The 144,179-nt window shown below is 45.5% G+C and overlaps 4 protein-coding genes, 3 long non-coding RNA genes and 2 pseudogenes across 13 annotated transcripts; 3 read left to right on the forward strand and 6 right to left on the reverse strand.

The window, feature by feature from the left end:
* Positions 1-8,333: 8,333 nt before the first annotated feature.
* Positions 8,334-11,513, forward strand: LOC112880852 (homeobox-leucine zipper protein ROC6-like). The gene is made up of 8 exons (XM_025945594.1): positions 8,334-8,560; positions 8,648-8,768; positions 8,927-9,457; positions 9,552-9,647; positions 9,751-9,978; positions 10,106-10,280; positions 10,388-10,791; positions 11,106-11,513. The coding sequence occupies exons 1-8, from the start codon at positions 8,334-8,336 to the stop codon at positions 11,511-11,513; spliced, it is 2,190 nt and encodes a 729-aa protein (XP_025801379.1).
* Positions 11,514-14,812: 3,299 nt separating this feature from the next.
* LOC112882463 lies at positions 14,813-17,115 on the forward strand (annotated as a pseudogene).
* A 1,536-nt stretch (positions 17,116-18,651) lies between these two features.
* On the reverse strand, positions 18,652-21,806 carry LOC112880606. 6 transcript variants are annotated; one of them, XM_025945322.1, is made up of 4 exons: positions 21,660-21,806; positions 20,778-20,852; positions 19,912-20,008; positions 18,652-19,822 (listed from the first exon to the last, which is right to left on the reverse strand). In XM_025945322.1, exons 3-4 carry the CDS (start codon positions 19,923-19,925, stop codon positions 18,859-18,861), a joined length of 978 nt encoding a protein of 325 aa, XP_025801107.1. In that variant the 5' UTR covers positions 19,926-20,008; positions 20,778-20,852; positions 21,660-21,806; the 3' UTR covers positions 18,652-18,858. The 6 variants fall into 6 exon arrangements, with proteins under 6 accessions (XP_025801107.1, XP_025801106.1, XP_025801103.1 ...); XM_025945321.1 differs by having other exon boundaries at positions 19,912-20,144; XM_025945318.1 differs by having other exon boundaries at positions 18,652-20,008.
* Positions 21,807-23,825: 2,019 nt separating this feature from the next.
* Positions 23,826-36,142, reverse strand: LOC112882061 (sterol 3-beta-glucosyltransferase UGT80A2-like). 2 transcript variants are annotated; one of them, XM_025947034.1, is made up of 15 exons: positions 35,740-36,142; positions 34,682-34,848; positions 33,925-34,167; positions 33,404-33,515; positions 33,138-33,308; positions 32,902-32,965; positions 29,363-29,420; positions 29,193-29,234; positions 28,398-28,575; positions 27,974-28,104; positions 26,466-26,568; positions 26,303-26,379; positions 25,407-25,454; positions 25,172-25,321; positions 23,826-24,255 (listed from the first exon to the last, which is right to left on the reverse strand). In XM_025947034.1, exons 1-15 carry the CDS (start codon positions 35,792-35,794, stop codon positions 24,067-24,069), a joined length of 1,788 nt encoding a protein of 595 aa, XP_025802819.1. In that variant the 5' UTR covers positions 35,795-36,142; the 3' UTR covers positions 23,826-24,066. The 2 variants fall into 2 exon arrangements, with proteins under 2 accessions (XP_025802819.1, XP_025802820.1); XM_025947035.1 differs by lacking the exon at positions 29,193-29,234 and having other exon boundaries at positions 35,740-36,138.
* A 1,408-nt stretch (positions 36,143-37,550) lies between these two features.
* On the reverse strand, positions 37,551-55,562 carry LOC112879963 (myosin-8-like). Its single transcript, XM_025944406.1, has 39 exons — positions 55,209-55,562; positions 54,226-54,354; positions 53,822-53,965; positions 53,372-53,517; positions 53,128-53,284; positions 52,740-52,798; positions 52,462-52,621; positions 51,634-51,783; positions 51,414-51,550; positions 51,188-51,334; positions 50,985-51,086; positions 49,973-50,030; positions 49,759-49,860; positions 49,391-49,428; positions 49,190-49,316; positions 47,814-47,981; positions 47,601-47,732; positions 47,134-47,243; positions 46,990-47,050; positions 46,234-46,411; positions 45,926-46,131; positions 45,402-45,521; positions 44,862-44,960; positions 43,230-43,439; positions 42,300-42,439; positions 42,085-42,193; positions 41,880-41,915; positions 41,717-41,794; positions 41,443-41,613; positions 41,169-41,318; positions 40,670-40,843; positions 40,253-40,405; positions 40,107-40,177; positions 39,921-40,020; positions 39,475-39,531; positions 38,703-38,759; positions 38,547-38,627; positions 38,136-38,221; positions 37,551-38,061 (listed from the first exon to the last, which is right to left on the reverse strand). Exons 1-39 carry the CDS (start codon positions 55,209-55,211, stop codon positions 37,947-37,949), a joined length of 4,521 nt encoding a protein of 1,506 aa, XP_025800191.1. The 5' UTR covers positions 55,212-55,562; the 3' UTR covers positions 37,551-37,946.
* Positions 55,563-56,928: 1,366 nt separating this feature from the next.
* Positions 56,929-59,061, forward strand: LOC112879682. The gene is made up of 3 exons (XR_003226142.1): positions 56,929-57,134; positions 58,228-58,343; positions 58,714-59,061. It is a non-coding gene; the product is annotated as an uncharacterized LOC112879682 (long non-coding RNA).
* Positions 59,062-64,954: 5,893 nt separating this feature from the next.
* On the reverse strand, positions 64,955-71,360 carry LOC112880853 (annotated as a pseudogene).
* LOC112883451 lies at positions 69,513-70,374 on the reverse strand. The gene is made up of 3 exons (XR_003226847.1): positions 70,105-70,374; positions 69,765-69,892; positions 69,513-69,654 (listed from the first exon to the last, which is right to left on the reverse strand). It is a non-coding gene; the product is annotated as an uncharacterized LOC112883451 (long non-coding RNA).
* Positions 71,361-120,138: 48,778 nt separating the features above from the next.
* On the reverse strand, positions 120,139-121,104 carry LOC112882340. Its single transcript, XR_003226648.1, has 2 exons — positions 120,839-121,104; positions 120,139-120,747 (listed from the first exon to the last, which is right to left on the reverse strand). It is a non-coding gene; the product is annotated as an uncharacterized LOC112882340 (long non-coding RNA).
* Between the last annotated feature and the right edge of the window lie 23,075 nt (positions 121,105-144,179).

Raw genomic sequence — 144,179 nt, forward strand, 5'->3', positions numbered from 1 at the left:
CCGCGAGGCTTCAGCTCGCCGTAGAGGTTCCGAGCTTGCCGCGGAGTTGCCGACGGTTGCGAAGGTTCGGCTCGCTGCGAAGGTTGCGGACGGCTACGAGGGTTCAGCTCGCCGCTGATGACCGCGAAGCTTCGGCTCGCCGTAGCGGTTCCGAGCTTGACTTAGCGTGCGGAGGTGATGGTGGTGATGGTGCTTCGATTGGAGTCGCGCCTCATCTCAAGGAGTAGCTTGGCTTGGTGCTTGACGTGGGACGCAAACTTGGCTGCGTGAATGATCGAAGGTGGCGTTGAGAAGCCCATGGTTTTTATCTTGTCCGGGACCTCCGCGAGAGAAACCAGATTAGCTGATAATAGTTAGTCGTAACAGCTAGTCTTGTGCGGAGGTAACGAGGTGGCAGGTGGGTGGATGTCCTCCGCTCGTAGCGCAGCTGCAATCTTTGCCTGGCACCTTCGATTCTTTCTTGCTGGCTTGTAGCTTCTCGATTGGTGGCTCGCTCGATGCTTGCAATTTGCAAAGGACGGTGAGAATACGCCTTCCTGCCGCGGCTCGCAGTCCTGCAGCGCTGGTGGAGCCGCCGAGTGGCGAGCGGCCGAAGGTGCCGCACTGCCGCGACGGACCAAAAGGCCCGCGAAGGATGCCGCTGCACGGCTCGTTCGCGCGTGCCGCCACGTCGGAACCACTCTGCCGCCATCGAAGCTCGCTAGATAGCTTGTCGTAGTTGACTTGTCTGACTGCTTGCCACCGGCAGGAGGCAGCCATGCTCCGCGTTGCTGTCCCATGCTCCATGTGGCCTTCACCTTCGGTCATGATTTGCAAAAAGAACCGCTTGCTGTTTCGCGGACTGGTCCTGGACCATGAATACGCAGATTCGATCGGAAAGCACCGGGAACCTAGGCCGATGCATTTTTTTTTGCACTCTTGCTGTTGAGCGAAGGTGATGACGTGCGAGCTGATGCGTTGGCCGAAGCTTCGATCAAATCGACGTACCGCTACTTCGCTCGTATGCTTTGCTCTGTTACTTTTATTTGGTGGTATCATATTGAGCTTTTATTTTGTGGGAAAACCACGGTGGGCGCTAATGTTGAGTTGGACGAGCCGAAACCAAATAGATTGGGAGAAAGAGAACTTAAGCTCAACTAAATAACCTTAGACTGTTACAGTGAGAGGGAGAGCAAGCCAAGTAAACAAGTGAGCAAATGGGCCAAAATTCTCTCCTCCAAGTTCTAAGGCTCTATTTATAAGGAGAGAAGGCGGTTGTTTATATTTATTCTATTGATGAGGGCAAATATTACAAGTAAGTCCCTAGAATTTACAGAGAAGTTCCTCGATCTTACAAACAGGTCCCTGGACGCTGCAACTAAGTCCCTAGATCTCATAAACAATCCCTTAGACCCTATAACTTAGCCTCTTTTTACAAAGGGATCCCTAGTCTTAGGTGATGGTCTAAGACGCACCCTAATAGATGGTGTGAATCGATATGGTTGCATGTGTCGGATGCACTCATTTTTACACTGCAGAAGGAGCGGAGAGCTAGTAGGCATGGTAGTTGCAACGTTTGGGGAAGGTGTGGGCGCCAGTTGGTCTTTGGATCACCGCTTTGTGTCAATGGATGCTCCGGATTTCACTCCACCATGGTCAATTGCATAGTGTCCAAGGAAGCGCGTGCAATTTTATCAGGATGATAGGTTGGCCGGCCCAGACCAAGCTAGATGGATAGACTGCCTTTGCTTGTGAATGGTGTAGATATACTCCAAATGGTGGTTGGTAGTTGTTCCAAGTGGTTGTATAGTATTTTGTTTGCAGCGGTTGAAAGTCGGTTTATGGGATGTCCAATCCATGTTTGAGTCATCCTGACCTTCTACTTGCCATCCTCTGGATCCAAGGCTATGATTGGGCTTCTTTGCATGTGGGAAAAAAGGAGGTGAGTTGAGCTAGTTGCTAGGCCTGCTGGTTTGGGCTAGGCTAGCCGACCAACGGTTTCCCATATTTCAGGTCAAATCGTTCTTTTTATTTTTGATATAGATCGGATCTCACCCTTAATCTCCTCTGATTGACATTCTGTTTGTACCACAGTCTCCTCAAGGTATTAATACCCCCACCTCGATTAACATTTTCATCCGTTCACCAGATGCTGATGAAACCGAGGGACACACACATCATAAGGACGTGAGGGCCACTGTTTCTAGGTAACCTAGGAGATGACTTAGGCTAGATCCTAGACACCATGGTCATCCTACGTGGTTGTAGCCATGGTGGACTGCTAGCGCCAAGAGTTGTATTCATCAGAGTATGTACACACCACCTCTCCCCTTTGTCTACAAGTACCCCCTTCACTTCACCAACCTATCTAAGCTATTAGAGCATCTCGCCTCATATGCAAACATACAGAGAAAGACCAAAGGCAAAGTGAAGCACTGCAAAGATTAGAAATAAAGAGAGAGTGAGAGGTAGAGAATTCGAGGGAGGAGTTTGAGATGTAGGCCCTTATTATTCCACTTTGTGGCTTGGGGATTGAGCTCCACCGAGAGTAATATCTTCACGCTATGACTGGATAACATTATAATCTTATTTTTCTAGTTAAATAATAAATTCAGTTCTTATCTATCTTTTATGTGTAGGTTCTTAGTTTGTGTAGATATAGCTTATGCTTTTATCTTTTGTGATTGCTTGCATCTTAAGTTCTAGATGTGAGTACTAGACTGTAGTTTAACAAGGAATGCATCCAGTCTCATAGACTGTGTGGTAGATAGCATGTGGCGACATCCTATCTATCCTTTGCAATTCACTACGTTCAGGTTGGTACATAAAGATTTTAAATCATTATGTCATTATAGTTGCAAGCTTCTCCTTGGCTTGTGGTGTGGCGATACCCGAAGAAGGTAGAAGTAGATAAGATATGAATAAACTATCTAACTAGATAGAGAACTACGTGGAACCCAGGAGATTCTCTCTACCCATAAAATATTTCTCTTTCTATCATTACTTAACCCTAGACAAATTAGCTTATGGATTAGTACACTCCTCATTTCCTATGTAAATCAATACTTTGGAATACTTTCGAGTGAAAGTCATACTGGTATAAGTAGTCTTGTGGATTATTCTATTAGGCATAAGGCTCACGGTAGTGAACTCCTTAATGAAGGCATATGTTCCTTTATGGATATGAACTTCTTAACAATATTTTGTCTTCATGTGCTTACTTTTTCTTCATTATTGCTCTTGTTAACTTTTGAGTGGTTTATCCTACTCTACTTGTTGGTGAGTATTTGGTTGTAGGTGAACTATGGAGAGGTCTCTCTAGTTTATTTTTCATCCTTGGTAACAAGCAGATTTCGCTAGAATACGGTCAAATGTTTGATTTGTGCGTTATCCCCTCTATGACCGGATCATCCAGCTTATGATGGTATCCTCTAGACCTATTATACAACACCTGGTGGCTAACCAGATTGCCTAGTAATTTAATTTGGCCATGAGCTAAATTTTGCAGAAATACCTATTCACCACTCTAGGTGACATTTAGATCCTTCAAAAGATCTGGCATTTGGATAGTAGCAAAACCATAAGTATAAGGGGCCCTATGTGTAACTAAATTTATTTTTAACAAAACATTATCAATTCAGGTCATGATGTGTGGATTTAATTGCAAGAATATTTTCGTGCAAACAGTTCGTAAATATGACACATGGTTTTGGGTCTATATTGATTTAGAGGTACCTAGTATCAAAATCTTGGACTACATGCAAACTACTTTGTGTCAGCTCCTACTCATCGTAAACTAAGCCATATGGCAAGCCAAAATTAAGGCTAAAGCCTTGTGGTATGTGGAGGCAGTGTCGATGACAACCAACCATGATGGGAATTGCATAGTATTGAGAGCTATGATTACGGAGGCCTAGACCTATTGTTGCCCATGGTTGGGGGATGAGGCTTGGACAGGTGCAAAATATCATTTCCTACACTCGAGCGTGTGCATGTGCTAGGTGGTAACCAAGAATTTCAAGGCACCCAAACCCTAGCCAAGTTTGGCCGAGTGGGATCGACATGAGTTAGCCCATGGTCATGCTGATCCACAAAACTAGTAGGCATTGGACCCACAAGTTGCGTGTTGAGGAGGAATTCAGCCTAGACGGCCTTCTTACTATTGCAAGGACATTTTTATTATCGTGGCAATGCCTGTAGTTGGTGATAGGGGTACAGGTATTGGATAAAACTGCAAGTAGACTAGTTGAGCCTCCATTGCACAATGGCACCGACATGAGAAGGGCAATGGCGGAGAGGTTGTAGGATCAAGAACACCGGCTAGAGGGGGTGAATAGACGGTTTTAACTAAAAACAAAGCACTTAGGAGAAATTTAATTAGTACAACAAGAGATTTAAATTTCTAGCTTAAGTCAAGCTAAGTTGAGTTTGCAACCTAGAGAATCTAGGAATGTAAACTTGCATAAGAGTAGATGCGATAAAGATTTGCAAGGTAAGAACCAATTCTCAAGACACAAGAATTTATCTCATGGTGTCGATGACTTGCCGGTCACCCCTAATCTACGTTGAGGTGAATTCAATGAATTCGATTGCTCCTCTACCAAGTCTTCACTTAGTCCTTGAGCCAATCGATCAAAGAACCTCTCCAAACCTCGGTTCCACTAGGATGCTCTTCACCGCTCCGGCGAGGCGAGCTCAACCTCTCACAAACTTGGCCACGACACCTTCACAATCTCCTTTTAAGTGCTCGGTGGCCCACACGATCTCCAAGCCGTCTAGGAGGCGGTAACCTCCAAGAGTAATAAGCCAACGACGCTTGCTTGGAATCCCACTAGTGCCTCAATGATCAACCTCTTTGATGCAATGCACTAAACACTCTCTAACTCACAAGAATGCAATCACTAAGCAATGGTGAGTGAGAGATGAGTGAATGAGAGCTCAAGGATGTTCTAGTGTCTTTCTCAAGTGCCAAGAGAGCTCTCATGCAGTCAAGGGGTGAGTATATATAGCCTACCAACACAAACTAGCCGTTTGGAGGAGTTGGTGGGTTTTCTGCGACATTTGCGGACAGTCCGCCAGCTACTGGCGGATAGTCCACCAGCTCCCCCAACGGTCAACTGTTGCAAAAACGGCGTGGTTAGAACTAGCCGTTACAGCCTAACCGGACAGTCCGCCATTCAGGACCAGACAGTCCGGTCGGACGAAACTCTTTGCCTCAGAAGCTGTAGATAAACCGGACTGTCCGACGTAAGAAACCGGACTGTCCGGGGATGCCGGACTATCTGGTTTAACTAACCGGACTGTCCGGTTCAGGCGTGAAGTGCAGGAAATCTCGTTATGTGTGCCTCTTTTCTCTCACATGCCATGTTTCTCAAGGTATGCAATGCAAAGATTTGATCATAGGGCACTTAGCAAATTTGCGGGCAAACGAACATCGACCCCTCTTAATAATACGGCTATTTAGCATAAAAACCCGGTCGAGTTCTTCTCTACTCTTCTTTGGACCGGCAAAAATAAAATCCCTATGTTATACCTTTGCCTTGAGCTGTCCATTTTGAGTCTTTTCTTAGATCGTTGCGCCATTTGCTTCTTTTCAACTATTCATATATGGACCATCCTACTCTCATAAATCTCAATGAAGCAGTTAGTCCACTTATAGTTGTCATTAATTACCAAAACACAATTTAGGGGCCTAGACGCTTTTAGAGGTCGACATTCATACGCTTGGCTATTTCATAGGGGAGGTCTTAAGACTTGGTGCAGGATGCTATGGGCTCGGAAGAGGCCATCATGTTGATGGTATTCTTGTAATGACGATTCAAGCCACACATCGCATTGCTGATGAGTATGTCATCTTGAATCACATGGTTAACATAACAAAAAAAATTGGAGGTTGTCTTGATCCATTGAAACTATTTAGTAATTGAAAGATCGCCTTGCATCTCGGAGTAGATTTGCTGGTGCGTGTAGATGGTGCTTGTGTCATTGTTGGCGGTGAAGAGGTTACATGTGCGTAGAGTTGTGTCCAAAATTATCTACCTAAGCCAATCTAGGATCGTCTAGGTATCGGAATAAAGCTATTCATGTGGCAGACGAGACCGAAGTTGCACTAGGTGGCCTAAAGTATGTCTACCACTTGATGAAGTTAATCAACTTGGAGTTGAGGATCACCATCTCATGCATCCTAATGGAGGTGTCATTAATGGTGGTGGCCACTCAAGATTGAAAGATATGAGCCATGTAGGTATTGGTAGATCTGGTGGTGTGTTGGCCAGATCGATAAGGTGGGAGCATCAATAAACCCATGGAGTGGTAAGGTCAGCAATTGCTGAGTGTGAGAGAAGTAACAACGCACAATGGTCAGCAGATGATGTAGAGGTTTAGGAGATGAATCTGCTCTGATGCCACGAATAGAATGAATAAAGAGATAAAATTTGGAAAAAGTACATCATAAAAATATCCCGCGTTAATTACATGATAGAAATTTGAGTTTCCCGCTCACGTCACTTCAAATATTTGGTAGCATGAAACATTTATTGTTAGTGCATTATATAATATGGAATATCACTATTTATTCTAGCATATATTAATGATATCCTAGAATAGTATCAAGATATCAATGTATTCATACGAAAATGACAATATTGGACATAAGAACATTTATTAGTTAACAGTTGGATCCAACCTATTCAATAGTGACAGGGTGTTTTTGTAATATGCACAACTCAAGATGTTATAAATAGGCCTGATTGCTTGTGCTCCGCATCCTTATACTTCTCGTCGCCTCTTTGTGACGCGCCTTCAGTGTTTTCGTATCTTCATAATCTCATCAACGGAAGGTACTACAGTCAAGCTTCGTATGTTTTTCTTTGCATTGTTATAGTTTTTTGTAGTGTGTGAGGAGGGGAAGGATTGCCATGTGAAAAAGATTGCTTTGCTAGGTCATCCATGAGGAACAAAAATTATATGCATCTGTTTGCAATCCAACCCCATGTAGCCACACCACGATGGATGCAACGCGCCTCATCTTGTCAATCTCGACCATTCCCGAAGTAAGAAATCAAGGGATGGTTGAGACTGGCGAGATGAGATACATGTCATCTATTAGAGTAGGTCTGCAAGGGATTAGATTTGTAGCAGGAATGCAGAGAATCTTTTTTGCGGTGCGCACGTTTAGCATACACACAGGCCCTAAACCGTGGGGCCCAAAAAACTTAAGGCAGTATCTAGTTTGTCTCTTTTGTAACGTATTTAAGTTTTAGCATTTTTGTTAGGTTGTGCTTGTTCTTTAATAGCTGTGAGTTCGGTGTGTAGCCAGATGCCGCTGTATACAACTAGAGCTCAGGCGCGTCGGGAGAGTGATATACACAAATGTAGCTCAGGGTTGAGGGGGCTAAAAGAAACTTGAACCTTATTTTGTGATAAAAGAAACAAAGTTTCCATATTCCATCCTACTAAGCCCATTTACCGCGGCCCGCCAGAAATATCTGACTACCCACAGCTGTTTTTGCTAGGTCCAGCAGAGGTAATGAAATTCCTAGCCCATCCCCTAAAAGGTGCCATAAGTGATTTCATACTAGTCTAAGATAGGCCCACATCGAGCCCCTTCACGAAGCCAACTTCCAATCATTCATTCATTCCCCGAGCAAGATGATCAGAAGCTCCAAGTAGCAGTTGTGCCGCTGTTTAAACCCTAGGCGCCCGTAGCCATCCAAGCCCTTGGTGTTGTGCACTGCTCCATTCCGCGGCGATCCCTACCCTCCATGCATGGATCCATACTCTGGTTCTCACTCCCCCAGCCGCTGCCGCATCGGTACATTCCTCCATGGCTCCGTCCATCCAAATGTCCTCCTGATGCATTTCGAAGGCCATTGGCACCGCCGACGCCCAGCTGTGCAGTAAACGCGATGTAGGCTAACATATGACACGTTTACCCCTAGACGCTAGTGTTGTACCTATTTTATTTTTCAATTCTCCATTCGTCATCGATGTGAGTTGTGGAAATAACTTCTTCTAAAATTTCAGTGTCGCAGTGGTACTGCGTTCACAGCCTCATAGTGATACAGCATGTAAATCCATGCATTTTCCGTGTTGATTGTGTGTTGATCTTAATTTATATTTCTTTCTACATAAATAGCTTGCGAATTTGAAAGAATGGACTTCAGTTAGTCCTGCAGAACTTTGTATAGTGTACATTTATTTGTTCTATATATTTGTGTTTGTTGTTCACTTCTTACCATTAATGGCTACTTTTTACTACAGATGCTGTAGTTCTCCAAAGTTTGTACCATTTTTTCCAGGCTATGTTATTTCTCACTGCCACTCCCTTTCTTTTTTTTGGTTACAAGGTCACCATGGGGAAAGGGGGTCAGCAAGCCAACAAGAACGGACATCTGGACCTCAATGAGCCCATCCCGCAGCTATGGAACAACGATGAGGATGCAATTGATGACATCTTGGGAGACGAGGACCCTGCCCACACTGATCCTGAAGACGAGGACTACTTTCCTAATAGGCGCAGCAAGCCGTCAAAAAAGCGTGTGAAGCGCCACACACCACAGCAGATTCAAGAACTCATGGCGTAAGACACCGCAACTGAAAACGAATCATTCACTGCCTTTTGATCTGAAGAATGTGCCTGACCTTATCTGCTTCTAACCTTATGCAGTGCGTATGAGCAGTGTACTCACCCGGATCCCGAGGCAATGCAGGCACTTGGCACAATGATTGGTTTGGCGCCAAAACTGGTGAAGTTCTGGTTCCAAAACAGACGCTCCCAAGTGAAGGTAGTGTATCTTTCTCTCCACCATGACACATTGATGTTATATTAGCAGCTTTTTCGTGCACAGCCTGCCCCCATAAATCTTGTTCCAAGTTCATTTTTTTGCCAAGTTCATGTTTCCTTTTGAAAAGAATTTCTGTTTCTTCCAATCAATATTTGCAGAAGAAGGACCAGCAGGAGCAAAACCAACAGTTTCAGCAAGCGAACGCTTCATTGAAGGCAGAAAACCGGTCACTCCGTAAGGCTATACTGACGCAGACATGTGTCACATGTTGTGGCAAGACTCTGCCCTTCAATCCATTATTGGAGAAGCAGCAGTTGCTCACCAAGAACGCAAGGCTCAAGGATGAATTCCTGCGTGCTTTTGCCATCCACAGCAAGATCATCCGTGATTCCGCTTTCACCCAACCTGCGCCGTGGATCAGCAGCAGCAGCAGCAGCGAAGCTGATCGTGAAGCGCTTCTCCGCCACGCGGAGACATCCATGGAGCAGTTCCTGGTGCTCGCAACCAAGGGTGAGCCGATGTGGCTTCCTGCAGCAGACGGCGGCGAGATGCTGAATCATGTGGAGTATCGTGCCAAATTTTCCCCGGCCTTGTTCAGGCTCCGTCCCGAGGGGTTCGCCGTGGAGGCCACCAGGGACACCGCCATGGTTTGGGGCAGCGCTGCTGAGCTCGTCGTCATCTTCATGGACATGGTACCTATCTGCTCCATTTCTTCAGCAACACACACTAGTCTGGGCTTTTCATGTGTCCTTGACTCCTTGTGCGTGTGCCTTTGTTGTTTTGTAGGCTCGCTGGTCCGAGACGTTCCCTGGGGTTGTGGCAAGTGTGGTAGCCGGTGATGTTGTATCCACCGGTAGTTTCGCTGATGGGCAGATTCAGCTGGTGAGTACATGCATTCAGACATAAGTATTCTGTGGTTCCGTGGTTGATCTTGATCGAACACCCGTGACCAACGATTTTGATTGCTTGTGTGGAGCACCTGCAGATGAATGCCGAGATGTGGGTGCAGTCGCCACGCGTGCCGAACCGCACCGTGAACATTTTGAGGTACAGCAAACTGGTTGCTGAGAGGCAGTGGGCTGTGATGGACGTTTCTGTTGATGGCATCTTTGGACAAGAAGTTTTGCCGGCTTATTTGCCGGCTAGGTACATGGGCTGCAGGCTGCTGCCGTCCGGCTGCCTCCTTGAGGACATGAGCAATGGCTACTGCAAGGTACTCCTGTCACAATTAGATACTAATTTTGGATAGGTTAAGAAACATGTGGCATTCATATAGATATTTGTGTACATGTTGCAAAGGATGTGCATTCACAACATTGGATTATATCTATACATTCCAGGTCACATGGATTGTTCATGCCGAGTACGACGAGACCACCATGCCGACAGTGTTCAAACCATTGTTCCTCAACGGGAAAGCCCTGGGAGCGTGCCGCTGGCTCACTTCACTCCAGAGGCAGCGTGAATACGCCACTGCTTTGCACTCCAGCCTTTATCCAGGAAACAACAACACAGGTTAGTCAACAACAACGCGGAGCTGGGTGGAGAATGCATATGCAGCTTTCTTATCTGCATTTTATTAACAGTTTTTTGTGTTCTCTGTCATTCTGTAAATTGTGCAGCAGCAGAAGCAGCTGGCATGCTAAAGCTGGCGCAGCAGATGATGGCGAGCTTCTACGCGACTGTCTCCGGGCCCATCGCTCAGAGTCAGGCAACGATCAGCATCAACGACTGGTTTGGCAGCATAGGCACCGGCGTTGAGAGGTTTGATGTAGCTGTGCGCATGGTGACCTGGGAGAAAGCTGGCAGCAGTGTGGCCGGAGAGCCGGCGAGCTGGTTCCTGAGTGCCACCACCACACTGTGGCTGCCCGGCACTCCGCCGGAGCGCGTGTTCGACTACCTCCGCAATGAGCAGCGCCGTGGCGAGTGGGATTTCGTCCACACCAATGGTGCCGTGGTGGAGGAGATGAGCTCTGTTTCCATGGGCTACCTCGCAGGAAATGTCACCTCCATCCTCTCCTCCAATGTAAGTTTGCAGCTTCTAATATTTCCTGACACTTCCACCTTGCTAAATCAGCACTTATAAAATAAAATTGCTTCGGAACATGATTAGGGAAATCCAGTAGAAATAAACTTTATCGAACTACTTTTAGTCATTTTTTTTCTAGGTCAACTACGGCAGGCAAGAAGCCGGCTTGAACAATTTCATTCAAATATGCTGGAAAGTTGCATAAACAGATTTTGGAGTAAAAGACAACAGATTTTGGAATAAAAGAGGGATTAGCAACTTTCCATTTGTTTCTTCAAACACTTAATCATACTATTCTTTTTTTCTTGCAGAAGACTGATGGAACCAACGACAGGACGCTGATCCTGCAGGAGGCGCGCACCGACGCGTCGGGCTCCCTGGTGGTGTACACTCCTATTGGGGAGGAGGCCATGGATGCTGCCATGGGCGGCGGCGACGGCGCCTCCGACTTCCCCACGCCATCTGGATTCGCCATCCTCCCGGACGGCCGCGGCAAGGCTTGCCACGCTCCGAGCCCTGCTCCGAGCACCTCCTCCAGTGCTCCCGTGCTCCGCAACGACACCGGGGGGTCTCTAGTGACCATGGCCTACCAGGTGCTGCTGCCCGGCCCCCTGCCGGACACCGCAGCAGGGGCCTTTGATGACGTCGGGAAGCTGATGTGCCATGTGATGGAGAAGATCAAGAACGCCGTCGAGGCCGAGATCGTCCTCCCAGCTTGATGCGTCGGACGTGCTCCATGTCGAATGCTTCCGGCATTTGAGAGTGCTGGAGAGAATAAAAGTTAGGCTGTGATTTCCTTTATGCATCGCTTGGGTGAGCATCTGCAGTGGAACCGACTGGGGGAAGGAATCAATCGTGCTGGTTCGTCCATGGACATGGTTTCGGATGGATCACCTCCTAGATGTTGCTTTACTGTTTCTCATAACTTTATCATCACTCTTTATTTTCAGACTTACTTATGGTGTTGTACCACCAGTGTCATGGATTTATGCCGGTTTAATCAGTTTGCTTAATGTTAACATGGATTGTGATAAAGTTTTCTTGTTACACCAAAAAATTTTATCTTGCATTGCTTGGTGTGATTTGACATATTTCGCTGTGATTTAGTTGCAGTTTCTCGATTTGCAGTTTTTTACAATGCATGTCTTTTGGGGATTGCGATTCTTTTTCTGGCCAAGAACAAGATCAATATCAGACAACTCAAATAGAATTGCAACTTTGCTCTGTGATTGAAACTTTAGGTGATCGTCCAGGTTATGGACAATTTTAGGCGAGTAAAAATTAGCTTGGCTATATATTGTGGTGAAATTCATTCGATGGTCCACTTGACAGCAATATTTATTCTAGCAGTTGACAGAATAGATTAGCAGGGCCCATCCTTTCCTGAGTACTGAGTACAGTACATTAAGAGAAGATGCAGCTCGGTCCCTCCATCTTCTTCCTCATCTCCTGATGCACACATAAGAGTTGCACACTAATTTTATATAATTTTAAAGTAAAAATATATAAAAATCAAATTAGATTGTGAAGACACCACCGTTGCCAATCCGTTACCACCCCACGTGAAAATCCAATCCATTCCCATATCAACCAACCACCAGTGCGATACTGCGATGCTGCTCGTCGCGCTGGCGGCCAGCTCCCTGCTTGCCACCGCAGCTGCCCCGTAGGCGGAGTCCATCGTCTTCGCCTTCCTGCAGGACGCTGTGCGCAGGGACATCGGCGGCCTCGCCGCCGGGGCTGCTTTCTCCGTGCAGGGCTGCGACGCCTCACGCCTCCATCCTGCCCGGGCCAGTAGAGCGAGCGAGCAGGAAGCACGGGCAGCATGACGGTGAACGACATCATCCGGACGCCCAACGCGTTCGACAAGAAGTAGCTCTTCACCTCGGACCAGGACCTCGACATCCACACCGACCGGCGACTACGGCAGGACCGCAGGACCAAGACGATGGTGGTGGGCGGGCAGATCCTCCGGATGCAGAATTTGAGCTCATCAGTCCATATGGACTCCGCCCATCAGTCCATATGGACTCATTTCTTCTACACAATCTGATTCGCAGGCCGGACCTCAATGTGGGCCTCCATGGACTGGTACAGTAACCGCACGAACCGGGGATATTCCCTGCCGGGCCTGCTGTGCTCTGCAGCAGATTGGTGTGGTTTGTTAGGAGTGATACGTGACTAGGAGTCAAGGTGAGTGATAATGGGCTGGATACGTGGACTAAGAAAAAACAAAACAAGAAAAAAATTATATTTCTCAAGTTGTATATCTAGATCAAAATTCGACTGCACCACTGTATTTTTTGTGATAAAATCTTCGTAACAAGATCCCACTTGAATACATTTGGATGATTTTTTGGTGGAATAATTTTTTTAACAAGGAATAAATTTTTTCGAAGCTGGAAAAATTGTTCCAACATAATAAAAAAATTTCTGCCTTCTGGAATAATTGTTCCAACATAATAAAAAAATATTCCGCCTTGTGGAACAATTGTTCCAAATGAATGAATGAAGAAAAATGAAAGAAGAAACCACCAATAATATTGCATCCCTTCGTTGCCGTGTGCATCCGCAATTTGGGGCGGTGGGGTGCTTGTGCGACGCGCAGGATCCCACTGGCGCGCGCGACCCCTATTATTAGTGTAAAAAAATAGGGGCTGCTTGGGATCGCAGATGCGACTGCGAGCGAGCGCGTCGCAGAAGGCCCACAAGCAGCTCGCTGCCACCTCAATCTCCAGCAGCGGGAGCCTCCGCCAACCAACCGCCTCTGACGGCTTCTTGCGCTCCCCAGTCCGGTACCTCAGCCTACCGGTTATCTTTTCGACCACCGGTCCTACCGGTTATCTTTTCGACCATCGGCAGCGGGCGGCTCCCGCCGCCTCAACCCGCCACCTGCCGCTGGGCCTCCCTGCCCCCCCCCCCCACCCCCTCTACGTCCGTCTGTGCTAGATTCCGCACCTCCAGTAGGCTCCCTCCCCGATTCTGGTGGATGTCACGAGGAGGAAGATGAACTGTGGTGTGGGGCCCACCAGCAGCAACGGACGAACAACCTTCTGCGATGTGGTGTGGGACCCACCTGCAGTGACGGACGAACAACCTTCTGCGACGAGTTCACTAGCATCCGCGTGTGTGACTCTTAATATTCGCGAAAAAACGGTTACCAAGCAAACGATTATAGGGGGCATCATTTGAAAGAATTAATCATGCAACACTTCGAATTCTTGAATCTTGAGCCCACACATAATCCAGTTAGAGCAAAGACCGTACCCCGTGTTGAGGCTCAGCAAAAATGACTGACATTGGCAAGGCAACATTGAGTGTACACCAAGGTTTGTTGACGAGCACTTGCACATTCAGCTTCGTTCCTGCTGTGCCCATTACCTTGCAATTAAATCACTGAATACAATCACCAATACTATGGACAGCAGAGCCATCTTCCTACTCTGTTCTCCTATCAGAAAGCGGGAGGAATGCATGGTCAGCTTTCAGAACTACCATACTTGGCTGAAAGCCTGAAACTGCAATCGAATGTCTGCTCTAGCTAGCCTGGTGCCCGCACCACTGGCAGGAAGATCAAATAAAAATTTAGGCGACAGGCAACGTAGTTAGGTTTGGTTGTGATCGATTTTGTTGTGGTTCTCGTGACTCGAACAGAATCTGATGCGTGTGCCATCGTATGCTGAAACACGGTTATTAGGTGGACTGTATGTATGCAGCATAGCCGCAATGAGATGTCCTGCCAGCAGGCTTGACTTGGGCGCCTCTGATACGCGTCCTGTCCTATGGCAAGTTAGTGACAAACCAGAGGGTGATGTGATATCCACGCTAGTAGCTAGTAGATACCAGCGTTGTTTAGCTTCAACAACATGCGTGTACGCTAAAACGTGTACTGGTATCTTAGCTCCATGGCAATCAGTGATGAACGCACGGCGCCGCGTCCAGCCCTCCGGCCACAAGGACACACATGTATATATATAGCCCACAAGCCATGTGAATATTCTCTTGCTCTTGAAGAACAACTCGGAAGGCAGAGAGAGAGAGAGAGAGAGAGAGAGAGAGAGAGCAGCGTCGATGGCCATGGCCGGAGGTGTGTATGATTGTCTCCGTCTGATCACGTTGTTTGCCTTCCTCCTCAATGCACATGGTAAGTACTCCCACATTTAGCATACTCCTCCTCCTCCTCCTCCTCCTCTTCTTCTTCTTCTTCTTCTTCTCGCTCCTCTTGTATGTTTCTTAGAGTACTCGATTGGTGCTCTAGGCACCCCCCCCCCAACAAATTAAACACTTGAAAGAACGCTGCAAAAACCTACCTACAAATTGGGAAAGTGTACATATCATGTGCGTGAGGGTGAAATGCGCAACCGTGGTACATTGCAACTTTTCGCCAACTTCAGTGGCATTTGTCATGCATGGTACTAATTAATAAACAGTACTGGCCTTGCTTCGGATTTTCATATATGTCCATATATAAGCATAATATTCGCACCGTGTTAGTTCTCAACTCTTGGGCTGTGTATTACCTTCAGAGTTGAAACACGTCCTGCAGCTAGTTGGAGACCAGAGTTCAGTTTCTGGTCATGAACTCGGAAAAATGCGCGCTATAGACCTTCCACTAGCTCTTTTCCTTTCAAATTAACTTTGTTCATACGCGTAGAACATTTTGTGGGGTTTTAAGAATTGGCCGTGACATCGTCATCTTTAACGTCTTCTTCATCACACCTTTGTTAATTAGATCAGCAAGCAAGACTATATTTAGACGAAAGGTCGTGAGCCAAAGCTGATCATTAGCAGACTCGAACACTCATGCATTATAATCGCATGCTGTTAATGTTGGTTGCTCAAGTGTGCACGCATGCATCCATCTGTTCTCTTTATAATATATAATATTTCGCATGTTTCCATTTTCATGTTTTCCGTGCTATGTCTTCGTTTGTTTGTTGCTACACACACACACACACACATTTTGTTCGTTCGTTTGTTTTGTATACAAGAAAGCAACGCTGTAATACAAAAATGACAATTGTAATTCCAGTTATGTTTACTCCTCTTTGTGTTTGCACTGCTATTAAGAAACAAGAAACAACAGTTCAGATCCAACTTCTTTGATACTCACTTGAAGGAAAGAAGTGACACACAGTGTAAGTTTCATGTGACAATGCAGTGTCCAAAGATAGAAAGCGAGCTGCTAGGTTTATCAAGAGGGGGAAATAAGATGGGAAAGCAAGATCCACAATGCATGTAACGAGTACAAGCAGTGTAGATAGATTTGCCAAATTGGTTGGCACAATAATGGAGATCAACCCATCCAAATAGTTAGATCTCAAGAAGATCTTATTGATGATGAAATACGGATCAATGGATGATCCATGAAGTTTGTCTAACTGACATCTTCGACCTACATTGTGGGCATTTGCGGCAACGGTGGAGATGCAAGTGATGATCAAATCCGTATCTTGACACGCCGTTCTTTCTTTGACACCGGACAGGTGCGGCGGCGGTGACGTTCACCTTCCGCAACAACTGCCCGGAGACCGTCTGGCCGGCGACGCTGACCTCCAGCGGCCCCGCGTTCCCGACCACCGGCTTCGCCCTGGCGCCGGGCGCCTCCGTCTCCTTCCCCGGCGTGGGCGCCACGTGGTCGGGCCGGGTGTGGGGCCGCTACCGCTGCACCGCCACGGCGCCAGGCGGAGCGCGCTTCTCCTGCGAGTCCGGGGACTGCGGGACGGGGCAGGTCGCGTGCGGCGGCGCCGGCGGCGCCCCGCCGGCCACGCTGGCGGAGTTCACCCTCGGCGGCGGCGCCAGGGACTTCTACGACGTGAGCAACGTCGACGGCTTCAACCTGCCCGTGGACATCGAGCCCGCGGCCGGCGGGCGGTGCCCGCGGGCGTCGTGCCCGGCGGACATCAACCGGGTGTGCCCGAGCGAGCTGGCGGCGTGGAAAGGCGGCGGCGGCGGCGGCGCGGTGGTGGGCTGCAAGAGCGCGTGCCTGGCGTTCGGCACCGACGAGTACTGCTGCCGCGGGCGGTTCGCGTCCCCGGCGACGTGCAAGCCGAGCGGGTACTCGAGGCTGTTCAAGGCGCAGTGCCCGCAGGCCTACAGCTACGCGTACGACGACGGGAGCAGCACCTTCACCTGCAACGGCGGCTGGACTACCAGGTCACCTTCTGCCCGGGCTCCGGGACGAGCTAGAGGAGCCACGCCGTGCCCGTGCTGCCGGTCGATCACGGGAAGAACTTGTAAACGGTGGGTTCGTGTGTTCATGTCGAAATGTCCGCTAGGATCCGAAATATCCTAATCAGAAATTATAATGGGATGTCGTTTTTGAGAAAATAAACTAAATTGGATTTTTACCGTATGAAACTTGCGAAAGCCAAATCGAAATAGAAGTATTGATCTTCAAAGCTCTCGGTGCAAATATTTTAAATCCAAATTAAACTGAAAGCCCTAACTATAAACATTTGGATTCAGATATGAGTGTTTGTATTATGTATTAGACGTTTGAAATTAAATCTCAAGATATTTCGTATCTAGTACAAATGATCCAGATGGAGCTTATAACTAGTAGCGATTCTTGAAAAAGAACCACAATAACGCTATGTTTTTCTTTAAAAAAATGAGAAAAAACATAGTAGCTATGTTTTTCTTAAAAAAAAAGAACCACACTAATGCTTGGCGGGGTCCCATCCAATGTGCAAAACTGCACATGGCCAATCAGAAACTGAGAACAAACTTGGAATGCCGTGGCAAAGCATCCATTTGCTTGATCTTGCATTCTGGCCTAGTGTGAATAACTAGCTTCATGATAACTCTCTTCCCATTTTCATGTTATAGTAGCATCAGCTAGCTCTTCTTTTCTTCTGTTTCCTTCAAGTTGTGATATCATATCATCAGCTCTGGAGTAGCCAAACTGAGAGGACATTGCGTAAACAACTATATGTCCACCTACTGACTAATATTAGATCTCACAAAGACTTATCCAGATCGTTTTGCCTTGCTGCCCTCAGCAGTTGGCTCACTGACGCGTGGGCCCAGGGCCACGCGTCAGCGACCAACAGCAACGTTAGAGGAGTCCCGTCCCTGCACGGACTTGGAACAAATAGAAGCTAGCAAGGCACCTTTCAGCTGCTTCAGCATGCAATACAGGCTCAGCACGCAATAGATGCAGGCAAGGTCAGCTCACGCCGGCAGCGGCAAACGCGTGTGCCTCTCAGATTCTCATCGCCAGCGGTCCAACGATGCGCTGCCACTTGCCACCTTCAACTGAAAGAAGCGTTCATCCACTCGTGCAAGAAACTTTGTTCCCAAAACAGACTGGGAGAAAGCATGATCGAGGCTTGCAAAGCTGAAAGTCGAACTCCAAGCAACGTTCAGGAGAAGCAACAATCAAAAGGAGGCGTAAAAAAGTGGGGTTTAGAATTTCTGAAGACAAATCTGTTACCAAATGTTTGTTTGTTTGTTTGAGTTTTTTTTTCTTTTTTTTGTTTTTGCTCTGAGTTAAACAAAAAACACACACACTACCAATCCTATGTCAGATCATTGCAATTTATTTTACGATACTGATGAGATCTGCTGCCATCATTCACTTTCAGATAATTAAGGATAAGGATGTGTGAACGAACAATTCACTTATGGGCCGCATTTGTAAGAAACATCATGAACAATTAAACTTCACAACGAAGTTCGATCACCAACTTGGTACAAAGTCCAAATTACAAATACATATGCGAGGATGGACACATTTGTTCCTCAAACAAGCTTGAGAGGATGACAAATGTGCACCTCAAACGCAGGCAGGTATAAAAAATTGTATGCATGTAAACCCAATCCAATTATGTGCAGGTGTTACAAACTGAGACAAGCAGCCAAAGAAATGCAGTGACTAGACACCGTCAATAACATTAAAGAGGAATGCCTTTTGCACCTGGGATAGATTGTTTCACATAATACACAGATTAAATAAACTAAAGAAAAAAACGTGTTCTTGGACATTTGTATTTACAAAGATAGCTTGGGTGGAACCATAACCACCAATGAATTTCTACAGAAGAACTACTATTGTTTCAATCAGTAGTGGCTTCTGTGCGTGTACCGTAGCCGCTGCCGCCTTCTTGGCTCCATCGATGGATCTATGCTCCTGCCTGGTTCTCGGGTTCCAGTATATGACCGATCCAGGAGCGTGCGACGATAGCCACGATAATTGCTGCCATGTCCAGGGTGGCTATTTGAGAAACCCCGTCGCAGCAGACTCTGTGTCCTTGGTTGTCGAATCCCCTGCCAATCTGAATGGAAGCTACGCCTGTTGCTGAATGAAAGCCTGGGTGAAACTCTGTTGTTCCGTGGCAGATGCCTTGGCAAATTACGTCTTTCATCTTGCCAAATGCTAGGTGATCCTAGCGTATCATTTGGCCACACACTTGGGGAATCAAGTCTGCTACCTGGTGATTCAACATCACCTCTATCTGACCACCACTCTTCACTACTTTCATCACCAGAGTCTATGTCTGGGGACATGTCATCTCTAGTCTCAATAACATAATCACCAACTATTATTGCCCCAGGTATCTGGGACCTGATTGCGCTAATGACGTCACCAATCTCCTGCTCACGCTCAATGCGATCCCAAGTTCTCTTCCTTGACAGATCTACATGGGCAGGCTTTGTAAGCAAGTGAGTATTCCTAGCATGTTCGCGCAGCTGCTCATAGGTTCCAACAAATTTGCAAGAATCATGGGAGCAAGTTCTCAACTTCCTGTCCAGATACTGTCTCACATCACCAGCAGGGATCCAGCCAGATACAGACCCTCTACAGAGAGGACATTTCACTTCAGCAGAACTTTGCATAGCATCATGACATTCCCCTATTACAATGTTTCCTTCTATAGATAAGGCTGGGTTTTCATATTCTTGATAGTTAGCAAACTCAGGCTCAGATCTAGATATTCCATCTGGATTTTGACCATTGTTTACATTGGAACGATAAGACGCTTCATTATCAACATATCTTCCGAGTCTTGGGCTTCTTGAACGTCTGGAAATGATATCATAGTGAGCTCTTGGTTGGACAGTTCTGATATTGGAGTTTGAAAGCACCGAATAGGTTGAGTGTGAAGCACGGACCTTACTATCACCATTCATTTTTCTGAACCGGTCAAGGCAATTAGAGTGTCGATGGCTTGTGTTACAAATGTAACATCTGCAGCCATTCTTGTATGAACTGCATATAAGTAAAACAGCATTGTGGGGTTGCTCCATACAAATAGGGCAAGAAATCCTGTCCCATTCCATATGCAGAGCAGTGCATGATGTGACTGTAGATCTGTTACTTTTCTTACTTGTCATCTTGAAACCAACTGTGTCGAATTCACTTAATCGTTAGAATTGTTGAAAAAGATTATTGTGTCAAGTTAAGAAAAGCAGTTTGGAGGGGAAAAGGCCATGAAACATGCTTTTATGTACTCATGGAAATAGTAAAACTTTTAGATATTGAAACACATTTGCTTATCAGATTAACATTGGAGATAGTTTAGCAGGTACAAGACTTCAGTTTCCAACAAATATTTTGGTTCGAAAGAGAGTATTCTGCTGTAAAGAGATCGTGCCTTGAAAAGTTATTAGTCATATTTCTCAGAAGGTAACGGAGTATAAACCAATTGACAACAGTAACTACATTAGGTACTGGAATCCAACGGAGAGACTATGTAACTGCTGATAATAAACGCAATACTAAAATAAGTTATGAATAGACCATGAACTATCTATTGTTCCAAAAGACAGGTAAAATTTTACTACCCAAGGAAAAAATTTCCAAAAAATTACATGAGCACCCTTGACACAGAAAAAATGACAAAGAAGGCTGACTGTATGTGGTGGTCTTATTGAGCACATTTATTTATTAAAAAAAAGCAAATCAACAAAAAGAACCTATGACATCTAATGCATAAGAATCTGTTGATTTAACTTGTACACAGAAAGTTAACACTAACCTATAAGAAGCAGTTGTATGTACTGAACACTTGAAATGGATCAAGAACGGTGATGGTATTGGCACAATTAAGTCCCTGAAATTATGTGTACACTGTCAGCAATTGAGGATTATGTTACTAGCAAGAATATGCAAATCAGATCGCAGTTAAACATTGTTTTGCTCGATTGTGATACCTATCTATATCTATATAACCAACGGAATATCAAAAGCATCCAAGAGTTGTAACAGAATCAAGTAATGAAATGTCTCAGGCATTTTCAAGACTGAAGTTCTCAACAGTTGACCGGTTATCACATTAACCATAGAGTACGAGCAGAATTAATAGTAAGTTGCAAGTCAATTAACCACTCAACACAGCCTACAGCACACGATGAGACTTCTAGCAGATAAATTAATGATAAGTTGCAAATCAATAACTACTCAACAAAGCCTACAGCATACTACAAGCAGGTTATATATGTCGGAATGGGTCTTATTGTGGAGATTGAATCTACTTTGTATACAGCAAAGACCAAGCAAGCACAATTTGAGCCCTAAATTCCGTAGATCGAACACCCACAATCACCATCGGAATAGCCGAAACCCCCAATAATCCCCCAACTCACGCATGACGAACCACCCCCAATCGCCGCGCCCCCCCCCCCCCCCCCCCCCCAAATCCAAACCCCAAATCATCGAAGAGCCCGCCGTCAGCCCCAACAAACCTAGCCGGGACCAACGGCGCCCGATCGCCCTGGACCTAACCGCGAAACCACCCCACCGATCGATCCACCCACCTACCTAAACCGCGCCGACGGCGCGGATCGATCAGGAGCAGCAGGCGGCGGGACGGGCCGGGAAGAAACGGAGAAAACGAGGGGGAAAGGGTGGGAAATTTTACGGGGGGGTTTGACGAGGCGAGGAGCCGGATCGGAAGCCTTTTTCTTCGCTCGCTTTCTTCCAGATTTCTTCCTTTCTCCGCTCACGGAACGGCCGCCTGCCTCGCGGTTATATAGGCGAGGGGAGGGGTCACTTGGTTGGATTGCTGTTGGTGGCTGCGGTTGGTTTATTTCGCGGCTCCCGTTTCCGACCCGGTTCCGTTCCGTCCCGTCGCGCCGGGTTAGTCGGTCGGGTGGGTCCGCCGTCCTCCCTGTCACGCGCGCACTGGCGGTGGGCCCCGCCGGCCGGTGAGCGTGGGGAGCCAGCGGTCCGCCGTGGCGCCGTCTACGGTCTCTGCGCTTTTGATTCTTTCGTGTACCTCCACCTGGAATTTAGATTCTTCGTTCAAATCAACGGCGTAAAGTGAGAGGGAAAACGTGGTTTGACGGCCGATGATGTTTATACTTTTGTGCTAGCATATTGTCACAAATATAATTAGGTCACATCAGTCAACAACTCTAAATAATATTGGGAGTTATTTTCACTAGAAAAACTAAAGAAGTCATGCCCTCCTCTATAAAAAGTTCAAAGCTAACGAAACCATACCCTTCTCTAGCTAAAGCCGCGAACCATTTCCACAAACTTGGTAACTATTTCTCTTCACGTGGAGAAAACACTATTGATAAAAGCAAACCTCTCTAGTTAATTGATGTTTCTTTCGTTCACATTTGGAACCTGAGTGAGAGAAACTGTATTGCAGGATAAGGAATCTGGTTTTGACAACTATTGTTAGCGAGCTTAATCCCACAAAAGCTTACTATTTTCTCATGATATTTGAATGATTATTTCTAAGCTACTCTTAATTTATTTTCTTGGAAAATCTACTCTTAGTTCAAATGAAAAACAACTCTTATCGGGCCTTTTTTTCATTTCAATTCAAATTAGGATCACAAGAATCCTCTTTTTCATTTTTTTTTGGAAAAACTGATCTCAATTCAAATTAAAAAAACACGAAACTAAGAAAGAACAATTAGGTCATTGTAGGATCCCCATTGTGGGCATGACTAGTTTCTCTTAGGGAAGCGTGCCATAGGGAATAACTATTATTTATGCTAAAGGTTTTTATTTGTATGAGACAATCCTTAAACTTTATGTTTTTCTTTGTTTCAAGTTGGTCCTCGTGTCACCAAACCAAACTTGGTTGAAACTTATGGGACTATAAGTTGGCTATTTGTCATTAGTCATTTCATTGACAAAAACAAAGAAGTCCTACACTCAGCTAGATAAAAACCGCGAAACAACTCTACCAAACAAAGGAATTTGGAAAAACAGTTCTCACTCCAATTGGAAAATATAAGATGTTTTCATTTAAATTCTAAGTCAAACTTGTCTACGTTTGATTAAGTTTTATAGAAAAATACATTAACATCTACCAAACAAATGCACTACCAAGACATACTTTCTAGGTTTTTTTGGACTATATTTGTGAAGATAAAATTAAATTTTTGTGTTTAAGATTTCTTTTGAATTTAAAATTCTATTTTTTTAGTTTTGCTAAATTTATTTTGTAAAAAGATTTAACATTAATTTTTACATGTATTTGGACACCATTAATTTTTTTTGTGAAGTTACAATTTACTTTAAATTTGTTTTAGGATTTATTAAAAAAATTAGGGCAATAATTGGTTCTTGTTTGTTTTAAGGTGATATAGTAATTGAAATCTGTCGTGGTTGTTTTGAACATAAGTCATACACGTAACATATTGCCAAACTTTATAAAATATTCTCCATTGTCTTGCAATGTCAGTTAGTAGTTACTCATCTCAAGTCCAAACAATCAGGGCGGCAAAACTCACTGAAACTTCCCTGGTTACAGTGGGATACTGACCTCTGCGGCTGTGCCTGGTATTTTCTTCAAAACCAGATCTCGAATCTTTGGTCTTCTATCGTAGAAGAGTTCTCAGCAATCCGATTGTTGTACCAGCAGCTGCCACCGCAGGGGATTATTCATGATAGCTGCTTACTTTTTAGTCATGTATTATCTAGAGGTGATAAATAGTATAATCCATTATTCAAGTTTTGTGGTAACTCTAAAAGGGTGAGTATAATACTTGGGGCAGTACCTCCTTTGATTTAACCGTGGTTTGCTACAGCAACGAGAAAAAAAGAAAAAAAAAAGAGGGTGATAACAAACAGCCAGTCAGGAGCCAAGTCTCTAAGTATAGTACCCTGTACACGCAAATCACAAGCTATACGTACATCAAAAGGGAACATCAAATAGTTACAGTATATGAAGAACGAAATACCCTACACTAGGCGAACGCAACGATTGTAAAGGTTGAAAAAGGGCAGCCAATGTTGGTGCCTTCCCCTTTAGCATGTGGCGCAACAGCTGTTATGTCACAGGATCAAAGTATGAAAATGCAGAGTTAGGAAGCAATGCCAAAACATCTCTTTACAGGGAGAAGCAAGGGGTGCATGAAGGTTGATTGTGGTGCAGTTGGCATCGTCTCAGAATTTCTTTGTTGTGGAAGATGTTTCAGAAAGGATTTAACAGCCCCATCAACACCGTCATCCGATTCAATTGCCTTTGCTAGCTCAACAGCTCGTTCCTTTACCTGTCGCCAAATAAAGCGAAATACAAATTGTAACTTTCTAGAGCTTTCACCTGTTATCCTGGAACTTCTATGCATCGTCACAAATGCTAACTTTCTCACAAATGGATGAGTTGTCCTTCCCAAGACAGTATAAATGAAGGAGCATTTGGCTACTTTCTCAATCCTCGTGCATAAGTCTAAACTTTCTCAATCCCAATACAGTATAAATGAAGGAGCATTTGCAAGAGGAGTATATTGGATAATGGATAATACAGGTAGTCAATGCATTATTTTCAAGCACAAGTTCGTTTATATGAGTCTTAAGCTTCCCATCCTATACATTAAATTCTAGATAAAGGTAAGCTATAGTAGTTTGATAGGAGGTTCTCTTTCGAAATAAAATATAGGAGTCATTACTAGTAATAGAAACACATATACATATTCCAAAACCATCTTACATGGTGTGTGTTGTGACGCTACAACGATAGTTTGTGTCCAAGGGAGGTGAACCGAGGGGTGTGCATGGGAGAGGGCCCTCAATTTTTAAAAAACGAGAGGACATTTTTGTTTATTTATTGCAAACTTGTAGTTTCTATGATGTGTATTAAATCCTTGCCATGCTGGGGTGCCACCATCACCACATGGGCGGTAAACTCACAAAACTAGCCACGGGAAGCTTTTGATACCACATAAACTTTGAAGGGGCTAAATTAGTGCAGAACCTGTAGGGTGGTTTATGCAAAAAAAATCCTTACAAACAGTTAGTAATCAAAACACATAACAAATTTTATTTTATCTCTTCAAACTAGTGAGTGCCTAGGATTCAGCAATTAGGTCAAGGCAGATGATAGTAAATGTTGCACAAATGCTTCTCTGTAACAACATTAGTGCATAACTTGACATAAAAATAAACACTAATCAGCATTACAATGTTTACCTTTGGATCAATCATAAATTTGATTGCATCAACCAGTGAATGCAATTGTAATTGCTCCACAGGTACAGGTGGTGCTCCCAGTCCTCTGGCATGCACCATGCTGCCCCAAAAGAATTGATCACCAAAGAATGGGATGATGGTAGTGGGACACTGCAAATTAGTGGTAATAAACATCAGCAGGAGAACACACAAAGAGTCCCGTGGCAAATTAGTGGGAATTAGAGGGAGGGAGTACCGCGGCTTTAAGACCCGCTGCAGTGGTTCCTGCACCACCATGGTGTACCTGAAAAGGACAGAGGCCACATCACAAGTTATACTTCGGCCCTGATTGTTTCCTCAGATTATATAATCTAGCTCATGGTCTAAGGACATCATGGTAAAAGGATACCCTGGACCACCAAAATAATCTGAAATAAGCTGGCTACCATGTTGTCCTTAGACCGTAAGCTAGATTCTATATATAGGAGGCAAACAAACAGGCCGCTCGAATATAACTAAGAGCTTTTTATATAAATAATTACTTAGCATAGCAATATAACACTCTGGGAAAGCGAAAAATAGGAACAAGAAACCATACTTATCAATCAAGAATTATTGCATTATTTAAACACTGTCATAAGACAGCACATAAGAAAAGCAGAACTATTTCATAGATAAAAACAAATAAAAGAAATATCAAACAGCACATAAGAAAAGCAGAACTATTTCATAGATAAAAACAAATAAAGGAAATATCAAGCACTTTCACTGTCATAAGTCACAACTTATTTCAGTCCCAAGTGCGCAAAAATATAAGGAACATCGGTTGCATTTGACTACCTCTGTGGCTCTGTTGAATTAAATGACCAGAATCCCATTCATTGCAATCAGATTTTAATCTTTGTGCAATCCCCTATTCAACCCATTATTTCCATCTTCTTTTAAATTTGTCTAGAATGCTTAATATGAATTCCAACACAACATAGCCTAACGCCCTAACATGTAACTAGGAAGGCATATTATACACATGATTTGCAAACAGCAAAGCTCATCACAAATTCTTCCCCAGCTTCATCTGCATAAGCTTTGCATCATGTTAAACCACCGCACTTGATTTTGGCACATAAACATCCTGAAAAGAACAAGCCTTACCACAGCCTTGCATTGCAGAAAGAGCCAATCATGTGGAACGTTGTCAAGTACATATACAAAATCCTTTGATTCTTCCACTGGAAGAAAACATATAGTTAGACATGCAAAGGATATGAAAGTGTAGAACAAGCTAATATATCAAAAGCTAACTATTATAACTTACAATTTCCAAGCCCACCCCAACCCTTATTAATGATTCCTCTCTGTCCAGTAATTTCTAGTGCTTCCACAATGATTTTTGTCAACTTATCTGGTTCTGGAATCGGCTGGAAATGCGGAGTAATCAGTAATAAACCAGAAGTGACAAATAAAAAAACATGTAGCAATAATTATCCGCAAGGACAAAGTGTCACTAGATAATTGAAACAAAACAATAACAAGGTTTTCTCTTGACATGGAGTAAATAATGATTAATGATAGGCATGGTACAGCAACAAATATCCATGAATATCATGGAATCGCTCTGTCCCGCTAATTTGTCGGAATCAAATCACTCAATTCCTTCTTTACTCTCTTAACTATCTTGAACACACACAAGAAAATAAGAGGTCACTCAAAAACTATGCCTCACACTACAAGCTTACATCTCTAGTTCTATGACACCCACACATACTAGATTACATGAAGGGGTACATGTCCTTTTATAGGACTCACAAACAGTCATACATTCAAGAGTACAATTCATTTCTAGCTAGTACATTCACTTTTACAACTCAGACAACTACATAGTCTAGTCAATTTGACTTTGATCTCTTTAAGGCTAACCATTGACCATCCTAAGGTAACCAAAGTACTACCTAGAAACTTCAAGTAAACAAATCCAACTTTACTACCTAATGCTAGCTAGGCATTAGCTCAAGGAATAAGTCAATTTCCTTTTGACTTGAACAACTCATGCCATAGATGCATCTACATATTTCTTATGACAAGATTATTTCCAACAGAAACATTTAATCTCAGTTTCAACTATGTAGATGAGGTTTTACTTCATCAATCAAGTCGCCAAAACCTAGGCATGTCTGAAAGTGTTGGAATGTCTCCTAAGGTTAAACTTCATCTAGGGAACTCAAAGAAAGTCAGCTTAAGAGCAACAAGGATACCAAGGTCTAACTTCATGAAACTCAGCTAGTCAGCTTATAAGAATAATAAAGGTTTTAAGTCATTTTGTCAATCCATATGTAACGACTTCCTTTAGAAACATATTTTTAGGTAAAACAATTGTAACCAATTCTATTAGCTCGGTATATCAATCTTCAACTTGTAAAATGTCACTGAAAATTGTACAGTTGTCAAAATTGCCACCAATGGTGAGGCTGAGTGGCTGATTTACGTTCCTACCATGCTTGATCCTACATAGAGACATCCAGTGGCATTTCCAAACCTTCAAACTGTGCGGTCCAATTTTAAGGTTTATGAAGTGATTGTGAGCACATCTTTTTTCTTTCACAAGATTTAGTTACAGGTCAGCTAAACCTACAAACACAACTTTCCATCTGTTCTACACAACAGATGAACTATGAATGGGTGAACATAGAGCAAACAGTATAAACAAATAAATCATTCATCCAAATAGAAAAGTAGAAGAGCTTAAAGCACAATTGTGACTTGCAGATAGTAACAAAAGTGAAAGCAGTAAAATAAATAAATTTTGAGCACTAAGTAAAAACTTACAAGGCTACCAAAACCAATGTAAATAGGCTTTTCACCGCTGCCAAGCCACCTCAAAAGTGGCTCAGGAGGCTCATAATTTGAAGCAAGATCAAGGAAGCAAAATCCAACAATGTCAATTTTAGGTCCCCAGTCTGAAAAAGAGGTGCAGGTCAAATTTTAAGCATATAAAAAAGATCAGTTAATAACAAAAGATCTAACAAGTTCCTGCCCAAATTTAGTTCCTGAAACTGACAGATGTGTTTTCCAGATATTCATGGGAGTTCATTGAATACAAAATAAACAGCGAGCATGCTTGTTTTGATTGTCAAGCTGCATGACCTTTTTTATGCACAATAATCTTGATGAGGCGAAACAGAATGTTCCAAGCAATTTTAAATTCTTGTTGAATTTTTATTGGTGTCTTATCAGAGGACGAGATTCAGACCTTTGGGTTTGGGGACAAGGTAAGGGCTCCAGATATATGCATGAGGAATATTATTTGAATAAGCATGGGTACCACTTAGGTAAGTAACTGGTCTTAGTTTCAACTTCCTTTTCCGGAGATCATTTATCATATCCCTTATGCCAAGCCAGACAAAAGAGTCAACAATCTGGTATGAGAGCTGCAACCAAAGATTCAACGAGTGGATGATGTGTTCCATATAATAATTGTCTCTAAAGAAAGAGTGAGGAAGTTCATCAAAAGATAGAATGTCTGCTTGCAGCAGCTCTATCATATTATAAAGTCATGACCCTAATTCAATACAAAGTATTTTTTGAAGTTTAAGAAAAATACTATGGGCCTGTTTGGATGTCATAGTTATGAGAAACCATGGTACCCAAAACTGTAGTTTTTGAAGCTAGAGATGTGCAAAACCAAGATTTAGAAGAAGAAAGAGGTTTGGAGCAGAGTAGAGTTCTATCAATACTATGGTTTCCAAAACTACAAGGTCTATTGTATCCAAACATCCCATACTTTTCCAAAATCAATGTATATTGCAAAGCCACAGATTTTTTTTCATCCAAACAGGGTCTAAGGCTTTTACGAAATACTTACGTTTTGTCAAAATACAACGGTTTTACAAAATACTGATAGCTTAAGATTAAAGGGAACTAAATACTGATAGCTTGATCAATTTTCCTCATCTATATATGGTGGCGAATCTAAATGTAGTGAGGTTGCAGTTACTTGCAGAGATACTATGTAAACTAGACAGGTTTAGTGCTTGAACATGCTAACCTTGCGCGAGCACATGATCCTAAACAGGACCAATTGAATCCCCTTGCAACAATAGAAAACCAACATTGTTTTTGACCCATATTCACGAATTAGTATGAACGGAAATTTACAAATATGACTTGTCTTATTTTTCATTATGGATCTGAACATATGAAACAACATAGACTTACTCTATATCCTGCAGATTGCTTCACGCGTGAGAAAGGATGTGGAAATTCACAGGTAGGCCTGGCAATAAAATAAAGATCATCAAAAACATGCTTGAAGTTAAAACCTAGGGCTTGTTTGGTTCATGTCCAAATTTGGCTAAAAAAAATTTACATAGCAACAATTTTGCCCAGGCTCTTGCTTGATAACATTAGGACAACAGCTGCCAAAAAAACATATATAGGAAAGGAGCAAATGGGCATGGGCTTTGTTGGAGTATATTGAGCCCATGTGTATAGAGGCCCATAGAGGCCCATGTATATAACTACTATACCCTGTTTAGGGTCTGCATGTCTGGTTATAAATATTATCGGTCATTGTTGATGATTTTTCTCATTACTCTTGGACTTTTCCTTTGTGCGCCAAGTCTGAGACTTTCCCCACCCTCCTCCACTTCTTTGCCTGGGTGTCCACTCAGTTCGGCCTCACAGTTAAGGCCGTCCAGTGTGACAACGGGCGGGAGTTCGATAACTCCACCTCCCAGTCCTTCTTCTTGTCTCGGGGTGTTCAGCTGCGTATGTCTTGTCCGTATACCTCTCCTCAGAACGGCAAGGCTGAGCGGATGATTTGCACGACGAACGACGTCGTGCGCACCCTTCTGATCTAGGCCTTTCTGCCCCCGCGCTTCTAGGCTGAGAGCCTTCACACCGCCACCTACCTGCTCAACTGTCTCCCGTCCACTACTTCTCCTGCTCCCACTCCACACCACGCTCTCTTCGGTACCCCTCCTAGCTACGACCACCTTCGGGTCTTCGGGTGTGCGTGTTACCCTAACACCTCCGCCACCGCTTCTCACAAGCTGGCGCCCCGCTCGACTCGTTGTGTGTTCCTCGGGTACTCCCCTGACCACAAAGGGTACCGATGCCTTGACCTCACCTCTCGCCGCGTTCTGATCTCCCAACACGTCGTCTTTGACGAGTCGGATTTCCCCTACTCTACCTCCTCTACACCTTCTCCTGGCCCCGAGCTGGAGACTCTGTTTCCGACTGACCCGGTGGTTCAGCCACCGTTACCTGTCTGTCCTTTTCCTGCAGGTTTCCCCAGCACACCGGCACCGTTTCCGGTGATCCCTGCTGCGCCGAGCGTGGCCCCGATGCCCGCGGTCGCGCCACGCGCGGCCCCCGGACCTCCGGTCGTGCCGCGCGCTAACCCGGTGTCTCCTGCTGCGCCACGCGCGGCGCCGGTGCCTTCACATGCACCTGCGCGGTACGCCCAGCCGGTGCAGGTGTACCGGCGTCGCTCGGCGCCGACCCCGACACCACGCGGTACGCTGAGCCAGTGCAGGTGTACCGGCGTCGTTCGGCGCCGACACTGGCGCCGCCTCCTGCTCCGGAGGCTCCTGCGACGCCAACGCCGGAGTCGTCGCCGCCGCCGCCTCCTCCGGCTCCCTCTCGAGCCGAGCCGGAGGTATACCACCCGCCAGTCATCCATCGGGATCCTCGGCATATCCATCCCATGGTGACACGGCGGATGGCGTCTCAGGCCGCGACTCTCTCCGCCGCCGAGGGAGAGCTGCGGGTCTCTCCGGTACCCTCCTCTGTCCGCGACGCCTTGGCGGATCCTCACTGGCGTTGCGCGATGGAAGAGGAGTACGCGGCTCTTCTTGCCAACCAGATGTGGGACCTCGTGCCGCGTCCGTCTGGTTGCAATGTGGTGACTGGCAAGTGGATCTGGACGCATAAGCGTCGGGCTGATGGCACACTGGAGCGCTACAAGGCTTGCTAGGTTCTCCGGGGGTTCACTCAGCGGCCTGGTGTGGACTATGATAAGACCTTCAGCCCAGTTGTGAAGCTTGCTACGGTGCGCACAGTCCTCTCGCTTGCGCTCTCACGCTCTTGGCCTGTGCACCAACTGGACGTGAAGAATGCGTTCCTTCACGGCACTCTGTTAGAGACTGTCTACTGGTCTCAGCCAGCGGGATTTGTCGATTCGAGTCGTCTGGATATGGTCTGCCGGCTCAACAAGTCTCTCTATGGACTGAAGCAGGCTCCTCGGGCTTGGTACTCTCGGTTCGCCACGTTCTTGCTAACATTGGGGTTCACCGAGGCCAAGTCTGACACGTCTCTCTTCGTCTACCGCCGTGGGGATGAGACTTCCTATCTGCTGCTCTACGTTGATGACATTGTGCTCACAGCCTCTAGTCAGCAGTTGCTTCAGAGTGTCATCTCCTCTCTGCAGCAGGAGTTTGCTATGAAGGATCTCGGTCAGCTCCACCACTTCTTGGGCGTCACTGTTGAGCCTCGCCCGTCTGGTCTTCTCATGCACCAGCAGCAGTACGCACTCGATATCCTGGAGCGGGCTAGGATGACTGATTGCAAGCCCTGCTCCACTCCTGTCGACACTCAGGCGAAGCTGTCCGCTGATCTGGGTGATCCGGTGGCTGATCCTACTGCCTACCGGAGTCTGGCTGGTGCTTTGCAGTACCTCACCTTCACCAGGCCGGACCTCACCTACGCTGTCCAGCAGGTCTGTCTCCATATGCATGATCCCCGGGAGTCACACCTTGCTGCGCTGAAGCGTCTCCTCCGCTACGTCCGTGGCACTGTGGACCTCGGCCTGGTTCTTCACCGCTCGTCCTCTGTTGAGCTAGTGGTCTACACTGACGCTGACTGGGCTGGCTGCCCGGACACTCGTCGCTCCACTTCCGGCTACGCCGTCTTCCTGGGCGGCAACCTGGTCTCCTGGTCGTCCAAGCGGCAGCCGGTTGTCTCTCGCTCCAGTGCCGAGGCGGAGTACCGGGCTGTCGCTAACGGCGTAGCGGAGGCGTCCTGGCTACGACAGCTCTTGGCGGAGCTCCACAGCCCGCTCGCCAAGAGCACGCTCGTCTACTGCGACAACGTTAGCGCCGTGTATCTCTCCACCAACCCCGTCCAGCATCAGCGGACGAAGCACGTGGAGATTGACCTACACTTCGTGCGCGACAGAGTCGCAATTGGCGATGTTCGGGTCCTCCATGTCCCGACTACCTCCCAGTTTGCTAACATCTTCACCAAGGGGCTGCCCTCCTTGACCTTCTTGGAGTTTCGATCCAGCCTCAACGTAGCCGGTGGCTAGTTGTGGCTGGGGGGGGGGGTATTTGCCCTTTGTACTCTATTTGTACTCTCTTCTTGTCCAGTCTTGAACACTGCTGCGGGGGGTGTTAGCTTTCTTGTTGCCCAGTCTTGAACACCGCTGCGCCGGTAGTTCAGACTGCGGGGGGGTGTTGGAGTATATTGAGCCCATGTGTATAGAGGCCCATAGAGGCCCATGTTTATAACTACTATACCCTGTTTAGGGTTTGCAATGGGAAAATTACTGTTCATCAGGCTTGCCACAAGTTTGGCAACCATCCGCACAAACCACATGGATGCCAAAACTGTTGGGGATAGCCGAATTTTGGCAAGGCAAGTTTGGTCATTAAACCAAAAAAGTTAAACTTCTTAATATCCAGGAGAAAAAGAAAGTGGAGGCCACGCATATTCAGAGGGAAGGAGGGAGGGAGGGAAAGAGAGGGAGCACTCACGTCCAAGGCATTGTGAAAATTATGTGAATTGGTATATTGAGGGCCTCTGCCACATGTACATGTCCTGGAGAAGCACTAGTTTAGGTCAGCAGTTGAAGTAACATAACAAATAAAATGCTCTAAGGTGGAAAGTTCCCTCAAAGATAAAACCATAGCCTGTTATTCACCCTCAATTTCTATAAGTGCAAGAAATCAAAATGGAAATAATATAAATAGGAACAAAAAAAATGGATTACCATATGCTGCAGGATTGGCTATTATAGCATCCGCACTGAAAGAAATGCCAGTATCAATGTCTGGATCCTTGCAGGCAGGAAGCAAGGAGAATATGATGTCCCTAATCTGCTTGCGCTGGATAGGAATTTCTGATGGAGTTGCGGGCAAGAATCCTTTATTCTTAACCATGTCTGCTCAAATTACCAACCCTGTACTGTTATGCAAGATCTATTTATAGCAAACTCCAAGGTGAAAGTGCAAAAACAGTAAGAATATATTCACATACATCCCGCAAGAACTTTTGGATCACCACCAAGGGGATAAAATTCCAGTCCAGTAGCCATCACAAAATCCTTAAAGTTGGCATGGGTTGCTAGTCTAACACGATGACCATAGTTCTGCCAACAGAAATAAATGTTACTCCACCTTGAACATAACATAAAAATAATAAGCACATTGCAGTTCTATGGTGAAAGTCCGAAATCAATAATTAGTATGGTGCCCTCCTTGTGCTGCACTGGACCCTTGAATATTAGCTTCCAGCGAACCATAACGCACGCACGGCAATAACATTGTACAGTCTATTTGATTATTTTTCTCAAATATACAGGAGAGCAGCTGCCATGATTTCAGAGCCTATATTTGATTATGACATGCTCTAAATTCTTAGCTAGCTAGCTTATTCATCATATAAAAAATAGGGCCAGATACTCATCCTCTTAATGCACATCTTATAAGCAGCATGAATCAATATAAGTTTTAGTGAAAGAATCATGAAATATCAAAAGAAAGCAATAGGATGCCAACCTGCAACCGTTTTCCTATAGCTATGAATGGCTGCACATCTCCTCTCGTACCAACAATCAGCATAACAATTTGCATCGGTGGCCTGTGCTGCAGATCTGAGGAGTCCAATGGTTCCCCACCAAAGGCCACACTGTGGTTATCTGCCGAAGGAAGATCGAGTGATGCAGCCTCAAGATTGGTGGGGATATCAACAACTACAGTTCCATCATCTTTCAGTGTAGCCATTCGACTAAACAATTTCAGCTGCAATGAAAACAAACAGGGATGCAACTGGTACAACCTATCATTTGATTACATAATTACAACATAATGGAAGCAATAGGAGGCTGATAATTAACTATGAGAATTGAAAATTCACAAGCAACACTAGCGGGGCTAGAAACTAGTTCAAGTTACTAGAAATTCTGCAATGATTACAGCTGTCCACACTGCTTAGTAATTTTGCTATGCTCATAATACTGTACGGTTTCTTTTCCTTAGAAAAACATTTGCATGTTACAGTAGCAAAAGAAAAAAGACTCACATAAATTTTGTCACACATGCAACAGTAATGAGCAAAACGGCATTTTCTAGCAAAGATCAATAGACTGGAAAATTTGGGAGGATAAAACTGAACCCCTTACAATGTGTGTTGGTTACATATATATAGTCCTAGAATCCTAGCTGGGTCTGGTTCATAAGACAAGAGTCCGGATCCTAGAAGGTTTACTAGCCTTAGCACAATACATCATCCAACAAAGATGACAGATCAACTTACCTTCTTTTTTACGGATATCTTCTTATCCAATATGGAAGATGTTTTTTTGCTACCTTCAGGCCTAGATCTTTCAGAATTAGACAGCTCTGAGGATGTCTCAAAGCATTCAGTATTGTCCATCTCGCTGGAGCTTGTACCCTCATCTTGTGGGAAACAATTATTCGACACTGAACAAAATTCCAAACAGTTACACGACCAATAAACTTGTGCTTCTTCAAAATACTTGCATAAATAGTATATAGCTAAAATACAGTCAGGTAAATGACACATCATATAACTGCAAATGAAAAGGTGAATATATAGGACCAAAATGAACTGCTTTGAACAGAGGAACTATTCAAGAGTCAAGACCAATGTGGATCACATAAGGAATCCACATATGGCAACAAACACTGCAAGGTAAATCTTCAATATATCGAACAATCACAAGTATACAGTGCCCCTATTTAGTGTTGATCACTATAAGAGAATGGTATAATGGCCATAAAAAGAAAAAAAAAGAGAAAACCTGTCATTTTAAGTCTGTGAGGACAAAATGTCAAAGTCTCAGCCACTGTGCAGGCAAAGGAATCAGGGGACCAGGCCGGAAAATTCCCCTGCACCCTGACTCTGTCCACTTCCAAAAGTTTGCTTCACCACAAAAATAAAACCGGCACACAAAAACCCAAAAAAAGGCTGCTGCTCCCTCCACCTCCTCTGTTTTCGGTTTCCTTCCCAATTCTCCCACCGAACAGGTCAGCAATCCTCAAGGCGACAATATTAGCCAAAACCCAGCGGCAAGCTCGCATAAACCCTAACGCCCGCTTCCAAAATTGACAGCTCCAACCCAAGGCCGCAGTTCCGCGCAACAATGCCGCACCGATACGCCTCCGTTACCAAATCTTATGAGTAAAAAAAAAAAAACGGATCAAATCGGTTCCATAATCCACCGCCGCTATCATCATAGACACAGAATTCTAGCTAAGGATTCAACGAGGCGAAGTAAGGGTACTAGTGGAATTGTGGAAATTCCCAGAAGCGTCGGACGGCGTATTGGAAGAGGCATCAAGGGGGCTCACCGGACGAGGAGACGACACCCTCAGCGCCGGCGCCGGCGCCGCTGGCTTCCTCCATTGGCCGCGGCAAAGGCTTCTAGAAGCTTCCCTCCCTCTCTCCCGAGAGGAAGGCGTCCTCCAGAAGACGAGAACCTCCCACGGCGGGCCAGCCAAGCGATGCGAGAGGGGGCAGAGTCGTCGGAGAGAGGAAAGGAAGGGAACGCCGGACGCGGGGGGAGGCTTCTCCTGGAACGAAGACGACGAAGGCCACCGGGAGCCGTAGGGACACGTGGCGCGATCTGGGAGCGGAGGACGTGCGCGCCAGGTGCCTGCCGACGGTCAGGATCCGCGGGGAACCGGGTCAGCGCGGTGGTGGGGCGACGGGCGTTGAGAGCGGTTGAGCGGGCCGTCTGCTGGCCGTGACGGCGAGAGAAGTCCACGTCGTGCCCTGCCGGTAGCCGCGCGCCGTGCGCGACAAGCCGCGCCCACGTCACCGACCATGCGTCCGGTGCCAAAGCATAGAATTTTTTTTTCTGTGGTGAACTTGTGGGATTTGTGTACATTTTGTCCACGGTAATCATTTTGCTTGAGTTCTGTTCACGTAATCGATGTCCTAAATAAAATTTAGCACATGAGAAAATAACACCAACTGGCGTCCAATTCAGAAATTTAAAAAGGTGTGTGAGCTTATTCTAGTGTAATATTTAAGCCTCCAAAATCATAGCATGGAAGTCTGGAATTTGAAGTTGTGAATTGGTACGGGCGTTTTAAGAAGAAATTCCAAAACGAAGTGGAAAGGATATTTTCACATTGAAAGTTTGAAAGGTCCTTTTCCAAACTTTTGAGCTGGAAGATTTCAAATCAAAGAAATGACCAATTGAGAGTTTGAAAATGAAAGTTTTGCGTTCAATTTGAAAGTTTTTCGGCCTCAGCCCCTAAAGCCCTTTGCCCATTACCACAATTAAAATGCGCTCAAGGAAGATACACCTTTATACCATTCAAACAGGACCGGTACCTCATCTCAAAACTATTTGCTTCATTAAAGCATCTCCAACAGTCTTCATTTTCCTATTAAACTATAATATTGAAGAAAAAAATATACTCCAACAGTTTACCAAAACCTCTCCTTTTCCCCAATAATTATTGGGTCTAAATATTTTACCCAACTGCCCTCAAATAAAGGGGGAATTTTTCCTCTCCCAACATGCTAGTTGTATTGGGATGAGCTTATTGGAAACTATAAAAGCATCTTCTCTGATAATATACGAAAGTAGCATCTTCTCTGATAATATACGAAAGTGGTATCAGGATATCCTAAAACTACCTTATTAGAAGATGTTTGTTAGAAAGTGCTGGAGATGCTCGTTTTTTTTGGCTACTTGCCACACATGTACATAGTTTTTTTTACAATTAAGTCAAGTTTTTGTTAATCTCCATTATCACCCACTCTTTATATTTTATTCATTTTGTGCCAATGACAAATGCAACGATATTCAACATTGGATATATTCCATCATCAAAATAACAAGCATGTTGGTAACAATTGGGCTACGTGAGTGATCCAGAAAAGGCTGTGCCAACACAAGCTCAGCAGCTGAAGCTCGATAGACGACAATAACACAGAGGTGATGCGCTTATCGAACGTATGAAAATTCATCTGAGATCCAGTAAAAATACCAGTTAAGCTATTAAAGTCACACATAAACTTTTGCTCACTTTTCAGCACTTACAAAGGTTTCAGCTGTTTAAAGCTTGGGGCTATACAAGTAATAAATTCGTAGTAAAATCATTCAACCAGGAAAAAAAGTTTTAAGAAAATGAAAACATACAGAAAAGACAATTCCATAACACATTATTTTCTTCAAAAATAATTGAACTATACAAGTTATTCACATTGTTATGCAGAACCGAATCCGACAAAATTTGGATAAAACAATGACTTTCAAGGAATTCCTAGCTGCTACCATGAGAAAAATGATGCTTTCCGTCTGAATACTGCACACATGCATTTCGGGAGGGCAGAACGAAAAAACCTATTCCCAACCCAGCCAACTGAAACTTGAGAACAGCAAACCAACCTATCTGGACAAAAGATAATTACATAGCACAACAGGGAGAAAGGAAACCCTAGGTTGAATTTACATCATCTGATGGAAGAATGCAGAGGTATATGCCCATGCAGCAACGTATTGTGAGGAAAAAATAAGTGTCGTCTCTGGCCCTTTGAGGGCTCAGCTCTTCAAGAATTGAAAGGCAGGCATTGCATTAAGTTCTTGCGGTGCGGTGACATTCTGAAATTCTTTGGCATCCATAGAATCTGCTATCTCTTCAAGTGATATGGGCATGCTGCAATGAGTAAAGGTCAAAAGTTAAGCATGTCCTCAGAATTTCACAAGCAGCACAGTAATTTTTTTACACACCTAATTTCATCATCCAGTAAAAAAGTGTTCTCCAGATTGTCCTGGTTCGATTCCTTGGTCATCAGTGTTCGCATCTCCTCAAGGACCTACAGTCAAGAAGAAAATCAATCAGTTCCACTAGTAATCGGCTAAATCAATCAGTTCCGCTAGTAATCGGCTGCTCTATGTTCTATGAATGAGGAAAATGCAAATTCAAAGTGCAGAACCACGAAACAGGCGAAATGGTGAAAAGTTGGAGGTATCAATTAGATTCAAAACTGAAGTGGCATTCCATAATACATGAGCTGTTGAATCCAGCTAAATTTCCCATTTTGCAGAATTTGTGCTAATGCCTTTCCATGTGCATCCAGGGTGAAATGAAACTGAATACGACTATATATTTGAGCATTAAAAAACAGATTCTCTTATTACCTCTTCTGACACGCTCTCTGTGTTATATTTGTCATCCCAGTACTGAGTGCATATTTTGTAGAGCTGCTGTACACTTAGTACCTGCATGATACCGGAATAGAGTGAGTTGGTTGGTTAGTTAGTGTGCGTGTGTTGTGCGAGGGAGGGAGCACTTACTGGGCAGAGATCATTGACTATTTCATCATATGAAATCCTGAACTTTTTGAATATGACCTAGACAACATAAATATCTCATCAGTATTGGAAATTCATACTGCAAGTCCTTTAAGGAGCCATAAAATACAAGCATCAACTGAAGCCATAAATGCCTCTCCATTAAATTTACCAATCGGAAAAAATCAGTTCGGACCATCCTCAAACTAAATGAGTATTTTACATGAAACGTCAAACTTACAATCTATCCTAATAACATTCAACTAATGCACCAGGGCCACCCACCTGGTGTGATGCGCTGCTACTAACAGCCACACACAGAGTGCCTACAGACATGACCCTAAAAAGCAACCAGAACAGGACATTGGTAACTTCCTTTTCTCCAATGCAACAAAAAAAAATTATTTCCATTCTAGGAAGCTATCATGCTCATTTCCCTTTATTCAGGTATCATGTAAAAAGTGTCATCTTAGACAATCTGGAAACAATAGAACTACATTAAATTCCATGATATATTTTACACTAACCATGAGCAAGTCAAATATTATAGCTTTCTTATAACTACCTCCACCGGAAAAAGATGACGCTTTTGACAGCCAAAATGATCTAATTGCAAGTCAACTGGGCTGTCAGAAGCATCAAGTTATTCTGACCAGAGTGAGTACTTGTTTTACAACTTCTGTACTTCAGTTCTCACACTAGCTAACCATGTTATAGACACCTTGATGACAATCTATAAGCATAGGTGTGAACGAATTGCTCAGGTATCACATACCAAGAAACCAACAGCTTGCCTGATATGCTTGAGTTCATCCAATGCAGATCCTGCATACTGTTAGCATGTAATAGTTAGGTACGAGCAAAAGAAACAAAATGCATACTTAATGCTGATAGTTGCACTTCAACATTTAGCCAAAAAAAAGGAAATACAAAAATATGATAGTCCTGTGAAAGGAAAGCAAGATTAGAGGGAAAATAGAGGGTTTTACATGATGAGCATATAGTGAGAAGAGAGCCCCTATATAACATAAGATTCCACAAACAGATATGCATATGTTGGGTGCCATAGGAATTCAGAACTCATTTAACTTTTAGCATTACAGCTTTACGGGACTAATGCCAACTAGAAAAAAAAAAGGTTCCAACAATGTGCATCCATGGAAAATGGTACAAAAAGAACTCAGGTTTAGATATATGGTGCAACTGCACGTTTAAGATTACCTCTGGCTTGACTTCTCCACACCATGCTTCTAGTTGTGCCAATCCTTGTTTCACATACTCTCCATTACTGAAAGAGCAGCACTCATGACGTACAAGAAGGCTGCAGAACAGTTTAGTGACATAGTAAGCAATTTATGCATTGGAGGAAATGGAAAAGCACTAAACTGGAATCAGCAGATAATTTACCTATTGAAAAGTTGTGCATTGATAAATGAGAAAACCTGGGTAAATATCTTCCGGATAAAAATAGATGGGACCTAGAAGTTCAGCAGAATGTTTAGAACAATACCCACTAGTTATGGAGAAGGTAAATCAAATAAAGTAAAACTTACACAATTGTCTTGCAAAATTTTCAAGAGTTCATTCAAATGATCGACCATTGCCTGCCAATAACTAGCTTGATTTGAAAATGAACGTCCCCTTGGCAAACTTGACGATCCAAAAGAACGCCCTCTCACCATACTAGCTTTAACAGTTCTTGGGACCTGCGGTCACAACATGATCCAAAAATCAAAACCAATGAAAACACTAAAAGCACTGTGAGTACATGCAGGTGAAGGTTCTGAAACAGAAAGATAACTGGGAGCGGTAAATGTCAACCTAGTCAATAAAAAATGTGGATTTTTCGAAACAAAGGTGTACATTATAAAAGAAGATTCTTAAACATTCATATCCATAGTAACCTAAAGAGTGTGTGTGCAATCAACTGACATGAGGTTAGCAAAAATGAAGATCACATGGTATAATACCTGAATAGCATACGACAGTAAGGAAGAAAGATCTTTCTTCAAATTGTCACAGATCATTCCATATAAGCCTTCCACAAATGCTGACAGTTGCTGCTTAAAAAGAAAAGCAGGATACTTGGCCTCAATTTGGCGCACAAGGTCCATATCAACAGTGATGTTTGAAGAGCGGAACACCTGAAAAAATGACAACAGCAGATGCGGTCATCAAGTACTGATAATGTAAGAGAGAACTAAACTATGCCATATCAAATTCAGGACACATCTTGTCCTAGAGATGCACTATGAAGTTTGGATCACAACAAAATATGCCTCCTCCAAACAGAAACAAATATGCACCAGAGCAAGGTGTTCCGAATTATCGTAACCCCCACCCCCTTTATACACTTTTGTTCGATGAAAACTTTATTTTGACACAAGTGTACTCAAAAAATTACAATGCAGAATCTTGTCAAGAGGACAGATATGTGACTCCACTCCAAGAGTAACCGATGAAACATACCATCCTCCCAAGAAATGATGATTGAGTCTGTGGTCTCTTCAGTGGACTAGTTCCTGTTGTGCCAGCAGCTTTTAGGCTCTTTTGAAGCATGATCAGTAAAGTCGATGAATTCGATAACCAGTATGCAAGATCCTCATTGCTATCGTGGTTCTGAAATGCACAGAATGTCAATTATTTAACAGCTAAATCAACGGAGAGATACCAGGAACAAATGTTTGTGGAACATGGTTTCCATGTAAAAAAACATAGAGAATCAATAAAAAGCAGAAAATACCTGCATTGCCGAACCAAAAATTTGAATAAGACGATCAAAAACACTTGTTTTTTCTGTTTCAAAGATCTTCCAATGCACAAGACACTTATATATGGTTATTGCAGCAACTGGCTTTCCTTCGCTAAAGCCAATATTTTCACTAACACAGTTTATAAGTGCATCAACACTCTCCTGCAAGAAGTATATTGTTAAAGTGAAGCTTCATATGTTATATTGTCCTATAACTTTACTAAATGACTTAAAAACACACACAGATATAAACATTTTAACATACATGCTGCCTCTCAAAAAAGGATGCCCTAGGCTGTGCAAAGCTCCCATATTCCCTGGGAGCTGGAGTGCCATGAGGTGTCTGCGGACAATGACCGAATTAGATTCAAACATAGACAACTAGTAGTTAGCAATTTAACATATTGTATAAGATAATTGCTTCTGACCGTTTGTTCACTACGTGGACTGCCATTAGTCAATTTCTGCAAAGGTAGAAAGACAGAAATATTTCAGAAATAAAAATGTGTAGCTTAAAATTTTAACAAGTAAAAATGTGCAAAGTAGCAATATAGAAAACAGTGCAGGAAACACCAGTGCACCAATATTTGTACTAAAATGCTCTATAACATGAGGAATGGAGAGACGTCATACAGATTTCGGAGATGAATTCTCGGGTATTGTTCTAACAGGAGTACGCAACAGTGCCTGCTGCCGAAGTAATTGGTTTTCTGCTTCCATAGTGGTTACCTTTTCTTGAAAACTACCCATCCGGCAGAAGAAACAAGTTTCAGAAGGTAATCAGCAAAAGAACAGATGTATATGATGCACCAACACCAAAAGAGATTACATATGTAAACAATGCTGACCTTAGCATTGTGTTGGTCAGTTCATTTATCTTTGACTCAGCATCTGCAGCTTTCTTCATCCACTCTTCCCTAGTTTTCTTCATTTCTTCAAACTTCTGTTCTGTTTCACCAATTTTGGTCTCAAGAGAGCCCACTAAAGTCTAAAAGTATAGAAGAAATACAAAGCACCATGTCAGCATCTTTTGTCGTAATACAAAGGAAAGATAGGAAAGACGTAAATGAAAGAAAAAGAAGAAAAATGAGTTGATAGGGCCAGATGATATCACAAGCCTCATTGAAAGAACTAAGATGGGTTAGGCAGCACTTCCAATCAGATGTTAGCTTTCCTAAAAGCAAGTTCTACTAGGAAAAGATGAGTACCACCATGATCATTTCTTAGAATTTAACAGATAAGTTTGGCAAGTTTTTCTAAGGCCATCTTATGAGTTAAGATGGTTCAAAGGTTGTAGTTAGTTTGGTGTACAAACCATGTTGAGGCACCAAAAATATAGTAGGATAATAAATGTTTATTCACAGAAAAGCACCTGCAGATGGTTATAATGGATTAAAAACCAAAAATATGTTTCTCCTGTAAAAAGATACAAAATATGCAAAGAATTTAAAGTAGAGATTAAACAATGCTTATGTTCCAAATTCCAGCCCACTGAATTTAGAAGCATGATCAACTATATGGAGAATCAGATGCTTGGGGGCATAGCTCATTAGCATTTGCTCATAGTTTGAATATTGTGCTCTGTAAAGTGTACTTCAATTCCCATCACATAATGTGACACAATATAGTGCCACGAAAAATCCCTTAACGTAACTATGAACTAGCATGATGCATTTCGCTCATCCTGAAGGTTTTGATAATTTTACCACAATAGTTGATAGACAGACAAATGCAACAAATGTAATGCAGTGGACATCAAAATCATTTATCATACTTACCTTTAGATTCTCATTTTCAACAGTGAGTTTATCAACAAGAGTTGTATCAACTTGAACTTCTGGTACTAAGGCAGCTCTCTCAAGTGCTTCTTTCGCGATTTCTTGTTCCCTTTTCAACAGATCTTTTGTCTCCTTGGATTGTGATTGTAGTTCCTGCAATTGTTGTTGCAACTTCCTATTTTCTTGTGTCTTAGCTTCCTCCATGTCAGCCTGCAAGCAAGGAAACACACAGATCAGGTACTTGCAACAGCGTTAGATGAAGCAAACTAATATGAATGTCCATAGTAACACAGGGTGTACCAACAGTAATAATCCATGTTACAGAGTTACATATCTATTTTAACTTAACCTTATCTATGAATCAAGTTCGCAACAAAGTGTATTGTTTGCATATACAGTAAACAATGCTTGTTCACTTCCTAATTCATATCATGTATTGTTTGCATATTCAGTAAACAAAATGAGCTAATAAGAAATTTGGATCGAGCCAAACTGACCCACTTGCATTCCTAGATTACAATTAGCTTTAAACTGGACTGGAACTGGAAAGGAATGAGTTGGGCTTAGAAGTTCATCTCATAGTATAGAATGATAAATAAAAAAAATACTAGGGTAACAATATGCAAAAACCCATTTAAATGCACTGATGTGCTTAAGTCACAATATTAAAAGGTCAGTAAGATAACAAAAAGGTTCATCGAACATAACAGCTTTCTTGTTCAAATTAAATTCAAAAATCATGTAGAAGTGCCATCTTCACATCATATGTGCTTGTTTCACATATGTTTTGGCTTAAGGAAAACACTTGAAAGCAAAATTCATTAACAAAATGCCCAAGTTATGAAAATCAAACTCCAAGTTCACCAAAAGAGCAAATATATGCATATATATATTATGAAAAATCCAACAATATATTTAGGACACTTTTGTAGCTTCTTCATCGGGTGTAAAACTACCTCAACAAAAAGAAAAGAGAAACAGTTAAAATAAGAATCAGACATTGCACAGTTAAAGAAGTAGCAGACAATGCATAGAAACTGAGAGATATATTTACTGTTGTCATGCACTTTTATTCCATAGCACTCATAATTTTGTCCCTGCAATGTAATAACAGAAATCCCTCCAAAATGTTTATTAGACTCACATTTCTTGATTGGACAATTATGGAACTAATATGTCCTTGAACAGTATGCTGGTCCTGTGTACTTCAATATTCAATAAGCACTGCCTCAGAAAGGGATTGCTTTGTTCCACTGGAAACCATGATTTTTTTTTTGTATTTGATGATTTAGACTTGTGGATATGCATTAAAAAAAACAACAGCCGACACCATTCCCATGTTGATGTTGCCCCTTGTCTCATTAAATTCATTAGGTTATTCAGTTATCCATCACAACCAATCAATAAAGAGACTTGTTGTATTGTTGCACATAACTACATGGTTAAAGGACAGAGGTGCACATTTGGAAAATGCAGCTATATTTCTTTTTGAAATATTATTACATGAAATTAAAATTACACTTTTCAACCCCAGCACATTTAATAAAAAAATGTGGGAGTACTCTTTATGAAATTAGCAAGTATATATCAATCATACGCCTGTATGCAAAATAAAATAATCCAGAACTTTACCCTGATGCGTTTCTCTAGTTGCAGACGCCAGGTGAGCTCCTCCACTTGCTTCTCTAATTTATTCTTGGCAGCTTGGAGAGCACCAGTTTCTTTAGCAGCCTGAAAATACAAGAAAGCATGAGGATGATAATATTGTAACTTAAACAATGATGACTTTACCAAACTCTGGCTAAGCTTTCATGTTGATCCAGGTTTCGGAGTACCAGAAGTGTGAGAGCTAGATTTATGGCCGTTAGGTGCGCTTGCATATGGAGTTGGCGATAAGGACCATAGCTTTTAACTGACCATAAGGAGTTGGCCCATAAATCAGGGTTGGCACAAAAAGACATGACCTCATTTGTGTGTGAATACCCAGTTATTAATCAATAACATTTTTTCTCGAAAGCATCAATCAGAAACATTATAAAGAGTACACCTTCGTTGATAATCAGCTGATGACTTGTGTTATGTATAGCATTGTAATTAAAAAGATACTGCAGCAACATACCAAAGAAAATTACAGTAAACTATACTCAGGCCATATACACAGGTGCTTCGTACCATTTTAAGTTTCCGAAGTTCTTTTCTGGCAACTCTTCCTCTCCAAGCACATTGTGCAGTAACAGCTGCCTTCTTCAAGCTCGTGTACCTAGAGCGTGCTACATAACTACGCCAGAAACTCTGTGGAGAACAAAATGAATAAAAGTGATGTTAAAATATTGTATCATAAATGGAGTTAAAGAGGGATTAGTAAGAAATGGATACAGTTGCATTGGCTTGAACTGTAATCTAGTTAGATAAAGATACCTCAAGAAATAGAGCTAGTCAAAAAAAGTTATAAAAAGAATACCTATTTATAGCTTAGAGTCAACACACAAGAAGTACTAGGACGTATTTAATATGAAAGTATACTCGTAAAGGTAAATACAAACTTTTTCAGGAAATGCAAGGTTCAGAAAAACGTAAAACAATCCTCAGATAAACATGGTCAGTTTTAGTTAATATTTAAACATGCACAAGACTTTGATGGACGACCGGAAATTAGATACTTCCAAAGAAACTAAAACAGAGACCTGAAAACATACCTGAATAATCACCACAGCTTTTGTTTGCAGACGGAAATGGAGTTCCTTGCGAGCAGCCATACCACGTAGACCAGATTGGATAGTAGTTGATGCGGAACAGAGATTTCTGTAGTTCTTCCTTGCAAAGTGCATACGATAGCAGGCTTGTATTGTTAATGAAGCAGCCTCCCTACGGAGATCTTCATAATGATATCTTGCAATTTGTCCTTCAGTTATCACATTTCAACAATCATTATCTCCGTTTCAAAATCATAGAGAATACTAAATATGTTTATTTTAAATTTTTTCAGAGTAACAAGAAGATATACCTCTGCAAATAGCCTGAAGATGGGTAGCAGATATTCGAAGTTGAATGAAATTTTTGCGAGCCAGGTAGGACCGAACTTTTCTCTGGATCTTAGTAGCAGAACACCCCAACACCTGAGTTCTCAGAGCATCTAACTCAGCCATTTGACCAGCCCGCAGAAACACTTTAGTTTTCCCTATCTGTAAATTGGACATGAGAATATAAGATATATAAAGGGTACTTAAAACTAACATAATAAAGTTAGAACTTCAGAAGCAGCAACTTGTCCAGATAAGGATAGAGATTGAATTGCACGTAGGGTTTCTCTTATAAGTAATTCCTGTAATCCATTTGACAAGATACATACAAGGTTGTTCTAAAGCTTGTCTTAGAGGAATTGCAATATTTTTTCTCATGATATCAAGAGAACAGGTCCATTGAATGGGTTGAAACAGAACCAGTGATTAGCCATCAAACAATACAACTAATGTAGAACTAACTTCTGTCATGGAATCATACATACAGAATACATGACTTTCAATTTTTTTAGAATATTTAGAGCAACATGTAAAACTAAGTGTACACCATTCAACTAAATCTGCTAACCAGAGTGGCCTTTTCAGTGGTTACAAGATTAGGAAAGTGAATATGTTGTAAGCCTTCATAATAGAGAAACAGAAGAGAAGCCAAAGAAAGACCAATTCTAGTACAAGTGAAAAATTAAAATTGATTTGATTTAAAGACATCAAGACTACACATTTCACCAACCAGCACTAACCTGATAGCCTGTGAGATTGGCTTTCTCAAGGAGCATGTTTGTAGCAGTAACTTCATCATAACTGCCAACGTAACAGTAAGGACAAGCTGCAAGGCCAAAAGGCAACCAAAATGCAATAGACTAGATCAAGATAGTGTAGATTACCTTTCACCAAGTACTTCAGGTAGTATGACCCCAAAACGATCAACAAATTCATCAAATCTACGCCTCGTTGGATATCCTAGACAGCTTATTCTTATCGCCTCTAATACTCCCTGTTTACAAGGTTAGATAACGTATCAATTTAGCATATCTATCTTCAACAGTTAGTTAATACAAACAAACTGCATCAAGAACAAGATTTATCAGCATAAAAATCCCCAGGCATACCGCCACCATGTGTACAACTTAATACCACAGGAATTTATAACCTGTATTTTGCTCTGTTCACATGATTGTCCAAGGTACTTGTTACTTTACAATCTATATGGTGAAATTTGAAAGAAGAAAGGCATTTAGTTTGAAACAGTTTTATTTTACCAGTGTACAGTCTGCCTTTATATTTTGACTCGACCTTTTTATCCATATAGAAATATGTACTTCCAGTGAAATAACTCAGCACAATGTCTTACCCCACATCGAAGTTGCTGGAGAACATTACTGTTCTCGAAAATTGCTGGCTTGAGAGCATTATTGGGCTTTATGCAGCGTATGTAATGTGGTTCTGTTGCACTCAGAGTTTCCAGCAAAGCTTGTAATTGTTGCTGTGATGTTACCAGAAATGATAAATTTCCTGATACAGAAGCTATACAGGTTTATGTCTGACAAGCAACACACTCTTTTACCTTAAAGCTTGAACCTATCGATGTAAATTTCGTGGATTTAGTTGATCCTTCAGAAGGTGGGAAAAGACTTGAAACAAATGAACATCTAGAAGCATTCAATAAAACTTGATGCTCGTTCACAGCATAATCAATGTTCTTATCCAAGAACAAATCTGTTTGATATGTAACCTGCAAAAGAAGAAAATGATGATTATAACATGTGTACCTCGTACTCTATCCCAATTAAGAAAGATATGATGGCAGTATAGAACCACAGAACTAATTCATCTCCAGGTTAGACGAATGGATCATGTGCAGCAAGTAAATTATCTTGCCATGATGGGGACAAAGCATATGCTGAAAAGTGTGTTACGGACATGTTAGAAAAAAGAGCCGTTCAATTCAAAACTTACATCTGTTCATCAATACCTAACATGCGTTTATGCACTCATCCACCTCAAAACATTGGTGCGTGTACATTTCTAAACATGTACACCTGGAAAAACATCTCCTTCTGTGCAGTTGTGCACTATGTAAAAAGAAAAGGAAGATGAACATGTATGCCACAACTTCTCTTTTGTCACCTCTTCTTCTGGTGCAATGCGTATCTGATTATATTTCGCACAAATTTATGAATATGTTACATGACATGATGTACATGTATATGTTCTTTACTTCTTTCAGAATTATTTTTATGTACAACATAGGTTTAGAAGAACTTTGGTTCAGAAAAATTGTGTCAGTTAGAAAATGATCACTTAGTTTTCACCAATCAAATTTTCACATGTTGATGATCTTTGCTTACCCATTTATCCTATCCAATAATGGCAAGTCCATAGATCAGAAACCTTCTTCAGCAGCCATTAAGCTTTTGGGCTTCAAATTGATAAATGTGAAACTCAACGAAAGTTACAGTTGTCAATCCAATTATGGGACAGACCTATCTGTTGTTTTTTGTTCTACTCAATTATATCATCCTCTATGATGCTCCTACTGTATTTTTTACAACGAATAATCAAAATTCAGTGAGCAACAACTGGTACGATTGGTTGGAATGGTTATTTCACATAAGACATCTGTCAAACCCGACTTGTATTTACAGGTTACATGAGTAAAGTTTGACTTAATTGAGATGCAAATATACCACCAAGCATGGATTGACATTTTTTGCAGGATATAAGACTGCCAAGTTGTGACCCACCACCTGGGACCAGTTTATTGTTTGCATTATGACATATAATATAATGCGTGCGATCACATGTGTCAACATGTGTCACTGTCACAAGTTCATAGTTAGTGCATCATGTATCATCAGTGGCAAGCAAAAATATGTTGTAAGTGTGAAGAATTATTCTTTCAAATGATAGTAGGGCCAACAGAACAAATACGCTACTTACATTTCCAGCGTAGTGATGAATAGTGAAATCAGACCGCGCGAATTTTGGCCTACTGAAGTGTGGGTTCCCTTTAAATTTTTGATAAAGCTTTTCAGCAAATATTTCATGGGTTGAATTTCGCAACATGCTGAAGCACAAAACAAGACAATGTTATAAAGGGTCAGAACTACAAACAAAACAAGATATTCACAGCTTCCTTACCAAGTCTCATCCAGTAGAGCAATTATACCCCCTGGTTTCTGTATTAAAAGAAATCAGAAGTCAAAAATGCAATCCCATAGTATGGCTAAACTGCAATTGAAATTAGTAACTAATATTTCTATATGGTTAAAATGCACATGGTACTCAGACCCATTCAGATTATTCAATAATTCTGAGTACCAGATAATTCTACATTCAATCTTAAGTTTCATTAGTCTAAAAATAACTAAAAAAGACAATAACTTGCTGAAGGCAGATGAAAGAAAATGTCATGTCTTCAAGGTAGTGTTGAAAGCAGATCATATAAGTGCAAAAATGAAATATTGATAATAGATAAAACACTGCATAGGATACTGTATGTTGTTCACCTTCTCAATAAGATCAAGAATCTCTTGGTTGTCCACAAACTGGATATAACTCCAATCAATTTCTTCCTTTGTATATTCTTCTTGTTCCATCTTAAACACGTGCTGCTCATGGAACATATACAAAGAACGATTAAACACAAATCAAATTTTTGTTTGACCAGCTAAAACATAGAATGCAGAACATTTTCAAGAAATGAGACTTCCTTTCTCTAACCTGATTAAAGTGTTGCTGCAGCTTCTCATTAGTTAAGTTGATACAGAACTGCTCAAAACTGAGGCATAGCAAAACATCACCAAATAACATTTATCTTCCATATCAACAAAAGGTAAAAAAATGGTTTCAGTACCAATTACTAAGTAGAGGTATGAAAGATCAAAGTCTCTTAACAGGGAGAGCATACAACGTGGCATATTTGTTATGCAGTTACTGTAACCAGTGCAGGCGCTAGCTAAAAGAAACTACATGCAACAGCTATAATGAAGAGCACATATTTCAGCCAAATTTCATACCAACAGACCCCATTTATGTCGACAACATGATAATAGTTTTCCATCAAGGTTTTCTTCTTCTTTGGGTAAGTGTTGAGAGTACCATTCCTACAGGTCCTTTTTCTCCTTTTCAATATATCCAATTACCATGCTTTTGATATGTGAATTTGATTCAGTATGTTTCAGACATATGTTCAGATATATGAAATAAAATGAACTCAACATACATATTGAATGATTCTCACAATGTGCAGTATGGTCATTGTTCATGTATTTGTAGTTCCCATAAAAATGTTGCAAACAAAAAGTCAACTATAGACAAAAGTACATTGGGAGAAAATTTCCTAAGATATTCTGACATTACAACAAGATTTTTAGTTAAAAAGCAGAAAAGTCGTGTCTGTTTTCTAAGCATATCAAGATCATTGTTTTAAATAATATGCTTGCATAGTAAGATATATGTGTTGCATGATCAATCATTTCCATTTTGAACAAATTCCGAAGACTTGGGATATGCAATGAAACAAATAATTCTAATACAACGTAAGCCATTTATATTCAAAATAGATTGATTAGCTTTGTATTGCAGCAAACAAAGTTGAACATGTTGAGCCCGCTAAATCAGTGATATACACTATCCAATAAAAAAATCTCGCTGCTGTTCTTTTGTTACACTCTATTAAAGCATTGGTAAAGATAAACAGATGATTAAATGCAAAGGCATACCAGTTAAGCACCTGTTTGTCTTGAAACTCTCAAAACCATATATATCCAGCACACCAATCAGAAGCTTTGAGCTCAGATCTTGTCCTATTGAAGTATTGATCTTATTTACAAGCCTAAAAAGCAGAAACATAAATGTGAATCATCTATTTTGCTATGGAAGTAATTTAATAGAAAGCAACATGACAATAAACTACTGACTAATGTCAGAACTTACCAATCAAACAAACGAGAGTAAACAATTCTGGCCAATGCATCTCTACTAAGGGCTGCTGCTCTCGCATCTAAATTTTTCACGATACTTTCACCACGTGTTGCTATAACACGCTTACACAAAGATTCTTCAAGACCCTTTTCATCACACCTGTAAAATGTTGTCAAATGCATCTCTCACCAAAGATGACAAATAATGTTATCGAGGGAACACAAGAAAGGACTAATACATGAAAAGCTCTGCAGCTATCTTAAGATGGAACTGAGATTTTTCATCTTTGGGTACAGAAGAATCTGCTTCGCTCCCTTCTGAAAATTCCACATTGCCCAAATGAAGAATAGCAGCTACAACTCTAAATATTGCATCCTGCATGAAATGCCAATGGAAGTTTAAAGTGAATATTTTATCTTTCAAGCGAATATTAATTTCAACCATGCCCTTGCCGTTACCTGTTCATCAGAACTAATGCCCACAATGTCCATAGCCCTCCTAGTTGTGATATATTCTGAGGCATCATCCATCGCATCAAGTTTAATGCAACTAGACTGGTTAAGATAGTGAAATGATGCAGCATCTCCTAATTTATATCTCTCACGGTCCTGCAGCAGAAACATTTTGAGAACAGATCAATAGGTGTAGACTACAGACTCAAATAGATAAGGGTAAACAAATGAAACAAAACGTCATGTTAATGAACAATTACAACAGCCATAACAGGAAAAAATACGAGCCAAAAGTGCAGTATATTGCATATATTGTGTTTGCCATTAGATGTATGAAGCTTTAAACAACAGACAGACCCAAGTGATAGCTCGGTTGGTAGAGCCTCCAACTGAGAGGCCACCCACCCAAGTTCAAACCTGGATGCATGCAAAGTATGGTTTAGCTCCCTTAGAACTGGTTTCAGCAAGTTTCTAGCCATCCAGGGTTCGGTACTCTCATTATTTAAGATGCAGCCAGCAGCATGACTTCTCCCGTGGTCGAGTTTTTGTCTTAATAACAGGTATAAAAATTTACTGAGAATCTGGCAAATTGGCTGCTAAAATGGTCAACCAGCAGTTATAACATGATAATCTCTAACTGCATAGATTTTATGTACTAATGTGGGGTTTCATTTACAAAAGTTGTCCATATATGTGCAGTATTTATTTTGAAGTAATATAGTTCCACAATGTTCTGGCTCCAGATACCCCCAACTTGATCCTTTTTATGCATTAAAAAAACTAGTACTAACATGTTGAAAGCTGGCAAGATAGAATTCCACATATATCAGTTACCTCAGGTGGTGCAGCACAAAGCATGTAAAAGCAGTGATAGTTCCTTTCTGGATCAGATATTTGACAGACACGAGACCTTTCAAGGAGGTAAGTCCTTATGGCAGCTCCAGAAATCTTCCCATTCTGATCAAACTGGATCTCAACAAATTTGCCGAAACGACTGGGTAATAAGATAAAAGAAAGCCATAAACTAGGAGGAAAAATAGAAAGCCATGATAAATAAGCAAACACAAACTACTGAAACAAAGAAAAGCATAAGTGTCGTTGAAGTTCATTACCTCGAATTGTTATTCCTGACTGTTTTTGCATTTCCAAATGCCTCAAGAACAGGATTGGACTGTGTCAAACAAACAGATAGATTGGATAGCATAAGATACTAGAATGACATCAAGATGATGAAATACGAATTTGATCCAATCTAGAGAAACAATCAGCTTGCTTCTATATGCACATTCCAAGATGACAGTTCATAATCCATATGTCTAGTACTTTTAGTTGCTCATTGTTAGATGTATATACATCCTAGTGTATTTTCTCACTAGCGTAGGGTGCTATTTGCACTTTGTACAGAACCGTATCTGGCCCTTGTGGGCATGGTAATACATTTTGAGTTGCCATTCATAACACTCATATGCCCAAGAGTAAGGACACCAAGGAATGCCTCACCTCCAGTACTTGTTGTTGCACTGACCTTCCTCCAGATTGAGCCTTGCCACCCATAAATGCAAGATACTGCATAAGACTTTTAGTGCTTTCTGTCTTACCAGCTCCACTTTCGCCACTCACTAATATGGCTTGGCTTTTACCATAATTAATCATAAGCCTGCATGGCCGATACGTCAGATACATGCTCCATAATTAATGCACGAAACACTCAAAAAAGTTTCTTTTTGTGTGTGCTGAAACACACCTATATGCACGGTCCGCGATGGCAAAAGGATGTGGACTCAGGTCGCCGAATTCTGCTCCTTTATAAATTCCCATCATGTGATTGTTGTAAAGGTGTGGAAGTCTTTGAAATGGGTTGACAGCTATTAATATGTTGCCAGTATAAGTCTACAAGGACAAACAAATTTAAGCCATTAGATCAGGCCAAAAAGTTGTTCAGTACAGTAGAGGATATTATAAAGCATACAGTTACAATGTTGAAACAGTAAATACCATTACAGTAACATCAGCAATTAAACATAAACACTATATGGGGAGGAGGTGTAACTTGAACAAGTAATTGTACTAGCATCCTAGAGAATGTATTAGAATCAGAAATTTAGAGCAACCAAGAACTCATGGGAATGGATCCAAGCATGAATGAAAAAATAGCACAAAAAGAAGAGCTAATATGTTGAACAACTCAACTTACATATATTTCATTCATTGCATATCTAGACTTCAAGTTTTGTAGGACCCCTGGTTCATTTAGATAAGCCAGCCTCGTCATATCCTCAACACCACAGCGCTTTGCTTCTGCATCCTTAGGATACACACTTGAGACATTGGCAGTAACCTGTGACCAAAATATAAATATGTTTATCTATTATATGCTATAGGATTATATTCTGGCACTCACGAATTAACAGCTTCAGACTTAAAAAAGTAATTAATATGAGGCATTAATAAAGAATTTTAGGATTAAAGTGTTGCCAAAGCCCCAGTTAAGCATGAATAGAAAGTGTTGCACCAATAGCCATTAGGACCTCACAAACTACCAAAAGTTCACTTTGGGTGGAAAATAAAAAGGAAGCTATCACAGAATTAGTAACTGACCTTCTTCCCAGAGCTGCAGTTTATTACTAATTCATCTCCCTGGACCTCCTCCACCAGCCCATCAATCCAAGCCACATCCGCATCCTCAACCCAAACTTGAGAACCCACTGTAAAACGGACTTTGGATGCCTGCAACAGAAAACGCACAAGGACGTAGCTTATGCGGTTAACCAGTGATTGCGGCAAACTGAATAATCGAAGGATGAGCAAGACGATAGTAACAACTGACAACATCTCAACCCAAAAATCACAATCTGGGAGCAACATATACATATACTGATGATATAATAGTTGAGAAGTTCCAGAATATCAAATCCTTCAATTGCATTCAAACTTACAACACGCACAATATGAAGATCCACATTTGGTGATAACAAACACATGGGCTAAGTTTCATTCTCCACAGAACAAAATTCAAAACAAAAGAGTGAAGAGAAGTTTAGAGGACATCAATAGACATTGCCCCATGATTTTGGTGCCTATGTTTGCGCATTCATTTCAATAATGGAACACCAAGCAGAGTATAAGGGTCCTGATTTTCTAAACTGATGCTGGCTCAGCAACATCACATTCACATAAACCTATATCAAATTCCACGAGATGATCAGACCCCACATGTCCGTAAGGAGAGCCTTAGTGAGCCAAATTGGACGGAATCTACCATAACACAGAGTTTGAGCCCGAAGCCAGAGCCCCAACCTCGCCACATTGCACAATCACGGTCAGAAGGAAGGACAGCAAACAGCTCCTCCGATTCGTATCCTATATACCATTCCCTAGAACAACGCCGTTCATCCGAACGATCTCGCCACGCGGCTGCTTCAACTAGACGAAATCACAGGGTGCGAAACGGAAACACCCCGAACCGAGCGTGCATTTCGGCGCCGTCACCGAGCGGCCGATCCCCAGCCAGCACGCTACTTCCCAAACAAACGAACAAACAACCAAGCGCAGATTCCGATCGGGCAAATCGTAGCACGTACCATTCAGCCGGCGGGGTCGGATCAGGCCCCGCGGCGCCGAGGGCGAAGAGGCGGCTCCGCTGGCGCGATCGCAGCCGCCGCCCTCCTCCCGCGCGCCGCCGCGAAGTGGAGGGGAGTTGGCGCCGGAGTTGCCGACGCGCGAGCCCAAGGCGGGATCGGCGCCGCCGCCGCCGCCGCCTCCGCTGGAGTGGTTGGGGGTGAAGGCCGCGAGATCGCGACGCGGACGCTAGATTTGGATTCGGACCTGTGTGTGTTTCGTGTCTGTCTGTTTGTTTTCCTCTCTTCCACGGGAGGTAGGCGACTAGCGAGCCGCGAGGAGGCGAGGACCGAGTCGACGGGGGAGGGAAAGGGAAGGAGCTGGGCACGAGTGCGAAGTGGGAAAGGGAGTGGCGAGATTAAACAATGCCGAGAGGAAGGGGAGGCGCGCGCTGCTGCGGCGCGGCGCGGCTGTCAGTGTCAGTGCCACAAAGGCGGGGTCCGCAACACCGAGGAGGGTAGCTGGACCCGGCTCTTTTTATTTCTTTATTTTTACTCGCTTTATTAAATGCTTTTCCTTTATTTTGTCGATCGTGTTTCATTGTAGATACATATGAAATGTCCTACTGAAATTTTGTGCATACTTCAATATACTTGCTTGGTTATAAAAGGAAATGCATTTTCTACGAGATCTAGATTTTTTCGGGAGAAAAGAAAATGCATTCATTGTGTTCGCCAGGCTCCAGGGAAACAGTGTCTTTCATTCTCGATTGACAGCCGTAAAAATAAAACCTCCCAACCACGGCCGTGATCACGCATGTAAAAAATGCAGATGGTGCCTCTGCCTCCGCATCCACATGCGTGTCAAAAAGGACTAATCTCTATAGGCCTTTTTTATATGGGTATTTCTAAGATAGCCACAGTAGTAACATGTAATGACGGCCTATCGGATGCAATAATGATTTCATGTTATTGTTTCATACACTTCATATAACATTTCATGACTCATATACATCGGTATTTGTGTCTAGATAGTTTTATCTAGCTGGAATTGCTCTCCACACTCTTAAATTTGATTCCTCATCACTAGACAAAATTGAATGTGCTCTATTAAAATAAACCATACGAGTCTCCACGTAACCACGACACTGCTAGGGGTGACCAAGGCCCGGCGACCATGGACGTTACCGGGACTCCTCTACATTCATATGCTCTAGACCTAATTAATAAGTAGGCATATATAGAGAATGTGAGGCCTAATCTGTTGATCTTTTCGAAAAAAAAGCCTAATATGTTGGTAAGCCCACTAAATCGCTCAAACTCTTAGATCAGCCACTGTGCCCCAACTTGCATTTATGCATCCTTTTTAGGACACGTGATATTTTTTGTTTTCTTTTCTTGGAAAAAAGTGATAGATATAAGTAGGATCTATACATGTATTAGTTTTCTTGTTTTGATTAACCCACATGGCCACATTTGCACTCTGTTCTGATATTACTTTTAATAAAACTCCTAGTTCTCTCTATAGCATGATGAACAAAAACTATTTCGACGTAATTTTTAAACTTTCACATTTGTAACAACTTCAGCTGGAGTATGTATTTATGCATGATTTCAATCTTTTTTTAAAAAAATCAACTATTTGTTACACTTAACCACGATGGGTAGCCCATTCGACCCCTAACATTGATCAGAAATCGGCCATCAAGAATCGATGGGCCTTGAACCTAACAAAATACGGCCCAACCAGGGCCCACAATTTTGCCACGTCGTTCCGACTCCGAGCGGCCTCCGGAATCCGAGCCGCCGCCGCCGGAGTCCGTGCTGGTAGGCCCATGGCTCTGCTCTCTGCTCCGACGGATTCCAGGCGCTGCCCTCCCGTCGCCGTCGGGCCCCCGCTTCTCACCGGCGGCGGGGACGGCCTCTCGATTCATGGGGAGCCGAGCTGAGGTTCGTCCAATCGATTCCCCGTCCCAGAGTGTGAGCAGCAGACCGGTGTATGTTTCTGAGTTCCACTGTCGAGAGATAGACTGGATGGATGCGGTTGCAATAGAGTTCTGGGATTGAGGAGAGTACAGAAGGAGGAGGGTTTTAGGAGGATCCAAAAGCTTCTATACAGCGGATTAGGGAGAGGAAGAAGAGCAGTACAGGTGAAAGAGAGGAATAGGAGCCGGTTTAGGGTTTCGATTCTCAGTCTAATTGATCGACGCCGCCCTTCCCTTGCCGTTGCTGATGCCTTGTGTACTTTGTGCTTGGAAACCTTGAACCAGTTACGGCCAACAAGCTGCTCCACTGCCTAGCTTATAGACAGTCCCTAACATTGCTCACGTTGTATGAACCCGGATTTCCATGTTGTATGCAGATGTTCAAATTCAAATGCGGACACAACTCCATAAAATTTTACTTGATAATCGGCTCCTTCATGAATATTGGACTAATCTGCATGAATATTGCATTAAAGTTAGATTTATTTTTCCAATTTTCTATCCCATTTAAACCTATTATTTGAAGATCAAACCCTCCTCAATTAAATTTACTGCTTTAAGCTGCCAAGTTTGTGCTCATGTCCTTTGGTGCTTGAGTGATTTGACCATCACATGAAGGAAGCAAGAAGCTTTAGAGGGCATCCAGTGGCTGGCAGCGCGCATGGCGCTGGCAGGTTTCCGGGATAGGCAGACAGCAGAGTGCACTGCAGTGGGGCTGGTGAGCCTGAGTGGCTCCTGGAGCCAGCCCCCAAGCCGGACACAGGGTGGACTGCAGCGTTGCTGACTGCTGAGGGACCAGGGGACTTGAGGGGTGCGCTCGTAGCTACAGTCCTGCAGCTGGTGGCCGAGTGTGTCTCTTCCGTTATTGGGCCTTAGGCTGCTAGAGCTTTTTTGTTAATAGCTGGTTCGGGGGGGGGGGGGGGGGGGGGGGAGGGAGAACAGAGCCGTCAAGCATGTGAATTTGTTGTGCAATTCAGAATGGCCAAACATCACCCCATATACAGTTGCTTGTACACAACTATAGGCTAGACTATGGATTGTTGTTTCTCATTTGTCAGGTCAGCAAGAAGTCTTCAAAACTATTACTCCACGTGTGGCAACACTAATATATACTAGTGGAAGAAGTGGCACACCGAAAGGCGTAATGCTGACCCACCAAAATCTCTTGCATCAGGTAAAGACAAATTCTCAATTTTAACCAAAATCAAGTGATGGTATGCTGCATTGTGTAATAGGCACTATTTTGTTTCCTTATCTTGATGTGATTTCCTAATCGGCTAATCCTTATGATATCAACATAAGCAGTTGTGATCGGCCAGGTAAGGAATATACCCTGTTACTACAAACAGTTTGCGATACAAAGTACAACTAGGGTACATATTCTGATGAAAACCCTATGTTATTATCAGAAACTGTGCAATGTTACTGCTATTGCATTGCATTTGTATTTATCAAAATTATCTCTCAAACTTTTGTTGTGACAAGATTATATTTGGATACTTCCCTTGGTAGTTATGAAATTCCTTCATTTGTTCTCTGCATAGGATCAACAGCGTCTTGGTGCCATAATTGTTCCCAACAATGATGAAGTTCTGGCAGAAGCAAAGAAGGAAAGTCCCTCGTTCATGAGAATGGCGAAGTAGCGAAAGATAAGGTCATGAACATGTTGTCAGATTCTTTAGCTTAGGATCACTTCTGTTCTGTTAAGAACAGGAGAGAGACATGAGAGAAGTGGTTTTGTGCAGTGAAGCTAACAATGTATATTTCTATGTTACACAAGCTTAGATACACAGGAGGGTTAAATGTCCTTTTATAGGAATTTTAGGTCGGTGCTACAGTACCACTACAGTAACCGACATTATGTTGGCCTGCGCTTTACAGCTAAAGCAAAATCCAAATTTACTACTGCTATCAGCTGTCAACAGCTGCCTATAACTTAATGGCTAAGCAAAGTACATCTGACCCTACTGATCAAAACAAAACAAAACTCATGGATTATCTCACAATTCTCCCCCTAATCCTTATGTTTCTATCTAATGAGTCTGGACCATTCCAATCCTTGATCTTAGCTCTTGGATTTTGACTCGCCCAAGTGCTTTGGTGAGGATGTCAACGAGTTGGTCCGCAGTGGGGATGTATGTGGTGCTAATTCTTCCATCATCCAAGTAGCCCCTGACGAAGTGATAGCGGAGCTCGATGTGCTTGCTGCGCTCATGGAAGATGGGGTTCTTGGCCAGTGCCAAGGCAGACTTGCTGTCCACCTTAAGCTCTACTGTCTGAGCTTCCTCTCCGGTGAGTTCGCTTAACAGCTGAGCCAACCAAATGGCCTGAGTGGCGCCGTGGTGGCAGCAACATACTCTGCTTCACATGAAGAGAGTGCCACCACACGTTGCTTGATGGATTGCCAGCAGATCAAGCAATTGCCAAGGAAGAAGAGAGTGCCACTGGTGCTCTTCCTTGTGTCGATGTCGCCAGCGAGGTCGCTGTCGCTGTAGCCGACTAACCGTGCTGCTCCTGTCCGTCGCTTGTAGCACAGACCAAACTTGAGAGTGCCAGCGACATAGCGTAAGATTCTTTTCACTGCCTGCAAGTGCTCTTCTGTTGGATGCTCCATGAATCGACTCACGAACCCAACGGCAAAGGCCAAGTTTGGTCGTGTGTGGACAAGGTAGCGAAGGCTGCCAACCAGCCGTCGATAGTGTGTTGCATCCACCTCCGGTGCAGTGCTCTTGCAGCTGAGCTTGAGCCGCTCCTCCATTGGCGTTTGGACTGCATTGCAGCCTGCCATCCCGGCCAGCTCCAATATGTTCTCAGCGTAGTGAGCTTGGTGCAGGGTGATGGCATCATCATCTTGGTGCACCTTGATGCCCAAGTAAAGGGAGAGGAGGCCGAGGTCACTCACTTAGAACAACGTCTTCATCTCAGCCTTGAACGCTTCAATCCCTTCCGACGAAGCACCAGTGATGATGAGGTCGTCCACGTACACGCCAACAAGCAGAACAGAGCTGCTGTCACCACGACGGTACATAGCGTGCTCATGTTCGCTTTGGTGGAAGCCAATCCTCTTCAAGGTCGCGTCCAGCTTCTCGTTCCATGCCCGAGGTGCTTGCCACAGCCCATAGAGTGCCTTGCGCAGCCGCAACACCTTGTGTTCTTGGCCGAGAACAACGAACCCGGGTGGCTGGCAGACATAGACTTCCTCTTTCAGGTCACCGTTGAGGAAGGCAGACTTTACATCCATACGATGGACGTTCCAGCCAGCTTCTGCTGCTAGAGCAAGCAATAATCTGACAGACTCCATGCGCGCAACAGGCACAAAGACCTCATCGAAGTCGACGCCGGCTTGCTGGACAAAGCCGCGTGCCACCAATCTTGCCTTATGCTTAACCACCTCCCCTGTTTCGCCTTTCTTCAATTTGAACACCCATTTAAGGGTGATTGGGCGATGTCCTTGAGGCAGGTCGACGAGCTCCCAAGTTTGGTTCTGCTCGATGGAGTCGACCTCATTTCTCATTGCCGCACGCCATGCCTCCTCTTGTTCTGCTTCTGCAAATGTCGTGGCTCACCGGTGCTAATCATGTTCAACTCCCCCTCGAGATTGCGCTGCGCAAGCCTAGGCACTGGCTGTCCTGCTCCAATCACACCCTCAATGGTGCGGTAGCGGACAGGCGAGTCACCACGGTGCGCTGCATCAAAGCGCTCTTCATCATTCTCCAATGGAGTGATGTGCTCCAGCTCGAATGGGCTATCCTCTCTGTCAGAGGACGCAGTACTGCTTGGTGCAGGAGTTGCTGGGCTTGCTGCTGCAGGGACAGGGGATGGTGTTGGTGATGGTGTTGGAGCATGGAACGGTGCCGTGTAGTTATACTTGACTTGGAACTCGCTTGAGCCGCTGTCGGTGGTATTGCTGTCCATGGTTGACGTCCAGCTCCAACTCCTATCCTCGTCGAAGATGACATCACACACAATGCTGACCCGGCGCGTCACCGGATCAAGTAACCGGTATGCCTTCCCACCGTCCTCATAGCCGATGAATACGACGGGCGTGCTGCGGTCATCGAGCTTGCACAGGTGTCCCTGTTTCTTCATGTAGGCGAGGCAGCCAAAGGTGCGCAGGAAGTGGACAACCAGCTTGTGGCCATGCCAAGCTTCGAACGGTGTCTTGCCGGCGAGTGCCTTTGTGGGGGCGCAGTTGAGCAAGAACACCGCGGTGCTCACTGCCTCCCCCCAAAACTCAGCCGGCATGCTCCTTTGCCTCAGCAGGGCACGTGCCATGGCGACGACGGTCTGATTCCGTCACTCCACCACGCCATTCTGCTGCGGAGTGTATGGTGCAGAGAAGTGGCACCCGATCCCTTCATCGACACAGTAGCTGGCGAAGTCCAACGAGGTGAACTCACCGCCGTTGTTGGTGCGGATCACCTTCAGCGTTCGCCCGCTTTGCTTCTCCGCTGCTGCTTGTATCCGCTTAATAGCCTCTGATGCACCAGACTTGCTCGCTAGGAGTACCACCCACATGTAGCGGGTAGCATCGTCGACAAGCAGTAAGAAGTAGCGCCGGCCTCCAGGAGTCACCGGCGTGATCGGTCCACAAATGTCCCCATGGACAAGCTCGAGCGGCTTCTCAGCACGATACTTTGCCTGCGATGGGAATGGGGCATGCCGGTGCTTGGTGACGACGCATGTCTCGCACAACTGCTTAGCGTTCTTGAGCCTTGGCATACCGCGCACAATGTTATTGCGGCCCATCCTGTTCAGCACGTCAAAGTTGAGGTGTCCGAACCTCTCATGCCACCGCCATGCCATGTCTCCATGTCGCACGGCTAGGCAGATTGGTCTTGCCACTTTTGCCTTCAACACGTAGAGGCGGTTGGCACCACGCTCAACTCTTGCGAGAAGGCGATGCTATTGGTCCCAAACCCGGAGCACGCCTTCTTCAATCAGCACACGCGAGCTTGTTTCGTCGAGCTGCCCGATGCTGATGATGGAGTTGCGCAGCTTGGGGATGAAGAAGACACCAGCAAGTGCATGGTGCTTATCGTTCCTACCGGAGAGGATGACGGTGCCGACACCACAGATCTCGACAAAAGAGTCATCACCGAACTTGACCGTGCCTTGCACGCTCGTGTCCAAGTTGGCGAAGACATCGGCTCTGCCTGTCATGTGGTTCGTTGCTCCGGTGTCGAAGTACCAGCCATCATCCACTACCTCTTCAGATTCTCCAGCGGCACCAAGGACTGCATGAGCATTGCACTCGTCGAGGTAAATGGGCTTCTTGCTAATTGGAGCAGAGGAAAGGGACGTAAGCTGCGCCATAAGTAGCGTTGGCTCATCCACCTGCTCAGCCTGGGCAAGGTTGGCCTACGCACGACATGGCTGGCGGTAGTCCTTCGCCCAATGCCCAAGTTTGCCGCAGTTGTGGCACCTGTCCCGATCATCTCTGCCATCAAGTTGTCGGTTGTTCTTCTTGCGCGGCCTGTGTTGCCGCTGCCGGTTACTGCCACCGCCGCCTTGTTGAGGCGGCCTGTTGCTGGTCTCACCACTACCCTTCTCCTTCATCCGAGCGAGCCACTGCTCTTCAGTGAAGTAGAGTTTGCCGCCGGACAACAGCGGCTGCTCTAGTGCAAACGCAGCGTCGCTGCGCTCGTCGACGGTCTTGAGCCTGCCCGTCACTTCCTCCACCGAGAGAGTCGCTGTATCGAGCAGAGTTTCGATTGACAGCGGAATCTGGGAGTACTTGGATGGCACGACGCGTAGCAGCTTTTCCACTGCTCGCTGCTCATCAACGGGTTCACCATAGATGGCGAGGGAGCTCATCAGGCTGGAGAGGCGTAGTGCAAAATCATCCACCGCCTCACCCTCCTTGAAGCCGAGCAGCTCCCACTCACGGCGCATCTTCTGCAACGTCGACTTGCGGACGCGATCGTCGCCAACGTGGAGGGAGCGGATGGCAGCCCATGCCTCATTCGCTGTTTTCTTCATTGCCAGAGGCCGGAACATCTCTGGTGGCACAACGCTGAGCAGCGCTTCAAGTGCCATACGGTCCTCTTGGTAGTCGACATCGTCTTCTTCAACAGCTTCCCACATACCACACGCCTGGAGCTTCACCTTCATCACCAAGCTCCACTCCTTATAGTTGCCTTTAGTCAGCAGCGGGAAAGATGTGTTGCTGACCTCCTTGATCACCCGCACCTCACGGATTCTTCCACCGCGGCGAGTTGCTGATGGAGATTGCCGGCGATAGGTGCGAGGCTGATCCTCATCACCTCGAGCACCTCGACCGGTTGCAAATATGATTCCTGCTCTAACAAGGCTCTGGTACCAATTGTTAGATTCTTTAGCTTAGGATCACTTCTGTTCTGTTAAGAACAGGAGAGAGATATGAGAGGAGTGGTTTTGTGCAGTGAAGCTAACAATGTATATTTCTATGTTACACAAGCTTAGATACACAAGAGGGGTACATGTCCTTTTATAGGAATTTTAGGTCGGTGCTACAGTATCACTACAGTAACTGACATTATGTTGGCCTGCGCAAAATTTTAGGTCGGTGCTACAGTACCACTACAGTACCGACATTATGTTGGCCTGCGCTTTACAGCTAAAGCAAAATCTAAATTTACTACTAATATCAGCTGTCAACAGCTGCCTATAACTTAATGGCTAAGCAAAGTACATCTGACCCTACTGGTCAAAATAAAACAAAACTCATGGATTATCTCACACATGCTTTATGATGAGCTGAGAACCTGGTAAGAGTTGCCTGATCTGTTGTTTCTCTCATTCTGTTGCCCTCTTTTTACTGTTGGGAATCTTAAAACATCGGTGAACAAAAATTAAAAATGTGGTACATGCAATGTTTGGTCGGGAGATAGTTACAGCCATACATGGGGTTTTGGGACGACGCCATTCTTTATCTGCACGTGACACTATTCCACGATAATAATTTGATGTATGATTTGAGTATTTGGCACTTACGACTTAAATCAGAGGAGGTATTGAATTATTTTGCCAATAAATTTCAGGACCGCACATTGCTCTTTCCGCATCGGCCCTATCGTGATTGTTGACGAACCATTTACAACAAGTTTTCAGTCGTACTAGATTTATGCCCGTGTATTGCTACGGGTGGTAAAAAGATTTCTAGCCCAATACATAGAGCATAAAAAACATGATCTTGTTGCTTTGAGGCTAATTGAGATTGATAAGAATCATGTTTTTATATAATATAGTGTCAAAAGTTTAAACATGGCACACTAACAGATAATATAGTTTGAACTAAAGGAAGCAAGCTACACCATTCAAAGTTTTTTCTTGTTTTTTAATTGCTAATAATAATTACAAATTTGTTATTACTTTGTGATACAAATTTGTCATAAGAATTATTTATTATAATTGAGTGTCCATGCGTTACTACGAGTGGCAAAATCTTTTCATGAGATTTCAGAGTAATTTTAGTCAACTAAAACACATAATCAATAACGTTGTTCCAAAGAATTATAATCCACTTATTATTGAATATGTTTGACACAGGAATCTCTACGTAGCTCATAATTTCAAAATACATAAAGAAAGACACATCTGTGGCTGAACCATTCAAGTCTTTCTCAACCTGCTGAGCTGATCATATCACTCAATTAAAGAGAGGTCCACAATATAAAACTAACATATGGATCAAGAAAATTGCTCAAATAAGGATTCGAGTCTGGCCATCTAGTATGGCTTGACTTATCTACTATCTCAATTTATAGTTGCAATTAACAATGCAACTATAAAAAATTTTTCATCTGCTTATTAACAGGCAAGCCTTATTCATTTATATGCATACCAACAATCATATGTCACTGGTTTCTAAATAAGCTACATCAGATTTCTAAAGCAAGCAAGTACATCAGAGGTTTCTAAAGCAAGCGACATAAGCTACATCAGATTTCTAAAGCAAGCAAGTACATCAGAGGTTTCTAAAGCAAGCAAGTACATGTCGCTTGCTTTAGAAAACTGATGCAGCTCTTGGTGAACTTCTGAAAAACAAATTGAGCCCCTAATGATGCCCTATTGTCCAACAGTAATCGCCTTTTTTGGTTTGTCAACCATGAAGGGTTGCAGTCATTCTCACACAAGAATTTCATAACCCGTAGAACTCTTGCACTACGAACAAGAAACATGGCTATCTGGAGCTCATGCTGTTCGTTCAGTGTCAAAACCTTGTCAGGACTGTTTGCAAGCTGCTGCAGCCCGAAATCATTGAGAGTTTGGGCATGACAGAATAATGCAAATGCTTCGGCCCTTTTGCCAGCAGAACTATATGACTTCACCAAAAAGAAACATCTGCACAATTATTCAAAGTGAAACTTGTAAGGATAATCCAATGGGCATTATATATAAGTTTTCTAGCATATCAACTGAAACCTTGCTAACCATCAGAACGATTATACAAATGGGGTGATTTGGAAAAGGATAGTGTAAACTAACTATGCAAGTGATTTTCATTAAGCTTTTCGATAACCTGATTGTGTTTTGGTATATATAGATAATTGGTGAATAGCCAGCAGCAAGGCATACAAACCAACATGTCAAAGGGTGAAAAACTTGCAACCAAAAAATAGTTCAGGAACAGATTTATCACCAAAGGAGAGACAATGGATGTGAAGAAAGCTGGTTGTTAAAGAGTTTGTTATCCTTGGGATAGAGTATTACAAACCTCGCAGCTCTGAAAGCCAAGCCTTTCAGCTCATAGTCATGAATAAAAGAGTTCTTTTTTTTTTATTTCTGCCGGAGCTAACAAAATCTATCAAGTCCGTTGTATTCTGCAAAAGGCAGTTTCCCACCAGCAAAAGCACACAAGTCCAGTAAAAAAACGTGAGAGCATCTCAAAAGGGGCATGATAGAAAGCAAGCATACCTGAATAAGCAGATCATATAGCTGAACAGGTTCTTCTCTGGCTTTGTGTTTCTCTCATTTTTCTCATCTCGTTACAACAACAACAACAACAACTTAGCCTTTTGTCCCAAGCAAGTTGGGGTAGGCTAGAGATGAAACCCACAGAAAACAAGAATAAGAAACACAAAAAGTGCACAAGCCAAAGGAAGACTTAGGGGTTAAACAAAAAGTAACAAAGGTCACGGTTCAGGTACATTAATTGCTAATCTCCAAGCGCTCCTATCCATAGCTAATTCCTTAGCGATATTCCACTCCTTAAGGTCTCTCTTAACCGTCTCGTCCCAAGTTAGTCTAGGTCTACCTCTACCTCTCTTTACATTATCGCCCCGCTTTAAAACTCCACTACGCACCGGCGCCTCGGGAGGCCTCCGTTGTACATGTCCAAACCATCTCAACCGATGTTGAATCAACTTCTCATCGATAGGTGCCACCCCGACCCTATCTCGAATCTCTTCGTTCCGGATTCTATCCCTTCTTGTATGCCCGCAGAACCAACGCAGCATACGCATCTCTGCTACACTCAGTTGCTGAACATGTCGCCTTTTTGTAGGCCAACATTCAGCACCGTATAGCATCGCTGGGCGAATCGCCGTCCTATAGAACTTACCTTTTAGCCTCTGTGGCACCTTCTTGTCACAGAGGACGCCCGAAGCCTGCCGCCACTTCAACCACCCGGCTGAAATTCTATGTCTAACATCTTCATCAATGTCTCCATCTTTCTGAAGCATTGATCCTAGATACAGGAAAGTATCCTTCTTGGCCACCACTTGACCTTCGAGGCTAACGTCCCCATCCTCATGCCTAGTCGGGCTAAAGTCGCACATCATATACTCGGTCTTGGTCCTACTCAGTCTGAACCCCCTCGACTCTAACGTGTGTCTCCACAGCTCTAACTTCATATTAACCCCTACCCTACTCTCATCAACTAGCACCACATCATCAGCAAAGAGCATACACCAAGGGATATCACCCTGTATGTCCCTTGTGACCTCATCCATCACCAAAGCAAATAGATAAGGGCTCAATGCTGACCCCTGATGTAGTCCAATTTTAATTGGAAAGTCACTGGTATCGCCATCACATGTTCGAACACAAGTCATCGCATCCTTGTACATATCCTTGATGAGGGTAATATACTTAGTTGGAACTTTGTGTTTTTCCAAGGCCCACCACATGACGTCTCTCGGTACTTTATCATACGCCTTCTCTAGGTCAATAAAGACCATGTGTAAGTCCTTCTTCTCCTCTCTATATCTCTCCATCAACTGTCGTACTAAGAAAATCGCCTCCATGGTCGACCTCCCAGGCATGAACCCAAACTGGTTTTGGGTCACCCTTGTCAATCCTCTTAGGCGATGCTCGATAACCCTCTCCCAAAGTTTCATCGTATGGCTCATCAGCTTAATCCCCCGGTAGTTAGTACAACTTTGAACATCTCCCTTATTCTTAAAGATCGGTACTAATATACTTCTCCTCCATTCCTCCGGCATCTTGTTTGACTGGAAAATTAGGTTAAAAAGCTTAGTTAACCATACTACCGCCCTCTCGCCCAGGCATCTCTACACCTCAATGGGGATGCCATCGGGACCCATCGCTTTACCTCCCTTCATCCTCTTCAAAGCCTCCCCGATCTCTGCCTCCTGAATCCTCCTCACAAAGCGTCTGTTGGTATCATCAAATGAGTCGTCCAACTCGAAGGTAGGACCCTCATTTTCCCCATTAAACAACTTGTCGAAGTATTCTCGCCATCTGTCCTTGATCTCCTCATCCTTCACCAGAAGTCGATCTGTCCCATCCTTGATGCATTTGATTTGGTTTATGTCCCTTGTCTTCCTCTCGCGGGTCCTAGCTATCCTATAAATGTCCTTCTCTCCTTCCTTCGTACCTAGCCGTTGATACAGATCATCAAAAGCCTGACCTTTCGCTACACTTACAGCTCGCTTTGCAGACCTTTTCGCTAATCTATATCCCTCGATGTTGGTTGCGCTCTTGTCGAGGTGAAGGCGTTTGAAACACTCCTTCTTCTCCTTAATAGCCCTTTGCACCTCGTCATTCCACCACCAAGTCTCTTTCACTTCCTGCTTGCCTCCCCTACTCACACCAAACACTTCTGAGACCACCTTCCGAACACATATCGCCATCTTTAGCCACATATCATCTACATCTGCTCCTTCTTCCCAAGGCCCCTCGCCTAGCATCCTCTCCTTAAACGTCTGAGCCTCTTCCCCTCTAAGCTTCCACCACTTCGTTCTCGCAATCTTGGCACGTTTGTCCCGGTGGGCACATACCCGAAAACGAAAATCCGCCACCACAAGCTTGTGTTGGGGGACAACACACTCCCCAGGTATCACCTTACAATCTAAGCAGGCACGTCTATCCTCTCTCCTAGCAAGGATAAAATCGATTTGGCTCGAGTATTGTCCACTATGGAAGGTCACTAGATGGGACTCCCTCTTTCTAAAGAGGGTATTCGCTAACAGCAGGTCGTAGGCCAACGCAAAATTCAAAACATCCTCCCCCCCTCGTTCCTACTACCATACCCGAAACCCCCGTGTACTCGCTCATATCCTACATTAGTCGCACCCACATGGCCATTGAGGTCTCCTCCTATGAAGAGCTTCTCACTGATAGGCACGGTACTAACCATGCTATCAAGATCTTCCCAGAACTGACTCTTGGAGCTCTCACTAAGATCTACCTGAGGGGCATAGGCACTGATCACATTCAGAGCCAAATCTCCAATAACCAACCGCACTAGGATAATCCGGTCGCCTTGCCTCCTAACATCTACAACTCCATCCTTAAGGCTCTTATCGATCAAGATGCCTACACCATTCCTACCCGAGGTTGTCCCCGTGTACCAAAGCTTGAAGCCAGAACCCTCCACTTCCTTCGCCTTCTGGCCCTTCCATTTAGTCTCCTGCACGCATAGAATATTTACACGCCTCCTAATTGCTACATCGACTAGCTCTCTTAACTTACCTGTTAGAGACCCTACGTTCCAACTACCTAGACGAATCTTAGTTGGCTCGGCTAGCTTCCTTACCCTTCGCACCCGTCGAGAGGAATGCGAAGACCCTTGCTCATTTTTCACTACACCCGGGCGCAGATGTAGCGCGCCACAGAGGCTGCGACGACCCGACCCTTGCTCACTTATCATCGTACCCGGATCACGATACGACGCGCCCCTAAGGGGATGACGACCCGGCCCTTGCCCATTTAACACCACACCCGGGTTCCGATGTAGCGCGTTGCTAAGAGGGTTACGCCCCAACGAATTTCTTATGGGTTTCATTTCCATTAGAGTGGCTGATTTTTTACGCTGGTTCGCCAAACCTAACACAACCCTCCACATTTTCTCATCGCGGGCTTGGGACCGGCAACGGCAGTGTTATTTTTCTCTCATCTCGTTGCTATGTAAATTTACTTTTAGCAATGCTAGCAAGTAACTGGTTGCATTCTATTGTCCTCAATCCTAAAACAGCACTAACAGCCTTGTCAAGACCATTCAAGTCATCTCTTATATTCTCAGCATTGCCAGCAGAAGCCTACAATTTGGAATTTATTAGTTAAAAAAACAGTAAGCATTGTATATCATATCTCTAGTATAAAATAGATTGTACAAAATATGACCAGTAAAACAAAAAAAGTTCTGTACCAGGTCATTGCAGATGCAGCTCCGAGCATTATGGTATGCAGAAAATATTTTATCAAAAATGCCAAGCTTTTTGTCAGCAGCAATTGATTCTGTGGCGGAACCATTCAAGTCTTTCTCAACCTGCTGAGCTGATCATATCACTCAATTAAAGATAGGTACACAATATAAAACTAACATATGGATCAAGAAAATTGCTCAAATAAGGATTCGAGTCTGGCCATCTAGTATGGCCTGACTTATCTACTATCTCAATTTATAGTTGCAATTAACAATGCAACTATAAAAAAAATTCATCCGTAATGCTTATTAACAGGCAAGCCTTATTCACTTATATGCATACCAACAATCATATGTCACTGGTTTCTAAATAAGCTACATCATTGCTTGCTTTAGAAACCTGATGAGCTCTTGGTGAACTTCTGAAAAACAAATTGAGCCCCTAATGATGCCCTGTTGTCCAACAGTAATCGCCTTTTTGGTTTGTCAACCATGAAGGGTTGCAGTCATTCTCACACAGGAATTTCATAACCCGTAGAACTCTTGCACTACGAACAAGAAACATGGCTAGCTGGAGCTCATGCTTTCTCCCTCTGTAACCTTTCATAATCTCACTCTGTGTGATTATCCATCTCATAATTCAATATTTCCATGCTCTGGGGAACAACCATGTGAGACTGCAACTCAACAATAAAATCCATCAATATAAGCTCTAACCAGGAGTGAACAATCAACATTTTACTCATAGGCAGTAACTACCGTGACATAGAGCATCTCCAAGCAGGGGAAGCACCGGAGGAAGTCCGCCACAGGCTTCACCTGCGGCTCCACCATCTCCAGCACAAGCGTCCTCACGCACCGGAACTCCACCGATAGTCTAACAGCGCGCATCAGGCGAAACAACTGGAGCCAAGCTGCAGCTCCGGGATCCCGACCCCCAAGTAGCTGAGCATCTGCAGCCTCGGCGCATGCACTACATTTATCCATGGGCCCCAGTTGATGCCGTGCGCGAGCAGCCTCTCCAGGGCGGGCGCGTCCTCGACGAGGTGCTCCAGCTCCTCGGCACCCTCCAGGCCGCGCCGCCGCGTCAGGGAGACCGACACCGTGAGGCTCCGCAGGCTCTGGGACCGCACGAACCCGGTAGAGCGACAGGCTCGCGAGCTCGGGGCAGCAGGCCAGGAGACCGTGGAGGGCGGCGGAGGAGGAGGCCCGGGAGAGGCGGAGGGTGAGCTCGGCGAGGTGGGGGAAGTAGATTTTGCCGCCGCCGCTGCCGGCATCCTCGGGGAGGTGGCAGTTGGTGAGCTCAGCCGAGCGGAGGGAGCGGCAAGATAGGAGTGACGGCGGGAGGCGCAAGGGCTCGTCGGATGAGGGCCGGAGGACGAGTTCCTGGAGGCGCTTGGCGGCGAGGGAGCGGAGCCGACCGCGGGTTGGGGGAGAGAGCGCGGCGGGCCTTCGTCGCCGGTGTGGAAGCAGCTCGCCAGGTCGGAAAGAGGCGCGGCGACGGTGGCGGCGACCCCCGGGGGGGGTGGGGGGGGGGGAGCAGCGGGGCGACGGCGGGGCGGGCGGGGGAGAGATCGGGGGCGACGGCGGCAGGGAGCGACGGGAGAGAAAGGGGCGACGGCGTCAGAGAGCGGGGAGGAGGGGAGGCGAGCGCGAGGGGGAGGCGAGCTGGGAAACCGCTCTGCTCGCGAGTGGGGGCAGAAGAGATGAGGAGGCTGCCCGTGGCTCTGCCGGCGGAGCCACGAGGTGTCGACGAGGACACTACGTCCTTTTTGGTTGTAGAGATTTATACTGAAGAAGTTATCTTGCTTGCAAGCTTGACATTATTTTCTATCCAGATCGACAACGGTTTGATGATACCCACCATGAAAATGAGGCGGGACAAAGTGACAGCAAAATACTAGAGAGAGAGAGATCGAAGCGTTGTTCAAGTGAGATTGGAGTGTTCGTGCGTGTGAGTGCAGACAGCAGCTGCAGTAAGAAATCGAGAGGATATATAGAGAACGATACGTCTTATCTGATTGAAACAAGGCTGTTGCATTTAATAAATAAATAACTAATACTAGATGTGTACTCCCTCCATTCGAAATTGTATTTCGTTTTGGCAAATCTAAATATATAAATTTTAATACGCACCTAGATAAACACTATATCTATATGCATAGCAAAAACTACGTATTTAGATTTGCCAAAACGACCTATAATTTGGTATAGATTTGCTAAAACGACCTATAATTTAGAATGGAGAAAGTACGTACTAAGTGTCGGTGTTTAACCGGCTGCCCATCGGGGGATATACCCAAGGCGGTAAGTTTTGGCTGAGGAGACGCTGAGATCAGGAACTCGAAGGTACAAGGAACACAAAACTTAGATAGATTCGGGCCGCAAGATGCGTAATACCCTACATCCTGTATGGTGGTTTGTATTGCCTTTGGTGTAGAATGACCTAATGATCGTCTGTTTTTAGAGGGGTCCCTGACCTCACTTATATATCCGAGAGGCCAGGTTTACAAAGATACTAACCAACACCAGCTAAGGAATCGTACCAGAACATATCTCGAGTAGATTCCTCCTGTATCGGTTAGCCTTATCTCCTACTTAAACGGAATAAATAAGAGATAAATACAATGAATAAGAGATAAAGCAGACTTAATCTCTTAAACTACGTTATGTACCCAGTCCCGTGGCCCCGGGTCTGACAAGTCCCCGAGCTCTTCGTAGCTGAGTACTGCAGGCTTATCGAGTACTTTCGAAGCAGTCTTCGACTTCTTCTGAAGCTTCGCCTTAAAGTCCTTCTTCGAGTACTTGCCTGTCTGCATCGAAGCTACGAGGTGCTCATGCCCCGAATTTTTATTTTTAACATGACGTGCGATTTGAAGAATCGCACTCCATATGGAGTAGCCCCCGAGCCTTAGGTTGAATCGGAGAATCAGGCTGAGGGTCCCATTTGTCTGTAATCCTCCTTATTCGTCAAAGAGATTTGAAAAATAAGTAGTCGATGCACGTATCCCGCAGCCCCCGAGCCTTGAATCCAAATCCCACAAAATTTGAAAATAAGGATCTAAGAGTCGTGGCATGCAGTGTTACTCTGAAATCCCGAGAAAAACTCTTTGCCTTCTGCATAGTGAAATTGAGCCTCCCACTGGTTTATTTAACCACGCGGTGACTTAGGGTTTCTTCTGCACTCTCAGTCTGTCGGTGTTTAACCGGCTGCCCACCGAGGGATATACCCAAGGTGGTAAGTTTTGGGTGAGGGAACGACGAGATCAGGAACTCGAAGGTGCAAAGAACACAAGACTTTAGACAGGTTCGGGCCGCACGGAGCGTAACACCCTACGTCCTGTATGGTGGTTTGTATTCTCTTTGGTGTAGAATGACCTAATGATCTTCCGTTTTGAGGGGGGTCCCTGACCTCCCTTATATATCCGAGGGGTCAGAGTTACAAAGATACTAACCAACCCCCTCCGAGGGATCACACCAGAACTGGTCTCGAATAGATCCTCTCCGTGTTGGTTAGCTCTATCTCCTATTTAAACGGGATAAACAAGAGATAAACAAAATGAATAAGAGATAAGACGGGCTTAATCTCTTAAACTCCGTAACATGCCCAGCCCGGTGGCCCCGGGTCTGACAAGCCCCCGAGCTCTTCGTAGCTGAGTACTGCAGGCTTATCGAGTACTTTTCGAAGCAGTCTTCGACTTCTTCTGATGATTCGTCTTGAAGCCCTTCTTCGAGTACTCCTTTGGCTGCATCGAAGCTATGAGGTGCTCATGCCCCGAATTTCATTCCTGCTATGGTGTGCGATTGCAAAATCGCACTCCATATGGAGTAGCCCCTGAGGCTTAGGTTGAATCGGAGAATCAGACCGAGGGTCCCTTCAATCTGTAACCCTCCTTATCCTTCAAAGAAATTTGAAAAATAAGTAGTCGATGCCACGTACCCCGCAGCCCCCGAGCCTTGAATCCAAATCCCACAAAATTGGAGATAAGGGTCCAAAAATCATGGCATACGGGCTGAACAGTGATACGTTAAGGGGTGACCAAAGTGATGGTACAAATGATGTAATTGGACCAAAGATTCGAAAAACCCCTTTTTTCGGGCTAATTAGCCCTGAAAAAATGATTAATTGAATATTTAATCCAATCAGACCACCAAACGACCCCTCACCTTCGGAATATTCCACAAAAACTTCAGAACAGTAACTTTTCCCCATCCCGCTGGTTACATAACCCCGCGGCAGTAGGAGGGAAAATTGCACTTTCAGTCCGCATTCCGCCAAAAACCCCAATCCGAGCCAAACGCCGCCGCCTTCCCCCAAGAAAGACTCCCACTCCGACCTCCCCGCCCCTCTCCCCGCAGCCCCCGAGCATCTCGTGGCCGGCGCATCGGAGATGACGTCCAAGAAGTCAGAGATCGAGGGAATGAAGAAGGATGCGGAACCAACAACCGCGGAGTGGACACACAGTAAGTGCTCCCTCAACAATCTGAAAAAACTTGTTTCCGAGGGGTTGCTGCAAGAGAAAAATCTCGTCAACTGGCGCCCCTCTTTCCGTGAACCTTTCCCCATGGAGAATGTCGACGAAATCATCACATTCTACCATTTTGCCGAACGGGGATTGGCCCTCCCCACTTGTTCTTTCTTCCGCGGCTTTCTTTACTACTACGGGCTTGAGCTCCATCACCTCAACCCGAATTCCATCTGCCACATCTCCATTTTCATCCACTTTTGCGAAGCATTTCTCGGAATTGAACCTCACTGGGATCTATTCCGCTTCCTCTTCCGCGTGAAACCCCAGCCAACCACGAAAAAACTCGCTGTAATGGGGGGCGCCGGCATCCAACTGCGACAGCAGGCCGGCGAAAAATACCTTTCATATAAATTCCCCTCCAACCATCCTGGGTGGAAAAACCTCTGGTTCTACATCGAGAACCATGCTCCCCCCTGCCGACGAAGTCGAGCAATCCGCCAGTGGTGAGGGGGGAATGGAACCTCGAACCCTCCGGCATGGAAATGATACAAGTCAAGGAGTTGCTGGAAGCCATCGAGGCACTGAAGAAGGAGGGGGTGACCAGCGCCTCCGTCATGTTCTCATTTTACAAGCCGCGTCCAACCCATCCAACAGAGATGTTGCCTGGGCTTCGAGTACACCGGCCCGCTGACCTTCTCGCATGTGCACAGAGGAGGTGCCAGATGAAGTCGCGCTCCAGCGGGTTCAGCGGGTGCTGCTGGACGTGAACACCGTGCCGTACGTGCCCACATTGTACTCCGCGCAACATCCGCCCCCACCGGTAAGTATTCGACTTCTTTGCTGAAGAGATCGGCTACTACACCGATACTGAACTGAAGGACTTTCTGCAGGGACACTCGGAGCTATACTGCAGCTACCCGCCGCAGCCGGACCTCCCCGAGCATATCACCTCCTTCCTTCTGCAGCCACGGCGGCCAAGAAGGCTCGCCTTGCTGCGACCCAAAGCCGCAACGAGTCCGCCGAATGCGTGGACTTGCCGCGGGGGAAGAAGCCGAGGGGGGTCCGCGCCCAGCTGCCGCCGTTGCCACCAAGGCGGCTCGCCTTGCTGCGGTTCAAGGCAGCAGCGAGTCCACCGAATGCGTGGGCTCGCAGGCGAGTGAAGGAACCGGAGGGGAGCCGCGCGGGGACAACTCCTCCGACCGGAGCGTGGAGTTGGCCGGCGCTCTGCCACGGTGCCGAAGGGCCAGCGCCAGGTGCGCAAACGCAAGGCACAAGAAGTCGAGTCCTCCAGGTACGAAATGCTGTTTTTGGTAGTTCCAAAGTTTCCATGATGCTGAGTACTGACAGCGTCCCTTTGCAGTCTCCCCGTCCGCCGCCCGGGACTGAACCCGAAAGGGTGGAGGCAGGCCCCTCTGCCACCGGACGGTGACAATCGCCGTGGCGGGGACCCCTCCATCGGCCGACCAGACTCCGCCATCCGCAACGAGCGTCCCCCGACGTACCTGGCGGGTGAAGAAGGCTGCCAAGAAGAAGTCAACGCTGTGAGTTTCCTTTCATCGCTAGAAGATCTGCTCGTGCCGCTCGGATAACAATGTTGTCGATGTCACAGGGCTGCGAGCGCCGTCAAACTCCAGATTGAACCAGGCACGGCTGCGGCGCCTGCCTCGGCTGCTGCAGCCCCGAGCCCCCGGGCCTGAGGGGCCAGTACCCGGGAGGTGGCCCCTGAAGCGGATGCGGCGCTCTCTGACTTGCCGCCTCCCGAGCCCCGACTAGAGGAAACCGGACCCAGTGGCGGGGAGCAAGTCGAGGCCCCTGACGCCGCCCATACTGATGGCACAGGTATGCACTTACCCGCCGCGTCTGGCTGCCGGGGTCTGGGCATAGTGTGTTTACCATTTCGTATGCCTGCAGGTGTCCAGCCGCCGCCGCAGGGGATGCCGCGGCCTCCAGGAGTCCCCGTGAGGTGTTGAGGGCCGGGTCCGGGCACCAGAACGTCATCACCACCGACCTGGTGGATGACCTTCTGCTGTCGGCGGAGAACCTGAAGACCTTCAAGAGTACCTTCAAGGAGCTGTACGACTTCTCCATGGTAAGACTCGGGTGATGGTCCCGATGTGCGCCTTGGTGGGTTGTTTACGACTCACTCTCCTCCTTTTGTGCAGCATGTAATCACCAAATCCCAGAAGAAGTCAGAGAAACTCCGGCGGTCGTGAGCGACGCGCGGGAGTTAGCTGCTCTGGACAAGCGCGTCTCCGAGGAGATTATCAAAAATTGCTATCTGCAGTGGGAGCTTGATATGCTGAAGCAGGAAAGGACTCGAGAGGCCTGGCTGCTCAAGAATGACATGAAAAACATGGAGAAGGCCAACTCCGAGCTCCAACAAAAGCTCAAGGAGCAACAAGTAGAACACCAGGAGCAGCTCAAGGCGGAGAAAAAGGCGCACCAAGGTAGGCCCTCGCTCCCCTCGAGTACTTTCCTCAGTGGCTCCCCATTAGATGCTGAAGTACCCTTATCACAGAGCTTAGGAAATAACGAAACACAAAGAGGAGTTGCTTACTGACGTGAAAAATATGCTGTATCGACGTATAGATGAAGTCGAGAGGCTGCAGAAGGTGATCGGCGACACTGAACGCCAGTTCGTCGATTGCCTTCAGCAGGTCAAAACTCTGGGCGAGAAGGACGAGCAGCAGCGCAGGGAGCTGGAGGAGCTTCGGGGGGCCGCCCAGGAGCTGGTGGACATGGTGGATCCGCCAGAGGAAGGCGATGCAAGCCCGCGGCCCCCTGCTGGAGCGTCTCCGCGAAGCCCCGAAGAAGGTGCTCAGTTCCTGTCCGAGGCTCCGGTCGCGTGCGTGAGCAATGCGCTCGCATACGTCAAGTCCTTCGTGCCAACCGCGCAGCTGAGCATCTTCGCGCAAGGGATGGCGGCGGACTGCCCAGACGAGCGGTTCGAAGAGTACCTGCAGGAGGCCCAGCCTGTAGCAGAACAGATTGTACACAATGTACTGCAGGATTAGGGTGTATGAAACACTTTAATCATTCTTTTATGTAAATGCTTCCTGTGACATCTCTACTTGTTTGCATGTCTTAGCTGAATTGGGATCCGGGCTTACGAGACCCAAGTAGTAGACGCGTCCCTGGGTGCAACGACCCGAAGGGCAGCTAGACTTCGTCTAACAGAGTAGCCACAAATCGATCGAGCGGGTCTAGACTTGTTAGGGAAGAACGCGAGCATCGCCGCGGGGTTGCCGTGCGTAGGGCGAAAAGGGGACTACCCCGAGTTCGAGGCCTCGGAGTGTAGTCGAGAAGTGCTCCTTCTGTGAGCGTGCTCCGCAGGCTGGGTAGGACCCGGACAGACGGATCAAGCGTGCGAGGAGCAGGTGCGGGCAGCGCCGCGGGTTTGCCGTTCTTTTTGGCAAAACAAGACTGTTCTGAGTGCAGCCACTCAGAATGTAGTCGATGCAGCTCTGTATGCGAGCCGTTCCAACGTGCTAGGTGTAGGCCAGTCGAACGGATCGACTGCGTTGGAAGACGTGCGACTGCTGTCGCGTGCGACCATCGAAGGTCGCGGCGGAACTCGATATGACGGGGAGTTAGCCGGAGCCGAGGGCTCCGCCAGAAAAGGAAGTCGGAGGGAGATGACCGTGGCCGTGGCCCCCGCGTCATGCGCGACAAGAAGTCGATTTGTGTGTATACATGTTTGCTCGTGGCACCTGCCATCGTGGAAGTAGGAAAGCATGTACAACCCGAGTTAAGTGGCCCACGGCCTCCAACTTAGATCGGGGAAAAATCTTCTGAGCCCCCGGGGAATTGGCGATCACCGGGCCCTGACTTAAGGGTAGAACTTGCGCAGGTTCTGAACGTTCCAGGAGTTCGGGACCTCGCGACCCTCGGGAAACTGTAGTCGATAAGACCCTGGCCTTGTGACCTGCTTGACGACGAACGGGCCTTCCCACCTTGAATTGAGCTTATGTAGGCCGGACTCGTCCTGAATGCGACGCAAGACCAAATCGCCGACGCTGAAAGACCGCTCCCTGACATTGCGATCATGGTATCGCCGGATCCCCTGCAGGTACCGGGCTGACTGAACAAGGGCGGTACAGCGAGCTTCTTCCACGGAGTCGAGCTCTAACTGCCGCGCCTCGTCCGCCTCGCCTTCATTGTACATTTCAACCCTTGGGGACTTCCACATGATATTGGCTGGTAGGATAGCTTCGGATCCATACACGAGGAAGAAAGGTGTTTGTCCTGTGGCTTTGGACGGCTGAGTCCGGAGCTCCCAGACGACATGTGGTAACTCATGCACCCATTTTCCTCCCTTCTTGCTATTCTCATCATAGAGTTTCTTCTTGAGGCCGTCGATGATCAAGCCGTTCGCCCGTTCGACTTGTCCGTTAGCTCTAGGGTGTGCAACCGAGACATATCTGACTTCGATACAAGCATTCTCGCAGAACTCCCAGAATTGGTTCGCCGTGAAATTTGATCCCAAGTCCGTGATAATGGAGTTGGGGAAGCCGAAACGATGCAGAATATCTGAGATGAAGTCGACGACCTGATCTGGTGTGAGCTTGGTTATCGGCTTGTACTCGATCCACTTGGTAAACTTGTCGATAGCCACCAGAACATGGGTGAAACTGCCTGGTGCTGTCGTGAAGGGCCCGATCATGTCCAGACTCCAACAGGCGAAAGGCCAGGACGGCGGTATGGTGATGAGGCTGTAAGCTGGAACGTGCGTCTGTTTGCCGAAGAATTGACAGTTTTGGCACCTGCGCACGAGATCCTCCGCGTCGGTCACCGCGGTGGGCCACCAGAAGCCGGCTCGGTAGGCTTTCCCCACCAGCGTTCTTGAAGCCGCATGGTTACCGCAGACGCCGTCGTGGATCTCCCGCAGTATGGCGTAACCATCTTCCTTGGTGACGCACTTCATGAGAACCCCTGACCGGGCGCCTCGCCGATAGAGCTTGCCGTTGACCAGGACGAAACCCTTGCTTCTTCACAAGATGCGAGCTGCGTCAGCACTCCTGGCGTCGACTCCCGCTGGCAACCGTTGATCTCGTATGAAGTCGATAAAAGCCCCTCGCCAGTCTTCCTCCAGCACCATAACCTCTCGATCGGGTTGTTGGGGACCCGCGTCGATGGCTACTTGCGGAGAGAACTTGATCGATGGCTGGTTGAGCTCCTGGACGAAGACTCCTGGCGGGACCTGGGCGCGCGTGGACCCCAGTTTAGACAGGGTGTCCGCGCCGACATTGTGCTCCCGCAGTACATGATGAACCTCCAGGCCGGAGAACTTGCTTTCCAACTTGCGCACTTCCTGCACATAAGCGTCCATTGTTTCCTTGTTGCAATCCCATTCCTTGTTGACCTGCTGAACAACAAGAAGAGAGTCGCCATATACAAGTAGTCGCTTGATCCCTAGTGATATCACCAAACGAAGCCCGTGAAGCAAAGCTTCGTACTCGGCTTCATTGTTGGATACCGCCCACAGGATCTGAAGGACGTATTTCAACTGCTCACCTCGTGGGGAAATAAGCAGAACCCCAGCGCCACCGCCGTCGAGCTTGAGGGACCCGTCGAAATACATGGTCCAATGCTCTGGCTTGTCCACTGGAGTTGGGACCTGATTCTCCCTCCATTCGGCCATGAAGTCGACTAGAGCCTGTGATTTGATTGCAGTGCGTGGCTTGAAGTCTATTGACAAAGCCCCCAGTTCCACTGCCCACTTGGGTATGCGCCCCGTGGCATCTTGATTATGCAGAATATCCGCCAGCGGGAAGTCCGTGATCACAGTGATCTTGTACTCGTCGAAGTAATGGCGCAGCTTTCTGGATGTGATCAAGATAGCATACAAAAGCTTTTGAACAGCGGGATACCGTACCTTGGATTCAGAGAGGACCTCGCTGACGAAGTAGACAGGTCTCTGCACTCCAAACGCATGGCCTTCTTCGCCTCGCTCGACCACAATAGCACTGCTGACGACATGAGTTGTTGCCGCAATGTAAAGTAGTAGATCCTCCCCTGGCAACGGTGCTGTGAGGATTGGAGGTGACTGCAGATGATGTTTCAGATCTTGCAGAGCCCGCTCAGCCTCCTCCGTCCATTGAAACTTATCCTGTCATTTCAGGAGTTTGAAGAAGGGTAGTCCTCTCTCCCCGAGCCGGGAGATGAACCTGTTTAGGGCCGCCATACAACCTGTTAACTTTTGCACATCCTTGACTGTGGCCGGAGCCTCCGTATCAGTGATGGCCATGATCTTCACAGGGTTGGCTTCAATGCCCCGGTTGCTGATGATGAACCCGAGCAATTTCCCTGAAGGTACGCCGAAGACGCATTTGGTGGGATTGAGTTTCCACCGGAATCCGCGCAAACTGCTGAATGTTTCCTCCAAATCCGCGATCAAGTTATCGGACTCTCTGGTCTTGATGACCACATCATCCACATAGGCCTCGAAATTCCGATGCATCTGATCGGTGAAACACATCTGGATCGCCCGCTGATATGTCGCACCTGCATTCTTCAACCCGAAGGACATTATTTTGTAGGCGTAGGTCCCGTACGGGGTGATGAACGCGGTCTTGATTTGGTCCTCCTCCTTGAGCGCAATCTGATGATACCCTGAGTAACAATCAAGAAAACAAAGAAGGACACATCCAGCCGTCGAATCGACTACTTGGTCAATGCGCGGCAGCCCAAAATGATCTTTTGGGCAATGCTTGTTGAGATCGGTGTAGTCGACACACATTCTCCATTCATTGTTCTTTTTCTTTACAAGGACGGGATTCGCTACCCACTCTGGATGGATTACTTCTTTAATGAATCCAGCCGCGAGAAGTTTAGCGATCTCCCATTTAATGGCCTCACGTTTGTCGTGGGCAAACCTCCGGAGGCGTTGGTTCTTAGGCGTGGCCTTCGGGTGTACATTTAAAGCATGCTCGATCAACGCCCTGGGCACCCCTGGCATATCCGCTGGTTTCCATGCGAATACGTCTCGGTTAGCCCGAAGAAAGCTGACGAGCGCGAGTTCCTATTTATCACCCAAGCTCGCGCCGATGATGGCGGTCTTGGATGAATCTCCCTCCTGGAGCTGGATCGTCTTGAGGGCCACATCATCAGTCGACTGGATGCTCGACTTGTTGGCCTTCTTGGAAGGGATCTCCAGCCCGGTCTGGGAGAGCTGCTGTGCGGCCGCGAGTACTTCTCCCGAAGCATCTGGCACGCGAGTAGTCGAAGCGTACTGGATCGCCTCCTGATTGCAGTCATACGACTTCTTCAAATCGCCACGGAGGGTGAGCACTCCACCGAGTCCTGGCATCTTAAGAAGCAAATAGACATAATGTGGCACTGCCATGAACTTGGCAAGTGCCGGACGACCCAGTATTGCATGGTAAGAAGAATCAAAAGTAGCCACTTCGAACTTGATGAATTCAGTACGATAATTCTCCCGCGTGCCGAAGGTGACTGGGAGGACCACCGTACCAAGCGGGTGCGCCGCATTACCTGGGACGATGCCGTAGAAGGGAGACTTGCTGGGAACCAGCATCTCCTTGAAGTTCAGGCCCATCTTCTTCAAAGTATTGACGAAGATGAGATTGAGCCCACTCCCGCCATCGATGAGGACCTTGGTAAGCTTAACCTCTGCCACCACCGGGTCCAAGACCAAGGGGAACTTGCCCGGCTCGGAAAAGCTCGTCCACTGGTCATCACGAGAGAATGAGATGGGGACCTCCGACCAACGGAGTGGTCGTGGTACCGCCGGCTCGATGGACAAAATCTCTCGGAGGAGCAGCTTCTGATCCCGCCTGGAACAGAAATCCTCGTCTCCCCCGAAGATGACGTTGACCACTTTGGATGCATCCTGAAATTTCGGGTTGCGCCCGTGATCATCCTGATCATCGTCTTCGGGTTCCTTGTCAGCAGGCTTCTTATTCTTCTTGCCACCACCAGAGTTGCTGAACGTCCTCCGAAGGTGGTAGCAGTCAATGGCAGCGTGGTTGGCGCCCGGGTGCCACGGGCATTTCTTCTGCAGGAGCTTCTCGAACTCCTCCTGAGTTGTCGACTTCTTGCCCCGCGAAAGACGATCGATAGCCGCGATGACATCATCTGGCTTTCGTTTCCGGGGTGGCCCAGAATAGTCCCGCTGGCCTTTGTCGCTGCGGTTGTCGTTTGGGCGCCGCAGATTGCTATCATGGCGCCGCGGGAACCGCTCCCGCATCTTCTCCTCCTGCTCGAACCAATCGTGCATCATATCACGAAGGCCCGCAACAGTTTCGGCCTGTTCCGCCCGAAATCTCTGTATATGCTCGGGTCGGTGATGCCATTGTAGAAGCAGTCGATGATGTCCTCCTCCGAGATGTTCGCGATGGTGGCGCGGACGTCGAAGAAGCGACGCGTGTAGGACCGTAGAAGCTCGTTACGTTCTTGCTTGCACTGGGCAAGATCGTGTCGAGTACCTGCATGGGTAATCGCTTCCTGGAAATTGTCGATGAAGACCTTCTTAAGTCGTTCCCAGGAGTCGATGGAGTTACTGCCGAGGCTCTCCAGCCAAGTGAGCGGCGCAGGGTCCAAAGCCATCGGGAAGTAGACGACTTTGGTGATATTTGAGCCCCCCGCGACATCAATGGCCGTGGAGTAGCAACGGAGCCACTGCTGGGGAGCCTGCTTGCCGTCGTACTTGGTGATGCCGATCGGCTTGAAGCCCTCCGGGTACTTGTAGCTGCTAAAATGAGCAGAGAAAGCAGGAAATCGATCGCTACAATCAGTACCTTCAGCTTCGACTTCTTCGCGAGTCTTGCGCCTGGAGGAGATCACGGTGCGTGCGTCGCGACCACCATTGATGTGCTGGCGCAGGTCCTCCGGAGGAGGTCGTCGGCTAGCCTGTCGCGGACGACCCCCCTGCGGTGGCTGTTGCCTCCCGCCAGGGGCCTGGCTTGCGCATGCGTTGTCGTTGCTGATCTGATGTTGAGGACGACCACCGGTCGTTCGACTGCGGGCCTGGCTCCGGCTCTCGCCCACGCGCTCTTCCCGGATGACAGACACCGGATTATGCTGATCCAACTGGATCCAAGCCCTCTGCGCATAGAGGAGTGCTTGACATACCTCCGGGTCGTGGCTGCGCTCGAGGATGGCCGTGACCCTGGCAATGTTGGCCACCGGAGTCCTGAAGCCCCGCTCGCTTACGGCAGCAAACTCGGGGTCGAGCTCGCGTTGCATAGATCGCCTACGCTCGTTAGCTCTCCTCCGCCGGATTGTTCGGGCCCTGTTCCTGGCCCTCCGCGCCTCACGATCGGCGTCATTCTCGTTACCGGTGTTGGCCGTGATCTCATCGTCGGAGATCACGTCAAAGTTATCGATGGGGAGATCCCCACCGTCCTCGCCTTCTTCGGCCATCAGCACCTGGCGGGAGGAAAGTTCATGAGAACCTTCGTCGACTAGCTCCGTCGACTCCTCCGCCGCGGTGGCCAATGGCCTACCCTCCTGGAAAGGCAATGGCTCGAGGTGAGCCACGAGCCGGCTCTCTGCCTCGAGTAGATTGGAGAACTTCATGCCCTTCCAATGCACGATGTGCCCCTTTGGTGAGGAGGCGATCACCAAATCACCGGGGCCAGAACAACCCGAAGCCTCCCGACACACGGTGGCGTCAGGGTTTCCATCCCGGAGCAGCAGGTCTAGATCCTTCTCTAACATGAAGAGGGATCCAGGCGCGTTAGCCTCCTGAAGATTAGTGGCCGATTCGCACAAGCCGGGTTGAGTCCGACCATGCGAATCCCTAGATTGGAACAAGTCCAAACCAGGAGAAGTTGTCGCGACACCAGAAGAAGTCGAGCTTGGAACAGATTCCATCTCGACCTGTGCCGCGGAAGCGTGGAGCGACAAGTTATCGAGTTCGTCGACAAGCTTGTCGAGGCCGCTGCGAAGATCCGCAGCGACGGTTTTTGGCGTCATGTCGACGAGGAATCGCCGAAAGTTGCCCGCACCATCTGTGATGCAAACCCACGAGCCAAAAACAAGCGTCGTACCCTGAGAGGGAACTGACCTGATGAATTTAAAAGATGCCATCGAGCTCGCCGGTGGATCTTCAACGCGCTCCCCTACCTGGCGCGCCAGCTGTCGGTGTTTAACCGGCTGCCCACCGAGGGATATACCCAAGGTAGTAAGTTTTGGGTGAGGGAACGCCGAGATCAGGAACTCGAAGGTGCAAAGAACACAAGACTTTAGACAGGTTCGGGCCGCACGGAGCGTAACACCCTACGTCCTGTATGGTGGTTTGTATTCTCTTTGGTGTAGAATGACCTAATGATCTTCCGTTTTGAGGGGGGTCCCTGACCTCCCTTATATATCCGAGGGGTCAGAGTTACAAAGATGCTAACCAACCCCCTCCGAGGGATCACACCAGAACTGGTCTCGAATAGATCCTCTCCGTGTTGGTTAGCTCTATCTCCTATTTAAACGGGATAAACAAGAGATAAATAAAATGAATAAGAGATAAGACGGGCTTAATCTCTTAAACTCCGTAACATGCCCAGCCCGGTGGCCCCGGGTCTGACACAGTCTTCATATGAGTCGTCTTCGAGTAGTTTTGCGGCGTCCAGCCCCCGAGCTTACGAGCCAGGAGAGCCGAAGGAGCCATGTTGAGTAGTGTGCATCGCCCAGCCCCCGAGCCTAGGAACTAGCGGAACTGTGATGACACGCCGTCCTGCCTGTAGGGTTGTTGCCGAAGCTTGATCTGAAAAAAGACAAGGCATACATTATGTAGCATAATGCAAAGATACCGACTAGTACTCAGTAATAATGTGAAGACACCAAAATTTATTCGGTGTAAAAATTTCGCGTCTTGCTCTTGTTAGGCCATGTAATTTCCCAGGCAGTTAGCCTGTTACGTTTAAGCACCTGATCCCTGATGGCCGTAGACCATAGCGTAGGGAGCTTAGCCGCATGCACGCGTAGGAGCATAGGCTTACAGAAGAGTCGAGGTTTCACGGATTAAGGCGTATGCTACCCGAGTACTTTAGCAACCGTTAAGAGAAGATAAAGAAGTCGTCATGTGACAAAGAGGATGCGCGGTGCGCATAAAGTAGTCGGCGATGTGTAGCTCTGGAGGGTTTCGTGCCCATCGAGAGTCGTACACGGATAAGTAGTCGGCGAAGTGTAACTCTGGAGGGTTTCATGCCCACCGAGAGACGTACACGGACAAATAATCGATCATGGTGTAGCCTCCGAGGGTTTCATGCCTGTCGAGAGGCGTACCCAAAAAGGTAGCCGATCTTGTGAAGAACAAGTCGGAAAAGGTATAAATCACTTAGCTTGATTCATGGACGAATGTCGACGAAACCGTGGAGCTCGTTGATGAAGCTGCAATGATTTATTGACGGAACCGATTCCGACTAGTTTTCAAGTCGAGACGAGTAGTTGATGTAGTCATCGGCGAGCTGCCGATCGTTCTCGCGAAGTCGAAGTAGTCGAACTCGTTGCTGCCGCGCGCGGATATCGTGGCACAAGCCGAAGTTGAGCCGGGTCGTCGAGGTCGATGGCTGCGGTGCTTCGACGTTGCGGCGCGAGGTGAAGTCGAGCCAAGTAGTCGAGATCGATGTAGCCGTTCGCTGAAGGATCCGATCTTGAACTCGATGAATCGATCCGTCGATGCACATGCGTGAAGGTAGCAATCCGCCACCTGGCGAACTAGAAAGATGCCATCGAGTTCGCCGGTGGATCTTCAACGCGCTCCCCTACCTGGCGCGCCAGCTGTCGGTGTTTAACCGGCTGCCCACCGGGGGATATACCCAAGGTGGTAAGTTTTGGGTGAGGAGACGCCGAGATCAGGAATTCGAAGGTACAAGGAACACAAAACTTAGACAGGTTGGGGCCGCAAGATGCGTAATACCCTACGTCCTGTATGGTGGTTTGTATTGCCTTTGGTGTAGAATGACCTAATGATCGTCTGTTTTTAGAGGGGTCCCTGACCTCCCTTATATATCCAACACCAGCTAAGGAATCGTACCAGAACATATCTCAAGTAGATTCCTCCTATATCGGTTAGCCTTATCTCCTACTTAAACGGAATAAATAAGAGATAAATAGAATGAATAAGAGATAAGGCGGACTTAATCTCTTAAACTACGTTATGTACCCAGTCCCGTGGCCCCGGGTCTGACACTAAGGTCCAACCTTTCAGCAATAAAAAATGTGGTATTAACACATCTAAAGATACAATGTGTACCCAGTCGAGATGCACTGACAGCACCGGCGGCCAGGTTGGAGGGCCGGCGGTGCCAGCAGGCGCACAACGACATTGACAAAGACGGCCGCGAGGACCATCACAACGGTCGCATGGAATAGCTCGCGGGAGCAGCTCCTGGCAGCAGCTGCCACCAGCTGCCGCAGCTCCGCCCTCGTCCTCGCTGTCCGATAGACCCGAGCTGTAGCGGCCGTCTTCATCCTCGGCCTCCCCGTTTGTGCTCATCGTCGACGCCAGTGCCGGCCCCTCCTTCGTCTAGTTCCGGTGCTCCCCGGCGGTGCTTGCCTTCCCGTTGGACGCCGCCGCCGCCGGCTTCTTCTGCTGCTTCTTGTTGCCCTCCTTCCATGGCTTATTATGCGTGCGATCTTGCTTTGCAGCATCGCCGCTTACCCAGCTCACCGCTGGCCCGCTGCCTACTGCTTGTCCTTGGCCTTCTCGTCGTTAAGTCTCCACTTGGCTGCCGCCGGCGCCGCCTCGTTGTCGCGAGGCCGTTGTTGGAGAGGAGAGCCCTCATGTTGGCATTGGGCTTGATGCCGCCGCCTCCCGCCAATTCTATGCATCTTTCGAAAGTGGGAAGCCCACCCATCTTCCGATGTTTGAGATTCGTGCGGCCTACGTGGGCTGCACGATTTCCTTCTTCCTCCTCTCTCTCGCTCACACCGGGCGCCGCTCTGTCTCGCACCGCCGCTCGCGCGCGCCAGCCGGAGGAGCTAGGGGAGGGGGAATGGGTGAGCAGCCGCCGGCGAGGGGTGAGTGGTGGGCGAGAGCGGCCGGCGGTGGTCGAGGCAGCGGTTTTTAGGGTTTGAGTAGCGGTTTTTAGGGTTTGAGTTATCGGGGGTGAGTCTGGGGTGGGGCTTCTCTCCATTCCCGACCTTAGAGGGAAGGGCAGGGGCAGCAGGCCAGCCCAGCGGAGGTGGCGGGCGTAGGGGAAGTAAGGTCGGCGGCGGATGCCGCCGGCCCGGGCGGTGAGAGGGCGGTTGGGTCAAGTAGGGGCGGGGGCGATGACGCAACGATGGGCGGCGGTGGGGTAGGAGACGGCGGCGGCCGCGAGCCACCGGAGACGGGCAGCGCGGCGGTGGTGGTGGGGGCGAACGATGGAGGGGAGGAAGAAGGAGGGAGGGCGGCCCTCGCCGGTGCCGGGGATGGCGGAGGCATGCGGTGGGTGGGCAATGCGACGGCGAGGCAATCATCGGCCAGGGAAGACGAGTGGCGGGGATGGAGAACGGTGGTGGTGGGCCTGTTGGGCCTTAATGATGATCTGTTTAATCATCTTTGGAAGGTAGATACCCCGTCGCCTCCCGCCATCCAGCGGCCGGTCGTGTCGATCCGCATAGTACGAGGGGGCAGCACCAAGGTTTACGAGGTTAAGCCTATCGATCAGGCTGCAGCCTGGTTTGGTTAATATACAATCAACGTGGGAGAGGGGTGTGTGTGTTTTTTTTTAAGGGAGGAGAGGTGTGTGTTGGGTAGTCCACTAGTCCTACTCCTACTACTCCTGGCATAAACATGTAATGGAGCACGACGTACTTGAAACAGAAGGCTAATTTTCTTTTCTTGAAATCCAAACGCGAGTCTAATAATTAAGCAGGGAATCATGTTGTCGCTGATCTCGACATGAACACGGACAACAATCGAGGTCGAGGGCAGAATTTTTTTAGACTTGCTAGCGCCCGGACGTGCGGACAGAGTCAATCCATCGGACTCTTCCGTGGCAGCGTATTGGACTCTTCCGTCGCAGCGTATAGTTGGACCATCACTAATCACGCACTCGCCCGTCGCAAACACACGGCGTCAGCCGCCTCCATGACAACACTCAACGATGCTGCCGCGCACTGTGGTTGGCCGCACATGATAGAGGGGGAGAAATGACAGTGGATAAGATGCTAATCGTTGTATGCGATACTGAAAAGCAAGATTCGTAGCATAGGAAAATGGTGTATGCAACATTGGATATCGACATTTGCAACATTGAATATTCGAATCAAAATTAGATCATCATGCACAGCTGATTCGAGACAAAACAATCCAACCGCAACATCATTCTGTGCCTCAAGCTGCTACTTAAAATAAATCCATAAGACATCAATAATCACCAACTGAAACAATTCTAATCACCTCATGCAACACCCGAAAAGTACACTTCGCAACATCCGGTATAAGCTATTGCAACAATACCAAAATCGTGTATTATATTGACATATCCTCAAATCTCTAAAAAGGTACTGCATCATCCAAATCAAAAAGGCACTACAACATCTGTAGCAGCACGAGCTACGCGGGAAGAGCCTGTCTTTCCTGTTGAGGATATAGGAATGATCCATGGATGCCGTACGTCCAGAGGACGGCAGGTGGGTGGTCAGGCTCTGCCTCTACGTCCATGGTGGTGGTTCTGCTGCCTGAGGGTGACATGAGATCTTGCAAGTTGCAAATCAACGATGGCAGTGGCTTGACTCAAATCTGGTCTGCAACAGCTTATCCATGGAGGAGGCAGCACCCTCAAGCCGATGGAGCCGCACCTGAACCCATAGGATGGGACCTGAGTGCTGCAGCTTAGGGGGTGGGGGGTGGTGGTAGCTGGATATCCTCGAGACGAGCAATGCAAGACAATACGGACGCATATGGCGAGTCGGCATCTCACGGAGAGAAAATGAGATGCTGGTGGGAAGAGTTGGTCCATCAAATGAGATGGATAACACTTTAAAGTAATATATAGATGGTATCACGTCACGTGACCATCAGTAGGGAGGATGCACGTCCGGATGCCCGTGTCCAAGCATTACTTATGTTTTTGTCGCAACAATCACAAGCCGAAGATGGCAACTACCGTCCACGTATACTGCACAAGAACCGGAGCTGGAACCTGACTCGGTGACTCGATTAGAGCATGTGACGTGACACCATCAATCAAAGCGAGCGAAGGAATTCGATATTGGATCCGGCGGTCCTTCTGAGCTGGATGCTATCCAACAGCCGCGTTCCGGGTCCGAGCCCTATAAAAGGCGGCGCCCCCACGCCGTCCCTCCACCATCAAGGAACGAACAACCTAGCCCACCGATCAATCCAGTCAGAAACAACGCCACCTTCTCGAGTCGAGTTGACGAGGGCTCGCAGCGCCAAGGGTTTAGCTAGTAGGGTGGCAAGGGTTTAGAAATGGTCACCTACAACTTTGGCCTGCTGGAGCTCGCGGACAGCAAGTCCAGGGAGGCTGCAGTCCTCGTCGTCGTCGCAAGAAGAAGACCGAGCCTGCCGCCGCCAAGCTTGCCGAGCTGGCCGCCCATGACAAGCCCAAGTACTCCTACTTCACCAAGCCGCAGCACGACAACAGTATGCATCGATCCTCCTTCCCGTCGTTCTATCCCCTTAATCTTACATAGCTAGATTAGAATTAGACGATGGCTCACGCTAGCTGGTTTGCTGGTTGATGCGATCCTGCATGTCCTGGTTGGGTTGTTCTGATGTGGCTAGAGATTAGTGTAGATCTGATTTTACAATTTGTCGTTCAATCTCTTGTATGTTTAATCTGTTGGTCAATCTGTGCGTGGTGTCATGTCATCTGATGGTCCAATTCTTTATGATTTGCAAACTAGCTATAGTTAATAACTCCTTATTTTGATCTTGTTCGATTAAATCTTCTCCTATATAGCATTGCATTCGCGTGATGCGTTCTTGCCGTTTGTGTCGATTGTCATACTCACTTTCCTTTATGTCACTATTACTGATTTATAGATTGATTTTGTTATGTCATGGTAATATGATCTTGTGTGACTATTGACTTATACCTCGCCTAGTTTTCATGTGGGCTTTGGTTCGCGTCTCACCCCACCATGCTTGTTGGATGCTAGGTCTAAGAAAGTGTCAACAAGACGTGAAAATGTTGAGAGAGTTTCTAATAAAACTGAGGGAGGTGGAAACAAAACTGAAGGAGAAGGAAGGAAAGGAAGTTCGTATCATGGAGTTGTTCGAGGAGCAAAGGAGATAAGGCTAGAGTAGAGAAAACTGAGGAGGGAGAAGCCATATTGGTGTAAAGCACGTGACTCGGTGTAGAGCACATGACGTGACGCGATTGACCTAAGCAAGTAAAGGAATTCAATGGTGGATCCGGCGGTGCTTCCAAGCCGGACATGATCCAATAATGTGTTCCGGGTCCTAGCCCTATAAAACGCGGTGCCCCCACGCCATCCCTCCACCATTAGAGAAGGAACGAGCCAACCCACCGATGGATCCAGTCAGAAGCAGCGTTGTCTTCTTGAGTTGAGTTGATGAGGGTTTGCCGCGCCGAGGGTTTAGCTAGTAGGGCAGTGAGGGTTTAGTGATGGCCACCTACAACTTTGACCTGTCGGAGCTTGCAGACAGCAAGTCTGGGTTGGCTGCAGTCTCCATCGTTATTGGCAAGAATAGGACTGAGCCCACCGCCGCCAAGCTCGCCGAGTCGACCGCCCATGACAAGCCCAAGTACTCCTACTTCACCAAGGTGTAGTACGACAACGGTATGTATCGATCCCCCTTCCCATCATTGTGTCCCCTTAATCTTACATATCTAGATTAGAATTAGATGACGGCTCGCGCTAGCTGTCTTACTGGTTGATGCGATCTTGCATGTTCTGGTTGGGTTGTTCTGATGTGGCTAGAGATTAGTGTAGATCCATTTTTACAATTTGTCATTCAATCTATTATAAGTTCGATCCGTTGGTCAATCTATGTGTGATTTCAGGTCATCTGATGGTCCCATTCTTTATGATTTACTAGCTAGTTATAGTTAAGAATTCCTTATTCCAATCTTGTTCGACTAAATCTTCTCCTCTATAGTACTGTATTCGCGTGATGCATTCTTACTGTTTGTGTCGATTATCATACTCAGTTCCCTTTATGCCACTATTGCTGAGTAGATTGATTTTGTTATGTCATGGTAATTATGATCTTGTGTGACTATTGACTTATGCCATGCCTAGTTTTCATGTGCGCTTTGATTCGCGTCACCCCGCCATGCTTGTTGGATGCCAGGTGTAAGAAAGTGTCAGCAAGAGCTGAAAAGCTTGAGAGAATTTCTAATAAAACTGAGGGAGGAGGAAACAAAGTTGAAGGAGAAGAAAGGAAAGGAAGGCCGTATCAAGGAGTTGTTCGAGGAGCAAAGGAGACTAAGGCAGGAGCAGAGGAAACTGAGGAGGGAGGAAGCCATATTGGTGTAAAGCATGTGATTCGGTGTAGAGCACGTCACGTGACGCGATCGATCAAAGCGAACCAAGGAATTCAACGACGGATCCGGTAGTCCCTCCGAGCTGGATGCAACCCAACAGCCGCGTCCTGGGTCCCAACCCTATAAAACGCGGCGCCCCCACACCATCCCTCCACCATCAGGGAACAAGCCAACCCACCGATTGATCCAGTTAGGAGCAGTGCCGCCTTCTCAAGTCAAGTCGACGAGGGCTCACCGCGCCGAGGGTTTAGCTAGTAGGGTGGTGAGGGTTTAGCTAGTTAATTATGATGAAATAATCGTTTCCTCTTTAATTCTCTAACATCTGCAACGCAAATGGATTTTTTTAGATTGGTCCTTTTGCCAAATAAGTTTTGAAATTGAACGCCTCTAAGACTTTTTCGAAGAATGGACCCATTGGCTCGGCGTGCAGCTTGTTAATGCTGACTTGCTGAGCCACGTACCTCAGTGTTTCCGCAAGGCACGCCAAGCTTTGTGCACTTAAACCCAAGCCAGTCCCTTTTTTTCCCTGATGGTTGTTTCGTCCTATACCTCCGCTGCTCCCAACTCTTTGTTCTTTATCTCATCCTAAAACTCGATATTAAAAGGTCAGTGTTTTGAGCTTCCATTTCACCAAGATTCCATTCCCAAAGGTAATTTCAATCTCCTCTTCCATTTCATCCTATGGAGCCTTGGGTAAGTGTTGCATCGGGGCACACTGAGTACCTCACTGTTAAGGAGCAGCTTGCGAGGTAAAGGGTCCTTAATTCTTGGAAAAAATTTGTAAACATTGTTTTCTAAAGAGCTAAAGTGAAAAACACCATATGCACTATATTCACATGGCCTCGACAACCATGCTATCATAGTCCTGCGGGCCGTAATGTCCACACAAGACCACAAATAAAAATAAAAAGGGACAGCTTGTTTGTTTCTTCAATACCTCTTGCCACTCCCATCCGCTCTCTAAGACCATAGTAAGAGTTTGCCAAATATTGTAGCTATAGGCTAGCTTGCATTGTGGTCGGTCTATCCACCACAGGTCAGGTTAACAATCCTGCCTATGCAACTTACAAATATGTGGGAACCAACTAGCTAGGGATGGAAGGTATCAGCAAATTTCTGATAACGAGCATGTCTCATCATCTACGCTATCTCCTACCATGAAGATCTCAGACCCATTCGTAGTGGATGCTTGTGTATGGATTTCGCCATCCCTGACATAGTAAGAGCAGCGGCAGCGTAAATCCATTCGAGGAAGTAGCACCAAGGACATGTCACGGAGGTAGAAGTCGGGTCATTTTGATCCAGCGTGAAGCTTCCCCTAGCATGCATGGTACCCAGCCAAATAAAGAAATCATCATCCAACTTCCCCCTCACTGTTCCACCTGTCCTAGCAGACTACGTATAGGTAACTTGTTTCAAAAAGTATATTTTACTTGCAGCACCTGGTGCAAAATCAAGCACCACTGCTAGGGGGTGCTTCCCAGCATCCTTGGGTTCAACATGGAGCACCCTGAGAATCTTACTCTTTCCTCGGAGCACCCTAAAAAACAACGCTGGAGCTGCTTAAGGCTTGCTACAGGATTTCTGCTCATTATATGTGCCCACTACTGGCCCTTTGGTTTAATTTAGTCGCTGGTGCCGGCAAGTATCCCAAGCATAACATCCAATTCTAGCATCCTAGGCTTAACCACCACTTCGTTCTAGCTAAGAACATACGTATAATAAATGTCTATCATCACATCTATGTATGCATCCAAAATAAACCTATAACACGGATCTAGAAATAAATATCACCAAATGATACAAAAATACACATGATGTTCTACTGATTCGGTAAATATACCGCTTACTTCCTTGTGCCATGGTGGATGGTCCGGGGATGGAAGCGGATCGAATATGGTTGGATACGGATTTGGACATCACTATTTTTTCATAGTTTAATTGGAATACAAATATGGATTGTAGGTCTCAAATTGGGAGAATTCGTGCCTTCGGATGTTCTCGGATGTGAATACAAAATGAATAGTTTGAATTTGGATCTGCATTCAGATATCCACTGGATTTGGCTAATAACAGTTATTAAGTATCCATTTGATATATTATGACTGAAAGAATGAAATCATCATAAAACATATGAGTAGTGATCAAACGATGTAACCAATGTAGACACACGTTGATTGGATCGAGTTCTGCTGATTCCAGTTTTGCGCGTGCTGCACAGATCCTACTCCACACCCCCCCCCCCTCTCTCCCCCAACATGAGCAACGTATGCGAAGAAAATGCTGGATCCAACTGCTACTAGGTATTGCTTCATTGTAATAGAAATATACACTCATTCTGTATTGTGTTGGGCCTGGTCCTATCATTTTTACAGGCATCGTGAATCATTGTTCCTAAGGCGATGATATATACTAGTCATTTGTGATGAAATAAATTATTTTTCTCTTTGTTTAACACATGCGCAGTGCCACAAGAATCCATGTGGCCTCAACCAACCATCCCATTCTAGTCTTGTGTGCTGCCATACCCGCAAACACGAATAAAAAGAATAAAAAAGAACCGCGCACGTAGTCCGTTGCTTCAATATATAGCTTGTGCCGCTCCTTCCCATTCAGTTGTGACCATATAGTACATAGTTGTTATGCTGCAGCTAGGTATCATGTCTAGCCTAGCTGCTTTGTCGCTGTGCACTGCACCGTATGTCCGCAATGCATAGGAATCAAAACTAGCTAGGAACGGGAGGTATCAGCAAGCTCCCAATAACCATCAGGGTTTTTGTCCGAGGATTCTCGTCGCACCGTCTGATGAATGTAGATGAGGAATCCTCCATCGTCAAGCTCAGAGGCCGTTTCGCATTGGATGCATGGGTATGGAGTCCGCCGTCCTGAACATGGGCGTGAGGCTTCCAAGAGGAGCCTTTCGGCACGCTTGCCATGACCTGCTTGGCACCTGGCGATTTGCTGCCGGTACGTGCCTGCGGAGCTATTGGGCAAATCGCATGAACAATTTATTGGATAATCAGCTAGTCTGCGGACAGTCAGGAACCTTGTTACAACACTTGTATGATTAGTGTCTCATTCCTCCAATGCTTTTGTCTACTTGGCTTATGTTGATTTTGCTTGTGGCGGAACTGCCATCTCGTCGGGTAGTAGTGGTACCAATCCATGTCCACATTGTCTTGACATTATGCCAACTGATTCACCAGCCACAGTTTGATCTAACTACTCACTACCATGCAACCGAACACAGGCTATTTTGTAGCACAATAATAGTAGTTCAGTACTCATTTTCTCAGCGAACTACCACCCCAAAAAAATGTTTGACCACACAAGTCTCCAGTAAACTACAAAATAGCAGACCACACAGCGTTCACTATTGGGAAAAGGCCCACCGTCACCGGTTATTCAACCGATACTATGCACCGGGACTAAAAGTCTGCATGGACCTGTACTAAAAACCAAAAGCGGAAACTCCAGCAGTTACTAAAGGGGCCACCACACTGACTCAAGCAGGCGGCCCCTTTTAGAACTGGTTGAAGTTTCCAACCAGTACTTAAAAGTTTTCTTTTTTTTCTATTTTATTTGTTTATTGCTATTTATTTATGCAGAATTGCTATGCGTATGAGCTACACTCTACTATACGTCCATTAGTCGTGATCGAGATGAAAAAATATATAAAACTAAATAAATGTCACAATCGGTCACATAATTAAGTGTGTATATATACATAAATAGTTTACTTATGTAAATATATTAATATTTACAAATATACAAGTACATAATACAAAATGTCGAGATCGATAACTTTTTTGTCACGATTAATTACATGTACATATTTTAAAAATATCACGATGTTGACGGTGGCTGAGTTCATGTGTAGTTCATGATACTAGTCATTTATGCTGAAATAAATTGTTTCATCTTTGTGTAGTGCAATAAGGATTCATCATGTGGTCTCAACCAACCATCTCAGGCTACAATACCCACAAATATAAATAGAAAGAGACGGGGTAATTTGTTGCTTCAATACCTTGTGCCGCTCCGTTTCCATTCGCTTGTGACCACATATAGTGTAGTTGATATGCTGCAGCTAGGCTAGAGATGAGAGTTATCATCTATTGCCTAGCTGCTTTGTCGTTGCGCCCTGCATCGCATGTCCACAACCTTGCCTAGTGCTTACATATGTAGGAATCAACTATAGATTGGAATGGGAGGTATCAGCAAGTTCGGTATCTCCAGCAGGCTTTTGCTCCGAGGATTCTGGTTGCACCGTCTGATGAACATAGATGAGGAATCCTCCATAAGCAACCACCCAGTCGTTTCACATTGCAATATGCTATTCAATAAATTATTCTTGCAAAAGATAAATTGGAAGATTGTACGGATAGAACAGAGATACGCGCGGTCCATACGTATTAAAGTGCATATGGTCAAGAACGAGTCTTATTATTAACTCTCAAATACAAAAATGTTCACTTTTCAATCCTCAACTGTCAACTATAAACCACTCGCTTTTAAAATTTGGCTCAACTTTGGAGTGATTTTGGTACCAATGATTTAGGTCCTAAATAATCTTACGTGCAACTGAACATTTCTAATATTTTTAAAGCATTTACTAATTACTAAATATTGAAAACCATGTCCTAATTTGGATATATAGTATGGCGCTTGAGCAAAACTAAAAGAAAATCTCATTTGCAAAACCTAATCCAATTTGCTTCGGGGGGGACTAAGATTTTATTAGCACACAAGAAATTGTTTTATACACACATTGTACTTTATTTCAGATAAACATAATATATTTGGGCAAATTGCATATTTGCCACCACTTTGACACCCCTAACTTGAATTTGGCGTTAAAAAATTTGGTGGTGGTGGGAAGAAGACGGTGACACTATCACAGGTTTGGAGGAAAATTAGAAAATTGCTGGCGCTAGCGGTACCCTTTGGTGCTGAGCACCAAAACTCTTGACGCACTCATCCGATCCCTTTGCGGTGCCCCGCCCCCCAGCTGGCGACCCCCTGCTGTAGTGTTGCCACCAAAATTGGGGCCTCACTGCCATGTTGTACATCTTCTTTGTGTGGTATTAATTTGGCTACTCAAAAGAGCTGAGTGTGGCATGTTAAGTGACAAGACCTGCAAGTGACGACATGTTTCAGAAACAGAATGTTGTGTCGCTCAAACCTGAATTGTCACGTTTGCTAGGGGTGGTAACTGATGGCTCTAATAATCTCCTCACGATCCAACATGGCCCTTATATATTTTTAACTTAAAATTGTATAAGATTAGAGTCTGTCCCTTTTTGTTCCAATCCTTAGATTATCTGGAATAAATTTTAAGACCCTTTATCACCTCTATGCGTTGCACGTATCTTACTTCCTTTACCCAACAAGAACAAAGTACGTGAGGAAAATAGTGGATCCGACTACGAAGTAATGCTTTATTGTAGAGAATTCTTATTCTGTATTCTATTGCATCAAAGACTGACATTTTTTTAGTCATTGTGGATGATTATTTTTTCTTTCGATAATGGACAAAAAATTCCGGTTTTAGACATCCTACTCCAAGGATGCATCAGCCCACACTTATCACACGAATGTAGCCACTTCTACTAACACAAGTACATGCAAGATATGTGTATCCTAAGACATCAGAATGCCTCAAACACATCATCACCGAGCCCTCCAATTTGCAGCTCGAGTAGAAATCCTTGGTGGCTTGTTGTGTAAGTTTGACTCCTAAGAATGCATCTTCGCACCAATGAAGCCAAGAGATGAACCAGAGTTTAATTAAGCCTATTCCAACCAAAAGTTTTCTCTACCAACCATCCCAGACTGCAACGCTCACAAATACACATAAAAGCAAGGGACCACACATGTAGTCTGTTACTTCAATATGCCCGCTCCGTTCCCATTCGCTATAGTTGATTTGCTGCAACTAGGTTAGAGATGAGAGAGGTATCATCTCTAGCCTAGCTGCTTTGTCGTTGCGCACTGCACCACATGTCCGCAACCCTGCCTAGCACGTACGTACATAGGAATCAAAACTAGCTAGGAACAGAAGATATCGGCAAATTCCACTACCGGAATCAGAGGCTTTGCCGAGTGTCTGGGACACTCGGCAAAGCCACTATTACACTCGGCAAAGCCTTTGCCGAGTGTAACACTCGGCAAAGCGCACTCGGCAGCGATTTCGTCGGCAAAGACGTCTTTGCCGAGTGCCTTTTGTCGGGCACTCGGCAAAGGCTTTGCCGAGTGCCAAAAAAACACTCGGCAAAGAGAAGCACTCGGCAAAATGTAAATCGAAAAAAATCCAAAAAATAAAATAGGAAAAAAAGAATTTATTGGGGGAGGCATGCACATCCAGCTAGGGATCCATCTAATGGGTTGCACATTTTTTTTCAGCAATTTTTCATAATTTGTCGATGATAGGTTTCGAACTCACAACCTCCTGTATACAAACAACTCACTCTACCACTGCACCATTAGACCACATGTGTCAACATTACGTTTTTATTCTCCACATATTATAATTAACCGAGTGTAAATTGTTTGTTTGAGATAGTAAATAAATTCAAATAAAACAGTTGTAAACTACAAAGTGGCATAACTTTTCGAGATCTACAACTTTTATTTTGGTAGTTTCTTCATCCGAGATCGTTTACAAAATTTGAATTTCAAATTTGAAAACTTCAAACGTATTTTAATATAACACAATGATTTCAAATCAAAAAGTTGTCAACTACAAACTTTCATAACTTTTTGAGATCTACAAATTTTATTTTGGAAGTTTCTTCATCCGAGATCGTTTACAAAATTTGAATTTCAAATTTGAAAATTTCAAATGTATTTTAATATAACACAATGATTTCAAATCAAAAAGTTGTCAACTACAAACTTTCATAACTTTTTGAGATCTACAAAGTTTATTTTGGTTGTTTTATCATTTCTTCATCTGACATGATAATTCTAATATTGTTCACAAATCTTATATATCTCTCTTCTAGTTTCATAAACTACGAGAGAGAGATATATGTTTTGTGAACAAATGTATATTTATTTTGTCAAATAAAGAAATATCCAAAATAAGAATTGTGCATCTTGATGAGTTATACAACTTTGTAGTTGAAAATATTTTTATTTGAATTAATTTACTACTTCAAAATATGATTTGAAAATTATCTTTGCCGAGTGTCTAGGAAAAGCACTCGGCAAAGAGCTTCTTTGCCGAGTGTCTAAATAGGGCACTCGGCAAAGAGCTTCTTTGCCGAGTGTCTTGAAAAGGGCACTCGGCAAAGACCGGCACTCGGCAAAGAAGCTCTTTGCCGAGTGTCCGAAAAAAACACTCGGTAAAATATTTGACACTCGGCAAAGATCTTTTTTCCGGTAGTGTTCCCCATCAGCAGCATGGTTTCTGTCCGAGGATTCTCATAGCACCGTCTGATGAACGTAGATGGGGAATCTTCGTTCATCAAGCTCGAACGCCGCCGGTTCAAATCGTATGTGTGCGGGTATAGAGTCCGCCGTTCCGAACATGGGTCGGAACGTACGCTCACCAGCAAATGGGATGGGATTGGTTGTGATGACCCACTTGCAAGACCTAAGATATGTATTAGTTAAGCGGATGAAAGAAAGTCATTAGTAGCCATCCTTGTCAAGGACAATCGTAAGATGAGAGAATTGGTAGTACATGCAAAGACAAGTTTATAAGAGTTTGTTTGGATCACCTGAAACTCAAAAATATTGCAAAAGCACAAATCGGAGTAAATAGAACATTTTTTTGACGCCTAAATAGAACAATTAATTAATTAATTAATTAATTAATAAAACAACCATGTTGTAAGCATATTTTACTCTCTCACAGGGCGGGACACATGGGTGCGTGTGCGCCTCCTGGGAGTGGGACCGCACACGGCTCCATTTTTCTGGGACCTCCTAGTTTCTCTACAGCCCATGAAGGATCAGGCCCAACAACCATGTTTCCTGACCGGCCTAAACGCAACTTGGTGCTCATCGCTCCCGAAGCACGAGATTGAGATGGAGAAGTCAAAGAAGGAGCGTGCGGTGCTACTGCAAAAGATGAGGTACACTATTTCAGGGGTTCTTGTGTGATCAAAATTTAAACAACGACTTTGAACACAACATGTGTTGTGCAGAATCATTACCATTTTGTGCTGTTTAGTTGCCAGGCGTAACCATGCGCGTATAAGAGCATCGGTTGAAATGGTGAGGAAGGTCGGAGACGCGTGCGTCGTCTTGGCGCTCCTCCAAGTGCTTGTGGTCTGGTCGCGCGCACGTGGGAAGCATGATTTCTTTGATGCGCCAAAAAAAACTTCCACAGTATCCAGTACTTCATGTGGACAGAGCTGGGCATTCAAGTCCCTGGCAACTAGACTCCCCCGTGAGCCTTTTGGCTGTAGAAGACAGATGTAGAACCTTATGTAGTAGTATTCGGACAGCCATCATTCTGCAATCTGAAATGGCTAGCTGCAATCATCTATGTACTTACCTGTTTGAAAACAACATACTATCCTGCAGTAGTTTGCTGTCAGTGGTTAACAGCTCTCCGTGGCGGAACTTGTGCTCGAATAAGAGGGGGGCCATTGGGAAAATGGCATGTACAATTCTTGGATAATCAGCTGGTTTGCAGACAATGGGTGCGCTTGTGTTGAGGCGCCTGGATGACCGCTGTCTTGCACCCCCAATGCTCGTCTACTTGGTTTCTGTTGAACTTTGCCTGCGCCGCAACCGCCATCTCGACAGGTAGGTACCAATCCATGTCTACATTGTCTGGCATGCCAACTGGTTCACTCTACACAATTTGTTTAATCAAACAGTACACTACCATGCCATGCAACCGAACAGTTAGGGCCGGATTTCAACTGAAGAGACGGTCCTCCAAAAAGTGGAATCCCACTGACATGTTTTGCATGTTCCTAATTTGTGTGGTATAAATCTGCATTGGGCTACTCAAGGAGGTTGAGTGTGGCATGCGAAATGGCAAGAATTGCAACGACATATTATTGTGTTGTTCAAACCTGGATCGAGCTCTGCTGATTCAGTTTTGACATGTGTGGTACAAATCATACTTCCTTTACCCCCATCAAGAACAATGTATCTAAGAAAAATTGCATGCTAGGGCTTATTCTATTTATGATGTGTATTAGGATGGAATTTAATATACTACAATTGTCTAATTTTCAGCGCTGCAAAGAATGCTTCATCGTAGAGAAAAGACATCATGTATCAGTGTATCATTGTTCTTCCTAAGGAAAAGATGATGCTAGTTGTTTATGGCGACATACATCGTCTCCTCTTTAACGTGTGCAATGCAATTCATTGGTCCTGAGCACCATGCTGGCGTTGCATCGGATCTTGCCAAGTACCTCAATGTTAAGGAGCAGCACGCCCAGGTAAAAGGTCCACTATTCTTAGAAAAAGTTTTGCTGGGGGTCCATTAGTAAATATTATTTTCTAAAAGGCCAAAGTGAAAAAAACATCGCTATGCAATATGGATTCACATGTCCAAATAAATACAAATAAAAAGGGATGGCTTGTTTTGTTGCTTCAATACCTCTTGCCACTCCCATCCCCTAGCTCTCTGACCATAGACCATAGTTAGAGTTTGCCAAATATTGCAGCTAATAGGCTAGCTTGCGTTGTTGCCGGTCTATCCACACATGTCAGGTCAACAACCCTGCTTATGCCACATACACATATGTAGGAACCAACTAGTCAGGTATGGGAGGTATCAGTAAATTTCAGATAACCAACATGTTTCATCATCTATGCATGCTATCTCCCATCATGAAGCTCTCAGGCAGATTCATAGTGGATGCGTGTGTATGGATTTCGCCGTCCCCGACATAGTAAGGCTTGCAACTGGATTTTTACTTGCTGTATGTGCCACTGGCCCTTTGATTTAATCTGGTCGCGGGTGTCGGCATAGTAAGTATCCCAAGCATATCATCCAATTCTAACATCCAGGCTTAACCACCACTTCTAGCTAAGAATGCATTATAAATATCTGTCATCAAGTCTATGTATGCATCCAAAACAAACCAATAACACGCATCTAGAAATAAATATCACTAAATGATACAAAAATAGACCTCATTTTCTTGCTTCCTCTAGCCATCTTGGAATCGAAATTGGGATTTCTGCTAATGAGGTACTATACCGCTTGTTTCTTTGTGCCATGATTCTTTTTTTATCGAACAGGAGGGGTATTCCCCTGCTGGTTATATATTAAGGTAAATAAAAAGGAGCTACACGAAGGCAGCCAAGTTCAAGAACAAACCCTCTCAAGAGACAAAAAACGAAACAAAGAAAATGAGGAAAATTACAAAAGAGCTTCTAGCCAGGTAGAAAAGGGGGACTTTATGTCTAGACTTTGCTCGCAGGACAACCTGAGCACGTTCATGCTTGAAATGTCTCACACACTGCTGGACCGATGGCATGATCCCTCTGAAGATAAAAACATTCCTCTGCATTCAAATGCTCCAGGACATGACAATGATGATATCCAAAAAAAGGGGACCTGAAGTTGCCGCCTAAGATCGTCTAGGACTAGGAAGGGATCATCATCAAACCGAACTTGGAGTGAAATGGCTGCCCAGCAAGCAACTGCGAATGGGCGGGCAGATTATGAACAAATGAATTGAACCAACGTTTCCAAAATCCCATTTTGACAGCACACACAATTGTAGGAGGGCAAGGCCATATTGCATCTCTGAAGGATGTCTCTAGTGCTGAGTCTGTCCACAAGGAGGAGCCAAAAGAACACTTTATGTTTGTTCTGGCAATTTGAAGTCCAGAGCCATTTGAAGGCAGGATGAGTCCCACGATGGCCTGTCAAATGCTTGTAAGCTTTGGCTGAAGAGTAGAGGGGTGTTCCCCAAATATATGACCAGAAGTCTAGTTCTTGTGACTCAGGGATAGAATCCAGGGAATGCACCAACTGCAGGAGTTGCTGGTATGCCACCAGGGAGATTGGGAGATGAAAGAGGTCATGTGGACCGGCAGCCTCCTTGGCTTTCAAATTTTGAAATGTTGTGAACTCTTGCAAATGAAAAAAGTTCTGGATAAGCAAATTTTGGAATAATATCATACCAGAGGTCATCCAAAGGAGACAAGATGCACCATCCAGTAAGTTTGCCACAGACATGCCCTTAAAGGAATCTAACAACTTGAGAGTATCCCTCCACCAAAAGGAACCCTTTTTTCGCTCACTGGGTAGGTTGCCCTTACTGTAGTAACGTTCCCAGATCTGGATGTTCTCGAATGTGAATACAAAATGAATATATTGAATACAGATCTGTATTCGTATATCTACTCGGTTTGGCTGATAATAGCAAGCAAGTATTAATTGGACTTATCAATAACTCTGAAACAATGAAATCGTCATAAAACATACGAGTAGGGATCACACGTAGCACCTGTAGACACAAATTGATTGGATTGAACCATGCTAAGTGAATTCCACCACGTGTTGCACAGATCCTACTTCCTTTAACCCCCCCCCCCCCCCCCCCCCCCAAAACAAACATGACCAACGAATGAGAAGAAAACAGTGGATCCAACTGCTAAGTATTGCTTCATGGAAGAGAAATATCCATTCCGTATTCTGTTGCACCTAGTCCTCCGAAGGCGATGATACTAGTCATTCATGATGAAACAAATTGTTTCCTTTTTGTTTAACATGTACAACGCAAATAAGAATTCTTCATGTGGCCTCAACCAACGGTGTCTTGTGTGCTGCAATGTCCACAAATACACATAAAAAGCCACCGCGCGCGTCGTCAGTTGCTTCAATATATTATATATGTACCTTGTGCCGCTCCGCTCCCATTCGCTTGTGACCACATAGTACAGTTGATATGCTGCAGCTAGGTATATATCATCGCTAGCCTAGCTGCTTTGTCGTTGCGCGCTGCTCCGCACGTCCGCAACCCTGCCTAGTATGTAGATAGGAAACAACTAGCTAGGAACGGGAGGTATCAGCAAGTTCCCGATCAGCGGCATTGTTTTTATTCCAGGATTCTCGCCGCACCATAGAAGAGGAATCCTCCGTCGTCAAGCTAGCGGGCTGTTTTGCATTGGATGCGTGGGTATGGGGTCTGCCGTCCCGAACATGGGCGTGAGGCTTCCATGAGGAGCCTTTCGGCACGCTCGCCATGACCTGCTCGGCGCCTGGCCACTTGCTGCCTGTACGTGCCTGCGGCTCCACTGGGAAAATAGCATGAACACTTTATTAATTGGGTAATCAGCTGGTCTGCGGACAGTCAGGAACCTTGTTACAACGCTTGTGTGATCAGAGTGTCATTCCCTCAATGCTTTTATCTACTTGGCTTATGTTGATTTTATCTCGCCGGGTAGTAGTGGTACCAATCCATGCCCGCATTGTCTTGACATTATTCCAACTAATTCACCAGCCACAGTTTGATCTAACTACTCATCACTACCATGCATGCACAAGCAAACACAGCTGTTTTGTAGCACGATGATACTAGTTCAGTACTCATTTCTTCAGAGTGAACCACCACCAAAAAAATGTGTTTGATCACACCAGTCTCCAGTAAATTACAAAATAGCAGACCACGCAGCGTTACTCCATTGTGGAACGTCAGCCTTTCTCTAAGGAAGCTTCACGTACCTCTAGGGGCACACAGCCCTAGTGGATTCGATGGTGACTAGCGATGGTAAAATTATAGCCAGCATAGTGAATTAGAACATTATTGCATTAAAGAGTCTAGCACTCTAATATAACTCAATAGCAAGTAATACAGTGAGCCAACTATGAAGGTGCAGGCAATAGCAGATCGACATACTTCTGCTTGTTGAAAAATAATCATGTTCTTCCCTACTTACAGATGAAACGGTCAAAGTCCTTAGCACTTCTTAGCTCGACCACGTCGTTCCCCAATCGATCGCATGACACATTAATTTGGAAGAGGTCAATGCAAACTGCAGACCAGAACACAGCTTGAACTCTTGAATTAGAAAGCTACCCAATAGTTTAAGCAAGGGACCAAGGGCTCCGCACGCACGCGCGCGGGGAGGGAGAGAGAGAGAGAGAGAGAGAGAGAGAGAGAGAGAGAGAGAGAGAGAGAGAGAGAGAGAGAGAGAGAGAGAGAGAGAGAGAGAGAGAGAGAGAGAGAGAGAGAGAGAGAGGACTTAATAATATTTGGACACCTCATATTAGGGTCCACGTCATCACATAGTCAGCATGCCATGTATGTGGGTTAGCACCTAATTTGGATGGTTTGGACCTTAATTGGTGCAGTTAGCAAGTTTACCGACAAGATATACATTTTGGGACTTATGGGTATAGATGAGAATATGGATATATAAGTTTAAGGATCACTGGTGAATTTCACTCTCAAGTATAAATATTCTTGTTCACTGTGCAGTAATAGGTGCCAAGGTTTATTATAGAAGAAGAATTTATTACCTAGAAGGAAGGGGTCGTATAAAGGAAAACTAGTAGATAAATTATCTAGAAATGAATTGATGATAGAGTCTGAAAACAAAGCCATAACCAAATTTGAACAATACATCTAACGTCAAAGAGTTTACAGGCCAGATTTTCTATTATTCGTTAAGAACTAGTTGTGCAATTGGATAAAAGTTATTTATCACTTTCATATACCGTACATCTAGTTGTTTCTTAACATAAGAAAATAGTGTAAATTGCGAGCATTAATTACAAGTTAGCACACTACTATTTTCATCCAGCATAATACTACTCCTTAGCATGGATCCACCATACCTTAGCATGGGCACTAGTTGTGATGTGCTGTTTCTCAAGCATTGAATTCGATGTAACGCACGGTTATGCAACATTGGATCTACCTTAAGATTAGTGTAGCATACAAATCTGAAAGTAAATCCAATAGGAATCACATGCCCTCAAGAGCAAAACTTACCTCACAAAAAAGGGGCCAAATTAAAGCAAGCTAAATGACATGAAGCTTTATGGGCTCAAAGATAGAGTGTGGACTCGGATCTTTTGAGTAGCCCCCAAGTACCACCAATACGATGACACAGGCTGATTGGATGGAGCTCTGTTGATTCAATTTTGTCGTGTGTTGCACATATCCTACTTCCTTTACCCGAACATAAGCAACGTGTGCAGAGAAAATAGTGGATCAACTGCTAATAAGTATTGCTTCATTGTAGAGAAATATCCATTCTGTATTTTCTTGCGACTGGTCCTATCATTTTTATAGGCATCACGAATCTATGTTCCTAAGGCGACGATACTAGTTAGTTATTTATGATAAAATAAATTGTTTCTTTTTTATTTAACAGGTGCAGCGCAATAAGGATTCATCATGTGGCCTCGACCAACCATCCCATTCTAGTATGTGTGCTGCAATGCCCACAAATACACATAAAAGGGACCCCACGCTCAGTCTCTTGCTTCAAAACCTTGTGCCGCTCCGCTCCCATTCTCTTGTGACCATATAGAGAGTATAGATCACATGCTGCGGCTACGCTTGCTTGCTTTGTCGTTGCAAACTGCACGGCATGTCTGTAGGAATCAACTAGCTAGGAACTGGAGGTATCAGCAAGTTCCGAATCACCGGCAGACTTTCTCCATGAGGATTCTCGTTGCACCGTCTGATGAGCGTAGATGAGGAATCCTCCATAATTAAGCTCGCAGGCCATTTCACATTCGACTGGCGTGTATGGATTCCACCGTCCGGAATATGGGTGCGAGTGAGGCTTCCAAGATGCTCACCATCACCTCCTGCCCGCCGTGTGGCCACCTGCTGGCTGTACGTGCCCCTGGTAGCTGTCACCTTGATTAGCGGGCGTTTAAGCAAAGGAGAGGCCGGGTGTGCTGGACGAACTGGGTGAAAAAAGTTTTAAGTTTTGGGTGGAAATTTTTTCCGTTATCCAAAAACATAGGTCTTGTAACACATCCTGTCAAACTGTATGGAGTGGCAAGTGGACCCTCTATAAGGAGGTTGTGGGGTCTAATCTTAATGAAAATTGTTTTCAATTGTTTCAACTTTTATAGTATAGGTATAGATGTGTTACAAGATTGAAGCCATATCTTTTGTAAATCGATCTAGATTCCGGTAGCCAAAAACGCCAAAAAAAAGAATTGATGATTTAACTCAATTTCAGAAAGGAGCGATCGATAGATTTATTGTAGAAGAACCACAAGTGTCCTCCAATAATCAGATACTTGATCAGGGTCTGCACTTGATAGTAATGTTGACAATGATCCTAGAGATGGTTAGCCACTAACAGAAAGTAATGTTGGGAGCTGAGGAAGTTCTTATTGATAACACAAATATTGAGATGGATGTAATGGTGATAATATCGGAGCCACTGATTTTGAAGTTAACTTCAATACTTCACCTGTTGCAGAGGTTGGTGATTCTTTTCAGATATATTTGATCCAAGATATTGGTGTCGGTATTTTACCGCCACGCCAACCGAGTTATACCCCCGAGGTGGTGAGTTTGTAGGTAGGGTGTCGCTGAGATCAGGAACACGAGGGTGCAAGGAATACAAGGTTTAGATCGGACCTCCGAGAGCGTAATACCCTACATCCTGTGTGGTTTGTATTGCCTAAGATGGTAATCGGGTGATCTCCTGCATGAAGCACGAGTTGTCCCTCAAGCTCCCCCCTGAGAAGGGTCCCTGTCCGCCCTTATATAGTCTGGGGGACAGGGTTACATAGAAATTCTAGTCGGATACGAGCCCCAGAGTCCTACCCGAGTACTTTTCGGGTAGTTTTCTACTGTAACCGACTAGTTTTAGTAGTTCTACTAGGCTACGAGTAGTTACAACCAGTGTAGGACGTGGGCCATATCCCACCCCTTATCCTGTGAGATGTTATGTGCGCAGTCCCGTATGCCCGGGTCTAACAAGCCTCCCGAGCTCTTCGTAGTCGAATACTGCAGGTTTCTAAGTACTTCTGAAGGCGTCTTCGAGTCCTCCCGAACTCCATTTTGAAGGTGTATTCCGAGTACTTCGTTGGTTGCATCGAGGCTGGAAGGTGCTCATGCCCCGAGTAGTTATCAAGTCTTCTTTTATATCAGGTGCGATTGAACTCACACTCCATATAGAGTAGCCCCCGAGTCTTAGGTTGACTCGTAGAATCAGGCTGAGGGTCAATTTAATCTTGAGTCTTCTATCCTTATCTTCCAACAGATTTCAAAAATAAGTCGCTGATGACACGTGTCCGCAGCCTCCGAACCTTGAATCCAAATCTCCAAGATTTGAAATAAAGGATCCAAAGAATCATGGCATGACAATAAAAGTTTGATGGTTAAGATGGGCACATTGGCTCATTAATTGGAAAACCACTTTTTCAGGATGAATTCCCTGAAAAAATGGTTATACAAATAACTTCTCCAAAAAGCGTCTTAAATTACCACTCAAATAAGATCTTGTTCCCTGAATCAATGGCTAGATAAGACCTCTGAATAATAATTTGAAAAACCCCTTATTTCGGAATACAATCCCAGAAATAATGGTTAACAATCATCTTCCCAAGATAATCTTCAAAAGCCTCATGAATCAGGATCTTCCGAGTAGTTTTACAGCGTCTAGCCTTACAGCATGAGAGTTGTCGCTGAAAATACGCTGAGTGCATTATCGCATCCTGCTCCCGAGCTAGGGAGCTAGATAAGTAGCATAGTATATATCTAGTAGTTGGTGGCGCCAACCTCCAAGCCCAGGCATCGGCCAAGTAGCCGCTGGATCTTAAATAGTTGATAAAGCCGTCTGGTTGGAGTCGATTCCGACTAGATTTGTAGGCGAGACGAGTAGTTGAAGTAGTCACCCACGCATCATCAAGCATAGTCGTCTCCGACTAGTCTTGTAGGCGAAATGCACGGTGGGGTCTTCGACTGGGGTGAAGTCGTAACAAGGTAGCCGTAGGGGAACCTGTGGCTGGATTGAATCCTTCGCGATGGAAATGCCCTCGCCTACTTGACTAAACTAAGGACCTCAACGGAAGCTTATGTAGATCGACTGAAAAGACGATTCCATTTTCCTTCTTGTTTATCAATCACCAATCAAGACAAACTGGGCACTACGGTGAGACGTGAAAACACCCGATCCCATTCCGACCTCGATATATATGTGGAATACCGATAGGAGGTTGAGGGATCCGGAAAGTCTCCCGTTACGTTCTATCTTGCTTTGGGTTTTGCTGACTCCGTCCAGCAGGCGTATCCACCTACGGTTGCAATGGTGAGTTGTGAACTTTGTAGAGCACCGAGACTAAACTAAGAGACTCGGCATGAAGGCTAGCCGCCCGGTGATGTGGTACGTAGTGGTAATAGTACGCGCCCCACTCCGAAACAAAGAAAAAGGTGCGTGCCGCACGCACGAGGGATTGCCAGTGAGATACTGGAGGGAGGTAGGGATGACGTCAAGTCCGCATGGCCCTTATGGGCTGGGCCACACACGTGCTACAATGGCAATGGAGTAGTCGAAGTAGTCACCAGCGTGCTGCCGTGCATTCTTCACGAAGTCAAGTAGTCGTCGGCGGCTGGTGATTAGCCCAACTAGTTGGAGTCGGATCTAGCGAATAGTCGTTGTAGTCTGCGACGTGTAGTCGAGCGGTCTCGCGAAGTAGAAGTAGTCGTGGGCGATTGTTGATGAAGCCAACTAGTCGGAGTTGAATCTGACTTGCCCAGCAGCACGGTCTAGATTAGGTCCCTGCAAGGTAAACATAAAAGTATGTTGTAACTGATATACATGATATCGTGTTGGGAGCAAATCCCAGCATTGTAAAATGCATGTAAAATTTTTCGCGTTGTACTCTTGTTAGGTCGCATAATGTCACCGGGTAGGTAGCCTATTATGCTAGACACCTCATCCCTGATTGCCATAAACCATTGCGCAGGGAGCTTGGCCGTGTGCACGCGTAGTTGCATAGGCGTACAAAAGACTCGAGGTTTCACGAAAAGCGTACGCTACCCGGGTATTGTAGCAACCGTTGAGAAGAAACTATAGCAATCGGCGCTGTGCGAAAAAAGAGAACGCTCATGTTGCGTGGCGGACCGTGCAGGAAATCGGGAACAGGCATGACATGGCTTGTGAAGAGAATGCGCGTTGCACAAAAAGTAGGCGGCGAAGCGTAGCTCTGAAGGGTTTCATGCCCATCAAGAGATGTACACAAATAAATAGCTGTTCATGTGAAAAACAAGTTGGAAAAGGTATAAGTGACTTAGCTTGATCCGTGAACGATTGTCTACAAGCGACAACGGCCGTCGATGGAGCCGTGATGGTTTGTTGATGAAGCCAACTAGTCGGAGTTGATCGCGACTAGTTATTGACCGTGCAGAGCTAGTCGCCAAGAAGTTTAAGGCCTGTTAACGACTAATTTCTAGTCGAGATGAGTAGTTGAAGTAATCGTTGGCGATGCAAATTTGTTGAAGTAATCGTAGCCGGTGGCAGCAGCACGTCGGCACTGCAGCGCTAGCTGAAGTCGAGCCACGTCGTCAGGGTCGGCGGCGATGGCGCGTTGTTGTTATTGCACGGGCTGAATTTGAGTCGATCACAAGTAGGAGCTGGGTTGGATCCAGGCTCGTCCTCACGGTTTCCAATTAGATCGGAAAATCAAATTCCGCCGAGATCATTGGCGAGGTCGTCAATGTCGCGGCAGGATGCTGGAGCAAATTCCGTCGGCTCCCTGGTTTCAGCGAGGTGGCTGTTGAAGCCACCACCCCGTCGGTGATGCAGACCGGGGACCGTCATCGAGCATAACGCTGGTGAAATTGAACGATGCCATCGAGTTCTCCGGTGGATCTTCGATGAACACCCCTACATGGCGCGCAAGCTATCGGTATTTTACCGCCACGCCCACGGAGGGATACCCCCGAGGTGGTGAGTTTGTAGGTAGGGTGTCACCGAGATCAGGAACTCGAAGATACAAGGAACACAAGGTTTAGACAGGTTCGGGCCGCGAGAGTGTAATACCCACGTCTTGTGTGGTTTGTATTATCTTAAATGGTGATCGGGTGATCTCCTGCATGAAGCACGAGTTCTCCCTCACACTCCCCTTTGAGAAGGGTCCCTGTCTGCCCTTATATAGTCTACGGGATAGGGTTAGATGGAAATTCTAATCGGATACGAGCCTCAGAGTCCTACCTGAGTACTTTTCGGGTAGTTTTCTACTGTGGCCGACTAGTTTTACTACTGTATGAGTAGTTCTACTAGGCTACGAGTAGTTACAACCAGTGTAGGGTGTGGACCATATCCCACCCCTTATCCTGTGAGATGTAGGCTATATGTGCAGTCCCATATACTCGGGTCTGATAATTGGGATTCCCTTAATACTAAACAAATTGACAATTTAGCACAAAAAATACTAAAAAAGACCTATCAATTCAGAACGGTCCTAAGGATAGATATTCTAGAAGGTTTTTCGCACTATATCAAATGGAGAGCATTGTGATAGAGATTGGCTTGTCTATTCTAAGTAACTCGATATATAGAGTATTTTACTTCGGTTGTAAACTATTTATAAAAGAGCATCAAAAAGGCCAGTTGGCAAATGAGGGGGTAACGATTAAATTCATCTTAGAACTAGACTTAGAGAGCACGAGAAAAGTGCAGATCATGTTTTGAATATATGACCACTTGGTATGAGTTGCATAGTAGGTTGCAAAAGGATCAAACTAATGATAAGACTGCTAAGTGACAATGAAAAGGAACACTAGAGAAAAGTTTTGTTCAGAATTCTGTTGCACCTGGTCCTATATAATTTATTTTTACAGGCATTGTGAATCTTTGTTCTTCAGGCGACGATACTAGTTATTTATGATGAAATAAATTGCTCCCTCTTTGTTTAACATGTGCAGTGCAATAAGGATTCGCATGCCTCGACCAACCATCTTATTCTAGTCTTATGTGCTGCAATGCCCACAAATACAAATAAAAAGGGACCACGCACGCCGTCCGTTGCTTCAAATCCTTGTTCCTCTCCGCTCTCATTCGCTTGTGACCACATATCGTATCAACTAGGTAGAAATCAACTAGCTAGGGATGAGAGGTATCAGTAAGTTTCCAATCACCGGCAGGCTTTTTCTCTGAGGATCCTCGTCACACCGTCTGATGAACGTAGCCGACGAGTCCTCAATCATCAATCTCATTGGCCGTTTCGCATTGGATGCATGGGTATGGATTTTGCCATCCCGAACATGGGTGTGAGGCTTCCAAGAGGAGCCTTTTGGCACGCTCACCAGCTCGTATCTGGGGCCTGGCCACCTGCTGGCTGTACGTGCCCGCAGGCCGCTGGCCCTGGTAGCTGGTGCCAGCGCGCCGCTTCCTACCCCAGCCGCTCGCGCTGCCGGCTTGTTGCCGTGGGACCACCTGGTGCCGGGCATGGCGCGCCGCAGGATGTGCGTGCTCTCGCCACATCAGCTGCGGCCAGCATCGTCGCATGTGAAAGGACGATTGGATAGGCGAGAATTGATTGTACATGCAAAGACAACATAAGAGTTGCCTTGATCACGTGAAACTCACCAAAATTGTGCAAAAGCACGAATCAGAGTAAATAGAACAATTAATAAAAGACAAATGTAATAAATTATTCATTGGTGATGGAAACTAGTCCATTTTGTAACAAATTATTCACTTGAAAAAGATTCCCGGGGTTCATAGGCAGTAAGTGCATACGGTCAGTCTTGGTTTTAACCCTCAACTACAAAACCATTCACTTTTCGCATGGCATTGACATCTCTGGTGCTGAAATACTAATTGAGTTTTAAAAACTATTAATAAGTATGTGTTTGGTTTGGAAGATGAAGTGGAATGGATTGGTTCACCCCATCATTTGATGTGTTTAATTAGATTGTGGACAATAGGGATGGATCCATATCCCTAGAGGGGATTGTTCGGCCAATGTAGCCCCATCGACAATAGGCGTCCCAACCACACGATCGTCACACCAGGACCAACGCAAGCGAGAGCACTGCCTTCCCAGCAGCATGCCAGTCTGTGCGGTAGCGCAGCCTGTTCCTACTTCCTAAGGCAATGATACCAGTTAGAGTAAAATACACCACAGGTCATTAAACTTGTCTTGTGTGGTCAAGTAGGTACCTCAACTAGAAAATTGCGTATCTACATACCTGAACTTGTTTAAGTGGGTCACTGGGGGTACTAATCGTGCCTCACATCCTACCCATGCTTTTGTGGATGCATGTTAATGCCACCTTGGCATCTTTAGTGATTTGGCGAGAAAACCTAAACATGCGCGCTATTCATAAACTGTAATCGTGCTATTAATGAATTTCTTCAGAGAATGGCTTGCACATAGCCTTCAATTATGTCCTGATGGAATGTTATAGATCACTTCAAAAGAAACAAAGAATATGCCGCCCGAATAATTATTTTTTTCAAACCATCTATACCATGTTATCTAGGAAAGAATAAACTTCTGCTGGTGACAACATTTTTCCCAAATTTGTACTTCTAGTAAATGGGGAAATCTTGCCTAACCTACACAGGAGGATCATGCCCCTCGGCACGCAAGTCTGGCTCCATGGCAGAACAAATCGTGCCCTCTGTCCGCGGCCTTCGGTCAACCCTCGCCGCAGGCAGCCTTGCAGTTCGTCTCTGCTGTGCCAAGAATTAAGATGCGATCTAACTTTTTAATCCCTTCAAACAAGGGACCTTTTTCTCTGGAGGGGGAAGGTTGCAATGTTGGCAATGGCATGCAACCACGTAGTCATGGATAGGATCCGGACCAAATTAATACCTCTCATGACTCACTTGACCATACAAGACTAGTTCAGTGACCTGTTGTGTATTTTACCCTAGTACTTATTATAAAATAAATTATTTTCTCTTTATTTATTAACATGTGAGATGTAATAATAAAGATTCACATGGCTTCGACCAACCATCCTATAAGTATGGTTCTGGGGGCTATAATGCCTGCAGATACAAATAAAAAGGAACCGCATATATAGTCTGTTGCTTCAATACTCTGTGCCCCTCTAGTCCGCTTCGATGGGCCATAGGAGTTCATTTGCTAGCTGCAGCAAGGCTTGCTTGCATCGACCTTGGGCACGGCACCCAATCCTGCCTATTCGATGCACATTATACACATAGGAATCAACTAGATAAGAATGGGAAGTACCAGCAAGTTTCTAATCACCAGGAGGTCCCTTGTTCGAATGTTCACGCTGCCGGCTTGTTGCCGCGTGACCAACCATGACGTGCCGTAGGAAGTGGTGCCCGAATAGGCATTTTCATTCTTGAACTTTGTACCCAAACTAAATTTCGTTCTTCAAGTCTTTTACTGCCAAAACCACCGTTCTAATCCCTAAACATTTGTCTGCAGTTAGTTCAACATCGAACCAATCATTTCTTTATGAAGAAATCATAGTGAATGCCCTTCTTTCTACGTGTCTTGCTCTGGGTGGTATGACATTGGCATCGCTGGTGGCTGAAATATTAATTGAGTTTTTGAAGTTATTAACCATGTGATTGTTAGAATTAGAGGCATTATGGTTTATCTTAATCCAAAATACTTGATAAAATATGACATAAATAGAGCAAAATTTATGAAAATTATAGTAACAACAAGAGGCATGTGATTAAGGGTGCAAGTGGGTACCCAGTGGTGTTTTATGGATCAACTAAATAATTACAATGGCATGTCATTCTAGTTAATTTCTTCTCCTAAATTAATTACACACAATGTCATCCTAGTTTATTTTATCAAATTTTTGGGTCGACCCAATGATCCAAAATAAATATAACTTGCATCCCTATATATGATGGCTTGTGCAAAATATATTGAAATAGGAAACAAAGAAAGAATACCCTGAAGCGGAGCCAGTACCGGATGCACCATGAGTAGTCGTGCATATGCTCTACCTAAAAACCTGATCGCCCTCTACTCGGTGCACAGTTTCGGACGGGGTGGAGTTTTGGAGGCTTGCTTTTCTAGTGAATCTGTGCACCCAGATCACCAGAACAGGATTGCAGATGCAAAAAAAACAATGGAGATGTTATGTGTTTTTATGTGCAAAAGAGGAGAGGCCAGTGCCCTTTTTATAGACACTTTGCTTACTGTTGGGTTCTACGTGACTAATGGATTCAGTTACTGATGTTCCTGCCATTGATCTTCTGTTACTGGCCATCAACCGCGCCAGTAACTACATTTGTTGCCAACCCATCACGTCAGTTACTAGTCGTTTACTGCTGGTCATTTTTACCACCCCTGGTCTAGAGCTGCACAACACGACCAAGCCCAGCCCACACATCACGTCACGCTCAGCTCAGCTCGTCAGCGCGTATCCCTTCTTCGGCTTCTTATCAGGTGTAAGGTGTAGACAAGCTCCACCTTACAAGTTAGGGATCCTCTCAACTTTTAACTTTTAAGGTGATCTTATAACAAATGTAACTAGCAATATTTTTTATAGACCTTGAAATTACTTGATTAATTAGCTTAATAGATCTAGGCTCAATTAATCCAAGTGTTTGATTTTAAAGATAAAGTGGGATAGATTGGATCCATATTTGATGTGGACTATTTCCTTCATATGCGAGATGGATCCATGGCCAGATTTGTCTCCGTAAGAAGCCATCTCTCTGTCTGGGTGGCTCAGCGATGAGGAGTGGCGCTGGCACAGGGCGGTGTCGGCGGATCGATGCGGTGCGACCAGGCAGAGCCGGTGCAAGCGGCACCGGACAGTGCAGGGCAGGGCGGGGCTAGGCAATGCGAGCAGGCGGTGCAGCACGGCCCCTCCACCTCGGGTGCGATTGTATATCGCCACAAGCAATAAAAGTATCATTTTTCACCTGAAGCATGAGGACAAGCAGCACCGCGGGAACGATAGCCTGCTACTTTTCAGCCGTCAAATCTGACATCACTAACAAAGATACATAAGGAATACGACAGCTCAACTAGATCCGGTGCATGCATTTAACGAAAGACAAAAGAAATAACATCACCCAACATACATTGGAATTCAAAACTAAAAATCATAAATCACAAGTCAAGCATCCAAATTAAATTTTAATTGCACATCGTGTCCTTCCGAAGCAACTCGGTCATAGGCCGGGCTATCTTAGAGAAACCTTCTATGAATCTCCGATAATAGCCGGCTAATCCCAAGAAACTCCTAATCTCCAAGGCTGAGGTTGGTTGCTTCCATTCTGATACTGCCTTGACCTTTTTCTGGGTCCACTTCAACACCTTCAGCTGTTAAGACATGACCCAGAAAACTGACCCTCTGCAATCAGAATTCACACTTACTGTACTTAGCATACAACTGGTATTTTCTGAGCTTTCCCAGCACAACTCTGAAATGTTGTCCATGCTCCTCAGCACTCTTAGAATAGACCAGTATGTCGTCTATGAATACCACGACAAACCGATGTAACTCCTCCATAAACACCTTATTCATGAGGGTCATGTAAAAGGCAAGGGCATTAGTTAGACCAAAAGGCATCACTGTGAACTCATACTGGCCATAACGGGTCCTGAAGGCTGTCTTAGAGATGTCCTCTTGTCGCACTCTGAGCTGATGATAACCTGACCTCAGATCTATCTTGGAGAAGAACTTATCTCCCTTCAGCTGATCAAACAGGTCATCAATTCGAGGCAGAGGGTACTTGTTCTTGATGGTGACTGCATTCAGATCATGGTAGTCCACACAAAGTCTCATGCTTCCATCTTTCTTCTTAGCAGCAGGTCTAATAAATCCCTTTTGTTGAAGCTCCTCAAGCTGCTTCTTCAACTCGGCAAGCTCTGGGGCTACTAACCGATAGGTATTCTTTGCTATAGGCTTGGTTCCAGGGACTAAGTCAATAGTGAACTCTACATCTCTTTCTGGAGGCATACCGGGTAATTCATCTGGAAACACATCTGCGAATTCCTGAACTACTGGCACATCTTCTGGGGATTCTGCTTGAATGTGGTTCACCATGGAGTCTGATAGGCTAGACTGGATTAGGCATGTGACTGTTAACCCTTGGTGGTTGGTGACAGTCACTGCTCTCTCAGCACAGGCTATGTTTCCTCAGTACTTAGTGAGCCAGTCTATACCGAGTATGACATCTATCCCTTTGGAAGCAAGGACTACTAGGTTGGCAAGGAATACTACCCCACTTAGGTTTATAGGGATATCTAAGACACCTAAGTAGCAAGGTATATGACCTACAGGCGAACGTGTCATTAGCGGCATCTTAAGGGCTATCATAAGTATATCATGCTTTTCCACAAAGTGGGAGGATTTAAAGGAATGCGATGCTCCAGAATCAAAGAGCACTGAGGCTAGAGCTGATTGGACTAGAAACTCACCGAAAATCACTCCTGGTGCATCCTCTGCTTCTTCAGTATACACATGGTTCACCTTTGCCTTGCCGAAGGACTGCTGCTAGCTCCTAGCTGGTGTTGTACGGTTGGCTCCCGTCGGCTGCTTTGGTCCTTGAATAGAGTTGGAGAAAATAGAAGGGGCGGGCTGATTGAGATACGGACAGTTGGTCTTGTAGTGTCCGGCTTCGCGGCAGTGGAAACAGGTCTTCACATTGGTCACTTGACTTCCACCAGTCGGTTGGGTGCGGAAGGTATTCTGGGTCTTCATAACAGGAGCTGACTGGGCTGGCTTCTGGAAAGAACCCGGGTGCGTTTTGAATGAGAAGGCACCCTGACTCTTCTGGCCTGAGTGAGACGGATACTGAGTCCTCTGAAACTTCTCCATCTGCTGGGGCTTCTTGCTTTCAAACCGTCGTTTGCGCTCACTGAGTTCTGACTTCCTATTTCTCTCGGTGGTGATAGCCCTGTTGATCATGGCATTAAAGTCACTATGGGTGGTGACTTCAACCAATGTCCTGATTTCAGAGTTAAACCCACCAAGAAGAGCTTCTTGCTTCTTTTCGTCATCATTGATATCCTCTGATGCATAACGAGACAACTCCGTGAACTTATGAAGATATTCCGTCACATTCATACCACCTTGACGAAGCTTTCTGAACTCATCCCTCTTGAGCTTCATAACACTGCTGGGAATGTGATGTTTTCTGAAGATCTTGACAAAGTCAGCCCATACCATCTCGTTAGCGTTTTCATTTATTTCCCGGTAACTCTGCCACCAAGCAAGGGCTGGTCCCCTTAACTGCTGTACTGCGAGCAAAACCTTATCTCTGTTATCTACATAGACTACTTCAAGCTTCATTTCAATCTCTCGCAGCCAATCATCTACCTCAATAGGGTTATCAGATCCTCCAAACTTAGATGGCCGCAAGCGGTTGAAATTTGCAATTCTGCTACCATTGCCATTATGATGCACTGCAGGTCTATTGTTGCCAAGATTGCCTTGAGCTTAAGCTGTGAGAGTGGTCACAAGAACTTGAAGGAGTTGGTTCTGCTGCTGCAGTATGGCTGCCAGATCAATGGGTGCTGGGGCACGGGGTGGTAGCGGCGGTAGGTGTCCATTTTCTGGCGCTTCTGGGGCTACATTCAGAGGGGCATGGTTTCTCGGGTTGACCTCGTCACCGTCTTCCTGAGCATGGAGTCCCTGAACTCGGCTCGAACGACGGGACATCTGCGGTCAAGGAGGGATAAGGTAAGATTAGGTGGCTCTCCTAATTTATTACTAGGGTAAATTTGCATATATATATAATAGCACACAACACAAACGAATCATTCAAGCACCACACAAGCATTCATTCAAACAAGCAGGGATACATGACACGACGGATTACAATAACGCGGCTCGACTTTTAAGGGTCAGCCGGGACGACTCGACTACTGAACCCTACAACACGGTCTTCGGGGTCACTGTTTCCGGGATCTCGGAGAGACGCGGGAGGCGTGGGCGGCACTGATTCACAAATCCTCCTGCGTGGTTGGCGTAACTCTTTTTCCTAAACTCTCCTCAAATCATATACTATCTATTCCTCCTATTTTCATCTCCATTTGAGCTTATTTTATAACTTGCTTGTGTTTGTTTGCCGGTTGTGCCGTTTTCTCCCGCTGTGTTCCTCATCCCAACCACGCAGGAGGATTTCTGAATTAGTGCCGCCCACGCCTCCTGCGTCTCTCCGAGATCCCGAAAACAGTGACCCCGAAGACCGTGTTGTAGGGTTCAATAGTCGAGTCGTCCCGGCCGACTCTTAAAAGTCGAGCCGCGTTATTGTAATCCGTCGTGTCATGTATCCCTGCTTGTTTGAATGAATGCTTGTGTGGTGCCTAAATGATTCGTTTGTGGTGTATGCTATTATATATATGCAAATCTACCCCAGTAATAAATTAAGAGAGCCACCTAATCTTACCTTATCCCTCCTTGACCGCAGATGTCCCGTCGTTCGAGCCGAGTCCAGAGACTCCATGCTCAAGAAGACGGTGACGAGGTCAACCCGAGAAACCAGGCCCCTCTGAATGTTGCCCCAGAAGCGCCAGAAAATGGACACCTATCCCCGCCACCTCCCCGTGCCCCAGCACCCATTGATCTGGCAGCCATACTGCAGCAGCAGAACCAACTCCTTCAAGTTCTTGTGACCACTCTCACAGCTCAAACTCAAGGCAATCTTGGCAACAATAGACCTGCAGTGTATCATAATGGCAATGGCAGCAGAATTGCAGATTTTAACCGCTTGCAGCCACCTAAGTTTGGAGGATCTGATAACCCTATTGAGGCAGATGATTGGCTGCGAGAGATTGAAATAAAGCTTAAAGTAGTCCATGCAGATGACAGAGATAAAGTTTTGCTCGCAGTACAGCAGTTAAGGGAACCAGCCCTTACTTGGTGGCAGAGTTACCGGGAAATAAATGAAAACGCTAACGAGATGGTGTGGGCTGACTTTGTCAAAATCTTCAAAGAACATCATATTCCCAGCAGTGTTATGAAGCTCAAGAGGGATGAATTCAGAAAGTTTCGTCAAGGTGGTATGAATGTGACAGAGTATCTTCATAAGTTCACGGAGTTGTCTCGTTATGCACCAGAGGATATCAATGATGACGAAAAGAAGCAAGAAGCTTTTCTTGGTGGGTTTAACCCTGAAATCAGGACCTTGGTTGAAGTCACCACCCATAGTGACTTTAATGCCATGATCAACAAGTCTATCACCACCAAGAGAAATAGGAAGTCAGAACTCAGTGAGCGTAAACGACGGTTTGAAAGCAAGAAGCCCCAGCAGATGGAGAAGTTTCAGAGGACTCAGTATCCAGCTTACTCAGGCCAGAGGAGACAGGGTGCCCTCTCATTCAAAACGCACCCCGGTTCTTTCCAGAAGCCAGCCCATTCAGCTCCTGTTATAAAGACCCAGAATACCTTCTGCACCCAACCGACTGGTGGAAGTCAAGTGACCAATGTGAAGACGTGTTTCCACTGCCGCGAAGCCGGACACTACAAGGCCAGCCAACCGTACAACACCAGCTAGGAGCCAGCAGCAGTCCTTCGGCAAGGCAAAGGTGAACCATGTGTATGCTGAAGAAGCAGAGGATGCACCGGAGTGATTTTCGGTGAGTTTCTGGTCCAATCAGATCTAGCCTCACTGCTCTTTGATTCTGGAGCATCACATTCCTTTAAATCCTCCCACTTTGTGGGAAAGCATGATATTTATAATAATCCTTAAGATGCCGCTAATGACACGTTCGCCTGTAAGTCATATACCTTGCTACTTAGGTGTCTTAGATATCCCTATAAATCTAAGTGGGGTAGTATTCCTTGCCAACCTAATAATCCTTGCTTCCAAAGGGATAGATGTCATACTTGGTATGGACTGGTTCACCAAGCACCGAGAAAACATAGCCTGTGCTGAGAGAGCAGTGACTGTCACCAACCACCAAGGGTTAACAGCCACATGCCTAATCCAGTCTAGCCTATCAGACTCCATGGTGAACCACATTCAAGCATAATCCTCAGAAGATGTGCCAGTAGTTCAGGAATTCGCAGATGTGTTTCCAGATGAATTACCCGGTATGCCTCCAGAAAGAGATGTAGAGTTCACTATTGACTTAGTCCCTGGAACCAAGCCTTTAGCAAAGAATGCCTATCGGTTAGCAGCCCCAGAACTTACCGAGTTGAAGAACCACAACAGATATGCCTCCAGGCATCGCGACACCTCATGCTGTCCAGCCAGAGGGTGGAGATCCTGAGACTAAAATATATTTATTCAATGCTCAGAGCTAGTCAGATATGATTCAATTATATTAATTAAAAATAATTGTATGTACCCTATATTGTATTACCCAACACTTGGCGGGACCGAGCGCGTCAGGTACGGCCAAAAAATTTGGCGGGTTCACTAGAGCAAACCGCTCCTGAAGCTCCACCCTCCAGGTACATGGCACGGCAACCGAGTCAACAACTTCCCCCCGCAATGGGAAGCTCGAGCAGGTACGACACGTCCGACAACGTGGGGGCCATCTTCCCGCTCGGCAAGTGGAACGTGTGCGTCTCCGCACACCACCTGTCCGCCAACGCCGCAAGTAGAGAGCGGTCGAACTGCATCCGCTTCTTGGCGCCACCGTCTTAGCCGTCGCCGGCCTAAAGCATACGTGCGAGTGGCAGCAAAACAGTCTTACGTAACTTGTATATTTTGCATTATGGTTACAATTGTTGAACATGCAATACATTCATTCCGTAAAAAATACAAAGTATCACCTGTCAAGCCAGCGGTCGTCCAGGTGCAACAACTCCTTTGCTACACGAGAGCGCAACTCGTGAAGCTGCTACCCCTCCACCGCTGCCAGGTACGACCCGTGCCGTACGTCGGTGCTCGCGTCAAGGAGATCCGGTGTCTGCGCCATATCTGCATAAAAGTTAAGTACGATACATATATTAGAAACATACTTAACAAATACAACAGAGAGTATACAAATGCCAAGTCACAGTTACAATTACAAACACACATAATGATCCGTTAAAAATCACTGCGGCAAATATTACAAATACACATAATGGTCTGTTAAAATTACGAATACACATCCAAATCTAATACAAACTCAACGCGGCAAATATTACACATGAGCAAACAACGTTCAAATAAAATTACAACTAAATGATGCCTGATATCGTAGTAGCACTTGATCAGCGACGTCTCCCACTACTTGATGCAACCGGAGGTCTTCCGTCTATAACATCACTGTAGAACCAGCTTCAGCAGAACTAGACCAGCATCATTGTTCGAACAACGTTTATAATTGTGTATCTACTCTGGTTACATGCACTGCAGCGATGTATCCTCGTACGGAGCTCTGACTCATCCATGTCATTACGAATACACCGTGTCTGACGGCACCCTCTCTTAACCCGAGCTGTTCTCGGGCCTAGAATATAGATCACAGGATTCGCTGCCTCAATGAACGCTCCAGCCATACGGAACCCATAGATCTCACACTACCAAGTGCTGGCAATTGTCTACTTTCTAAAGTAATAACAAACATATATATCGACAGGATGTACAATATCCGTACAAGCAGCCATTATATGAAAACAAGATCTGTGCATCAACTTTGGCCTCATGTATGAGCAACAACAAGTACCATCAACCTTGAGGATGCACTACTTTACAGGAGTCTAACGTCTCATGCCACGTCGTGCTCTGTCCCTGAGAGCTAACTCAAACTTGAGCTCCTGTTTACCACATTGCCGTACGTGGTGTAACTAGACGCTAGCTGCCTTCTTGGTCATATAATCTGTCATCATGCTCCCAAAATGTCTGTCTGGATCTTGCATGTATGCCTTATTTTTAGTAAACCGATTCCTGAAGTAATCGGTACACCCGTGGATGATGAATTCCATAATTGCAACCAGTTGAGCACACGAACACCTCACATCATCCAATTGTAAACCTCAGCAGAGTTGGTGGTCATTATACCGTATCTTGCACCATCGGTATTGTAAAGCAACGCCCGCTGCTCCTTTGGCTCATTCTCAATCCATTCAAAAAATATTTTCACCGCTGAACCAAACCTTCTCCGAGTACATACAGTATCGGTTGGCAAAGGACACAAAGCCTCTGCTTCTTTCTGTGCAGTTCTAGTTTTGCTGCGTCCTCGTTTCTTTTCTTCCCGGGTAGTTCATAAATTTTCTGCCACTGTTTGTTAAATTTTCGTTAATTTGTTTTCTTGCATAGCCTCTTGAATATATTCATAAGATGCCTGTTCTTGAACTGACTGAAAAAGTTTGCACCGATGTGTCTCATGCACCATCTACTGCGAACATCACGCCACTTGGCCGGCTCTCCGGTCTCCACACCCCTCCTGCAAATCTAGTATTGCCCTTAATATGCCGCCATGATGATCATGTAGTAGACACACATCTTCCCTATCCCGAACGACTGCAAACTTAACTCGTTAAAGGAATCAATACCAACTGTCTGTGTTCTCGCTCTAAACAAAAGCAAAAACAACCAGAAGCAATTGATTATTTCCATCCGCTGCAATGGCTGTCAGCATTTGCACTCTATACTTTTCTGTGAGAAAGGTCCCATCCATGCATAGAATAGGCCGGCAGTGTTGGAATGCGATAATATATGGACCCAAGCTGAAAAAGGCCCGCTGCAATATGAAGGACGGACCTTGTCCTCTGTCTAGATTTTTCAGGTCATAATAGCTTCCAGAATTTTTTGACAAATGACAGCCAACAATCAAGAAATATTATCATATAGAGCCTCGAACGTGCCAAACCTCATCTTTAACACCTTCTATTTTGCACTGCACGCCTTCCCGTACGAGATGGTATACTTGTAATTCTTCTGAATATGCCTGATAATAGACTTCCCGTGCAGGTTGGCTAATATTATCCTGTACATCTTGTTTGCAATGTATCGCGATGTAAGATTGCGATGGAACTTTTGCACGCCCGGCAAACGACAAGTGTGCTAAGTGACAATTGAGCATTCTCAATAATCTTTCCATTTGCCCTTATAGGCATGCACCCGCCACCGACAGCCCTCATTCACACATACCACATCGTACTTATGAAACTTGCACTCGACTGTTTTGAACTCTCGCATAAGAGAGAAAGACCAACACTTAGCAGCTTCCTTCACCTCATCATTTGACTGGTACCTCACACCCTGAACAACTTCGTTCTCCCTGCAATCCCAAGGCACGCTGAGTCCCTCATCTATGACAAGATGATTGAAATCTCTGCTCACCCATTCTTCAGGTACATCCTCATCATCATCAGACGAATCGGCATTGATTGCTTAATCCAACTCACGATCTTCGTCTCGCAGCTGTTCAACAATACGGGGTATGTTCTCCCCCTCATCAGCCACGCATTGAGATGCTGCGATGCCACCTGCCTCAATATTTTGCTCCTCAACTTCTTCATCAACATCTTCATCCCCCGCAGCAACTTTAATGTTTATCAAAGACTTCCGGTACACACTGACAAGGAGTACCAGTGGCTATTGCCAATGGCTTGCATTTTGCAGATAACTTAACCAGTTATCATTGATTGCAAGTGGCATCAGCTCCCAAATTAAAGCATAAATGGTACGATTTATGACGCACTGAACATTCACAATGTGTGTCTCCTGATTAATACTTAATCAGCTCATTAACCAGTTGCATAGAGATTCAAATATCCTCTGACCGCGCAGTTGAATTCACTTAAATCTACCCCATTCGGCCCATAAATCACATTTTCTTCTCGAAAAACATATCTGTTATAGTATAATTGTATTAGTTATAGTACATATTAATACACAACGACATGTAATTATTTTCAAGTAATTATACAACTAGAACAGGAATATACCTCCAAACCGACATGTGAACAGGGCTTCACCGATTCCTCTCCTCTTTTTCTTTTTTTCTAGTTTTTGCTGAATAAAATGAAAATTTAAGGGGCAGGTGGGGACTTATATAGAGGTAGGGGAACCTCCCGTCCGCCCAACGGGCAGGATGCCCCTCCGCACCGCAACAGGCGGGATGCCCACGCGGCCGCGTCAAAAGCCTCTTCTCGAATAAGAAAAATTCATTATTCGCGAAGAGACCTCGGAAGGGATCTAGAAAAAGATTTAGCACCTCCCGCCCGTTGGATGGGCAGGAGGTGTCCGGCCCCACGCCTCCCGCCCATTGGTCGGGTGGGAGATACCCCTTTTTGGAAAATTTCTAAATCAACACCCCTTTTTTGAATTTAATTTTTTAACTCTTTTTTTAAAAAAATTCTCTCACTAACATGTTTTGCATATGTTCTTTGTGTGGTACTTGGGCTGCTCAAAAGAGCTGAGTGTATGGCATGTGAAAGGTGTAAGAATCGCCGCAGTGACATTTTGGAAACAATCAAACAAAACATGGTGTTGCTCAAACATGGACTGTCATGCTGGTTACAGCGAGCTTTGCTGATTCAGTTTTGCTATGTGTTGCACAGATCCTTTGCAGATTCAGTTTTGCTATGTGTTGCACATATCCTACTTTCTGTAGGTATTTTGTTGCGTCTCCAGGCCAAGGTTTTCAATTCCGGAATGGAAAAAAAATCGGTGCCTAGCCAAAAAATGCGATATTTCAGGAATTTCGGATCAAATTCAAACAAATTCAACTTTTTTTTGGCAGAATTTCACTAGAAACTATGTCTAGTCCACCCTACATCATAACTGTATACAAAAAACAAACAAACAAGACCATTTCACATGTTATAGGACAGATTAGATAGTTTCAGGCATCTCAATATGTCAATGTCATCCATCAATCCTAAATGCAGTCCTAGACTGCCAGTGTCCCACATATTACAGTCCATAGTACATGCTTGAAGCACAGAGCACCAATGTAGATCCCAAATGAACATCATTTGCATTGCAAAATACAGGAGGGCACTTCAAAACCCAAAAAAAACCATTCAATTCAGCATATAGCTTGTCGATGCAGGTATGCAGCTTCTAGTTAACAGAAGAACAAAACAAATCATTCAGGTGGACAAAGAGCTTGCCTGGGTGAAGCGACTGCAGTTGGGAACAGGGCTCAGGCACGCAGATGGCGAGCCGAAGGAGCTGCAGTACCCAGTACCCAGGTGCCGAGGCTGCTGACGAGCGGACACCGGCAGCGTGCTGCCGCCGTGGTCGAGGCACAGCGAGCCACGGCCGCCGTGCCCTTGCTGGCGTGAGGGGCAGCGAGCCACGGCCGCACAGCCGCCGTGCTCTTGCTGGCTCGAGAAGGAAGGGGGATGGGAGGAGGCGGTGGAGATGGGCGCCGCTGAGCGCCGAGAGCGTGTTGCGTGCGAGCCGCCGCCGCAAGGGACAGAGGAAGGATGGGGAAATTTGGGGGCGATTTTAGGGTTTTGGTGGGGGTGTAGGCGCGTGGGCCGGCGGGGAAATGAAAATTGGGCCGGATTGGCGCTGTTTTGGGGCGGGAGATGAATTCGCCTGAAAATTTTTAGTCGGTACCAATTTTTGTCGGGCCCCACTAAAAAAATTCGGGTTTACCGGCAAAATCTCGCCGAAATTGAAAACCTTGCTCCAGGCCTATCATTTTTAAAGGCAGGCATCTTGGGTCATTGTGCCTAAGGCATTGACGACGACACTAGCTATTTATGATGAAATAAAATGTTTCTTCTTTACCGTATTTAACATGTGCAACTCAATAAGGATTCGCGTGGCCTCGGCCCATGCATTCTAGCAAGTCATGTGGGTTGAAATGCACACAAGTAGTACAAATAGAAAGTGAACCCTAGCTTAGTTTGTTGCTTTAATAACTAGTGCCGCGCTCCCATCCGCTCTCTAACTTGACCATAGTAGGGGCAGTTGAGATACTCATATGCTGCAGGTAGGCAATCTTGCATTGTCGTTGAGCAATCCTGCCTATATAACGTACACATAAATATGTAGGAATCACCTAGCTAGGAATGGTAGGTATCAGCGACTGATTTTATCCATCCAGGTTCTAGTATCTAGAAAGGTCACGATCGTCAAGGCTATCTCCTATCATCAAGCTAGCTGGTGCATACTCCCTCCATGCTAAACAACAAATCATTATGTGATTTAAAATTTATTCTAGAAAATAAGTTATTATACTCAATTTTTGGCATGTGCGCATGTTGCATGTGGGCATGCAACTGTCAACTAGCGTCTGATATAGCTAATAAATAGGGACAAGATCATTTTATCTCCTCATCAATCTATTCTAAAATTTTATAAGTGACTTGTTTTTTGGATGAAAGGAGTAGGTGTGAGCAAGGCCTCCAAAAGGATTATTTCTACTGGCTGTATGTGCCGGCTGACCGCTGGACCTTTGGTTTAGTAGCTGGTTCTGGCATAGCGAATATCCCAAGCATAACAATTCTAGCACGCCCCAAGCTTAACAACGAATTCTAGCTGAGGCCCACTACTGCCAGAAGCTCAGTCCATCGACTGGTGGATGCGAATAAGGAACGGGCTCAGCAATCTGCAACGGCAGGGTCGTCTTGACTCAGCAGTCATGCTCGTTTCCCGGAGAATCTGCAAGGAGAGGAACGCTCGAGTCTTCGACAAAGTTCAGGCAATAGCTGTCCATCCGGTGGATGGAATCATTGAAGAATTCGATGACATCTTTTAGCATCACCAGCACCATGCTTGATGATGAGAGTATAACGTTCATTTTTGGCTCCTCAATCTGCGTCGCCAACGGCTCAGGTGGTTTCAACGGCCACCTAGCTGACTTAAGGAAGCCGGAGGCCTCTGCACCGAATCGATGCAGCAGCCTCGACGAGTTTGTCGATAACCTCAACGAGTTGTGCTCCTCGATCTCGCCGAGGAGATCGAGAGGATGTCCGTTTTCGACGCGACTTCAACTCGTACTGCACCAGAACCTCTCAGATCGGACTCAAACCGATCCGAGAAGGCACGTACTCTATTCCCGTTTGGGTTACGCAATGCCGTTTCAGTCAACGAGGAAGCTACACGATCTAAGTCCCTCTTTGACTTGAAGGAGGACTTAGATCGTCTGCTTAAGCTCGAAGACGAGTGAGCCACCACCTGTGGGGGGCTCCCCGTTTTCGATAACTACTCGGACTCAGACGATAAGTACTCGTTGACGAAAAGTACCCAAGGACGAAAAGTACTCTTGGACGAAAAGTACTTGTCGACTAGTACTACACCTTCAAGATGGAGTTTAGGAGAACTCGAGGACGAGGGAGCCACCGCCCGTCGAGAGGCCCTATTTTCGACAACCACTCAAAATCAGATGACGACCTTGAATCCTTTTCGGGTAGTCACCTAGGTTTAACCGTAACATCTACGCCGCAAGGCCGGTTCGTATACTAGAAGGGCTTAGAGCCCTCTGAGTTACTCAAATACGACTCCTGCCTTGTGGTCTTCACGTAGAAACTGCCTTTTCAGGAAGGCAAACCCCTCTCTCGCATCTTGGAAGAGGGAGAGGGCAGCACAAAGCTAGTCGAGTACAGCCATACAGCTGAGAGCTTGCCGGATCGTCAAGTCTACATGGCTTCCCTTCCCAATGCGGATGATGACGAGCCGGGTCCTGAGTACGACACCGAACTACTCGCGGACGTGTCTGCCGATGAACATACGGCGGATGCCCCTCAGGATGAGAACGAGGAGTACACAAGGATCTGACGGTTGAAGAATGCCAAGCGTGCCAAGCGCAGGCGGAACACGGAAAACCACGCACGCAACCCACTTTACCAAAGGAACCTCAACAACGCTTTCACAGCAGCTGAAGATCGGGAGTATCACACCACGATCGGCACCATTGCAGAAGCAGCACTCCTAGCTCAACAACTACCACCAAACCCCCAGATACAAAGGCTGCAATACCTAACTCAGCGCACGCTCGTGCAACTTGATGGGCAACACCCAATGTCCTCAACTCAAACACGCTCTCAAGACCTGAGCACCATGGTGACTCTGCACAGGTTAGTCGCACCCCTGGAGGAGGTTTTGGACATCGGGGGAACGACAATCGCCAGCGCAACCAGGACAATTCAGTCGGCCACGGCAATCCCTAGGGCCAGCAGTTCGCGTGTGGCAACGTTGAACAAGAGGTGCAACAACTGATGCGCCCACCCCGCAACCGGCACGATGCAAGGCCTCAGGGCGAAGCTCCATCCAAGGCCAGCCTTCAGAACACTCCTACGATTGATCTAAAGCAGAAGATCAACGATGGTCGTGACGCGTGGCACATCATTGAGGCAAGGAGAAGGGACCGACCCGATAGATATCATGACGCCGATGATAGTGACCGTTTTCCCGCGTTCACCTCCAACATCACCAACCGGTCTGACCCCAAGGATTTCAAACCAGTCAGCATCTCCAAGTATGACGGCATGCAAGACCCGCGCTAGTGGATTCGTTGCTACTCCGTCGCCATCGAGGTATCTAGCGGATCCAACTCCACCAAGGCACTCTACTTCCCAGTAGCCTTGGAATCCGCACCCCTCACTTGGCTCGGTAGCCTTAAACTAAACTCCATCGACTCCTGGGAGAACCTCAAGAGGGCTCTTCATCGACAACTTCCAGGGATGCATGATCCGAGCAAGTACTCAACATGATTTTTCCCAGGTTAGGCATGAGTGGAACGAGACCTTGAGATCCTACACCTGGCGTTTCTTTGAGATGCGAGCCACCATCGCCAACATCATCGATGAGGACGTCATCCGCTGCTTCCAGAATGGCCTCTTCTCGAACCCTACCTACCACGACTTCGGATGCAACTGCCCGACTACTGCCGTGGAACTGCGCGACATGATGGCATGGTGGGCTGACCAGGAAGACGAGGAGAACGACCGCTTCCCTAAGCGCAACAATGACAAGCAGGTCAACAACAACAACCACTTCAACAAAGGCCAGCGGAACAACTTAGGGAATCCTCGAAAAAGCAAGTCAGACCAAGAAGTCGCGGCTGTTGAGCAAGAAGCAAGAAGTCAGGGAACAATCAAGCACAGTTTGAGAAAGTCCTGATGCACACGAAGTCACAGCATACGCTCTTCGAGTGTGTCAGCCTTCGCAAGTCACTAAACGCCCCACTTCTTCCTCAAGACGGAAAGCGGAAGAATCAGGGGGACTATGACGAGGGAGACAAGTCCGGGGCCCAAGACTTCCAAGACCCAAAATATAATGTCAACGCCATTACCGGCGGAGATGGCGGCTTCCCCTCGAGGCGCGCATAGAAGCTGACCCTACGCGAACTTCTCTCTATCGAGCCGGCCATGCAGAAACCTCTGAGATACAGCGAGTTCCCGATCTCCTTCTATAGGGATGACCAGTGGACCAGCTTCTCGGAGTCGAGAAAATTCCCGCTCGTCCTAGATCCTGTCGTGGCAGGCTCACAATTGACTTGAGTACTCATCAACGGCGGGAGCGGCCTCAACCTGCTCTTTTTGAGTACATTGAAGAAGATGGGCTGAACATCTCCAAGATGCTCACCCCCAGTAGAGCCCCGTTCTACGGCATCGTCCCTGGAAACGCGGCTACACCACTCGATTTAGTGGTCCTGCCAGTCACCTTCGGGATGAAAGACAACTACCGCACGGAGTACATCAAGTTTGAGGTGGCTGACTTCGAGTCATCATACCACGCCATCCTCAGCAGACTAGCTTTGGCCAAATTAATGGCCGTACCTTAGTACATCTACTTACTACTCAAGATGCCAGGCAAAACAGGTGTACTCACGTTCCGTGGCAACATGAAGAAGTCGTACGACTGCGACCAAGAGGCGATCGAGTACGCCGTGATATCATGCGTGCCAGAACCTTCTGTGGAAGTCTTCACGGGCGTGCAAAAGCTCACCGACTCAGAGATAGAGATCCCCAATCAAAGGCCTAGCCAGTCTAGGGTAAAACCCAACCCCAGCGACGTCGGCATCAAGGCCATCCAGCTACAAGAAGTCGACTCGTCCAAGTCTGCTTTGATTGGAGGCGACTTGAATGACAAATAGGAAAGCACGCTCATCAACATCCTTAGGGCCAACCGTGACATATTCGCATGGAAACCAGCGGATATGCCAGCGTGCCTAAGGAGTTGATTGAGCATTGCCTAAAAGTCAACCCCATAGCCACTCCGAAGAATCAGCGACTACGACACTTCGCCCTAGACAAGAGGGAGGCCATCAAGAAGGAGTTAGCAAAACTACTCGCGACTGGTTTCATTAAAGAAGTCTACCACCCTGAGTGGTTGGCCAACCCTGTACTAGTTCTAAAAAAGAATAATAATGAATGGAGGATGTATGTGGATTACACTGATCTCAACAAACACTGCCCGAAGGATCCCTTCGCGCTCCCACGCATCAGACCAAGTCATTGACTCTATGCCTAGCTATGTCCTGCTTTCTTTCCTTGATTGCTACTTGGGTTACCATCAAATTGCTCTCAAGGAAGAAAATCAAATCAAGACAGCATTCATCACCCCTTTTGGAGCATATGCCTACACAACTATATCCTTCGGGTTGAAGAACGCAAAAGCCACCTATCAGCGGGCTATCCAATTATGCCTTGCTGATCAGCTACATCGCAATGTTCAAGGCTACATGGATGATGTGGTCATCAAGACCAGAGTCCACGACGAGTTTATCCCTGATCTCGAGGAAACCTTCAACAACTTACGTATGTTTTGGTGGAAGCTCAATCCAACCAAGTGCGTCTTCGGCGCACCAGTCACCAAGGAATTGAAGCGAACCTGAAAAAGGTCAACGCCATTACAGATATGGACGCCCCACATACGATCAAGGACATCCAGAAGCTCACAGGCTGTATGGCAGCCCTGAATAGATTTATCTCGCGACTTGGAGAACGGGGATTACCCTTCTTCAAATTGCTCAAACAACATGACAAGTTCCAATGGACCGAGGAGGCAAAGCAGGCGCTGAAAAATCTTAAGCATCATCTGCAGTCGCCCCCCATCTTGACAGCTTCATAACCAGGCGAGAACCTATTACTCTACATCACCACGACCACTCACATCATCAGCACGGCAATCATGGTGGAACGCCAGGAGGAAGGCCATGCTTGCGATGTGCACCAGCCAGTCTACTTTGTTAGCGAAGTTCTTTCTGAATCCAAGGTTCGTTACCCGACAATTCAGAAATTACTTTACGCTATACTCATCACCTCCAGGAAGCTTCACCACTGTTTCAACGCACACAAGACCTCGGTGGTCACTGATTTCCCATTGGCGGATATTCTCCTCAATCGGGACGCCACTAGGCGCATCTCCAAGTGGGCAGTGGAACTGGGGGTTGTTACTCTTGACTTCAAGCCCCGAATTGCCATCAAATCGCAGGCACTAGTCGACTTTATGGCAGAATGGCAAGAAAACCAAGTGGAAGATCCAGCCAACCTGCCAGAGCATTGGGTGATGTACTTCAACAGCTCACTCAAGCTCGGAGGCGGTTGCGCGGGAGTACTCTTCATCAGTCTAACAGGAGAACAACTCAAATATATTTTCCAAATACTATTTGAGGTCTCGAACAACAAAGCCAAGTACGAGGCACTACTGCATGGGCTACGCCTAGCAGTCTCTCTGGGCATCAAGCGACTACTTGTTTATGGCGACTCCTTGCTGGTAATCCAACAAGTCAACAAAGAGTGGGATATCAACAAGGACACCATGGACGCGTACATCGAGGAAATACGCAAGCTCGAGAACAAGTTCTCAGTTCTGGAAATTCATCATGTGATTCGCGGCAATAACGTGGGAGCGGATGTGCTCTCGAAACTGGGTTCCGATCGAGCTAATGTCCCACCAGGAGTTTTCGTCCACGAGTTGTACCACCTATCCATCAAGACACCAGATCAAAGCACCATCGCTTAGGGTCCAATAGAACCTAACCGAGAGTTCTTGATGATCGAGGTCGACTCGCGGGTGACTTTTTCTCGACTTCATCAAGGAGCACAAACTACCTCCCGGCGTTGACCCAAAAAGCACTAAGGCCACACGCATCCTAAGGCGTAGCAAAGGGTACATTCTAGTCGGGGATAACTTATACAAGCGTGGATCAGCATCACACATACTCATGAAGTGTGTAAGCACAGAGGAAGGCAGAGAAATACTCCACGAGATTGATGAAGGCGCATGCAAAAATCATGTTGCTTCTCGCACGCTGGTCAGAAAAACCTTCAGATCTGGGTTCTACTGACTGACTGCTTTGGCAGACGCCGAAACACTCGTTTGCCAGTGTACAAACTGCCAGTTCTTCAACAACCAGCCCCATGTCCCGACCCACAACCTTATTACCATACCACCTTCATGGCCGTTCGCATGCTGGGGTCTGGACATGATAAGGCCCTTGACAACTACGCCAGGAGGTTTTACTCACGTGTTGGTAGCCATCAACAAGTTCACGAAGTGGATTGAGTACAAGCTAATTATAAAGCTCTCTACAGATCGAGTGGTTAGCTTCATCTGCGACATCTTGCACCGATTCGGTTTTCCCAACACTATCATCACAGATCTGGGATCCAATTTACACTCGCATCAGTTTTGAGATTTCTGTGAACGCAGCGCCATTGAGGTCAAATATGTTTCAATGGCTCACCCGTGGGCTAAAAGCCAGGTTGAGCGCGCCAACGGCATGATCCTTGATGGCCTGAAGAAAAGACTCTACGACGAGAACAGTAAAAAGGGCGGCAAGTGGATCAATTATATCTCATCAGTAGTTTGGGAGCTTCGCACACAACCAAGCAAAGCCACAGGACAGTCACCTTTCTCCCTCGTCTACAGGTCTCAAGCTATATTACCAACTAATGTCACGTGGCAATCTCCTCGACTGGAGATGTACGAAGAAGGTGTGGCTGATGATGCAAGATATCTCAAACTTGACTCGACAGAAGAGGTCAGATGCAATGCTTTGCTTCAGTCGGCCCGCTACTTACAAGGTGTCCATCGTTACCACGACCGGAACATTCAAAAAAGATCTTTCAATGTTGGAGATTTGGTTTTTCGCCGCATCCAGGATGAAACCGGGCTGCATAAGCTTAATTCGCGATGAGAGAGACCCTCCATCGTGCTCAAGGTTACAGGACCAGGGTCATATCGCTTACAGTACCCTAATAACCAGGAGGTCCCAAACTCCTGGAATATCGAGCATCTATGCCGTTTTCACCCTTAACTAAATTGTATCCCAAGTTGTCAGCTGTAGCGCAGCATGGTGTACAGAAAGGGCATCACTTTCATACTTCCAGTAATACTCCGTTTACTAGTTCTTAACTAGTACTGTGCGTAGTTTACTGAAAGGGCATCGCTCCCACACTTTTAGTAATACCCCGTTTACTAGTCCTCGACTAGTATTACGCGTAGTTTACTGAAGGGGTCTCGCTCCCATACTTCCAGTACTACTCCGTTTACTAGTTCTCAACTAGCACTACGTGTAGTTTACTAAAGAGGCCTCGCTCCCATACTTCCAGTACTACTCCGTTTTCTAGTTCTCGACAAGTACTACGTGTAGTTTACTGAAGGAGCCTCGGTCCCGTAACACTGCATTTACTAGTTCCCAACTAGTTTTTACGCACCGTCACCAACCTCGACTCCTCTAGCTCCCATGCTCGGGGACTGGGCTTGATAGGGCACTCAGCGAGCTTTCGGTGGATCGTTTAAGCTTTCATGTTCGGAGGCTAGACGTCGCAAAACTACTCGAAAGATTCGTAGAAGAAACCATTTTAATAGGCTTTTGAAGATTTATCTCGGAAAGATAATTGTTTAACCATTATTTCAAGAATTTTATTCCAAAATAGGGGTTTTTTAAATTTTTAACCCAGAGGTCTTATCTAGCTATTGACTTAAGGAAAAAGGTTTGATTTGAGTGGCAATTTACGGCGCTTTTTAGAGAAGTTATTTGTTTAACCATTTTTTCAGGGAATTCATTCCGAAAAAATGGTTTGATTTGGGTGGCAATTTACGGCGCTTTTTAGAGAAGTTATTTGTTTAACCATTTTTTCAGGGAATTCATTCCGAAAAAATGGTTTTCGAATTTCTGAACCAATTTGCCCATCTTAACCATCAAATTTTTACCGTCATATATTGTATGCCATAATTCTTTGGATCCTTTTTTCCAAAAGCTTGGGGATTTGGATTCAAGTCTCGGGGGCTGCGGGACGCGTGTCATCAGCGACTTATTTTTGAAATCTTTTGTAAGATAAGGATAGAAGATTCAAGGCTAATTTGACACTCGGCTGATTCTTCGATTCAACCCAAGGCTCGGGAGCTACTCCATATGGAGTGCGAGTTTAATCGCACCCTATATAAAATAAGACTTGACAACTACACAGGGCATGAGCACCTCACGGCTTCAATGCAGACAATGAAGTACTCAGAAGACACCTTCAAGATGGAGTCCGGGAGAACTTGAGGATGCCTCCAGAAGTACTCGGAAGCCTACATTACTCGACTATGAAGAGCTCGGGGGCTTGTCAGACCCGGGGCCACGGGACTGTGCATATGGCTTACATATTCTAAAAAAGGGATGGGACATGACCCACGCCCTACATCAGTGTAACTACTCGGTAGTCGAACTACTCGTATCGTAGTAGAACTAGTCGGAACAGAAGGAAACTACCCGAAAAGTACTCAGGTAGGACTCCTGAGCTCGTATCTGGTTAGGATTTTCATGTAACCCTGTCCCCCCAAGCTATATAAGGGCGGGTAGGGACCCCCTCCAAATATATCAACGCAATACAAACCACCACACAGGACGTAGGGTATTACGCTCTCGGCAGCCCGAACCTGTCTAAACTTTGTGTTCCTTGCACTTTCGAGATTCTGATCTCGGCGACACTCCACCTACAATTCACCATCTTGGAAGTATCCCTTGGTGGGCTTGGCGGTAAAATACCGACAGAAGCACTTAGGGGCGGGGATTGGGTGTCCAAGAGTCAACGAGCAGGCTGTAGTTGTTCTTGGATAGAATGGAACATGCCTTGCAATGTATAGTTGTAGTTGTACTAGCTAGTCTTCCATATAGTCCGCTATTGTAAGCTAGTGTCGTGCATGTGCCTTCATACTCATCGGCCCGCATTGTAAGCCAAACTAATTTCCTTCTTAATATAGACAGGCGGCTCTCTTGTCTAATGTTTGTGCCATGAACCATGATGGACGGTTAGGGATGCAAGGGTATCGAATATGGTACTACGGATTCAGATAGAACTATTTTCCATAGTTTAACCTAAATACAAATACGGATTTATGGATGTTCTTGAATGCCGAATACAAATGGATAGTTCGAATTCAGATCTGCATTGGAGTATCTACTATTAGTAAGTATCAATTCAATTTATCGATGATTTCATGAAAGAACAAAATCATCATAAAAAACACAAGTAGGGATCAAACACAACACATGCTGATTGGATCGAGCTCTACTGATTCAATTTTGCCATGTGTTGCACAGATCCAACTTCCTTTACCCCCAACAAGAACAATGTATGTGAAGAAAATATAGTGGACTGACTGGCTAAGTATTGCTTCACTGTGGAGAAATCTCTATTCTGTATTTTGTTGCATCTCAGACCTATAATTTTTATAGGCATGGATCATTGTTCATAAGGCAATAGCACTAGTTATTTATGATGAAATAAATTGTTTCCTCTTTATTTGACATGTGCAGTGCAATAAGGATTTACATGGTCTTGACCAACCATCCTATTATAGTCTCATGTGGGTTGCAATGCTCAGAGATGCAAATATAAGCAAGGGAGCAAAGACCGTGTAGTCTGTTGCTTCAATACCTTGCGCTGCTTCCGTCTGCTATCTAAGTAGACCATAGTTGAGATGCTACAGCTACGCTAGCTTGCGTTGCCGTTGGGCACTGCACAGCAGGTACGCAACCCTACCTATGCGGGACACGTACATGTATGTAGGGACCAACTAGCTAGGAATGAGGGGTATCAGCCGAGTTCCTAATCACCCAGTGATTTCCTGGATCATGGTTCCACTGTAGATGAAGTTTGCTATTATCTATGTGATCTCCCGTCATAAGTTCTCAGGCTGTTTCATAGTGGATGCGCGTGCATGGATTATGCCATCAACAAGTTTCCAACAACTTCGACCATTGTTGGTATTAACTAGGTCATAACGCCACCTGGTACACCTTTGTACCTCTGTGCTACAGGAGAGATGAGAAGTATCAAGTGGTTAATCTTTATGATGCAAGTAACTACTCAATGGTGTATTTTGAGTCAGCTGATTAATTTTGATGGCATATCACTCAATTTATTTTTCTTCCAAAATAAATTACATTGAATATTATTCTAATTTATTTTATCAATTTACTAGGTCGATCCAATAACTTAAAATAATATTTATAACTTGCATCCCTGGTTGATTAAATTTAGGTCAAGTTCTCTTAGCGTGTTGCGGAGGCAAGTATGGTTCATAAATTATGGCAAACAATACTTTAGGATCACATTGAAAGTATACAGTATCTAAGGATGTATAAAAAATGGAAACTGTTTCAGCGAAATTATAATTAATAGCGGGATATATAGTTATTAACAAGTGGATTTTTATCCACATCGTGGACCATTGTTCCTAATAAGACAACGATACTAGTTTTTAATGAATAGAGCAAGTACACTAGAGCCGTCTAATAAGCGGTCTTATGGATTGATACATAATCTTAAGATAATTTAACAGACAACTTTTACAACGAGTTGTCATTTTATTTTCTCGTAGTAATACCATATCCCTTAATTTGTAAAATGGAAAAAAAAGAATACTGAGAGTTGCACGACAACAACTTGTACAATGGTGAGAAATCAATTTTATATTCTTTAATTTTAACTTATGAAGCGGTTGTTTCACGAAGAAACTATCTCATTCTCCTCTCTCCTCCACATCATCTAAAATCCTGCATAAAACTGCATAAGACAACCTATAAAACAACCTATGAGACCCCCAATGTATAGCAATGTACTTGCCTAAAACAAATTGTCCCCTCTTTATTTGAGATATGCAATGCAAAGGAATTCACATGCCTCGACCAACCAACTCATTCTAGTCCTGTGTGCGCTGCAAATGTCCACAAAATACAAATAGAAAAGGAATTCAATCCTTGCGCCGCTCCCATCTGTTGATAATATGCTGCAGCTGCTAGCATTATTGTCCATAACTCCAGCTTGGGCGCTGCACCCCAGGTCCACAGCCCTGCCTATGCAACGACCACGCGTATACGTAGGAACCAACTAGCTTGCTAGGCATGCGAGGTATCAGCAAGCAGTTGGTCACCGGCAAGCTGCACCTTCTGATGAAGGCAGATTAAGAAAGGTCGTTATAGTCTATGCTAACTCCCATCCTCGAAAGCTCTCGGGCCATTTCGGAGTGGATACATGGGTATGGATTTCGGCGTCCTTTTGGTACGTTTCTCCACCTGCAAGCTTGGCGTCAAGGGAATGCATCCATGGACATCTCCTAAGCGAAGGAAGATTAAGGATGCGCTACTTGTCCTCTTTGTGCCCCCCACATACACTGAACTCTGCAGAGTGCAGTACAACGACGAAAAATCGCGTAGGGGCGGACGCACACTAACACTATAATATAATCGGCTAATTGCGGATTGACCGTTTGTATACAGTTGTTGAGTAATATTTCTGCATCCGACGCATATGTACATATAGATGTACTCATACACACAAATGTAGGAACGAGAGGTATCAGCGAAAGCTTCTAAAGCTCCATTGGCAGAGGGTGGTTGTCTGGTTGAGGCCCTGTTAGATCCTTGCAACATCTGAAGAAACTTAGGGATCGACTAAGCGACAGTTAGCTCGGTGATTAGCCAAATAAGATAGCATTTGTGTCTAACTTGGAGGGAAACCGAGAGTGAGAGAGAGAGAAGGAAAGATGTGTCGTACCCCCAGTGGATGAGCCGGCATCGCCATTGCTTGCCATGGCGATGAAGAATCCTTGCCGTAGTCGAAGACGAGGGTCGAAGAGCCGGCGGTGATGTCGAGCAGAGGCGGCGGCGTGTGATGCAGAGGCGGCGGCGGTTCTCGTTGCTTCAGCGCCCCCTTAGATCGGATTGGCTAGGGTTTTAGGTGGGCTACAGGCACGGCGGCGAACCTCGTATCGCGTGCCCCGGCCCCCACATCCTATTTATTTTGGCGCTGCGCAACGGGGGCCCACACGCCATTGACTTGGCTGTGCGCCCCCGATCGGGGCGCGTAACGGACTCCGGATCGGTCGTTGGACCGATCCGGGTCGAGATCAAACTAACATTCTCCCCTTTGATCTCTACCAACTTACTCACTTCTTACGTCCGATTTAATTCAGATTAGTACATTGAGCATGCCTCGTCTCAACAGTTATTATTGTTGGATTAACAGCCACAACATACTTTTCCGTTTCAAACAGAACCCTACTTTTGGGCCCTTACTGTCCAGAAATCATAGGTTTTCCCGTAAACTCATGCCGGCTAAGTGTTCTCTGAACACATTGGGTGGTAAGCCTTTTGTAAGCGGATCCGCTAACATCTTCTTTGTGCTCAAATACTCAAGACTAATTGTATGATCCTGGATTTGCTCTTTAACAACATAAAACTTTATATCAATGTGTTTGGCAGCTCCACTTGACTTGTTGTTGTGAGCGTAAAAGACTGCAGGCTCATTGTCGCAGTATATCTTTAGTGGTTTTTCTATGCTGTCAACCACTCTTAATCCGGGTATGAATTTCTTTAGCCATTTAACCTGCCCCGATGCCTCGTAACAAGCTATAAATTCTGCATACATCGTAGACGATGCAGTGACTGTCTTTTTGGAGCTTTTCCACGATATAGCTCCACCCGCGAGAGTAAACACATAGCCTGACGTGGATTTTCTGTCATCCTTATCTCCCGCAAAGTCTGAGTCTGAATAACCCTCTATTACTAGAGATTCAGATCTCCTGTATGTTAGCATGAGGTCTTTTGTTCCTTGCACATAACGCAAGGCTTTCTTAACCATTTTCCAGTGTTCTATCCCTGGATTACTCTGGAATCTGCCAAGTATCCCGGTGACAAAAGTTAAGTCAGGGCGCGTACATACTTGAGCATACTGTATACTGTAGGCTTCCGACAGCTGAAGCATATGGTACCACTTTCATCTGATCGATTTGATACTGATTTCTGCGACACTGAAATTTCCCATAACTATCGCCCTTGACTATAGGAGCAGGTGTTGGCTTACTCGCATGCATACCGTACTTCTTTAGTACCTTTTCTAGGTATGCTTTCTGCGATAATCCTAAAACCCCCTTGTTTCTATCTCGGTGAATCTCAATTCCTAAAACGAATAAGGCTTCACCTAAATCTTTCATATCGAACTTTGAGGACAAGAATTTCTTTGTCTCTAATAGCAGATCAATATCACTGCTAGCAAGCAGAATATCATCCACATACAGAATAAGGAAAACAAATTTTCCATTCTTAAATTTTGCGTAAATGCAGTTGTCCTCCTCATTTTCTTTGAAACCAAACTTTCTTACGGTTTCATCGAATTTCAAATACCACTGTCTTGAGGCTTGCTTTAATCCATAAATGGATTTCTTTAGACGGCATCCCATCTTTTCTTTTCCTTCCACGACAAAACCTTTTGGCTGTGCCATGTAAACATTCTCATAAAGGTCCCCGTTTAGGAACGCCGTCTTTACATCCATCTGATGTAACTCTAAATTATAATGCACCACTAACGCCATTATAATTCTGAAAGAGTCCTTGCATGAAACAGGAGAAAATGTCTCATTATAATCTAACCCTTCTCTTTGCGTGAAACCTTTCGCCACAAGTCGTGCTTTATATCTTTCTATATTCCCTTTGGAGTCACATTTCGTCTTGTAGACCCATTTACAGCCTACTGTTTTAGCTCCTTTAGGAATCTCTTCTAGATCCCAAACATCGTTGGTACTCATCGATTTCATTTCATCTTTCATGGCTTCCAACCATTCCGACGAATGAACGCTTCTCATGGCTTCTTCAAATGAAGTGGGGTCACCCTCCATCTGAATTTCCTCGCTATTATAGATTTGATAATCGCTCGAAATAGCGGGCTTTCTTGTTCTTTGAGACCTCCTCGGTGCCTCAGCTATCGGCACTTCTTGTACTTGGGGCTGCTGTTGCTCCCCCTGATGTGCGGCTACCGGTTCTGTCGGATCCTGAAAGATAGGTTCCTGATTCTGACTCGTCGCCGCAGCTAGAGAACTAACAACAGGTGCTGGCACCGTGGGTGAAGCAGCAACTGGTGAAGAACTAACAACAGGTGCTGACACCGTGGGTGAAGCAGCAACAGGCAACACGAAGAATGGATCTTGGATCATCGGAGTAGGTACGAAAACCCGCTTCTCCTCAAGGTCAATCTTTCGAGCTACCGTGCTCCCCTTCATCATCTGATCCTCCAAAAAGATAGCGTGTCTTGTTTCTACGAACTTTGTATATCCATTAGGACAGTAGAAACGATAACCCTTCGACTTTTCTGGATAGCCAATAAAATGGCAACTTACTGTCTTAGGGTCTAACTTTCCGATGTTTGGACTGAATACTTTCACCTCAGCTGGACAGCCCCACACATGTAAATAATTTAGTGTGGGGTTTCTCCCTGTCCATAACTCATACGGTGTTTTAGGCACCGACTTACTCGGTACGCGATTAAGAATATGAATAGCGGTTTTTAACGCCTCCATCCATAGATTAACCGGTAATGTGGAGTAGCTTAACATACTTCTCACCATATCCATTAAAGTACGATTACGTCTTTCAGCGACTCCATTTTGCTGAGGCTCGCCCGGTGTAGAGTACTGAGCTACTATTACATTTTCCTGTAGAAACCTTGCAAAAGGTCCAGGAATTTGGTCATACGGGGTGTGTCGACCGTAGTACTCACCTCCACGGTTAGATCTTACTATTTTTATCTTAAGATTTTGCTGATTTTCTATTTCAGCTTTAAAAATTTTGAATTTATCCAATGCTTCTGATCTTTCTTTAATTGGATAAATATAGCCATAACGCGAATAATCATCTGTAAACGTTATGAACGAATCATAACCGTCTACAGACTTTATGGCAAATGGACCACAGATGTCTGTGTGCACTATCTCCAAAATCCCTGAACTGCTTTTGGCTCCTTTCTTTATTTTCTTAACGTACTTTCCTTTAACGCAATCGATGCAATATTCTTCATCTGAAAAATCTAAGGGATGGAGAATATTTTCTTTAATTAATCTCTCAATTCTCCCCCTCGAAATATGGGCTAAACGACAGTGCCATAATTTCGCTGAATTCTCGTTGTCGCATCGTTTGCGCTTATTACTTGCGTCGTTAATCGTGCGTTCAATACTCATAGTATTGCTAACAGAATTCACAGTCTCATGCATAGGCAACATATAAAGTTTGTCTTGTCGGATGGCAAGACCAACACACTGACTTTTAAATATAATCTCACATTGTTTTTTGCCAAAATGACAATCATAACCATCATCTGCCAAACATGATACTGAAATTAAGTTTCTAGACAAAGAGGGTACATAAAGAACATTATGCAACTGGAGTCTAAAGCCGTTCTCTAATTCTAACGTGAGTTGACAAACTACTTCAACGTCGGCTCTAACTCCATTGACGACTTTCAGCCATCTATCCCGTTTTTGGAGCATCGTTCTTGTACTTATACCTTGCAAGGAATTAGCAACATGAACAGTTGCACCTGAGTCAATCCACCAAGTAGATTTAGAATAACTTACGTACACGATCTCATCTATAAATGTGATAACATCCTTACTTTTCTTAATTAAATATCTTAGAAAATCTGGGCAATCTTTCTTGTAGTGTCTTGTCTTGTGACACCACATGCATTGATCTTTTTCAATGTGTGGTTGATCTTTCTTTGCACCCTTGCCTGGGTGAGTCGAAGAAGAAGAAGAAGTGGAACCTCGTTTGAACTGAGGTTTCCCTTGTGGCCGCGTGTATTTATCAGAAGAGTTGTTTCTTTTGTTGTTCCTAACATAGTTGAGCGTATCACCATGCGAGGCTTTAAGTCTTTCCTCTTCTTGCACACACATCGCGATGAGCTTCTCTAGATCCCATGTCTCTGGGCTGATGTTGTAGTTAACAACAAAAGTCTCAAACTCTTTTGGCAGGGAAGCCAGAACCAAATGGACCACGAAAGCATGAGGAAGCTCCATGTCCATAGGTTTGAGCTTAGAAGCCATGTTGCTCATTTTCAGTATGTGCTCTCTCACACCACCGCCAGTGTACTTGTCATTTACTAACCTCTGAATCAGAGTTTGTGCATAAGCTTTTGAAGAGCCAACAAATTGACTCTCAACTTTCTTCAAGTACTCAACTGCGGTGGCGCAATCTGGGATTGCTCCCCTGATACTGTCTATAATGGAACTCTTGATGACCATCAAGCACTTTCTGTTGGAAGAGTTCCATTTTTCTCTCTCAAGATCATACTTCATTTGAACATTTGCATGTTCTCTCTGACGAGCTTGCCAAGCGGCAGAGGTCTCTTCCGGGTCCCTCACCAGTTCCTCGGGACCAACGGGAAACGGTGAGGTGATGGCTAAGTCAATATCTGATAGTGCAAGAGCCACTTCTAGCTTCTGTGCCCATATCCCGTAGTTGGAACCATCCAACGGCGGTATAGCATTAATGAAGGTCATTGCGTTAGATCCTGAAATTTCAATCAAGAAAAGTGAGAACTGCTTTATAGAATGATGAGTGCATATCTTAATTCAACGTTGGTCAATATTAAGACATACAAATATCTAGCTGCATTATTTCTAAAACACCGTTGGGCAGAATTAGAGCAAATGCATGGAAACTTACTTAAAAAATTATAATACTGCTATTATCAACGTTGGTCAGAAAATAACAATATTATAACAGAAGAAAAACGTAAATCTGACTCCTTTAATTATAATATCTCGTTGGTTCTAAGATAATTAAAGGATATAACTTAATTAAATTTGCAGCGGAAAAAATAAAATATGCTTATTTTCAGAAACTTTCTAACTTACTATCTCTCTATTGAATTTGTCACGTTGGTGCAAAATAAAATAGAGAAGAAAATATACATGAAATGTCCAAAAGAAAGTTTCTGAAAAAATACTTAACAGTATTTACTGTGTATGTGGCCCAACACGGCCCAAAACAGCCCAGTGCGGCCCGGCCCAGCACGGCCAACGCGCGCGCGTGGCGCTGACCCACGCACCAGGCCGCAACCTGGGCCTGGGCCGGGAAAGCCGCGCCCCGCCTGGGCTAAAAACGGCCCGTGCGCCCGCGGATTGACCGCGACCGTCCGATCACGATCGACGGTCGCGCGTCGATCCCGGCGGATCAAAACCCACCCGCGAGCGCCTCTCCCGTAACCCTAGCTCACTCATTTCTCCCGTTCCCCTCCGACCTCTCCGGCCTCCTCCTCGCGACGGCGACGGCGCCGCCGCGGGCCTCCTCGCCGGCGAGCGCGCTCGCCTGTGCGTGAGCACGCCGCCGTCGAGTGGGCCCGAGGTGGCTAGCTAGCCCGTGCGCGAGGCACGGTGGGGATCCGCGAGCGACGGCGCGCTCGGGATGTCACGGCCCATCGGTGGCGGTGGTGCGCCGGAGCTCCTGGGCCTCGGCGGTGCTGTCCCGTGGAGCAGGGAGCTCCCGGTGGCGAGGTAAGTGTTCTTGCTTGACCGGTTAGGGTTAGGGTTAG

Source organism: Panicum hallii, chromosome 2, assembly GCF_002211085.1.
Source record: "Panicum hallii strain FIL2 chromosome 2, PHallii_v3.1, whole genome shotgun sequence".
NCBI classification, from domain to species: Eukaryota; Viridiplantae; Streptophyta; class Magnoliopsida; order Poales; family Poaceae; genus Panicum; species Panicum hallii.

Bases quoted from the DNA above. Each gene is read 5' to 3' on its own strand.
- LOC112880606 (XM_025945316.1), bottom strand. From the start codon at position 20,133: ATGACAAGTAAGAAAAGTAACAGATCTACAGTCACATCATGCACTGCT.
- LOC112880852 (XM_025945594.1), top strand. From the start codon at position 8,334: ATGGGGAAAGGGGGTCAGCAAGCCAACAAGAACGGACATCTGGACCTC. The intron at 8,769-8,926 runs GTGTATCTTTCT...TATTTGCAGAAG, and splicing joins GACGCTCCCAAGTGAAGGTA to AAGGACCAGCAGGAGCAAAA. The intron at 9,648-9,750 runs GTGAGTACATGC...GAGCACCTGCAG, and splicing joins CTGATGGGCAGATTCAGCTG to ATGAATGCCGAGATGTGGGT.
- LOC112879963 (XM_025944406.1), bottom strand. The intron at 53,966-54,225 runs GTCAGTTACTAA...TTTTGGTCACAG, and splicing joins ACTGCAGCTCTGGGAAGAAG to GTTACTGCCAATGTCTCAAG. The intron at 43,440-44,861 runs GTAAAGTTCTGG...CCTTGCTTGCAG, and splicing joins AACTAGAGAAACGCATCAGG to GCTGACATGGAGGAAGCTAA.
- LOC112882061 (XM_025947034.1), bottom strand. From the start codon at position 35,794: ATGGAGGAAGCCAGCGGCGCCGGCGCCGGCGCTGAGGGTGTCGTCTCC. The intron at 32,966-33,137 runs GTAATCCATTTT...GTGCTTCTCCAG, and splicing joins AGCCAATCCTGCAGCATATG to GACATGTACATGTGGCAGAG. The intron at 26,569-27,973 runs GTAAGTTTTTAC...CCGCATTTCCAG, and splicing joins ACATTGGTTTTGGTAGCCTT to CCGATTCCAGAACCAGATAA.